The sequence below is a fragment of the Neolamprologus multifasciatus genome, chromosome 10 (assembly GCF_963576455.1).
Source record: "Neolamprologus multifasciatus chromosome 10, fNeoMul1.2, whole genome shotgun sequence".
In the NCBI taxonomy this organism is placed as follows: Eukaryota; Metazoa; Chordata; class Actinopteri; order Cichliformes; family Cichlidae; genus Neolamprologus; species Neolamprologus multifasciatus.
In genome coordinates this window covers 9,213,763-9,357,941 of record NC_140448.1, presented here as the reverse complement: position 1 = coordinate 9,357,941, position 144,179 = coordinate 9,213,763, and the positions used below count along the sequence as shown (strand labels likewise).

At 38.5% G+C, this 144,179-nt stretch overlaps 1 protein-coding gene across 1 annotated transcript; it reads left to right on the top strand.

Annotated features, from left to right (window-relative positions):
* Positions 1 to 27,268: 27,268 nt before the first annotated feature.
* Positions 27,269 to 124,828, top strand: pcdh1a (protocadherin 1a). The gene is made up of 5 exons (XM_085174386.1): positions 27,269 to 28,121; positions 35,852 to 36,666; positions 37,215 to 39,401; positions 101,738 to 101,957; positions 120,913 to 124,828. The coding sequence occupies exons 2-5, from the start codon at positions 35,872 to 35,874 to the stop codon at positions 121,281 to 121,283; spliced, it is 3,573 nt and encodes a 1,190-aa protein (XP_085030512.1). The 5' UTR covers positions 27,269 to 28,121; positions 35,852 to 35,871; the 3' UTR covers positions 121,284 to 124,828.
* The last annotated feature ends 19,351 nt before the right edge of the window (positions 124,829 to 144,179 follow it).

The window sequence follows — 144,179 nt, the reverse complement described above, 5'->3', positions numbered from 1 at the left end:
CCCATGGCAAAGCTGAACCCGTCACTTGAAACTTTTTCATCATCCATTGTTCTAACATATGTACAATGCAAACAGCAGAATTAAATTTACCTTGTAAACAACAGTCCAAAAAAAAGGTGCAAGTGTTTCCTAGAACGCTTGGGATTTGTGTTCAAAGCTTACATTACATTGTCCATTACAGCAACCTCTGGTGGCCAAACTGATGTTGATCGCGTCTCCACGAACCACGATGAGCAAGTCTGAAGTGGTGTGGATCCGGGTCACGGCACCACTGTAGCCGGTCTGGCCTTAAACTCTGATTGCCGTTAATTCTCTGCGTTGTGTTGTGCGAATGACCAGAGGAGTCAGCTCTCACCTTGCCAGCTGGATGGATTTATTCTATCAGAACTGTTAAAATAAAAACAAAACAGTACAGCGACTTCACTTCACTACTGGACTTCTGCATGAACACCTCTCCTCAGCGGGGCCTCTAGGCGACTGAGGTGCAACATCACAATAAATCCAATTAACAACCAATACTGCTAAAATGTATTTATAATCATATATAACAAACGAAAATGCACTGCATCGTGAACATATAGTGACAATTACCTCATCAACAAAATTATACTTTAGGGAGACTTCATTTACCAGTGGCAATTTTACATATTTTTTTAGTTACATGCATCTAAGAGCAAGTTGAAACAGTGAACATAAATCACAAACAAAAGATATAACCAATTCACATGACACAAAAATAAAAGAGGGAGCTCACATACCTGTTAAAATAAAAACAAAACAGTACAGCAACTTCACTTCACTACTGGACTTCTGCATGAACACCTTCAAGGGAGAGAGAAGGATAGCGGACCACATGTGAAGCCACGTGCATGCTCCTATGCTCTCATCTGAGATTAGCTAACTAGCATGTTACAATGAAGTGCTGTACTCGACAGAAAAACTAATTTACACTAAAACATCAAACAGAACTGTGAGACAAAATGCACAAAGGGGACGAGCAGTGTTTGAATTACTTTTAGTTACTTTAACTGTGTTTATTCGCTCTGTAACTGAGAACACTAGCGTACGCTCACCTCTCCTCAGCGGGGCCTCTAGGCGACTGAGGAAAATAGCACGCAGCTACAGGAAGTGACTTCGCGGGAAGTCAAAGGTCACACAAACAAAATAAAAGCTCCCAAAATATAAATACAGAAAATAAACATATATAAATAAACACATATACATAACCAATACTGACAAAGCAAGATAACACTGCAGGATGGATCTTTGGTGAAATATAAATTATTTTTTAATACACCCGTTACATATAGCGATTGAGTTAGATTTGGGATATGAATATTTGCTTCACTTCAACTGCAGAAATCTTTTTGGATTGGTGATTGCAGTCTGTGAGTGTAAGCTCTCACTTCTTTATCTTTCCATCTACTTTGTTCAGTGGAGACAGTTGTGCAGACAGGAGGGAGAAGCTGGCCCCTTGAATTAGTTGTCTGCCCAGCGTTGTTCTTATGGTTTGTTACTCACACACAGGCTGTGTGTTGTGTAAAAAAAGAAATACGACTTTCTGTCACTTCTAATTTTTCATTATGGATGTATTATAGATGAAATCCCAACTTGTCAAATGTCTTTAACTTATTTGTAGAGTGATTTTTGAGAGACAGTGGTTATAATATCAGACAAATTTCCTTTCCAAGGCATGTTTGCTCCGGAGCCCAAAAATGATCCCTGCACTCACAACTTTTATCTGCTCTGTGTGAATTTTTTTTTTTTTCTGTCACCGTGTGTGTGTTTGCTTTTCTTATATTCAATTTATCCTAGTGTTGAATTGCTTCTTCATTGTTTCATGTGTTACTTTGCCAAGGCACACTCACTCCGTTGGACTTGGAGGTGCACTCAAACAATTATATTTTTTCATTTTATATTTATATTAAATTAATGGTCGTCTTCTTGAACTCACACGTGGTGTGGGTCATCTTATGTATTTTTTTTGTTGGGTGTATTATCGATGAAATCCCAACTTGTCAAATGTCTTTAACTTGTAGATTGATTATTTGTAGAGTGGTTGTCTTCCTGCACAACCGAATGATAACTCCTGAGAATATATCCCAACTCATGCATTTAAGACTATAAATATCTGTACAACAATACAATTTTTGCATTGTTGTCTCTGTACCACCACAGTGGATTTTAAATTAAACAGTGAGAATATGATTGGAGAATAGACCTTAATTCAAGTCAATCACAAATGTCCTAGGTTAACTGTTTAGGACATATAGCCATGTTGTACACAATCCTGCACTGTTAGAAGCAGAAAAGTAATTGACAATTGACTGATAAGCAATTTCCCAGCCAGGTGTTCAATTATCATGACAAATTAAGTAGTTAAAAAGATCTGGACTCAATGTGTTTAATTTGCATTTGGTAGCTGGTTGATTAAACTCCCAATATGAGGTGAAAAGACATGTTGATGGAAGTGAAGGAGGCTGAAAAACCAAGAAATAAAGTGATTAGGGAAACAGCACAAACAAAGTCGCCATAACAACAAAAGGGAGAGTACATTGTTATCAGTCTGTTTACTGTCCTGCATCATATTGTATAAATCATATGTTTGTAGTGGCTGTCCTGGGGGAAAAAAAGACAAGTTGTTCATGAGCTCAAAAGCACAGGTTTAAATATTGATTAAAAAAACATTAAAATATGTTATTACCAAAAGATCAGTTAAATTAAAGGCTTGAAAAGTGAAGGAATATAGGTGCTGATAGTGTAGGTAAATGCCAATACCTACAGGGGAGATTAAAAAAATATTAATGAAAAATTAAGGTGGAACGTTGGCAAACCAACTGGTTAAATGTATTACCTTAAGACATTCTCATACATGCTTATCAGAAAGTTCTGGCTGAGCCAGCATCTGGTCAGCTTGCCTTTTTTATTAGACCTGGTAAGAGATGCCCTCTCCATCACAATCAAAGCTTTCCTTGGTAATGTAATAAATCAGTTTTCAGGACTTTTTTTTCACATTCCATCTTCACTACATCACACATGCTGGCCAGAGCGGTTAGTCAAGAAAATCAATCACTGAAGGTCGTTTACTTGCTAATCCTAGCTGTGCAAGTGCAAATCATAACTAATCTCAGAGCAGTGAATGCAGAGCCAGCATCAGCTTGTCTAGTACAGTAGTCTCCCAGCAGTTCACCATAAAAGATAAGAGGTTTATCCACAATATAAATACACAAACCATCAGAAAAAAAAAAGTGCTGGCATCTCAGCTGGAGAGAGCTACAGTTCCCTGGGAGCATGAAACAAGCAGCGCTTGTAGCCAACTGTAGCCACTAGAGGGCAATAATATAAAGATGGATCCAAACAGGGCAGGAGCTTTATGACATACAGTAGCTCTCAAAAATGATAAGGGAGATTGATTTATTTTTTTTGGTATATTTGAATTTGCTATATCGAGTTTAGAATTTACATTTTTATTACTGTATCTCATGTTACTAAGCACGCCACATCATCCTTGAAGCAAACTTATGGGCTAGTAAGGATGCCATTGGAACTGGGTTGTGAGTGTATAATAATGATGTGACTGTTGATTGAAGTAGCAGCATACATATTGAAGTGTAAGTTTCTCAAAGCAAAGAAATGGGATACCGAGTTACCATTAATGGATGCTTTTTGGAAAGCAAAAATTGAAGGCAGAAAGATCCACAAAAGAGCTCTAGTTGTAGGTGGCATTCAGCAAGGGCCTGGTGGAACTACTCAAGAGAAGAAAATTATGTTAAATTTATTTTAGATTCTCCAACTACTTTAGAGTTTCTTAAAACATCATACTTTTTTTTAATTAAAAAAAAAAGGTTGTGCATCACTTCTGTTAAACTACCTGAAAAGTGTGCAAGTTTAATTGTACAGAGGCAGAAGAATGCAAAAGGATTCATCCATTATATGTTGTGTGGGCTTCCACTGTCTATCTCACTGTTTCTTTCAATCTAGCTTGTCTTTTTGTACAAGTGTGGCTGACACAATGTTTCAGTTTTTACACCTGCTTTTCCCTGACACAAAATGTCAGACACAATTTCCTCTCTCACAGTGGTCAGTCTGCATTAATAAATCAGGCCTCTTTGCTGGAATGCCTTAAAGTACATATTGCAACAGACCAAACGTGTGATTTTCTGTGTTGCTGCGTTTCCTTCATTTTTCTAAAACCATTTCTTCTTGAGAACCTTGGCACTTGATAAAGCAGACAATATTTGACTGTTTAGGGCCTGAAAGTAAATAGCATTTTGCTTACTAACAATTAGTAATTAATTCTGTTAAAGGACTATTTATTAAAACTATCTCAATTAATATGCACAAAAGATGTTCAAATACAGACTTCTTGTTTTAAACCTTTGTCTTTAAGGAACTGAAGGCAATATTGCATATTTTAAATGTGGAAATCCTCATTTTCAGGGTTTTGTGAACATTAGTTTTTCTTATTTAAAACGTGGTCTGTTTTCTAATGACATTACTTGGCCAATGACATAACCTCTTGTAATTTGAGAATAAAAATATCAACTTCTGTAGATTATTGAAGTGAAAGCAAATTTTTATCTTCACAAAAGAAAATGTTTTGTAATTGAAACATGGGCAGCAGTCACTTTTTTAAAAAAAACTGTGCTGTGGTTAGGAGTTATGCTCTAGGCTGTCTTGAATAGACATATGCGAGTGTATGCAAGAGTCTTAAAGAAAGGTTCTTATTTTATCAGTCCTTATAAGACTGGTTCTGTTAGGCAAACCTTGCTGCTCTTTCATGCCTTGCTCATATCACCATGGCAACACACCAGCCCCTGCAGGCGTCTGCCAAATTGACAGTGTAAAACAGAGCGCACACATCCACCCATTCATCCAACCCCCTTTCTTTCTTTGGCACAGAGATAGTGCGTATATAGTTAATTAGTTTACATATACGTATCATAGAGGTGATTTATCTCTTGATACAAATTACCATACGTTGCTTATAAAATCAATGATGTTTTTTTTCCCCTTTTCCAAGGGTTAATTTGTTGGAATTCAAGAGAAGCAAATTGCAATAGGTGTTACTGACCAAAAGCCTTACAGGTTGAGATAGAATCAGGCGTAGGAGCAGGATCAGAGTGTAGGAGGATTTAATAGACCCTTACCTGCAGGGTATACAGGCATTTTCAGCAATTGAGCTGTGATGTTAGTAAGCTGTTATAAAGCTGGAGATGACACATGCTGTGACAGTTCACTGCTGTCTCTCTACATAAAGACCATCTATGTACTTTCAGCACACAGCATGCACCAATAGCTATGCTTTTTAGCATTCTAAATCCATTATTTTTGACATTTTGAATTTTGATAAAAGAGCAGAACACAGATGTGAGTAACTGCCATGACTAACGTATAAAATTGCATGCAAAAATTCTAAAATATATATCTGGCAGTGTGATTTTGGATTGGATTCCGTGAACACAAAATAAACAGTGCAACCTTCAAAAGACTTTTTTTTCTGGCACCTGTAAACTATGAACTGATACCCAGCAATCTGCAAAAGTATTTTTAATAAGCAATCCCAAAGAATGGCAGGAATATTCATTGTATGATTTATAATGCACTTGCCACTCTCAAAATTTCTGGTAGCAAAAACAAATTATTACAATTAAAATGTTGCTTCGCAAAAGATTTTAGATCAGTCAAGACAAGTAAAAAATGAATCCTATTTACATAGTAAATAACGTTTTTAATCTATTTTGAAATTGAACACTCATCTGTATAATGACAGTTGCACAGACATATTTCCAGCCATTATTGCACACAATAAACAGCTATACCACAATCTGTACATTCTTATGAAAAAAACATTTCCACATATATGGTCAAAAGCAGTTGATGAGGGCCTTGCTGTGCTAAAGATTGAGATGATCTATGCTCATTAACAGTCCCTCGTGCAGTCTAATTAGCATGTAATAGGACACTAAATCCAGCACAGGAGGCTTGTTATTTAAGGATAAAGCTCATCTCTCATTTGAATGCATTTTTCATAAGCTGCTCTAATTAAGTTTCATTAGCATTATTAATTAAACATGAAAAGCTTCTCATTTCCTCTGTATCTTGGCGTCTACTTCAAAACAGCATAGAGTGACAGTTCCCATGGTCATAAAAATCTCCATCATGATAAGCGATAACTATGTCACAAAATCTAGGAAACTTGAACCATACAAAATATCAACTCATAATATGACTCATGACTGAGTTGTAAGGTCAGCTGTTCCGAAATATTCATTCATAATATTCAAAATAACTACCTGTCTCAACTTCTAGCCCAATGTGACCCTGTGGAACACACTACTGCTTTAAAACATTATGATAAAAAGTATCACAATATGTGGTTGAGGACTCCAGCAATGGATTAAAAAACCCTGCTGCTCAAAAAACTGTTGATCTGTATCCCCTAGGTTCACCCAGGAAGGTTGTGAAATTCACAACTATTCATTTTCAGTCCAAAGCTGAAGCACAGTCATCCTTACCATTTCAAAGAAACAACTTTTAAAGCCATCTTAATTCTGTTTCTCTGTCACCTCTAAATCATGTAGAGTCACAATTGTAGAGGCCATCTGGCATACTGGCAGAGTCTGGCCTTGATTTCAGTTAGTGCACATTAAATACAACTTATTACCACATGATGAGAATGAAAAACCTTAAATTATCTTATGGCATTATTGTAAATTAAACCCCATATTATATTGAATTAAAAAAAATAAACAAATAAATATACAAATACATAAATAATAATACAAAGAAGCAGATGCAAGTTTGGCAACATAATCAAGAAATGCTTCAACCCCACTTTACCGTGCATCACTATTGTAACACTATTTATTATTGATTCTTTTATTTTGCACAGTTTTGGGTTGTAACAATAATGAGGCGACATGTTAGAAAATAGTTATTTTGAGGATCGGGATGCAAACATAATATCTTTAGATATAATATCTATAGCCGTTATTGGGTGATTGCAGGCAAAAAAGAAAAAAAACAAATTTTAACATTACACAAAATACACGTGTTTAGGCTTATATGACAGTGACAGAGGAAAAGAAAAGAAAAAAACACAAATTGTGCTGCTGTTCACAACAGAAGCCACATTATCCAAAATACATTTATGTGTTTGTACCACAAAAAGTTGGCAACAAATGAAGTAGCGGTGTAGAAGGTGGCAGCAAAATAAAGAGTTTTGAAATAACAAACAAAAGGAAATGCAAGCATTATAGCTGATGAACACATGCGTACTCCAAACACTTTCCATGGTTGGCACACTCTTCTGGTAATTGTCTTTTTAATTGCCTATTGGTGATCCATCCAGTAGATAGTTTGCCAAATGTATATCAAACAATTTCAAACTAGCAATAAATCCAGCTGTGGTCAGAAGTTTAGATGCACTTATTATGGCAATGGATGTCACAGTAATTTTAGGCTTTAAATTGTTTATTTAAACCATTCTTTTTCTATGGTGGAATGATTGTGCAGCATGCATCTTTAATTACTTTGGAAAAACAAAAGGTGGGTGCACAAGTCTGAATGTCTTTTGGACTTTATCTAATCAACACAGGGTAAAAAATTATGTGTTATTATGCATAATAATTACGTAGTGCTGAAAGTTCTAAAATTTCTTTTAGTTTGACAAGGCTAAGGCCGATTCATTTCTTGTTGGTGATCATGATTGACTACAACTGCTAGTTTCTCCTTGCCAGCTTAAAAAGGATTTGTTTGACAGTACACATTGGACTGGCCAATACTGAGTGAAAAGTCCAAGGAACTCAGTGAACATCTAAGAAGAATTATAGTTTACAGAAGTTGGAGAGCTCTTTGGGAGGTATTTAAAAAAAACAACAACTACAGATTGATCAGTTCAAACAGCTGTGCAGAAGTACAAGCTATTCAGATGTCACCACTTTGCCAAGGTCAGTTTGAAGACCTGCACTGTCACCCTCAGATCTTAGAAAAAATGAACAATCCAGGAACCACCAAGGGTGAAGACTACCATGGACTGGAAACTGCTAGAAAAGCTCAATTGAAATTTGCAGCTATATTCATTCGTAGGCCAAATGCCTTCTGCAGAAAATCCTCTTGGAGATTGGCAATATGCAGCTACATGGGGAGGTAATCTGCCACTACAATAGACTTGCCTGGTCAGTATTGGATGGTGAACCTAAAAGACTGAAATGAGAGGTACCACTGGTTGTCCCTCCACGGAAATGGTGTAATTGAAGGCTCAGTGGGCTTCCAAATCAAATTCCCAAATAAATAATATTGGCGTTTCTTCAGTGCCCTCTTGCTGGCTAAGTCTTCCTTCTCCACAGTGAAATATGTCATTTCACGTGGCAACTGGAAATGTTCTTCTCCAGGATTTCCTTGGGCCACGACTGCTCCAAGGCTGACTGAGGGAGCATCTACTGGCAGCAGAAATCTTCTGCTGAAGTCAGGGCTTCTGAGGACTGGAGAGGGAACACAGGTAGGCTTTCAGAGTATCGAAGGCATTTATTACATGTTACTGGGTTCTTTTGGTCATTGCTGAAAGAGGGACTGGGGTAAATCTTCAACCAGTCCTAGAATGGAACGTAACTCTCTTTTTGTACGAAGCTAAGAGGAATTCCTGGATGGCTTCTACCTTATCCACCTGTGGACACACTTTGCGTCACCCCACTTGTCAGTCAAGGTAGTGTGTCTCCTGCTGTGCACACTCAAATTTAGAAGAGTGTCAGTCACACCCTTTGGTATCCTTCCAAGGACCTCTGACAGGTGCTGCAGGTGCTCTTCCCATGTATTGCAGAAGATCACCAGCACTGCAATACTTGCACCATCACCCTCCTGAAAGTGGGGGTTACCCCGTGCACAGCAAATTGGGAGAGTCCATGTGATGTTTGGAAGGCTGTGTATGTTTGAGAGGACTATTTCATTTCCACTTGCCAGTATCCCTTACACAAATCCAGAGTGGCAATGTACCTGACATTTCCAATCTTCTCCAACAAATCCTCAATGCATATTCACAGCAACTCATCCTTCTTGAAGATTACTACTGGAATGCACCACTCTGAGCAGGAAGGCTCAATCACCCCAATCTTTAACATCTTCTCACCTCCTGTTGCAATTTTTCTCACCAGTTGTTGTGGAACCCAGTAAGGATGATACCATATGGGTCATCCATTCTTTTGACCGAACTTTTGGTCATCCAAACATTTGGCAGGCTGGTATTCATGGTGCTGTGCCTGCTGGTCACACCAGTTCTTTTGTTTTTTCGGAGCCTCGTGCAGGTTGATCTCAAACTTCTCGCTGTGTCTTGCCAGTTAATCCGTCATTTCGAGTACACACCGTGCTACCCCTTTATCCCTTTTAGTGGAGCAAGGCAACATACTACCTAGTGGGGAAAGATACCCTGATGGATAGACAAGATGCCCAGTGGGAGGAGCAAACGGGTAAAGGAGGCCTATATCATTAGACTAAATGCGATTACAGTTACTTGTGGGTAATTTGTGTTCAAGCTGTCATGATAAGTTTTAGGATGGCTGAGTTATAGAAGAACTGAGTTTAGAGGATTTGACTTTGTAAATAGTGTATTTTTTTCTTTTTTGTTTCTTTGTTTGTTTACAAATAGTCCTTTTGTGCACTTTGAGAGGTGGCATAATAAATTACACCTTCAGAAAATCGTTGCCTACATTTTTCCCCGTCACCTATTGGAACAAGGTATAAAAGAACCCATCTCACATATGGTGTGACTGTGGGAACGCTAGGCAAAAGTGGAAAATGTGTCTCCCAGTCCAGCACACAGGTTGATCTCAAAGGTCCACCTTATTTAATTAAATAAGGGGAAACTGTACTTGTTGTAAATGCTCATATCTATATCTTTGGCAATTACAATGCACAGAAATGGTAGTGTGTCAAAAGTGTGCTGTATGTTTTTAGATTGGAGATGGACATGGCAAACCACATTTTAGTTTCTCTAACTTTGTATTTTTTTTTTGGTAAGGCAGTAGTTATCATCTCCAACACTGGCAAGCTGGATACTAGCTTTAATCTTTTAACACAAACAAGTATATAAGCAACTTCAGGATCCCCCTGGCAATTTTGCAGTATCGCCTAAAAGATATTGTATGGGGTACGTCAGATGGTGAAATGTATGTATCTCTTGGTTTCTTTAAGTGGCTTCCATTTTTCTTGTATTAACTAGTGTTACATTTCTCTTTTTGGTGGTAGAGGTGATTGAACATTATGATACTGTCAAAACTCACTGCAAGAAGTTGCCCTGAATCCTCAGCATAGCGTATGTTACCCTGCAATTTCAATCACAACATTGACTAACACAGGGAGGGCTCAAATCACAGATAGAACTAAGAAACTGCTAGCAATGTCCGGCCCCCAACTGATTACCTGCCAGTGTGGCTGTTGGAAATAAAATGATATAACAAACTATTTTTAGTACAACCCACTTACTGGTATTGTACCACTGAAATAATCAACAGCATTGTCAGACCACAAATAAACGCTGTGGAGAAATACAATCTCTGAAGAAAAATTAATATAACTATGGGAATTTCAAATTCAAACAAACAAACACCTAGGAACTAACTTTTTAAATGAATCTTTCATTTCACCTCTGTTGGTGTGTGATTCACAACCCTAAGTTCTTTTAACAAACCCGAAAGTTCTGCAGCATACGTAATGTTCTCACTGGTCATGACACAGTGAGCAGAAAAAAGGAATGTTTTATTCTGTGTCCAAGCTAAGGAGTTAAAAAAGGGGGAAAAACTTGTAACTGTCAAGCTTTACATTTTACCGTGAATAAAGGCAAGAACAACCAAGTGTCAAGAAAAACCAGTGACTTCATTTTAAAAAGTAAAAAGTATATCCCTCTTGAGCTCAAGTTAGGGCAATCTGACAATGAATATTAAAAAAAAAGGAGTGCCCAAAAATAGGTAAAGACTGAAGAATCTTTGAACCCATTTACAGCAGTGAAGTAGTAGTGAAACTAAACTCAGTCTAGGATATGTTTTATACACAACTCAAGGTTTTTGCTGTTGCTTTTCAATTGAACTAGTCTAATTTGCTTATTTGCAGTCATAAATCAAATATTTAAACTGACAAAATTACTTTTACAGTGTAGCTTCAGGCACCAAAATAATAACCAAAGTCCCAATCTATTGGCAAATTTAGCAAGTGGAGGCAGTCAACAGATAAGAGGTTTACATGCTCATGATGGTTACCTGAAACTATTAAATGCACTGGTTCAAGCATTGAGTATGATGGAAATTACCTGACCATTTAAAGCAGAGGCTGATACAGAGTGCTGTACACTGAAAAAAATATGTTGTTGGATTTACATAATTCAATAGTGGACACTGGTTGCACACAGATGTTTTGCTTTGGCAGCAACTTAAACAATTGAGTTAAATTAACACAATTTATTCATGTTCAATAAACCTGTGCAATTTTTGTTGATAAAATGTGACTTGTTTTGATGAAGTAATTTGAGCTCTTGGAATATTTTAATCCTTCACAATTTTCTCACTTTGTCCCAACACCATTCAATAACTTTTACCAAATACTACATGTTATCTTCAAATTACATTTTGCTATTATATTACACAATTTTCAAATGGAGGCCTTATAACAGATTGTATTGTTTTCTTCCAAGATGGTTGCTGGCCATCCACCAGTAACGTTTCAAAACAAAATGTCTAATTTCATTGCATTGACAGTAGGTAAAGAATTAAACTGACATTACTCCTCTACTGAATCTATATAAATCAACAGTTAAATAATGTCAGTTCTTCCGTGTTCTCTGGAATCAATCACAGCAAAGAAATTAGACTTTCTTTTGAAAAATGTTACAGTTAACCATCTTGGGAAAGAACAATACAAAACATTCTATTTAAGGCCTCTGACGTCAAGATTCAGTTAAACAACAATTATAACTAAACAATTTGAGGTAATGTTAGTTTCCATTAACATTAAATTAGGTTACTGAATTGGCCAACACCTTCCTATTAACATTACTTATTTTACCCCAATAACTAAAGAAATTAGCACTTGCAGGTCAAAACCTTTATTCAAGAGATGCAAAAATAACATTGATACAGTGAGTGTCAAAAATTACAGCACTCATCATACTGTGACATCTTGGTTCAAAACAGCACACTTAGAAAGATTCAACGTTCTTTACTTCAACTGAATGAAACTGAAAATACCATTTCACACGACCCATATGGGATATTTAGACTGTATAACTGTTCACGCTACATCTCTTCACTAGTAAAAGAAAGAAAAAATACAAACAGAAATTGAAAAATGTTGCCAAACAGACAAATAGAACTTGTACAGAGCAAAAGGAAAAGCAAACAACAACAACAAAAAAACCGCCCTGTCCTCATGGCAGTTGCAAAGTATATAAAAATGAACCCTGCAATCTGTTCCTGGAATTGAGCTTCCAAAATGCAGCAGAACAAGTGTGAGATTTAAATGTCCTTTCACCTAGAGCTAATCACCTCGCATGCATAACAGTAAGCTTTCCTTGCAGGAGCAGTTTTGTCTTAGTTGTGAGCGTTTCTTGAGAGCTGAGTTGCATCCAACTCCATTACTACCCTTTGAATCACCTCAAAAGTGTAGCAGAGCTGTGATGGGTAACTCATATTGAAGGAATAAAAAAGGTCCAAACAGCATGGCTACTGCAAAGGTCACGTTATACAGATCTTGAAGAACTACTATACCAAGCCTATTCAAATGGCGGCCCGCGGGCCAAATGCAGCCCAGAAGCAACCTGCGAGTGGCCCTGCCTGTGGTCCTAGCAGAAACACAGAGAAAACGCAAAAAATTAATTCATTAATTAATTTAAAAAAAAATTAAAAATTCCTACAGCGTAGTGTAGACTGTGAATGCAACACTCCTAGTAGCCTAGCAATATTTAACCCACAATGCACCGTGATGTAAACATATTAAACAATCATCGTAATATATGATGCGACAACAGCATGTCTTTCTCAGTCCAAAAGTGCAAAATTGACAATGAACCCTGCCTGGACTGACAAATACTTATTCATTTTACCGCCAAATCCAAATGCCAAACCAATGTGTTTAATTTGCAGTGAGTGTGTTGCTGTACTTACGAAGGCACCACAATGACAAACACCAGACTATCTACACAAACTTTCCAGAGCAATCTCAGGAGAGGGCTGCAAAAGTACAGTTTAACTGCGAGTTTAATAATCTTACAACCGGAGTTGTACTACCATGGTGAGGGTCCTGTACAGTCCAAGAGAGAGTTGCAGCAGCTTTCCTTCGTGTTTGCTTCTTGGCGAAGAAGAAAAGGCCTTTCACAGATTCTGAAACAGTGAAATACTGCATGCTGGCTGTGGTGGATGTGGTGATAAGTGACGAAAAAATTAAAGTAAGTGTGACATCTGCTATTAAAAACGTACCCCTGTCAGACAGTTCGTAGAGTTGAAGTTCTGGCGTCAGACGAGTTTGAAATGCTGTTAGATGACCTGAGGAAAACTGATGTAATATCTATAGCAGGAGATGGGTTCAAAATGTTTTTTTTATTATTATTATTTCAAATGTGCAAAAAAAAAAAAAAAAGTTAGTTTAGTTATAGTTCCCCTTTTTTAAATGGACCTTTTGGTGTGCATTTGTGAGAGGTCACCAGATTTACAGGGGAAAAAGGAATTTAAAAAATTACTTGTTTTTCAATACAGTTGTGTGGGTTTGAAATTTATCATGATCTGCTGCATCTGGCTGCAAAAAAATATCTGGCCCAGATAAATTCCTCGGTTTGAAAATCTGGCCCAACTAACTTCTTAGTTGAATAGCCATGTACTATACCCTCGATGATGATGCCAACATCAGATAAGTCATTGCCTGGCGCATCTCTGGAGACAGATGTTCATTGTGGTTTTCTCAATCTGTGCAGTGGCCTCAGTCAAGTCCTGGTTAAACACAAAACATTTCTTTAAGATTCCTCATCTCTTTTGAATCTACCAGTTCTAATGTAAGAGTAATTTAAACCAATGCAAGCAACATAGTAAATAGCTATAGCCAAGGAGTGGCCTGCCATTCATGGTCTAACAGAGTTTCTAAGAGAGAGCGAAAAACATAATTTCAAATGCTTTACATTAGTTTTTGTTAGAAAGACACTGGCCCATCAGAAATCCAGGTTATGTCACTCAGACATATTGCAAAGCCAATTATCTAATTGTAAAGTGAGGGAAATGAGATCCTCGAAAGAGGAGGCCTCATTCCTGGATGTTAACTGATCTATCATATGATCATTTAAAGAGTTCAGAAACACACCAGCACATTAGCTGGCCAACCTGAACTTGTGATGAGAGTGCGAGATTCAATTATGTGTTCCACCGCACTTTTGTTACTCTGCCTAAGAGCTGATAGATGCATAGGCACCATGACATCACTAAGAGGATGGTCAAATGTCCCTTAAGCTCTTTAATAATTGTCTCATAAGAACAAGCAGCAACTGTTCTGGATAGCAGGTAAGCCTCTGCCTGCATTAACGCTTTACAAATAACCGATCACAAAAGAAACCTTAGAACTGTCAGGGGTCGCGGAGTGGAGGCGAGGAAGAAGGAACCCAAACGCAGGACTCGCAGGTAGGTGAAGCTGGGTGATTTATTGTCGATGGAGTGAACACACAGAACAGAGGTAGGAAATGGCTGGCTGGCTGGACGACTGACTGAATGAAGGACTGACTGAATGGCTGACCGAACACAGGCGGAAACAACAACATAACATCAATGACACGACAAAGAACGAGTAGAAACAGAAGACTTAAATACACAGACTGATGAGGATGATAATGAGAGACCGGTGAGTACACAGCTGAACATAATCTGGCTAATGGCACGAGACGAGCTGACACAGGAACAAACAGGAAGTGAAACAGGCAGTGGCAAAATAAACTGAACATGAACAAAACTGAAAGCACTGGGTCGATGACCCAGGAACCCTGACAGTACCCCCCTCCAAAGGTCGGCACCCGACGGCCAAAAAGAAGGTGGGCGGCAGCGAGGCCGGCGGCCGAGACGAGACAGTTCAGGTGGGCGGCCGCGAGGAAGACTGTGGCGGCCGCTGAGCTGGTCCGGTGGGCGGCCGCGAGGAAGACGGCGGCGGCCGCGAGGAAGACGGCGGCGGCCGCTGAGCTGGTCTGGTGGGCGACCACGAGGAAGGCGGCGGCGGCGGCCGCGAGGAAGGCGGCGCGGCCGCCCACCGGACCTGCTCAGCGGCCGCGCCGGCGATGACGTCCAGAACGTGGCTGGGGCGACGGTGCGGCAGCCGCAGGACCAGGCGAAGCAAAGGCTGACGCCGAGGCTGAGGCTGGCCCAGGCGAAGCTGAAGCTGAGGCTGAGTGAGGCTGGCCCAGGTGAGGCTGAGGCTGGCCCAGGCGAAGCTGAGGCTGAGGCTGGCCCAGGCGAAGCTGAGGCTGAGGCTGGCCCAGGCGAAGCTGAAGCTGAGGCTGAGGCTGGCCCAGGCGAAGCTGAAGCTGAGTCTGGCCCAGGCGAAGCTGAAGCTGAGTCTGGCCCAGGCGAAGCTGAAACCGAGGCTGAGTCTGAGGTTGGCCCAGGCGAAGCAGAAGCCGAGGCTGAGTCTGAGGCTGAGTCTGGCCCAGGCGAAGCAGAAGCCGAGGCTGAGTCTGAGGCTGAGTCTGGCCCAGGCGACGGCACGGGAGCCAGGGGTGACGGAGCCACAGCTTTAGGGCCAGCGGGCGCAGAGGCCCCTGGCTGGAGACAGGCAGGGCCAGCGGGCGCGGAGGCCCCTGGCTGGCAAGCAGGAGGGCTCACAGCTGGCTCTGGGTGCTGTGGCTGCAGGTCTGGGAACTGAACAGGGTGGTGGATGAGTGACTGAACGGGAGGCGACTGGGGAACAGGACACTGAGCTACAGGGAACGACTGGACGACGGGAGGAGACTGGACAACGGGCTGAAGAGCAGGTGAGTGAACTGACTGGAGTGAAAGCTGAACAGCGGGTGTGTGAGCCGACTGGAGTGGGGAAGCTAATGGCTGAGCTAATGACTGGGCTACTGAAGGGGACAAAACTGCAGCCTGGGCTAATAAGGCTGGTGCCTGAGCAGGGGACACCTCAGCTAGCCTAACCAGGGACAGTGCGAGGGCGTGAAAGGCTGGATTAGGAGGTGGATGAAGAGGTGAAGTAGTAGGTGAACCGGTTAGCTCTTCCAAGCCTCTAGGGAGGCCAGGCTGGATTGAGGCTGCCCTCAGCCTGGGCGCTGGGACAGGCACAGGAGGTGGCTGGACACCAGTCACCCCCACCCGGGAAGCAAAAGCGGATGTGGAGGTAGACTGTGTCGCAGCTGCCCTCCTCCTGGGAGCTGGCACTGGTGTGGGTGTAGGCCGGGCCCTAGTCATCTGAGGTGGTGAAATGGCTGAGGAGGAAGGCCGAATCTGGGCCGCCGTGCTGGTGGGAAATGGCTGAGTGATGGGTGTGGAAATAGTGACCGGGTGTGTGCTGCTGGCAGGTTTATCAGGGATAGGTCTGTTTTTTCTGCCACCACGATTTACAGTCTTTGCGGGAGCAGAGCAGAAAAAATCTTCCCAGTCTACATCATCCAGGAGGAAAACTTCCCATGAATCGGTGGTGGATCTGTTATGTGTTTTATGTGAATAATCAGATGAAGGATGTGGAAAACAGGTAGTGGAACTCACCACCGGGAGTTGTTGAAAATAGTCCGATTCCTGACGGCGTGTGCGCCGCTTTCTCCGGGAAGAGGAAGCGGGCGGGGTAAACCACTGAGCCTCTGGCGCGGTAGCCTCCATTGAGCCGAGGTGGGAGGCGTAGCCGCGGTGCTGTGGCGAAGGTGGAGGTCCGGCGAATGAGGCGGCGGGTGTGTGAACGAGGAGCGGAGCGGCGAGAGAGGGAGCGGCCGAAACGCGGCATGAAACGTCCGCTCTCCGCGGCAAATGCTCCGGGGCAGGTGAGGCAGCAGGTGGGGGAACGCGGCGTCTCCGAGGCCCGCCCAGAGCCAGGCGAGTCCCCTCGAAGACGTGCTCTCTCTCCGCGAAGAGCCGCTGTTTTCCCCTGAGCTCCTCTGCCCAACGGGAAAGCGCTGCCTCCTGCCGCTCGTAGAGGTCCGAGTCCGCTGGGTTCCAAGCGTGTCTTCGTGGCACGGGTCGTGTCATTCTGTCAGGGGTCGCGGAGTGGAGGCGAGGAAGAAGGAACCCAAACGCAGGACTCGCAGGTAGGTGAAGCTGTGTGATTTATTGTCGATGGAGTGAACACACAGAACAGAGGTAGGAAATGGCTGGCTGGCTGGCTGGACGACTGACTGAATGAATGAATGAATGAATGAATGAATGAATGAATGAAGGAAGGAAGGACGGACAGACGGACTGAATGGCTGACCGAACACAGGCGGAAACAACAACATAACATCAATGACACGACAAAGAACGAGTAGAAACAGAAGACTTAAATACACAGACTGATGAGGATGATAATGAGAGACCGGTGAGTACACAGCTGAACATAATCTGGCTAATGGCACGAGACGAGCTGACACAGGAACAAACAGGAAGTGAAACAGGCAGTGGCAAAATAAACTGAACATGAACAAAACTGAAAGCACTGGGTCGATGACCCAGGAACCCTGACAAGAACCATCATCTCAGAAAGAGAGAGGGGAGTGCGCAAAAGCCAACGAGCACAAGAGCAGAAACCATCCACAGCAACCGACCTCTCCCGAAAATGGCTCAAGTGGATGAAAAACGGCATCACAAAAACAGCCAGTGATGCTGCTCCCTCTGAAGCTCCAGTGGAAGAGACGGGGCAGTGCGAAGGGAAAAAACTTTGGATAACTTTGACACAGTTTATTCAATTAACTGGGTTACATGGTCTAGTCACTGAGTTGTGAGTTTATGTTGGGCACCAAGGAATTGAAGGGCAGGCATGTATTCCCACAAAAAGGCTCCCTGCTTATCCACGGCTCTTTTGACCAGGTTTGATGAGTCCATAGGTTTAGATCAGATTACACTATCAAATTTAGCAAGGTATGTTTTGGTGCCTGCTCAGTCATCCAGGTAAGTAAATCCCAAAAGGTTGATTCTGTTCGTCTGGACTTAACGTTTTCAGTAGGAGAAACGTTTCATCACTCATCCAAATGACACTGGAAACAAGGAGAAATCTGTTAATTTGCAATTTGTACTTTGACTAATTTGTACTTTTTGCAATTTGACTAAGTGTCTTAGCTGGGTTGTTTACCAGGCTGGTGATCTGATAATCTCGCAAAGACTAATGGCCGCGCTGGTAATTTTGAACAGGTTTGATGGCTTGCAGGTGATCAGAGGTGGAGAGAGAAACTCCGGCTCCACCCCAGCGGGGTGGAAGATAGCAGCTGTTACTCAAAACATACAGCAGGCTCACAAAACCAAGCCACTTATAACATCTACTAGTGTAATAGTCCAATCTTTGCAAATTCTGTTACTGCATATGACTATTTTTAGAATTTCTGTTCTAGAAAATTCTTCACAGTATAATATTAATGCTAAACTAGCATTATTTCCTAAATAAATGGTATCCCACTTGAAACAAATGCTTTATATTGGATTTCATATCATGTTGTCAAGTATTCCTCAAGGAAAAGAAATGCCCCAGTACAGTATGTAAAATGATAGAAATCCCAATTGCAATTCTAATTAAAAACTGGAGGCCAGATGTTTTGCTACAGTCTTTTCCCCACAGTATTATATTGGCAGCCTGTAGTCTCTGTATTTTTCAAGAAGCTGTTTGGATGCACAATAAAGCAAGAAACATTTCTTTCATTTTCAGCCAGTAGGTATTCATATATAGATGGTGTTTGCTGAATATTTCAACCAAAAATGCCCTTTCAGATCACAATGTGTGTTTTACTGGCCTGATCTCTTATCATCATTTTCTACTTTATTACCAGCATAGTGAAGACTTTAACACACTGGATTTGTGTGTCTTCTTTATATGCCACATTGCCTCACATTAAAATAAAAATGCAAACACTATTTTTATTCTTATTTTTCCTTTACAATTGTTTCACCACTGCTGATCCGATATAGCATGCCAAGGCTTTTGTTCATTGACCCATGAGATTTTTATAGGTAATCCTGAAACACTTATGTTTTATCTTTTTTTTTTTTTTTCATTCTCAGCACTTTAAAGATGAGGATTATCTTATCTTATTTTTTTTCTATTTTGGACATTCTCTCATTCTTAAATGACAGCATAGCCGAAATGGACATGACTCACATAACAACACTAGCAGACTGAAATGCAACAAAGTTTGCTTTTTAAACCTGTGCTGGCAGCATAGTCAAATGTATCCCTTTCTCCCTTTCTTTGTCCTTATCTTTAGATTGTTGATTTATAGTTTTCAGGTTTACTTATGAATTTCTTGTTTTGTTTTTAGGTGTTGATTGTAAAGGTTTAGGCACATACAAAAATGCTTGCTTAGTTGTAGGAAAACATTATGGTCTGGGTTTAAAATAGACCCTTTCACAACATTTACCACATGTTAGAGCGCCTTCTTGGCAGAAGGACTTGAAAGTAAACTTCTGCTGTGTCTTGGTGGAGTATCACACTGCAACTGAAGAACTACAGCTGATGAGGACAGTAGATATTTTACTTATACTTGTTCACATGACTGCATTAGGTCCCCTAATTAAGCACTGATAATTTAACCACAACTAACCTGTGCTGTTTTCTTTTGAGGTAGAGCTGATTTTACAGAAAAATATATGAAGACAACATATGAAGTGTATCTTAAAGCATTTAATCAAATTTGAGTCCAGACTTTGACTTTGCCACCCCAAAACCTTGTTTTAATTTTTTTTTTTTTTTTTGAAGGATTCAAAGGTGGACTTATTGGTGTGTTTTGAGTTGTTGTCTTGCTCCATAAGCTGATTACTCTTTAGCTTCAGGACATGATCTGATGTCAGGGCATTGTTCTTCAGCACTTTGCTGTAGAGAGAAGAGTTCTACAGCAAAGAATTCATTAATTTTGCAGCTAAAAAATATTACAACTGTTGCAACTGTTAATATTATGAAAAATTAAATAAATAAATACATGATCAGCCATATTTACAGGTTTTGGATAAAATACAACAAATATTTTTTTAAAACCCCAAATCAACTATAGCATCCTGTCTCTTGTAGAAGAAAATAGTATCTGTATCAAGACAGTGTTTGTGGCAAAGCAATTTAACTACATAAGTTATTGTGTCAAGCAGTAAATGTCTTGGTATATGTTACTGTCATAAACCTGTTAAAAAATTAACTTGTTGGGTCATTTCATGTCAGATAGTTTAAAGAGTGGTTGTTGTTGTTGTTTTTTTTTTTTTTTTTAGCATTTTCAGTAACTAGAATTTACTCATTTATGAAAAACATTTAGACATTGAACTCTTGAACATCTGTTAAAAACCTTGAGGTGTGTCTAGACATAAACTGAAGCTACTCAACCACTGATGAGGAATTTAGAAACTGTTGCCATTCGTTTAGTGTTTTTGAGTTATTTTTACAATTGTGATGCAGTCATATAATTGCTAATAAAAATAAATAACTGAGTATATAAAGCTTAGTAAATGACGTTTTACTGAATATATTGGATTTTACTGTCTAAAAAAATGCTTCAGTAATGTGCTTTTCAAATTAATGTGTTACTCTTGAAGTTAAATATGATGCTATTTCAAAAACACTATCCAGGTTGCACATTTACTTTTGTTTTCAGTCAGTGGAAGCTCAGCTGGAACAGGCTTAGCTTTGCTTTAATGGACTACTGTATAGTCAACAACAAACACTTTGCAAAACCAGTAAAATTAACTTCAGTTATTGGGGGGGGGGGGGGGGGGGGGTATTTTGTTATGATGGCAAAAGCAATATCAAGTTGGATTTTTTTAAAACTAGAAAAGCATTGTCAGGATATAGTGAATAAAGTGCCTTCAAATAAAGTTGTGTGTGCGAGTTCTGATATGTTCTAATAATTCATTCTAAAGATTATTTCAGCCAACATCTACCACCGCTTGAGGAAATTAGTGGCTGTAGCATTTAAAAAACAAAGGCAAAAAACAACACAAAACAAAATCAGTAAATGGTTCAGTTGATTTCATTGGTAACTTAGGTCTAAATGTGTCTGTTTCTAAGGAAACAGCCCATCTACCATCATATGGAAGAATATTGTATGACAAGGTGAGCAACAGTGGTTTATGTAGTCAGGTACAAACAAACACTACTGTCTTTTTTATCTCATGTTTGTTGCAAATATGGTGTTTGTTAAGTAGACTTTCACATTTTAGGCATGATAACAAAAAAAAAAAGTGATTTTGACCAGTATCAAAATGTGGAATTTAGACACCATTTTACCAACATCACATAATCAAAACAACAATATAGTCTTCTGTCTTTCTCAGTGTAACTCCCACATATTTACAATTTATATTATATTTATATTTAAAGTTTTATGCTTTGGACCTTTTGGAAGTTTTACAGATTTTCAGTATTTTATTTTGTGTTAAGACATTTAATTCTTGTATCCCTCAAAATATAGTGCACTATTTATTTAAGGGTTATGGATCTTTTTCCATGTGAAGATACACAAAAATGATCCCCAAGAGCCATACATGATAATATGTGTACGTGATCATAGTCTAATTTGCTTAAGTGCCTCACTCTAATGTTTGAACCAACTGGCAAAGGGAATAGGAATTCAAAATGAACAGCTAATTTAAAATGTTAAAGGGAGATAATGAATACCCAAATCAAAATGCAGGAAGTATTTTTGCAATAAGTCTTTTTTACAAGCATTTTTTTCTCCGATTTCTCTTCTGCAGCTGTGCCAACAGGTTAAAGCAGACTAACTAAATACCAACCTGCATCTTCTATTGTGTTGTTTTATTAGTAGTAACAGCACTGTCTAGCTTCTTGTGTCTATTTCATCCATTTTAGACCTCTATGACTAACTAGATTTTTAAAGCAAGATATCTTTGCTGTTTTACGCCATAATATCAACTCTTCTTCTTCTTTTAATCAGTCATCTCTTACTGTGTTAGGATGACACATACACACACATACACACAAAAATACAGGTTTGAAGGCAAAATAACTTTATCCTAAGTCCAGCTTGTTGGTCTCTGATTTAGATTGTAAAACGTAAGTAAATGAATGATACCATTTGCTCACCAATTCAAATTGACAGTCTTTATTTACGATTTTCTGCATAATTTGAATCTTTATTAAAAATATAAAATTCAAAATGCTAAGTAGCTTAATTTAATCTCACTATCTCTTTCCCAGTTTCTGTAGATGGTTTAGGGTTAGGAACTGTGCCGTGTGACAAATGACTGGAGGGATGTTTAAAGCCTACTGTTTCTCTATCAGAAGTGTTATTTTTGCTGCTTTTTTAATCATGTGAATATAATCCAAACCCAGTGGCAAACAAAAACAATGAACACGAAGAAGAAATGCAAACTGCACTAGCTCTTGGAATTCCTAAACACAAAGCAAACCAGCATGCTCCAATAAGATGAACAGTGACATCCATATAGCACCTGGAATAAATGTAGCCTACTCAATATGATAAGAAAGCCTTAGGATAAGACATGAAGACATGCTTTCATGACAGTAACAGGATTATTCACTCCCACTGTGCTATATACTCATCATATTCACTAAAGTGTTAATTAATTTTAAAACATCTCCCCATTCGTTGGTTGTTTTGAGTCCAGTCTGGTGAAAATGAAAGTGCTATTTCCATAGCACCTTGTTTTCATATATTTCATTTACACAAGGGACAGGTTATGTGGATCTTCCTGCCTCTCAATACTCTGCTTGCAAGAGAGCTTTTTCTGTTAATTAACCAAACCACATGGGTCTAAACACAAGTCCAAGTGTCTTCTCTAACTGTAGAGTCTCCTCACTGAATAAAACCTAGCAGCATAGTCTGCATGTTATTTTTCTACCAACATATACTGTCTGTGGTATTCTACAAAGGTGAAGTGAGGGTCAGACTTCGTACAAAAGGAATAAATTCAGAAGAATAAGCAAAGCCTTAACCAATGACTGCAGCCAGTCTTGACTTTTTACTGATGCTTTGGCTTTGTCACTGAGCTGACAATCTCTATATCTCCCCTTAAGAATATATAGCTATAGCTATATATATAGCGGGAATAATGCTAAGCTCCTCGTTGGTTTCATGTATGTCACTGTGTGGGGGAAAAAAAGGAATTATACATTATATGTAACGACAACAGAACAGAATCAGGAGCTGCTGGTGGAAATATTACTGCTAAATTGTTCAGTCTTTTTAACCGCAGATCTTAAGTGCACACATACACACAAACACTCTCTCTCCCACACCCAACGCCTACCACACACTCAGACACCAAGGTAAATCTTGACAGGAGTGACGGTGAGTTGTTCATGTGGTGCTGACAGCTTTATAAACACACATCTTTTAAGTCTCTTCTGATGCCTGTCTGCCATTAGGAAATCAGCTGTCCATTACCACATTTTACTTGTTAGATCATTTCCACCTGACGTGACTAATATTGTTTCTTTTATTTATTTCATTTTTTTGAGCTGTCTTTCCTATTGACATGAAAAACATCAAATTTAGAGTTTCATCACAAACTGTGGCTTGTATTGTGTGTTTGCAGAGGTATTAATATGTCTGCAATGATATAGGAACATATCATTGCAGACATATGATATACACATGATATAGGAACATTATATTATAGATAATCCTCACTTTTCACTCACCCACAGAGGAGGGATTTAAAGTTGTGTAATGAATCAGTAATGTCAAAATCAAATATGTGATATTTTCTGATATTCTAAAACTGTTTTCTCAGCTAAACTGGAAAAAATGGATTAGACCATGCAGAATTACATCACTAGGGATCTTCATATAATTTGCACCAGATTATGGAACTGAAGAATAAAGAAATATAATGGATTAGCAATATATTAAGAAACAACAACATAAACCCCAACATTTTTATACTTGGGAGGTTAATAAAGTTGCTGCTATGATCAACCTGTTACTGTTACAGCAAATTGATGGATGTGATGGACGGTTTCTTTAATTCCAACAACTGATGTGTACAGAAGTAACAAATGTGTTTAATTATTTAGGATCTCAGTCAAAAATATTTACATTTTTTAAAGTTCACCTTCAACAAATGAAAATATGTTCATGTAAATTCTTTTGGATTTATTTATTCGTTTTGGTATTCAGTGACATATTTATTGCAATTTAACATTTTAACCATTTCTCCATGACTAATTATTGTGTCAACCTTTTTTTTTTCATCCATCAGCATAATCATTTACCATTTTTTCTTATATATTCATTTTATTAGACACCTGCTTCAATTGATCAATTTTGCTATTTATTCATTACTTTTAGCTTTTTCACCATTTTATTGTTGAAACGAAGTATCTATTACTTGAGGGTAAATATTCTTAAGACATTCCTCTAGTATTACTGCAGAATTGTTTTAACATTTATCTCTTATTTCTATAAAATTATGAATCTATTCAATGAAAATCAGAAAGTATACATCTTTAAACAAATCAGATTTACATTTTTTTGGTCAAATCTTGCCTTATAAGTTTGTTGCTTGTCTGTCTCTCTGGGCTGAATGGCTAAAGAACAGTGCATTTTTCTCTTCGCATCAGTGCTCCCTCTATCTGTCAGTTGACCCATATGCTTTGGCTCCACAAGTAGATTTTCTAAATATTTGAATGCATCATATTCTTCAACTGAGTCAGCACAAGAAGGAAAAGGAAAAGAAAAGAAATATAAGAAAGATAAAGGATGCTCTTCCCCACAGCTGACATATCTCACTTTATTTTTATTGCAGTGACATTTAGAGAGTAAAGTCGCTCCAGATCACATATGGCAGAGAACTACTGCTGCACTGATGCCTATGGGCTTAAATCTTGTAGTATGTCTGGCCACACCCTGTGATGGCACAGCGTGTCTGCTCAATCATCTGTCAAAAGGAAAAACTGACTGGGATGTGACAAGAGTTTCCCCAACTTTGAACATTTGTATCTATAGAGAACATTGTGGGAAAAGTTTTTTTTTTGTTTTGTTTTTTTTTTGCCCATTATCATTCAGTATGGATTTGCACTTCAAAGTATATACTGACAGCATTTTCACCTCATTTTTTCTGCTTTTGATGTCCATTTGTGTTGCGTGTGTGTCACCTTGCTTCTGCATGTTGTTGATTCTGTATTTGTCGTTTCTTTGTGTATGCCTCCTCCGAAAGTATGTGTTTGTGGGAGGAGTGACGGTGCTCCAGGTGTGGTTTATGATAAGAGAATAGATGTAAATGTATACAGATCACATTCACATGCTGTGTTGCTGTGTGCTTGTGAGAGCAAGCAAACCACAAGCTTAGAATTCTAACATTCCGTCTGCCTTAGAGGATTCAAGCTTACAAAAGCTTCCAAGTTTTTCAGCATCAGTTGACGTAATTGGAAATGGGTCCTGAAAACATATTTTCTGGAGTACTTGCCAAGTTCTTAATTGATGTTTGTTGAATGTGCTGGCTGGACTAGGTCAGCTTTGAAATAAATCAGATAAAGCCAAGTATAAGACTGTAGTATTCAGGGTGCTGGCCACAGACAATGTGCTGGCTAGATTGTGCATGGTGGGTAGGCCCTTTTGGGAAATTTGAGGGCATAATCTGCCTTTCTTCTGATGCACCTATTACCCTTCCCTTGTCCTCGTTTTTCCCTCACATCATAATATGGCCACCAGGAAAAAGAGAATGGGAATCAAACCTGCTTGCGCTCTTTAAAGTGGCTAATAAAGACATCAAATGCAGTGTTTTAGGCTACACTGAACCAGTTATACCTGAAATAGACAATAGAAATGTTAAATCATGGCCTTGGTCTGTCTCAGCTCTCTGGTTAAATAAAAGCATGAATATGAATGCCAGATATCCTCATAAAATCGTTTTGAGTGAAGCTTTAACAAGGCCACCATACATGTAATCAGTTGTTTCACTTTAACTGTCTTGAAACACTGCCTTCAATTTCCAATTGTCTATTTAATTAGACAGGAAAAGATCAGCAAACAACCAAATCACAAAAATGATTCTTTAACACATCTATAATGAAATATAATGATTTTGCTCAAGTGGGTTGGTCACTTTGTTGGAACACTGACTCATAATCTCCTAATTATTTCGTAATTGATTTTAATTTGTATGCATAAAATGTTCATTTCTTCTCCTCCAACATTTACCCTTTCATTTTGTAGGCTACCTCGCAGTGTTCTCAGGCGCCTTCTGGGCCACCTGTGAAATTACTTAAATGTTATTAGTATGGCTGTTGAAAAGCAGCATAGCGGTGGCGATGCGTGGGCGGGAGCTCTAATATGATTGGCTCAGGGACACTGTAAGCCTGAGTGGCAGCCCTTAATGGGAGCCCTGGAGAGGTAACCCAACAGCTGTGTGTTTGCAGCTAATGAGAGATGGGGGAGGAGTAAAGGATCACAGACTGGAAACACTCTGATAAACTCTTGCTTCTGAATGGCTTGGGAAGATAGGAAATCAAGTTTTCTCCGGAGGACATTGCTTAAGGCTTTCCTTTGTGACAAAACCCTGCATTTGACTCATTACTCCTGGTCCATTGCTTTATGCCTAAGCAGTTATGATCACTGGCATCAGTGTTCAGGAAGAAAGGAAGAGAGTAACTGTGGCGTGGGATGAATTTCTCTCCCTGCTGAGCCATGCTGATTTATAGCCCTGAGCAAAAGCATTGTTTTTTTAATTACACTGCTGCAGTTTTAACAGATGATGCCACACATTACTAGTTTATTCCATTGTACACCAACAGCACAGTTTGTTTCACGTGCAGTTGATAGTCATTGTCTCCAAGAACAAGACAGTGTATTACTGTCTTGTTATAATATTGTATAATATAATATAATATAATATAATAATATTATATAATATTGTATTACAATATTACTCCTACATCAAGCATTATTAACAGTTTCCTCAGCAGATATAGACGGTGCTGCTTCTCTTCTTCCCTATCATAACCGCCTGAGGGTGGCGCCAAATGAATAAATAGTGGCCAAACAGCTTCCATTTTAGGCCGCTCATTTTGCTACATGTAATGCATATCAACAAGTAAACCGCCGGCACTGGCTACCTGTTACATCAATTTTGGACACGTTGTGCGATTAGTGAGCAGTTTTGAGGGGAAAGGAAAGATTGACACGAATTAAAATAGTGCAAGGCAAGCGGAGTGATTTCTTGATAAGCTTATTTAATAAGGTGCATCCCCCTGTTTGAGCTGACCCAGTTTAATAAGATCCTCTTAAACTGTAGGCATCACATAATTTCCTGGTAGGCAGCCTTGGCATAATGTAGAGTATGAAGTTGCTGTGTGCTGCGGTGGATGGGAGCCCCACCTCCTCCCACGCTCTGATGAGTAGAGAGAGAAAAGAGAGAGGGAGCTAGGGGAGCAACTAACGTACCCACTGTATCTCACCACTTGCTGTCTGGAAATGCTTCAGATGGGCTTCTTGTTTAGGACCGGTTAGCGGTTTCTTTTTGCACGTTGCGAAAATGACATTTCTTTTGCTGTGTTTTAGACATCCAGTGCGTCCTTAGAGTGCGCTCTAAGCTACTTAGATCAGGGCTGGAGAAACTTGGAGCAAAGGGATGCGACAGCGAGTGCAAATCTTTCCAAGGATCAGTTACTGAGGATTGAAAATGGCACACAGTAGGGCATCTTTATGGAATGAGATTCTTGGTTTCCCATCTCTATCATAAAACAGTCTATACAATATAATTGCTCATAACTTACAGCCGCATATTTCAACGGACTGAAAACTGTCTCTGTTCTTCACACTGTCGGACGGCGGTGAACGAAGGATTCTGAATTTTCATGCGGAAAGTTCTGAGTACTGTCTATGGATTTTGTGGCTGCTGAAGTGATTTTTGATCTCAGCACTGTGACGGAGGTTTGAGGGTTAGACACCTGCCTCTGGGAGCACCGCTGGACATATCAGCTGCGGGGAGAATTGGCTACGCGACAAGCGCTCACGTAAAAAGTCTCTGGCTCAGGTACTGAAATTACTGCAGAAATAATCAAGAAAGTTGATTTGACCGGTGCCCACTGTGCGTGATTCATGATGCAATGCCAATGAAGTTTATAGGAATGCATTTCGGACTTGTCTGAAGTGTTGTCGCTTAACACAGGCCGTGGCTCAAACAGATCGTTTATACAACAAGTTGCACTTTATAATAGACACACACAGAGCACAAAACAGCTGGCTGTTCGGTGTTACAGGTTGATAGGCGGTACAAAGGCTAGATGTGCCACCTGCAATAAGGATCCGCTGCATGATAAATTAGACGATGCATTTTAATTAAAACCCATCCGAGTAGACACGAGTTCCAGCCTGCGTCGGGGTTGGTATTAAGTCATTAACTCTGCATATCATTGCACTTCAGCGACAATATGAGTGCGTGCGCTTCAAGCTGATCTGTACCGGCGATCGGCTAATTGCATTTTATTGCACCATTATGATTCTGTGAAGCAGAAAATGTGAACCATTTGTATCATCCTTCTTTCGCCATTTATCCCATACTAGCTGCAAACATCATACTAATTGCCTTTATTCGTGCATCTTGATTTGGCGTTGTTTACTCTGAACAATTTCTTGCAAACAATTCGGACTTCTCCTGCAGCCTATCGTGTTCATAACTGTTATACAGTTTTTCTATGGAGAGATTCGTGCTTATAATTGGGGGATGAAATCTTTGATCAGATCATCGGCACGGGTAATCTCCTGTGCTCTCCAGTGAGAGTCTGGGGTGTTGTTTCTCGCCACTCCGCCGACCACCAGGCACATTTTAATAGTCTGCTCTACGTAATGATGTCGGTCTAAGTTCCCACACATACTTTAGGCTACAAGGCCGTCATAACAGAGCAGATCAAACAGGCCTATAACCTACTTGTAGCCCAGATCTGAGAAACTGTCTGTAAGACATGAACCTGTTAAATGTTATTATCTAAATCATTTAGTGAATGAAACTTCTATCTATCTATCTATCTATCTATCTATCTATCTATCTATCTATCTATCTATCTATCTATCCCACATAAGAATAGACTGTAAGGCTAATTTCCTCTGCCTATTTTATTTTTAAATTATTACCAGTAGGGAACTTTCCTCTGAATATTGTACAATAACATGCAATGTGCCATGTAATGGGGTTGCTGAAGGAAGGGTAAGTGTGTGGTAAACGGATCAAATTGTGGAAAGGGCACAAAAGGATTTTTTTCTGACTTCTCCAGCAGGTATTTGAGCTTGAGGGAGTGAACCTTTACTGCACAAAAGCAGTACAATAACCCCTATAAGGAAATTAAACTCTGTTTTAATCATGTTACACAGAGCAGTGAGGAATCCAAATTATACGACCTGCCAGTTTCTTTATATCTTTATATAAAGAACCTTTTAATATCGGAATGTGGCCTTTTCGATCTCAGTGTATTTCTTTTTTTTTTAATTTTTAATTTTACTTCTTTGTGACAGGAGTGACACATGAGTGTTCTGCGTCTCAGCATGCATATGGATAATTCCAGTGCTCACGGCTTTAGAAAGTGTTTCCAACCAAAGGCTGTTGCTTTCTCATTACCGAAACCCACAGTTTGCAGTCAGTATAAGAGTGCAGCCTTACATTTGGCAGTAAATTCCATTGGTAGATCAGCAGTGTAAGGAGAGACCCATAGCTGTGATACTACCTATCATAAATCATGCCGGTGGGAGGGTAATGGATTTTACCTGTTATACTAGCTAAAGGCGCAGAGTCAGCCAATACATCAAATCACATCAGTTGAGAAAATCATTAAATCATCTGTTATCTTTCCACACTCTGGCAAAGCAGGAAGGAGCACAGAACAGCGTTGTACAGCACAAATTCATGAACCTGAGTCCCAGCATGTAACAGGTGAAAATTCAGGTCCTGCTTTTATCAGTTGCTGCAAAACTACTACAAAATAGCCAATTTTAATTCCTCTGATGATTTTTTTTCTTCACGGCACAACTCTAACCTTTTTTCTTATGAGTAATTTACTATTATGCCTCAGTTAATTCTGCATGTGAGTCATTTCTGCTGGACCTGTGGAGCGGCCAACTTAAAGAGCAAATGTCACCCAGTCAGTCTCTGAGTTGACTCAGTCAGAAGATAGTCTGTCTCCATAGCAACCAGAGCAGGCGCACATGCTCCGCAGCACAATTATATTGTTCTTCATTTTTATAACTACCTTTTTTTTTAAATGTATAATACCAACACTTACATAATAAGGCACAAACCCCTTTATCATTTTTTTTTAATAATTTCATTTTAAGCTAAATATTGTTCTAAAAGTCGATTTTGATCTACTTCACAATCTTTCACAAACAATGCAAATTACTTTTGCTTTACAATAAATTGTTACATACTGGCACATAAAAGATGTGTTATTTATTTTTCAATTACAAAAATGAAAAACAACATAATCACTCCATATTTTATACAATGTTATTGTTAGCTGTTTAATCAAACTTCACCCTCCTACTTGTATTTCCTTCCCTATATTTATCAGAGTTACTTACAGTAAATAAAGTAATGCTAATTCTATCTCTGTCTTTCATGTGTCTCTCTTTCTCTGTATGTATGTATATATACAGTATATATATATATATATATATATATATATATATATATATATATATATATATATTGTGTGTGTGTGTGTGTGTGTCCTCAGAATGAAAATTGTAGCACCATTTTTTTATAGCAGTAAACAGTGGTAAAGATATCTCTGCACTTCTCTCCAGTTGATTCAGGACTGGATCTGTCATATAGGCTTGGATGGTACCAATTTTTCAGAGGTCATTGTTATGACTGGGTTCAGCAGCCACAGCCTTAGCGAGGCAGGGACTTGTTTCCTTGGGAACCGCAGCACAACCTGACACAACCTAGGCTGGCACTTTGATTGTAGACACGCAGAAGTTGAAAAGTTCTCTTGAACAGATGGGTCAACTGGGTTGTGCACTGTGTGAGGGCTCAGTGTGAGGCTCAATCAGACCTCGTAGTTTGACTGATGTTTTAGCTGCCTGTGAAGTTTTTCACCTTCTCCTCAATGAAGAACAAAAAATTGCAGCGGTGGAGTGGAGGAGTCCTGCATTTTTATCTATTCATTTATTTTAGAACATGGTGAAGCGCATCAATGATTATTACTTCTTCAATCTATGATACGCAGACATCAGAAGGATAATGATGGAAGATATATTGTTAGGAGACAACAGTATTGTTCTGAATATATTGCTGAAATTCAAATCAAAACAGCATGTTTTTTCTGGCAAATAAGCAATAGTCATTTCTTTTAATTATTACAGAGGTCTATGGTTGTAAAAAAGACAAACTAAATTTAACACATAACATAATTTCACATTTAATGGTTCTATTTGTTTCTTTTTCTTTATAAAAATAATGCAGCAAAAAGTACCACAGTACTTTACCAGACACTTTTTTCAAGGTTTGTTTTTTTGCCTTCAGGTCAAGGAGTTGTGTAGTCAAATAGCAACCTCTACACCTCTACACTACATTTCAGTAAAACTTGAACATAAGTGACAACAACCTCCCAGGTGTGAAAGTGGGCATGAGTGAGAACCACTTTTCTTCCCCTCTTAGAGAAACTCTTATCTATAGAGGTCGTTGACAGAGGAAAAAGTATGCTTGGATGAGCTTCTCCAGCAAATTGTGAGTCTGTGTAATGATGGCCAAACTGAACATAAGTCATAAAACATCGACTCAATTGTCTGGACTTTTGGACTACTTACAGTTGGCACTCCTGATGGTCTTAATAAGCTAAGGTTTGGCCAGGCAGAGTTCTTGCTGTGTGGCAGGTCAATCCAGATAAACCTTGGGCTCTTAAGCTCTACTGCTAAGCAGTTTTGCCTTGACTGCGTTTTCTGTTGCAAAGTTAAACATCTATACAAAACAAACAACAGACACTAGACCCATCGGGCAGTTTGAGGCTCTCTTTGAAAGTCCACCTCCATACTGTGGTACAGGCTGCCTTCAGCATTCATTTTTCAGTTTTTTCAACATAGCAACCATCTGGACCATTGCGTGATCACAGCATGAGGTTTTGTGGTGAGTGCTGCTTCACTGGTAGACTTAAAGTTCCCTCCTCAGTCAAACAGTGGATGCCTTGATTGTATTTGGAAGGATTTTGTTTTTTTCCGAAGAATATGTGTTGCTCTGGATCACCTTCATAAGGTCTCTGGCTCAGTATGCTAATTGGATTGTCTATTTGAACACGGTGTATTTTCCAACAAACAGTGCTCAAGGGAATTAGAGTCGCCTAGGCCATACACAGTCTCTACAGTTCTGCCTTCTGGACTTACACAAGTTGTACTACAGTTGGAGTTACCCAAGCAAGCAATGTCAAAGTTTTCCCGTGGAGCAGCTAGCAAAACATAATTTAGAGTTATAATTGGTTGTTCAGACAACAAATGAAAAAAGGTTAATATTCAGTGATTCTTTTTTAGTTTATTACAGCAGTGCTGCCACAATACTTGGTTGTTGACAGGGTGAATTTTAATAACCAAAAAGATTTCATTTTCACAGCCTAGCACTTTCTCAATATTGCAATGTCTGATCAAGTTCAGTATTTTTCCTCCAGAGCTGGCATTTTTATTGCTGATTTCATTTATTAAGGAAGCTAAAATCTTAATTTTGGAAATGACTAAGAAAAGTATTTGATTTTTTGAGCAGTTCAACAGGACTCACCTATGACAAAAACATTTTATCACTGTGAGAGAACTAACCTCTTGTTCCTCCCTTTGATTTTCTGCTGAATTATGTATCGCGATCTGCCTGAATCAGCTTGTAGTCTTGTGGGTCTACCATCTGGGATGACAGATGATAACTAAGTTTTTTGGAGAAAAAGAGCTGAGACGCAGGGAATGTCACTCCTAGTTGTGTTCAGCACTTCTAATTTATCAATTTTGCTGCTCAGGTCGTAAATTTCAGTGAGACATCCAGTAGTCCAAGAAGTTTCACATCCTCCAGTAGGGAAAAAATCTCCTGTTTCCCTTTGCCACCACCTCAGAGCACTTTGAGATGAGAAAAGGAAATCTGGCACTGTCAAGCTTTTGATAAAATATTTGTGCGAAAGCTGAGAAATGTGAGATAAAACCCAAAGGCGTGGTGTCAATGATATTCAGCAGAGATTCTCACTGAGTGATAGCAAAACGCATATTTTACGAACAACATGAATTTTAATGTAAATGTAAACAAAGAAAAAAAGGACACTAATTCACTAGACTGTCAGGCATGGTGCCATCTGGAAGACAGGCATGAGGCCAACTGGAAAACATTAAGTCATGAGTGTCATCAACCATAACAATCATGTCACTATCAAAGCATGGCTATTCATTGCAGAAGTGGCTATAATATCAGGGGAGCAGTTACAACCAAACCATTATAAAATCAGCTACGGTATGCCATTTTTAGATGCCACATTGTATAAATACATTTGAAAACTTTGAAATTAAACAGTGAATTTTAAAATAGAAATGAAAAAAAAAAGATGATGCACATATCAAGTAAGCTAAAGCAAGTTTTACTGAATTCTCCAAATACCAACTTAATTGAAGCAATACATACATGCACACCTCATAAGTTCATATATCTTGTTGAAAGCATGTGTTTAATGGAATGGTAGGCCGCAGTATGAAACATTTACAGTGTGATTTATAATTCCCCTTAAATTATATCCCATGGGATGCTGTTAATGTCAGTCTTGGGTATAAGAAAAGTGTATCTGCTGATTGCGTTTTTGCTTCTTCCTGCCTTTTTATACTGCAGACATGAACTGGAGAAAGCACAATCACTGTTCGTGCCACATTGACTAAAGGTTCTCCTCACAAATGTAAAAAGGGAGACATTGATTTTTGAGCAATTAGTGCATCAATAACTAGCACTTTCAATTTTAATGTATTCAAAAGGAATTGGATTTTTCATTGAATTTCTGTATATTTGTGTTTTGCTGTCTAGCTTAATACTCATTTACCTTACTCCTGTATGGAACATTGCGGCATGCAGTTGCATTTTAAATAACTCCATTTGCTGTCTTGTATGTATATTTCTATCAGCTCTCACCCACACTGACTAGGGAAGCATTGATTCCTCTTGTTCTTTTCCTAATCCCTAACCGACGACATAGACCCACACTAGACTGAGCACCTGTGTTCTTTTCTGTTTCAGTTGAAAAACTATTGTGGAAATAATTGGAACTATTCACCTGTGTTTGGATTAACATAATGATTTACTTCTACATAACTTTTTAAACTAGAAGTAGCATTTTGTTTTCGCTGTAACTTTCTTTAAAAGCCTGTGAAAATAAAGAAAAGCTTTAAAACAGTGCAGTATTGAAGAGACAGTGACTGTGACATGGACTGCTGTTGTCTAATTATAACCCGAGTCATTAAAGCTGGTATTGATCAGCATATTGAAGTTTTGCATTAGTAACACAAACATAGCACAATAAAATCGGATGCACTGAAATGAACTCTACTTGATTAGTAAGTAGACACTCAGTGATTCAGCAGACACACAATTTTTTTAAACTGTTTTCACGATGAAGTTTTCCAGAGCATGAGACCTTGATACTTAACCCCAATGATTGCTCCTATTTCAATTACCAATAGGACTCAAACACACACACACACACACACACACACATGCATATACACACACACAGAAAGAAAGAGAGAGAGGGGAAATAATTATACTCTAAAATCATTGTAGCATGAAAAAAAAACAGAAGTCTTTTGCTAGAGGGAGTAAAGATCAAAGAAGACACTAAAATAACGGGTCATAATTGTAGAGTTGAAAGGTTCAAAATCAAACATAATAATTACAGTGTTTGAGCTAGCCAGTGGCAATGGAGTGTGGAAATGTCTGCATTGTGCAATGGCAGGTGGAAGCTGGATGCGATGATAGTAGCAAAGTTACATAATTGGCATGAGAAAGAAATTTGACTCTATGACCTTTAGTATGCAAGTGTTCATTGTTAGAGTCCTCTTGGGTAAACAAATTGGTCAAATATTTCATTTCTCTCAGCAGACAAAATCATGGCTCGCTTGTAAGGGTGTATTCTTGAGTGTGGATTTCAAACCATAGGTTATTTTAGAGCTACATTGCTTCCCTACTCAATGTCTAGCTGTGTAATACAGAAATAATGAGTCTCTTAGGCTGTGAGTTTTTGTATTACATTTTTATTTGATTATTCAGCTGAAACAATCCACACTGGCCCTCAAGTTTGTTTTGGATGTAAGCTCACAAGATATAATTTCTTGTTCCTACATTCATTTTTCCATGAATTTCATAAAGCTGAGATATTCATTGAAACTCTTGAAGCTCTGAGACTGAAAAGAAGCCATGCTGGGATAGCTATGATTGCATTTTTTTAAATGCCCTATTTTCTCTTTGTTATTGTTGTTGTCTAATTATTGTGTTGTGCTTCTAGGTATGCTGTATGTTTTACTGCAAGTTATTGAAAAAAAATAACAAAACAATTAATTTTATAGCTGTAGAGTCATTATTCAAGAACACAGTGCTGCTTGCTTCCCCTGTCTATCTTTCACTTTGACCCTCTGTTAGTTTTTTTTTTTTTTTCATTTTTGAATAATTAAATAAAAAGTAACAGCTATGTAAATATTGCTTTATGGAGCTAGGTTTCAGCAGAAAGGGAACCAGCTTTTTGACCCATACTGTGTTTTTTCATTTTACAGGCAGATCGTCTGATGACCTAATGGAACTGAATTTACAAGTGATATTGTGTTGGGTCGTGGTGCTGTACTGTGGCTCTGCTGAAGGCAGTATCCTGTACCGGGTCCAGGAGGAGCAACCTCCAAATACTCTTATAGGTAGCCTGGCAGCAGACCAGGGACTGCCAGACTCAGGTCACCTTTACAAGCTAGAGGTGGGTGCCCCTTATCTTCGTGTCGATGGAAAGACAGGGGACATTTACACCACAGAGATTCCTATAGACAGAGAAACCCTGAGGGACTGTCGCTCCCTGGCTAAGGGTAAACCCTGCTACCTGGAATTTGAAGTATCAGTGACTGATCTGATACAAAACCAGAGCCCACGGCTTATTGAAGGACGCATTGAAGTACAGGACATCAATGACAACACCCCCCAATTTCCTTCTTCTGTGCTTACCATCTCAGTCCCCGAGAACACGATCATGGGAGCGTTATTCTCCATACCTCTAGCTACAGACAGGGACTCTGACAGGAATGGGGTAGCTGACTATGCGCTGACTGCAGGGCCAGATGCTGCAACCCTGTTCGGTTTGCAAGTGGCTGATGACAGGGGAGGGAAGCTCCCACAGCTCATTGTCCTGGGCAACCTAGATCGTGAGTTAAAGGATTCTTATGACCTCACCATAAAGGCAGTGGACGGAGGAAACCCTCAGCGCTACAGCAGTGCATTACTCAGAGTGGTGGTGACTGATGCCAATGATAACGCTCCCAAGTTTGAAAAGTCCACCTATGAGGCAGAGGTTTCGGAAAATAGCCCTGTCGGACACTCTGTGTTGCAGGTAATTTAAAAACTTTTTTTTGTATAATGTTGTAGTCTTGATTGCAAAGTTAAATTGCAACCAGCAATGTCTTTCTGAATAAATGTATAGTTTTAAATTTTGGATTTTACCTTTTTCAATATATTTTTGAAGAGAGCATTAGCTCATTATCCTTCTACAGGTAATAAATGCTTATATCTTGTATTGACAATGTAGTTGCAGAACAGTGTGAGATATTATTTTCGGAGTATAAATTGCTCTGTGCAGGATTTTCACAGCGTGTTGCTGCAAATTTACACTGATTATCATGAAGGAAATGTCAGGCCTAATAATTTACAACCTTTCATTGAATCCTTGAAAAAAGAGAAAAGAAGGCTAGTGATGTAACTATCAAAAAACAGAGGAAAAGCAATAGCCAAAACAAAGTTATCTACATGCTGTGATTTAAAGTGATCAGACCCACACATATTCCTGGATTAATTTATTCAGTGACCAATGATTCATTAGTTACGACACTAACTGTTGCGCATATTTAATGACTTTAACCATTGAATATGTTTTGATTACAGGTCAAAGCAAACGACTCTGACATGGGCCCGAATGGAGAAATTGAGTACACCCTTCACCAGGCAGTAGACCCAGTGCCGAAACTCTTACGAATTGATCGGTCCACTGGCATCATCTATGTCAAAGGACCACTGGACAGGGAGGAAATCAGCAGCTTGTCCTTCTATGTGATAGCAAGGGATAAAGGCCCTCAGCCTAAAAGCTCTAAGACATTTGTAACCATTGAAGTGACTGACCAAAATGACAATGCTCCAGCTGTGGAGATTCGTGGGATTGGCCTTGTGACTCACAGTGAAGGAGTGGCAAATATTTCCGAAGACATGCCAGTGGGAACAGCTGTTGCTTTAGTTCAAGTATCTGACAAAGATGAGGGAGAAAATGCTGTGGTCACTTGTGTAGTAGCAGGTGATGTGCCATTTCAGCTTCGCCCTGCCAGTGACTCAACCAGTGACAACAAGAGGAAGTATTTCCTACAGACCACCACGCCTCTCGACTATGAAAGAGTTAGAGATTACCGAGTAGAGATTGTGGCTGTAGATTCTGGAAACCCAGCACTCTCTAGTACAAACTCTTTGAAGGTTCAAGTGACTGATGTGAACGATAACTCTCCAATATTTTCCCCTACCTTGTTTGAGGTTGATTTTGCTGAAGAAAACCAACCAGGAGAAAAAATTTTAGATGTTATAGCCACAGATGCTGACAGCGGCACTAATGCCGAACTTCTCTATAATATTTTGCCAGATTCATCCATCAAAGGCTTGTTTGAGATTGACCCAAATACAGGCGAAGTAAGAGCCAAAAGCTCTCTTGATCGTGAACACAAAGAACAATATGAGTTTCGTGTCACTGCAGCAGATAAAGGGTCTCCTGTTCATAAAGGAACAGCAACTGTTGTAATAAAAGTAATAGACCGCAATGACAATGATCCCAAATTCATGCTTAGTGGCTACAGTTTTTCAGTCTTGGAAAACATGCCACCTCTGAGTCCAGTTGGTATGGTGACAGTCCTAGATATGGACAAAGGTGAGAATGCCCACGTTCACCTCTCTGTAGAGCCTGATGAAGGAAAGTTTGTTGTTCAAAATGGAACAGGAACTATTCTCTCAAGCATCTCGTTTGACAGGGAGAAAGAAAGCAGCTATAATTTCCGTCTAAAAGCAGTGGATGGAGGAGAGCCACCCAGGTCTTCATATGTGGGTGTTACAATCAATGTACTGGATGAAAATGACAATGATCCCGTGATAACTAAGCCCTCCAACTCTTCCTTCAGACGCTTATCACCTCTAGCCTCCCCAGATAGCCACGTTGAAGTAGTGGAAGCTGAGGACCTGGACAATGGCCCTAATGCAGAGCTGGTATTCAGTATCGCTGGTGGAAACCCTTACCAGTTATTTCGCATTTCCCCCTCAAGTGGAGAGATCACTCTAGCAAAGGAGATGACACGCAAACATGGTGGATTACATCGCCTAGTGGTGCGAGTAAGTGACAAGGGGAAGCCTGCACGCCACGCTACTGCCCTGGTCCACATCTATGTCAATGAAACCATTTCAAATGTCAGCTTAGTGGAAGCCTTAGTGGGACACAGTCTTTACACTCCACTGGACAGGGACATTGCTGGTGATCCCGACAATGGTTTTGCTGCTCAACGTAGTAATATATTGTTTGGAAGCCTTGCTGGTGTAGCAGGTGTTGTAATGTTGATCTTGGTGGTGGTATTTATTCGCCACCGCATCCAAAGAGAAACCAAGAGTGGATATCAAGCTGGCAAAAAGGAAACCAAGGACTTATATGCACCCAAACAGGCCCCAAAAAACACCAAAGGCAAACGTGGACGGAAAGGCAAACCTCAGAAGTCTCCAAAACCACTCGGGGAAGACGAAGAGGTCAGCCTTCAAAAAAGTCTGAAGTTCAACCTTGATGGAGTCAATGATAGCCCCAGGATACATCTGCCTTTAACATATTCACCAGGAAGCCCTGATATAGGCAGACACTACCGTTCCAACTCCCCTTTACCCTCCATCCAGCTGCAAGCCCAATCGCCATCTGCCTCACAGAAGCATCAGGTGGTCCAGGACCTCCCTGCCACCAACACCTTCGTAGGAACAGGAGGAGACGACAATTCCACTGGCTCAGACCAGTACTCAGATTACAGCTACAAGACGGGCCAACCGAAGTATAACAACAAACAGGTACAGTTATCTCAAGCGCATAGTAAGGTCTGTCTAAGGAATGGGTGATTGGTTTGGTGCATTTTGTGAGAATGTTGAAGAGCAGCGATTTCATTATAAGACTTGCAATATTTTATCCTTATCATCTACAGTCCTGAAAACATATCACAGATTCAGCAACTCTCATTCATGACTACTCTGGCAGTTCTAGTAATTTGATATGATTTACTTTGACAATAACAGTCCCAAATTTGAATTATGCGAATGCCATTTTTGTCATTGTGCCATCTATCTGGATTGTAAAAATGTAAAACGATAGTTAAAAATTTAGTACAAATTTGTTACTGGCTGTTTTACTCAGTGCATAACTGTAAATTGTGTGTGATGATATACGAAGAACAGACCAAATCATTTCCAAAATTATATTATCCATTCTTTCTCTTACTAGTAACTGTTTGTTTTGCTTCTGTGGGTAAGGCATGTATATATGTAAAATTACATAGACAGAAAGAAAGTTGCTGCAAGTATTTGCTCAATTGTGGCACTGCTGAAAAATGAGATTTTGTCAGGTTGGCAGAAGTGTTGAGCAGGGATGGTCTGTTCTCACTTACTTACTTCTGCTCTTCTGCTTGACCTCTAGTGCTCTGTAGTGATCTCGGCAGGTCACTTGCTCTTATCTCCCTGCTCCTTATGCTCTTATCTCCTCTTATCTGTACAACATTTGGGCTTGAATCACCATGGAAACAGAAATATTAATAGAGTCAGAAGGGATTACGAACAGAAAGATTTTAGAGAGTAAGGCTAGAAAGCTAGTGTGTCTCTGGGTTTCTGTGTCATCTGCAACTGTGTAAATGTGTGTCTTGGACTACACAAATATAAATTTGTGTGCAGGAGGGGATAAGGCAGATTATCATTATCCTTATATAGTAGAACATCCCTTATTATACAGAAAAATGTCCAGATGTCTTGATCCAACCAGTTACACAGACATGCTTGAGCCACTGAAATGGATCTGTGGTTTTTATTTATTTACTTTTTTAGTTAAATATGTGCTGAACTCACATTCAACATAGAAAAAAAAACAGCTAGTGAGAGGTAAGATGCTGATAACACAACTTCAAAGAATACCCAGCACCAAAGACAGCCTTGCGCAGGGGCATTCCATCACAAACAACCACAAATTCAAAAACTCAGGGTATGATTAGCAACCTAACATGACTGATTCCTCTGAACCACACTGAGTGAAAAGTGATATATTTGTGAAACACACACCAACTAGATCTAACAATACTTTATTCATGTCGCTACTGTGGCATTCAAAGGATGGCCATTATTTAGTACTGAAAATATTTGACATTGATGTAAACAATTTATTTTCAACCAGGATGAGTTGACATGAGCTTTCAAGACACTTCCTACATTTCAGCCATACAAAACAGTTTGACATTCTCCAAGGCTTTGCAGATAACGTTTGCCACATAAAAATTAGCAAAAATAGAAGGGGAAAACATGCCGCTGAGTTCTGAACATGTGTAGGTGACACATTTTCTGTGGAGATATCTTCAGAGCCAGTCTCACAGTTGGCTTGTTGGTAGTTTTAGCAGATGTTAGTTGACAGCTTAGGTGATCACAAGCCGTTGTGGGTGGAGTCAGTTTAGAGAACAGTCACCACTGTCTTCTTGATGGACAACATAAGGGACCAAAATGACTGCAAGCCACAGGGTGTGTCTGGGTGTTTGTGTGTAGTGCCAATCTCTCTGTTTGTGTGCAGATTTGCTCCTTAATCTAAGAGTGTTAATTGTGTCTGGCACAGATGTAAGCTCTCAGCATTTAACAGTATTGTGTGTGTGCTTTCTGAATATGATCGCATAAATACATATGCAACATGACTCAAGTGAGTGACAGGCTGTTTAAAAACATGGACAGATGTTGAAGCTCATGTGACATACCTCAGCAGATGTTGTCTCGTGTATGGCATCCCCTCTCACATCAGGAAGAACAGATTGACCAAGATATATAATTAAAGCAACTGCCAAGTGATGTGACAGATCTAGAGTGGTGCCATTGTTTTAATTAACTGTGCTGCACTCAACAACTAGTTTTGTTTTTTTGTTTCCCCAATATGGTCAGATGTCTTTTTTTTTTTTTTTTTTTGTCAAATCTCAAAGTGTCAAATTTCCAGCGTGCATGTTCAGGGATTATGAGCATATGAAACATTACAAGCATTTAATAATTTTTTTTTTTTGTTTCAAGCAGTATCTTCATGCTTTAGGCTTTAATTAGAGACAGTTTCCTTCTGAACGCAAATCTATTGTGAGGTGGCATCTGAGCGGATATTAAACAAATTGATCAAAAAACTGATATAAAAGTGTGTGAGTGTGTTAGTGGTATTAGACGTTGATTGCAGAGATATATTTAAAAGATGAAAATATTTGCCCAGGTTTAGATTGCAGGTGCAAATAGACTGATAATGTAAAATTAGATGTAGTGTAATTAAAGACTGTCATACATGCATTAGTATTTATTTGCAGGTAAAATATTGTCTTGTTTGCTGCACCTACTTAACTCTTCATTTTGAACTTATTTGTGGAGCTGGTCATTACAAAATGATTACTTTTTCATCTTCTCTATTTGAACTTATCAGAAGCATCTCTACATTAATATGCTAGATTAATGAACAGCCCAAGGCTGAATAGTAGAATATTAAAGTACTATATTACTCAAGAACCCGAACAGATGTTTCAGATGTGCTAATTAGATCATCATATTACCTAAGCATGTGCCAGCTATATGTGCAAAATAGTATTTGTTTAGTTTCCTACACCAGGAGCTAGTACTGCTATCAGTTCAGAAACATTTTGATCTTTTCCCAAGACTCTGTGGAGAATGTTTCAGCCCTGTAATTGTTTTAGATTAACCCACTTCTGCAAATATTCCTAAAATGCTGTTTCCAGGATGTAATGTTTCGCAAAAAAGAAACAGCAACAGACACTCAACGCCACTAATCACACTTCTAAGTTTGCATTCCATGTGTCTACAAGCAATAACATTCAGTAACATGGACAGTGCTTTTGCTGCCAACTAGCTCCAAAGCTTCTGAGAACCATTGCATCAGAGGTGGAAAAAGGATGATAGGCACTAAAGAAGCCCAGCTTCATTCCTCTGTGGTCCTTTGTCAACACCCTTTAGAATAACACTCATCAAATGCTAAATTAGAAAGTTTTAGATCAAGGAAAATTACTGAGCACTAATGTAGCATCATAGACAGCCCAAATGGTTCTATACTAGATTCAAACAAACATGTGGGAGACTTCAAATAGTGGGGTGTTATAGCCTCACTGTACTGAATATGCATAGAGGTTCTTACAGTTTCTGCTTGCACCTGTATTGTTGTAATTAAAGTAGGGACACTAGGAATTTTCCTCAGGGTCTTGGCAAGTTAAGCCATTTTTAGATATATGCCACAATTTTATTCTTGGGCAAACAATATATTGTACTGATTACTGCATGCGAAATTACTATCCATACAAATAGTGGTTCCTTGATTCTTAAGATTTAAAAGGAAACTTTTTATTTTATTAACAGAATATGAATATTTTAAATAAGTGTGTTTTAGTGTCATCCATTTGGACAAAATAAAGCAAATGAAAGTAACATAGCAAAGCAAATGTTGGTACATAGTTGTATTTTGAAAACACAATATTGTAAGCTGCACAGTTCTAAATCCAGGCTGCTAAAGGTTGCACCTTTTGTAGTTTACCCCCTCATCACCTTTGAATGTGTGATATTGCATGATGGTTGCTAGAGAAACCAGTGACTCACGTTAGCCATTAGACCTGATAATTAGCTCTGTTGGGTCCAAGAGCTGGCACCTTTTCTCACACTTCATTTAATGAGAATCTTACATATGAACAAAAAGCAAAATGAAAGTCAGGAAGGACTGAAAATCATCTGTTACACAACAATCATTACTGCGTCACTGTATTTTTTATGCATCAACGCATGCTGATAAAATGTTCTATTCATTCAATGAGGATGAATTTTGTCCAGCTCTGGCTTACTTGTCCATCTCGATGCCCACCTCTGGTAGAGGGTAGTAGAGTGAGTCAGTGTGAGTCTTAATTAACCTGCTTCTTTGTTAAGAAGGGCCCACACTTTGTGAACTTTAGGCATCCCTTTGAGCTGGGATTAGCCCGATTTAGTCCAATGCGGGTATTTGAAGTCAGCCGAGGTATATTACAGATGAGGCTGGAAGCACAATTTGCACTTGTTCTTTGAGACTGTGACACACTGGCCCTCAATTACTTAGGTGTGTTTGGAAGTCTTCTTACCGTGCACGAAAAACAAGTGCGTAAAATTACTATCAGATTAATCGAGCATGTGCACTGCCCTTTTTTGCCCTCATCACTATAGGCATGTTAGCAAAACAGAATCATTCTGAACTAACAGATTGGTGCAATCTGGATACGCATACTATCTGCACACGACATTATCTATATAAGAAAATGCATTTACCTCTGGGTTAAATGGGGAAATTGGTGGCAATGCTGAAAGAGAAAACCCTGTACGCTTCACTGAAGCAAGGAAGCAAGAGAAAGTCCAAATGAAGAAAGTGAAACATTTTTGTGCAAAGAGGAAGTCAAAAGACACAGATTCCCACAAATGTTTCCACCAGACTGAGGATTGTTGAAAAAAAAAAAAGTCTGTGGCTGAAATAATGGGGGTTCTGAATGTTGTTTCCCCCTGAGACAGGCATTGTGACTCGGGGGAAAAAAAGTTTGGCTATCAAACATTCTATAAAAAAGAAGAAAACAGTGAAGGGGAAGGAGCACATAATCTGTCAGCTCTAGATGAGAACCTCACTGCAATGAAAAATGAAATTAATTAATTAATTAAAAAAATGTGATAGTGCCAAGAAACTGACTCAAGAAAATGACTGTAATGATGTCATCCAGGAATGATATGGCATTTTTAATAAAACCGTTGAAGCCTACAGTTTTCCATTTAGTATTCTGTTAAGGCTTTTTTTTTTTTTTATGTTTTTGATTAATTGTAATTCTGAACATTTTGCGACTTATGGTGTTTTAGAAAACAGCAAGTACTGGCCAAATTAGCCCTGGGTCTTTGATCTCGTCCTTTAGATGCTGTGCTAATAGCATTTAGCCAAAATTAATCATTCTGTCTACAAACAACAATGGCATGGTATCTTCATATCATCATATATTATCATTCCTTTTGTAGGTAAAGTTAATAATGTCTATTTTTCAACAAGCTTGTCTGAAAAGGGCTTGATTATTGCACGTTTGAAGAAATAGGACTGATGAAGTCACTGGTATCAGTGAAATAATATTCACATCGTGGCTCTGCCTGAAATTAATCTTGATTCAAGCTGCAACGACTCTGAGCTGGCTGTAAGTGGTTTCAAGTTGTACAGGGCAGACAGAAATAAATTTGGTGTAGGCGTTGCTTTTTATCTCCAGGAACAGTGATAAAAAATGTTTAATGAGTCCAGAGATTGAGAATTTTTGGTTAAAGATTTGTTTTTAACATTTATGCCTATTTTATAGGCTGTTGTTACAGACCACCTAATTCTAATATACAGTATTTTGAAAATTTAAGTGTAATGTAACAGAATAGAATTTTCTTTTTCTTCCTGGTGACCTGAACTTTTATTGGTTTCTATCAATCTTAATGAATCTTAATTTCTTAATAAGTACTGTCCATTTAGAAATAAATCTTATCTAGGTTACAGGGATCTCTAAACTTTCCTCAAATTGTGACAAGGTCAACAGTTTCTGTAAATAACCGTAGTAATAAAATCTCTATGTGCACTAATCACATTTGTAAATAATAAAATAATATGATCAGGGTCTGTATTGGTGGCAGTTGGGTTCAACATTCATAATTTGAACTTGGAAAATAAAATTGTCAAAACCTATAAAATACCATAGTCCTTTGTAGAACTTATGGAAATTTGATATGGATTTATTTTTGAATGATGTTAAATTGGTCAGAATTATGGTAAATAGCCTGTATTTGTATAGCGCTTTACTAGTCCCTCAGGACCCCAAAGTGCTTTACACATCCAGTCATCCACCCATTTACACACTGGTGATGGCAAGCTACATTGTAGCCACAGCCACCCTGGGGCACACTGACAGACGCGAGGCTGCTGGACACTGGCGCCACCAGGCCCTCTGACCACCACCAGTAGGCAACAGGTAAGGTGTCTTGCCCAAGGACACAACGACCGAGCCAGGACTCGAACCGGAAACCTTCCGATTACAAAGCGAACTCCCAACTCTTGAGCCACAATCGCCCCATTATGTGGGGAAATCTTGCAAATAGGGCTGTAACCTTGTTTATGGATAATCTAATGTATCTGTTAACCCTTTTATACATGAATTATGACAACCTCAATCAGGATTTTTTTCTTAAGTATTTTTATTAATCTTTAGCCATGAAAATATGAATAAAAATACTTAAGCAAAAAATCTTGATTGAGGTTTTTTCAATTCATGTATAAAAGGGTTAAATAACAATAATTACAATGAAATACGTCATACATCTATAGTAACATTAAACAACCAGTGCGTGGCAGGGTATGGAGTGACACATCAGTGCCCAATGTAGTGGTTTATGTGCAAGTATACCATCAACACTGACACTAACAACTAACACTGTAGTGGCCACTATGCGTGAAAGGGTTCCACTTAGGAAACGCTCAGTGAAGGAACCCTGTCTTGATGATAAATTAAGATTAGCAATGCTTTACTGAGATAAGGCTAAAGAGATTCCTTAGAAATGATGATGTATTTCTGACAGAAGATGCTAGTGTAGATTTTAGAAATATGTCAACTAAATTGTATTATAACAAAAAGAAGTAATAGATTAATAATATAAGGAAATCATATACATTTAATAGGCTGGCAGTTGCATTATGGGGTACAGTTGAATGTTATTTAATGCTTTGATCTCAGCAGGGAGACTAAAATATGTTTGTCCTACAGCATTCACCGTAGATAGGATTATGCACTTAAATTCGGGAGGGTAAGAAAAAAGAATTCAGTTGACCACAGTCTGCGATTTATGGACTTCACTGTAACTTTAGAAAATATATATAATACATACATTTGATATAGGAACATTTTCGGGCCCCAAAGATACTAGCAACCACAATGGAGAAGCTAATGGGAATCCAAGTTTTTTAAATAATCATAAGAATAATAGTCAGCATAATTCATTATAGTAGTAGTCATAGTAATCATAGTAGTAGTAGTAGTGATGGATGTATTCATTTTAACGAGTTGTGTGTATGTTTGCTAAAACAGCCAGGACTTTTTTTTTCTTTTTTCCATATACATGGTTAGGGGCAGTTTTCAATTTGTTTGTGAAGCACAAACAAATTAAGGTGCAAAAATAGTGATAAATCACCGATTTGTGTGTGATATGTTCGTATGCACGATTCCGCAGATTTGTCTTATGCTTATTTTTACTGAAGACCAGTGGAACCATGAAATCACTGAAAATTTGTCATCTGCATTTTACTGAATAGTTGGGAAAGCATGGCGTGCTGCTAAATTATCTTTTCCTATCTCACTTTCCAATCTGCCTCCCAGTATTTTACAAACAGACACAGGCACACACGCAGACATACTCACCCACAGACCAACTCTCTCATTCACACACACACAGGCAAGCACACAAACACACAAACAGCTCTTTGTGCACCACATATTTGCCCTGGCTGATTACTCAGAAAAAGAAGGCTAGAAGGAAAGTGAGGTAATGGTGGAGTAATTTGCCCTGCCTGCACGGCATGTTTTCTTACTGTTTTATAGTGTCAAGGCATGATTCAATACACTGCATCAGTATTGCATTGTAGTGAAAGCACTGCACATTTGATGCTGCTCCTTCACAACTTAATACAGCCAGATAATAAAGAAAAAAAATGCCACAGTGATCTTAGTTCAGAGCAGTTTATTACTTAAGAAATGCAGTAGTGTATAATTTTGCACCTACCTTTTTATAAAGCATAGTTTTTCCTGTGGGTTTTTTTTTTTTTTCCGGGATGGATGGGGAAGTTGTACAACATGTACATGTACATGCCACCCAGCCCCCCCCAAAAAAAACAAAAACCAAAAAACTGGTGAGCTCTATTAATTATCATTTCAATCTCATTATTTGATTCCTTTTTCTTAACAGTATGGAAAAATATTTTTTAATATTTAAATTTTTTGGTAATAATGGTTGGTTAAAATGTCGACCAAAAAGTTTGTTGAAAGAAATGCTCAAGTTTAAACATGCCAGGCCCAGATAGTCAAGGGGAGCCCATTGGCTACGCGTACCTAACAATAACCACATTGGCCATCATCTCTCTTTTTATTCTCTTTGTTCAATACATTACTGTGTTTGAGTCCACATAGTAAGTTTGATTAAAATACTGACACGATTGGCTTAAATAATTTGAGGCATGTAGTCCTCATCAAGGAGAGTGGTTTAGACATTCACAGTAGAACCTGTAGCTTTATAGCACTTGAGATCACCTACATTTTAGACATCTATTCACTGTAACAGGTACAGGCAGTTACTGTAAAAGGCAAACACGCAACAAGAAAAATGGTCAAAGTCAGGAAGGTAACATTGCCTGGTAGCATGCAGCCTTCTGCCTATACTGTGACTAATTGCTGATAAAAAACAGCCTGGCAAACAGGTGACAGCACAAGGTGATGTACAGTTGGAATTGACAAACATAGGAGAATTTTGGGAAAAGCAAGAAACAGAGGCTTTGTCTGAATTTGTGTCTCTGAAGCTGAACAGAGAATGAGATGATGCAAAAGGTGCTATGACTTTTCCTATGTGTAGCTAAGCTGTGGGTGTATGAGTGAGACTACTTTATAGGATATATAAAGGCTGTGTATTAAATATATCGCTAAGCCTATGTAACTGCTAGGTAAGGACTCACAGGTCTTACTGTATTACAGAGGAGAACAAAATACAATAGAGAGGAGACAAAAATACAAAAATATAATAGAGTTTTGACTGAATGTGAACTTGGCATTTGAATGAGCACAATAATAAGCAATGTGTTGCACTCCAGTTTAGTGTAGGAAAACAGAAAATACCAAATTCCATGCAGTTTTCTTTGCCCAGATACATACAGTAGGTCTTTTGTAAGCACTCGAGCTACTTCCATACTGTCTTTGCTGTTAGAGAAGGAATTCAGAGACATCAGAGCCTGTTCGTTATTTTTTGCCGAAGCATTGCTTTAAGAGACAGTGTGCTTATAATTTCATTTTGTTTAGGATGGGTGAACACAAAGACTCAACTGGCAACCTCCCTTGGGATGATAATTAAATTAAAGCATAATAAATTGTTCTTCATGCATCCCAAAAATGGTTAGGGCTATTGTACACATAAAAAAGAATATTCACACCAAAACATCATATAACTGTTTTGCAAAAAAATAATTTAAAAAACAGCACATACAAACCTGACATTTTAATTAACTGCTTTTCTACATTGCAGTTTTTAAACAGTTCAACTTACTGCCACAAATTGTGGGCTTTGGACTGCGACCATTCTCTATTACTGCATGTTTATTGTACAAAAGTGAAATGATAAGCATCAAATCTCAGAACTTTATTGCCTTTTCTGCAGTATGAAGAGAATACAATCACTGGCCCGCATATTAGGTACAACTGTTCAACTGCTCATTAGCAAAACTGTCAAATCAGTCAACCACATGGCAGCAACTCAGTGCATTTTAGCATGTAGACATGGTTGAGACAACCTGCTGAAGATTCAAATGAGCATCAGAATGGGAAAGAAAGGGGATTTTAAGTGAGTTTGAATGTGGCATGGTTGTTGGTGCCAGATGGGCTGGTGTGAATATTTCAGAAACTGCTGATCTCCTGGGATTTACATTCACGATCATCTCATCTACAGAGAATGATTAGAAAAAGAGAAAATATCCGGTAAGCAGCAGTTTTCTGTGCTGAAAATGCCTGGTGGAGGCCAGAGGTCAGGAGGGAATGGCCAGACTGCTTTGAGTTCACGGGATGTCAGAAGTAACTCAGTTAAGCTATTGTTAAAAAACAATAGCTTCACTGAGCCAAGGTATGTAGAAGCGCATCTCTGAACACAAAACATGCTGAAACGTGAGGCAGATGGGTTTCAGAAGACCACACTGGGTCCCACCCTTGTCAGCTAAGAACATGAAACTGGAGCTACACTTCACACAGACCCATTCAAATTTAACAACTAGGCTGATTTGATTTCTTGTGTGACATTTGGATGGTAGAGTCAGAATCTTGCGTAAATAACATGATAACATGGACCAACCCTTTGTTGTATCAGTGGTTCAAGCAGATGGTGTAATGATCTGGGGGATCGACTCAAAAGGCTTCCACAGTCACATACCGTAATCCAGTAGAGCACCTTTGGGATGTGGTGATTAAAAATTTGTGATATAATTGATAAATCAATGCCAAGTTGTTAGGAATACATCTGCAAGTTCCCTTGCATGACCATTTGATTGCTTATTGAATTGAATTTATTTATTTAAAAGGGACAGTGCAGTTTAACATAGTTCAAGTGCAAGACATGAAACTGATGTGCCGCACATAGGTTTATAGCTACTGCTAATTTTCAACAATTGTCCCTTGTTGGGCTTACAATCTAAATAGATACATTTTCATAAAACCAAATTACATCATAAATACAATTACAGTTACTCGACAATAATTTTAAATAAAATTAAAATCATTAGTTAAAATGACTACATCTTTGATTTTACTTTAACCTTCAATGTAAAAGATCTAATGTCTGTAATCAATTTGATATCGGTTGGAGGTGTGTTCCACAGATGGCAGGTCTTTATAGAAAAAGCTGACTGACCGAATGTAGATCTGCGATATAATATCTTGCAGTTGCCGTTCACCTTACTCCTAGTAATACGAATACTATCTTGTCTCTGGATATACTGTATCTATTGAGACACTCTGGGGCCATCCCATTTATACATTTAAAAGCTAATTTAAGAAAACACACATGATTAAAACTCTTAAAACTAAGTAGATTATATTTCTTTAAAACGTGACAGTGATGCCACTGAACAGATTTTGTATCCATTATTTTTAAAGATTGGTTATATAAGGACACCGCAGGCTGAATTGTAGATGGTGCTGCTTAGGTCCAAACTGTCATACAATATGAAAAATGAGAAAATATCATAGAATGCATAAATAACTGAGCTACTGAAGTGGGTATATAGTGCCGAATTAACTTAAAACAATTCAGATTAGCCTTTACCGTCTTAGAGATCTTCTTTACATGTTTGTCAAATTTAAGATGTGGATCTAAGATTATTCCTAAAAACTTAAAATCTTTGACCTCCTTTATTTCTTTGTTCCCTAGGTTGATTTTAAGATTATCAGATGAACTTTGTTTCCTAATCGAAAAACACATAGAAACAGTTTTTTTTAAGCTGCTTCACCAGGTGACTTAGCTGGTACGTGTATAACTGCATCATCTGCATAAAGTTGGCAGTTAGCTTTTGGACAACTGGCAGGCAAATCATTTATAAACAAACTAAATAGCAATCGGCCAAGAACAGATCCTTGGGGAATACCCATTCTGTTTTCCAACATAGACGACTTGTCTTTATCAACCCTCACACACTGTTCTCTTTTGTGAAGATAGGACTCAAACCAATCAACTGCTTGCTTTGAAAAGTCAAATTTTGTCAATTTGGAAAGAAATATGTCATGGCTGACAGTGTCAAAAGCCTTTTTTAGGTCAAGGAACACTGCACCCACAACATTACCATTATCCAACTTACACTTAATATTTTCAACAAAATAGCAATTTGCCATTTCTGTGGAAAATTTTGGTCTAAAACCAAACTGCATTGGATGAAGCAGTTGATTAGTCTCTAAATAATCAATTAACTGTGCTGCCACAACCTTCTCAAGCACCTTCGAAAGAACAGGGAGTATGGGAATTGGACGATAATTACATATCAAATCACGCTCGCCTCCTTTAAAGACTGGAGTAACTACAGCCCTTTTCCAGTCATTTGGGAATGTCCTATTTCTTATCGATAAATTTATAAGATGTGTTAATGGTTTTGTCAATAAAACTCTATATTTTTTAATAAAACAAGTATCCAAGTCATAAATATCCTTTGCCCTAGAATCTGATAATTTCTTAATAACCTCTGTGATCTCTGCTTCATTTACCTCTTGAATAAAAAATGAGTCTGATGAATCGATAGGGCTATTTTTAATAGTTACAGCTGGAGAGCTGACATTTTGCATTAGTTCTTCTACAGATTGTATAAAATATTTGTTAAATTTGTATGCTTGTCGATAATAATTGTGCCATTTATATTGACTTGCTCAATTTCCTTCCTGCTAGATGATCTGTTAATTAAATCGTTTAAATGCTTCCAGAGGGAGACATTATGACCTTTAGCATTTTCTATAATGTGAGTGTAATATAAAGCCTTAGCTTTACGCAATACCATGACAACTTTATTTCTTAAGCCTTTATAGATCATATAATCCGTATTACCTTTAGAAGTTAAGGCTGTTTTTAAAGCCAAATCTCATTTTTTCATAAGTTTATGTATTTCACTATTTAACCATGGTAGATTTCGCTTCCTTTGCTTAGATTTGATACTTTTCGTATATTTAGATATTACTTCAGTCAAAGAGCTAGTCGTGGAATTGCAACACAACTCCAAATCATCTATTTTTATAAGATGATCCCAGTTGCAATTCGCAAGCTCCTGTTCAAACTTTACAATTTCAGACTTGGGAATAAATGTCTTTACGTGGTCAGGGCTATTTGTACTATAATACTGCAATTGTTTTTAGTCAATTTCTTAACAGTTAAAATCATATTATGATCAGACAGACCAGTTAATAAATTATATGTTTTTGTTATCCGATCTATTTTGTTAGTGAATACCATATCAATTAGAGTTCTACTATTTTTGGTGACTCTTGTGGGTCCTTTAATTATTTGCTTAAATTGAAATTTTGACATAATAATTTTTAATTTTGGGTTATTAGTTTTATCCAGCCAGTTGATGTTAAAGTCACCATAAAATATTGTTTCTCTATAACAATTCAATTCTTTTACTGCATCTTGTAACTGATCATAAAATGAGACACTATGTGATGGTGGGTTATATAGGACAACAATATTACAACACATTTGTGGGGAAAGAATCACCTGTAAAGCTAAACATTCAAGAGGAGTATTCATTTGTATTTCACTACATTTGTACTTTTCTTTAATGAAAATCAGAACCCCCCCCCCCCCCCCCCCCCCACCTCTTCCATACAGCCTATCCTTTCTAAAACAACTGTAGCCAGGAATATCAATCATGTTTGCTGGAATATTCACATGAAGCCAAGTTTCAGTTAAACAAAGATAATCCAAGTTTGAGTCACAAAGAAGAGTATAAATCTGATCTACTTTTGGAATAACACTCCAAATATTTAAGTATCCACCAAGAATACCTTTGGCTTCGGATTTTAAGTCCCATAACACTTTGGAATGATTAACAGTTTGAAAGAATAGATACTGTTTTTTGTTTCTGAGCTGCACATCGCTCAGTTTTTTTCTATTCTTGTTTCTTGGAAAGCCATGGTAGATTCTTCATTAAGCACGACGGCATGTTCCATTTCCCCGGCCGAGCCCCAAACACCGGTGTCGAGGCAAGGTCTCCTCTCTGTTCAAACACCGATGGTCCAGGATTTAAATGTATATCCCCAGCTAATAGTAATAATATAAACAAAGTTTGCAGCACACGCCCCTTGTGATGGTGTTTTGAGGATTGCAAAGTATTCTTCACTTACTCATTTTTAATCCTTCTCATCGGAGTAAAGATGGAATATAATGCCAAATATCCATGATATCCAAACAAATGTAATTTTATCTGGTTATCAGCGGTTGGGTCCATTGAACCTTCAAACGTTGATGTAGCCATGTCCTCTGCTGATTTTAACCATGATCCACTAGGAAAAAATAACAGCAGACAGCAAAATAAAAACATACAGGCCTTTTGTTGAACTAGCGACTTCTTGCGGACTGGTTTTCTTTGCTTGAAATCATCCTGAGAAGTGCTGAAAGTTTGCTGTATTATGTAAATCAGAGCATAAAATAGCGATAAAGAGAATGTCAGAATAAAGAGTGTTAAGGTGGAGCCCAACAACCCACTCTCCGATTGTCCGACACGCTCGGTCGCCATTTTAACTGTTAAACTAGCTTCTACACTTTCAGTAAGTTTCCCACTTTATTTTCTTTGAAATCCTCTTTATTTGGAACAAAACACTTGTTTTTGATTGGGCTGTAAAACAAACAAACAAACAAACAAAAACCCCATAAAAAACAAGTTAATGAATATCAACCAGAAGAAAATCCAATGTTGAGAAAACTGCTGCAGCTAAGGGCAGCATCTATGAAGATGGTAATACCTGAACTAATTACGGGCTAATACACTTTAAGCAGTACAACTCAATCTCACAGCAGTTTACAAATGTATAGATGTTAATGGTCATCCTAAACTGATCTAATATAACATTTAAACATCTAAAAAAATATAACATTTATGTTCGATAACACTAAGATTAAGATATGGGTTGTAGTGAATGCATGCACATTTGATGGCTGCATGGAGTGACTGGAGAATAATCTATTCTAAATAGTTGGGAGTGAAAGTGGGGTGCTTTTGCCTACTGGAAGTCTAAAAAAACAAGAGGTGTGCAATCTCAATTATATACTTTTTTCTGTAAAATGTGCACAAGCAAGGCAGCTGACAAGAAGGCTCAAATGCTTTAGCCGATGATCAAAATAAACCTTAATAACATAAATAAGTCACTACAATTTGATCTGTCGACTATTACGTTATTCTTCTCATTTCCAGCAATCATTTCACTGTAGGGAGCTCGTGGGCAGTTGCCTAAAATCGTTAAACTTCACCCATGACAATCTTCTTTGATGTGTCTGCTAATTAATGTTAAAAAATTGTGCTAGGCAGGCTGAAATACATGCCAATAATATTCACATAACATCCTCAGACATCCTTTGAAGTGTCTTGCCAAGATAGAGAAGGTGTGTTACCTTGAGTTACTGTAGACGGAGATGGATGTCAGCTGTGCGATCTGGCTCAGCACAGTAAAAAAGATGGCACACCTCAATAATCAAGGCTTATGTGGAAACACTGATGTATAGGCTGCCTGTCATATTGAGCACATTTACAGTTTCTTGGCACCCTCCATGCACCCTTCTGATGCTTTCTGTTTCATGTACTGTTAAAGGCTGACTTAAAGTCCAGGATACATCCTAATTATTATCCAATCAGCTGTCAGACCTTGGATCTATATTGTTTCTTTAAGTTTCTATAAGTAAACTAAGATGAAATCTTTTTATTGTGTACAGTGCTCCTTAATATGCATATTTTTGTCTTTGCATTGAATGCTGGGCTTGTTAAAGGGCTCCAGGTGGTTGAGAATATCACTGTATATCATGTATCATGATGTAAAGATAGAACATATTCTGCACCTAAACTGCACTTTTTTTTTTTACTTTGTAAAACACTTTGGTCAACCTATGTTGTTTGTTTAAATGTGCTAAATTGATTGAGAAAGAGGAAAACAACAACAACAACAAAAAAAACCAACAACCATCCACTGTTTTACTGTTTTGTAAACAATGATCTTCTGCATTGTTCACAAAATACACTTTAGAAAATATAACAAGTTTGAAATGATGTACTTAATGTAGCATGGATTTGTGAATCATATCATCAGAGTTAAAAGTGATGGAAATGAGAAATTCTTTACGAACACTCTTGTGAGTAGATAATATTATACTCTGAGCTCAATGTAATATAATTATATTGTAATAAAAGTTTCCCAGTAGGTTACAAAGGAGTCATTTATTCCAAAGGCTCTGCATGAAACCCTTTAAGGGCAAGTGAGACAGCAGAGAGGCAAGTGCATTCAATTAGCAGGCTTGTCCTAATTAACAACCATCCCTTCAACTAGGACATAGGGATTGATTTTATTTGCATTTCCTAGATTGAATTATTAGTGTTAGCCCTTTGAAACGGTTTGCCTGAAGTATGATGCAGCAGATATGGCAGGTGTGGGTAATAGGCAAAGTTTATGTGTGGGTTGGATAGAAGTAAATATAGAAGTAAATCTTTTAGTTTGCAAAGGATGATAAACTTATTTGTAAAATGCTACCTGGAGATCTCCTTTTCTCAGGTAGTCTGTCTTCCTTAATCAAGGTTTTACAAAAGATGAAAATGTGCCTACGAAGTACATAATGTGAACAATAGGGCAACCTCGGGAGCTGCAAAATGAAAAATGAGGCTGGTTCTAAAATCATATTTACAGCCTGGTATAAAAATTTGTTTTGGCCTCTGGAGATAGTTTCTCCCTTCACAATAATGCTGACTAGCTTGCATATTTTTAGTTTTCTTTTGCATTTCTGTAACATATGGACCAGAATAATTGAATTAGGTGCGTAGTCACTGTAACTGACATGTGTCCCAACACAGGTAGCTATAGCCCTAGGTCCCATCCAGTACTTTGAGGTATTTAAACTCATTGCTGTGTGTGCTGTTGGAGCATTTTGGAGAATTTTAATAAATTATCTATGGCTTGCTGAAGGGTACAGACCATCCAAAAAGTCTGAGCTTCACTTTTGGCCAGTGAAATTCTGCTACTTTTTAGTATTTTTGTTTTGCACTAATTAGCTGATACAACCAAGGTAACTAGTGTTAGCAGATAAAGTAACTTTCACTCGTGTTATACAAACATGATGGTGGCCTAAAACCAGCAGGTGATCTCTTGGTGGTTATGTCCATCTTTTATACCTTTTTATACTATCTGTGAGGGTGATATATATATATTACTTTTACATTTGTTTTCTAGATTATCCTGGATTGTACACTGACAACATGGCGAGGTATCTCAACATTTTCATTGCGCCATGTGGAGTGTTTTCAACAAAGGCAAATGTTGTAACACTGCTTTTGTAGCACGCCAACATAAAACAACAACATTACGAATCTCAGCTAAATGAGAACATAGCAAGATTCTAACCTTTTATACCTCTCACAAACACTCTTGTATTTGTTATGTCAGCTTTCATGTAGTAATTATTCATTAAAAACATTTCTAATAATGTAACAAGTTCTTGATTTATGTAGAATGAGCAATTGCCAAATTCTTCCTGATGGATGGCAATTGCAACTTTTTGTGCAGCAAGTCCTGACTGCCAGCCATCAGCCCTCTTGATGTCATCAAGATGCTTAGCACTGCTGACTTGCTCTTTGATGTAGAGGGGAAATAGACCTGATTAAAGTGATGCTGGTGATCCATGTGCGCATTAAAATGTGATGGTCTCCCTATTGATCAAGTTTAATGAAATATCTGATGAAAAGCTATTGGTTGCTGTCATTTTTCCTCAGGCTCAAATGCTTTCTGTGAGTGGCACATGGTCAGATTCCATCTTTTATGTAAAAAAAATAAAATAATAAAATAAAATAAAATAAAATGAGTTCTTCTTTAGGTAAAGCTGTGTGGAGGCTCAGCTCCCTGATGGCATTGCCTTTAGCTGAGATATTATATCACCACACAACCCAGCCTCCTTACCTTCTGCCAGGCAGATTAGTGCTTTTATCAATAAGCAGCTTAGCACCAAAGTGTTCCTCAATAATATGCCATGTTTTTTCTCCCGCTGCTTTAACTCCTGGGGTTCTTTTTAAAAGTATTTTGCACTTACATATTCTCATATTCTCACATTTCCTTATTTTCAACCTTCCTCCCTTTCTCCCAAAAATTCTTCTATAGGTCTAAGGATTACCCTCTGACTCAGACAAACAGCAATACATTATGTATTCTTCTCTTCAGGTCACATTAGGAAACTAGACAGGGCCCAAGAGGGCAAGGGAGCAGCATCCCCATCAGACATACTACCCCATTAGAAGCCTGGAGTTCACCATAAAACCCATTAAGATCCATTAGGGAAGTGCTCTGGTCCACAGACACCTTTAAGGCCAGTCAGCCACAAAGGTGCACAGTTACAGATGGTGTAAAATCTGATTTGTCACTGGAATGCCATGTGTTCCTTAGGATATTTACTCAAAGCCATGTGTCAGATAAGGTTGCATAAAAGCATCGGCCCATATGGCAACGTCGTAAAAGTTATGTATTTTTCCGCAAGATTCTGACATAGTTTCAGAAATTGTATTGAAAGACTAATTTCTCAATAATTCTAACCATCCTAAAGTGCAGTGAGGTTTGATGGCACCTGCTTTAAAAAATATAGTTAAATATATAGTGTTTTATTTTTCCAGTTAGCAAACCAGTACACAATGCAAAGTATAGCTATAAATATAAATTAGCATAAGCATTATTGAGCCCAAGCAGATCCCAGCTGAGATTTCACTCACTCTTTTGTAAATGCTTGAACAAGCTCTCCAGCAAATGGCAGCTCTTTCACCCTGCTCCGATTGGAACAATTGCATACAGCTGTGAGGTTCCAGCATACTGCCTCTCTTGTGATTAGAGCGCTGCTTATTACATTTGATGAGTCTGACCCAAATCTTCCAGAGGCAGACACATTTTCCAAAGTGAGTTTGAAATTTTAAATCCTAGATCAAGTCAAAGTTGAATCCTTTGCTGGGCCACAAATAGCCATTTCTGACACCTTTCGGGATAGAATTGGGCATAAAAGGTTCGCCATGACATGCTGTCTACCACTTCGTTTTTACGAAGGGTTACATGCAATCTAATAAATGTTATCAGCACCCAAAAATAAGAATACTAATTTTAAAGCAGTTTGATGTATTATGACCTCATTAACCATTAAAGTTTGCCATATGGAGGATTGCCTAATGAATGTTTTTTCTCTAGCTTCAGGAGTATTTCTCTTTGTGACAAACTGTTGTGAAGTTGTGATTAACTGTGTGTTTTTCGTGCTTTGTTTGCCAACTCATAGATCTGACATGGAAGCATGAAGGAAAATGGATTCTTTTAAGTTAATTAATATAATTTTTTATACATCCAAGAGTGTATAGCTCCTCATTGCACTTCTCTTGCTTAGATTTCCATTGCATGGATGCAGCTTTGAATGTGTACTATAGCCTGGAGGCACAGTTTGATTACCAAATGGGAAGAGAAGCCAACTACCCAGGGTACCCCAGAAATGCTCAGGTTTACTACCATTTTCTGTGCCATCTGCTGTAGACTGTTGTTTAATTCTATTTTTAAGACCTTCATTGTTTGTAACTTTGCTTAGATCAAGGTATTTAGAATACATGTAAAGCTGCAACCAGTTTTTCACTGATAATTAAACTTCTTAATATGTAACACCCTCCTCCCCCCCACCCCCCCCCAAACGCTCACGATCAGTTGAATAAAGCAAATTTTTCCCAAGCAACCAGTGTTTGCCAGGCAGTTACCAACCAGTCTCTAGGCGTGTATGACTGGGGTCTAATCTGCTTATCCCCTATGTGGGGCTTCATATGTCAAGTATGAAGTCACTGGATGAGAGGTGTCCATATTTTGGTTGTGTTCTGAGACACTTTTACATTTTTTTTAGTGATTATCTGTTTGGTTAGGAAGAGTTAGCATTATAATTTTATAATTTATGTAATTAATTTTGCTTTTAACAGAGATACATGCCTGCTCTGATATGTGCCTTATAACCGTAGTAACACACACAAGACAAACTCTGCAAGGTAACATGGAATGGTGTCTAGGCACATAATGTCAATCTAGATAATGTCATATATCTGCAATGCAGTTTGGATAAGACCAGCGTTATTAAATCATTGCAGTTAAATGTTGGCAGCAGTGCATTTGCTGACACTTCCTATTTCTCCAAATGACTTCAATCGCTTACTGCAATTCGCAATCAGCCTGATCCGAACAGGCGTGTTCTGAACAGGTAGGACACTAGTGACTTAAATGATCCATCAAGAATTAAAATTGTTGGCAGTTAATTCTGTCACTCATATAATCAATGAATCAACAATTTTTTCTGCTATGCAGTATTAGTTATTGTTGGTTGTGCCTGTATTTAATGAAAATCTCACAAAAATCTTATTTAAAGTGATGATCACAGGAGGATAATCCTAATATAGGTGGGGTTGGGGCAAGCTATGGAGTTTGCTATGAAAAGAATATTCCCCATTAAAGATCCATCATCTTTTATGTATATAGTTATATATTTGAGAGTTTTTGTTATTGTTGTTTTGTTTCTACAACAGTGCCAGAGAAATTGAGATAAGCAGCATAATAAGGGAAATTACTTCTCTGCCTAAAGTATCCCACTGAGCAAATTTCTCTTTATGCATTACAAGTGGCATGCTATATTCTTCTGGTGTTTCACTTCTTTTCCTGCACACCCGGTATGTCTTTTAAAATGTCTTTTGCAAGTACTATATATTTTACACCTTTTTTATCTGCCTTATTGCTTTGCATTTACAACACCTTTATTCATGTTGTAACTTATAATACATATTTGATTGGGGAAAAGCCTGCTGATGAGTTTGTAGAAGATATTTTTTTTATGTGTATTTAGCCTTTGATATAAGAATAATAACGACTACCCCTAGAAATATTGTACTGAATAGTCTGTAGGGATGGGTATTGATAAGATTTTCACGATTCCGATTCCATTTTCGATTCTGTTTAACGATTCGATTCTTTATCGATTCTCTTATCGATTCTTTTGAAAAAAGGAGAACACTAAGGTCTAATAGCTTAGAACTTTGTTTTATATCTTCTCTTTGAACAAGATAGAAATTTAGGAGTAACATGGCCTTACAAACCCAACAGTGAGATCTTAAGAGATCCACAGCCTATGGCTCTTCAATGGGGTGTCACAGGGTCCCCAGGAAAAAAAAATTGTAAATGTAAAATAATAAAATAAATATTATTCTGTAGCAATAACGAAGTATAACATCAATTATTCTGTAACAATTACACAAGAATATCCAGTAATGTCCCTGCCTACAATTAAACACATTTACTTACCGAAAATCATCTGCTGTGGCAAATGGGTGCAAACCTTTGACCACAAACTTAGTCACTGCTCGGTGACATTTGTCTATCCTAGCCTGAAAGGAGACGCTAACGGTAGACTGCAGTGAGAACTGCCAGCATCTGAGCCAGACTCTGTCTGTCTCTCTCATCATGGTCATCTAAATGCACAGTAATGGCAGGTTTTGTAATAAGGCAGATCGCGCTAACATAATATGCACTGTTAGTTGATTATTTACCTGCCGCATTAACGGGAGAGGACGTGCAAACGTTACCGCTGCTGCTGGGTTGAGATTCACGAGTCCGGAGCGGAATTAAAAACACGACATTCACTTAAGGTCATCGTGTGTTTTGTGAGCAAATGCTTTTGTATATTTGTAGTGTTTCCTCCCTTAAATTAAATATCTACTTTGCAAGTATTGCAAGTTGCCCTGTTGTCATCCATTCTCGTAAAGCAAAACCAAACTTTTGAGCGTTTGAGCCGCTTAGGCGCCGTGTTTCCTGCCAGGTAAATGACGCTCCGCAACGTGGTGACGTCATTCGGGGCGACTGGAATCGATAAGGGAATCGTTTGCAAAAATGGCAAACAATTCCAAGGAATTGAAACACTGGGAACCGGTTCTCAACAAGAACCGGTTTTCGATACCCATCCCTAATAGTCTGTAACTCACGTAACATGTAATCCACGAGAATGATTTGTGATTATCAATACCAGTTTAAAAGAGCTCTGCAAGCTAGTTAATAGGGCTAATCTAACAATGCCATTTATGTGCTTAGACAACTTACTCGTCATATGGTTCTTAACAGAAAGGAGGAAAGACAGAGGATGAACATTTACAAAAGGAAAGAGTCTCATTAATTTTGATGTGTGCAGAATTTAAATATGAATAACAATGTTACATCAGAATTTCTCATAAAGGTTTCACTTAATTAGTGGAACGAGTTTGCCTTTCCAATTAACATTTGTGAATCTGCATGTCCTTTCTGATTATGTCAATCTTTTACTATAACTGGAGAATATTTCAAAAGCTATTAAATAATTAGTTATTCATTTTAGATTCAGATAGTGGTGTAAGTAGTTCCAGTCCCATTTAGTTAGTAACTTTTGTAAAAGCCATGAGAAGTGTAAGAGCAGATCCCATAAATGTGATAACAGGAAACAGCTTTTAATTAAAAAAAAGGATGTTTTATTTATTTATTTATTTATTTATTTATTTTTGTTAATCTGTTGGTTTTCTAATAGCTAGATGAGATTTTACAATTTGCTTTAATGTACCTCTACAAGTCTACTTGAAGGATCCAAAGTTTCTTATACACACTCACTAGTAGTTTACAAATTACTGTAATCTAATCATGCTGGTATGTAAGTATAGCATAGTATAGCAACTATTTGAACCTCCAAAGCTGTAGCTGTTTGGCGTTTATGATCACAATTCCTCTGTCAGTCAAACAATGCAGTACAATTTGTAGTACTAAAAATATTAATTTAACTACTCGGCAGTTGTCATTCATGAAACCAAACTGCGATTATTACAGTTCTGAACAATACCATATATGCCAAGATCTACAGGGTTGGTTGTAGAACAAGCAGTGAATAAGTTCAGTGGTACGTAATTTTATAATAGTCTGTATTGATCAAACAGAATATATCCTCCAATTGTATTGATCCTCCAATACAATTATTGATACCTGAGCAAGTGTACAACACGTTGTGTATTCCTTTACATACCTAATATCTTCTCATAGACATGGATTGAAATTGTTATATGTAGCTTTACTAATTCAGCAATTTAATGTGGTATATATAAAGGTACACAGCATTCAACTACTGATTTTAAAGTAATTATGTATATGAAAGATTAAAAGCCAAACAACACATGGGAAAAAACAAGTTGTTTATGGTAAGCCAGAGAGGGCTGGAAGGAAACTTTTAATAAATAAATAAAGAGTCAAAAGTAAGAAATGGAATCCGTATGGAAACAGCCATGAACTTTTTTTTTTACCTCTAAAACTCAACTGCTTGTCAGGAAACTACACGAGCAGCAGAAACATCTCACAGTTAGGTGCAGTAATTGCAGAGTTACCTACACGCCACAAACAGTTCAGGTTAATTACACCCGGTAAAAGATGCGTAGACACATTACCCACAGGGGACTAAACATGCAATATGATTGCCAAATACATCACGCTTTCTGAGCCAAGAAAAGTGTTTTTTAACCTCCGACTGAGAGATTTTTACTGAGGAAGCACCACCATGGTGCTCATTACAAGGCCCAGGTTGGTGTAGACACTCAGCCAATAAAGGGTTGTCGAATTCTGCCTGTGATGCATCCAGGAGTGCTATATCAGCACGCTGCCTCGATTGCACTGCAGGAGGTACATATAAAGAAGAAAAAGGGACTGTGGTCAAAAAGAGCTGCAAGTGGCTCTTCTGCGTTTGCGTTATGTTTCATTTGAATTAAACAAGCATCTTCTATAGACAGTGTGACGTTTATAGAAGACTACAGTTGCATGGCTATACCTCAGGACTTATTAAGATCTGAAGGGCTCATATATTTTAGACATGCCAATGGATTGAGGATTTTACTGCAGGCTATAGGTTGTTACTGCTACTGATTAAGCTCAGTGAGCTTGTCCATACAGGCAGACACAATTGTGTGTGTACTGCGTGCACTGCAGCATAGTTTATATCCTCCAACCAGTAATAGGAGAGAGGGCAGGTGCTGGCAGAGGTTGGAGGATAGATGGTGATGGGTGGTTGGCTTAAGAACGGGGAAGATCGGGGCTGCGTTGTGGGCCAGATCTCGTCCTTGCAGTTATGAAGGAGAAACAAACTGATCTGACAGTGACAAATGAACCATCTCCGCTTCCCCAACTGCCAGTTTTATGCCTCTGAAACTCCTTTCTCACCCTCAGTCTCTTCCCTGTACCCCCCCTCCACCACCACCACCATTTTCTTCTTGAGCGCCCTCAACCCCTATTCTATTCATTCTCACCTACCATGCTCGTTTTTTTTTTCTGCCTCACTTTCCCCTGGCCTACATTTTTACTTTTCTTTTGTTCTCCCAGCGATGCTCTTTAACTTCTCCCACCATTACCTTCCCCATTCTCTTTTTGCTCTGTTGCTTGAGAAGTATTGGAGGTTTTTGCATCTGAAGAGGTCCTGCTGCCTTCTATTATGCAGTAATCTTACTGCATTATTTAGTTCATATAATTGATAGACTGATCCTAGCGCACCATAATTACTTCCCTGCTTCAGTTTCATATAACCAACTAACATAGCATTTATATACTATAAATTGCATTCCATGTATTAAAATGTGACTTCGTTTGAGTGGAATTGTCATAGCTGAGTGCCATTAACGAAGAAACACTGAAGTAGCACAATGGATGAAGGCATAGCTCAGCAGTGATTATTGTTGAGATTTAATGACTGTCCTGCTCCTGTAATAGACCTTCTGGGGTGTTGAAATGAGATGCCAAGCAGAGAAGACAATTAATTGCTTGGTTTCCTTTTGTCCCCGCCCCCATCCCATGTGTATTGGACTGAAACTAGATAAGATAAAGGCTTAGGGCCACCCTAGTACCTTAAGAGACTCTTCTGTCTTGCAATATTGTGGTTGCATTGTGTGAGTTAAGTTGCCCCACGGTGCTGTTTGACACCGTGGACTGCACCTTGTCAAAACATTCTATTATATGATTTGCTGCTTCTTATATAGGCTGAATAATCTCCTGACTGATCGAATAACAGTTTGACTGACTCGTAATGAGCATATTGTGGCCACGTTGCTATTGTAGTAAGGTACCCGACATTAATTATATTGTTGTTCTATTATAGTATTGATGAATGATACAGCATACTAACTAATAGCAAGATAAACGCATCCTGCGTACTACGTCCTTGTGCAATTTGTGGGACTGTAGCGTATGACAGTGGCAGGTTATTAATATAGGGATCATCACATGGCAAGCCTGATACTTCTTTTAGGCAAATCTGTTCACATCTAAAAATTCTCAAACACAGTTTTGTCAGGAATAATTTCTCTAATTTAAAAAGATTCATTTCCCAGTAACTGAGATATTATGTGTGACTCTAGAGGAATGAAGAAGTGCTGTACTTTAGCGCCCCCTTGACCTAATTTAAAGCAGTGACATGGGTAATTCCCTCAAGTTCTGTCGAAAGCTGATCAGTTTCTAAACAACGGTTCCACTTGACAGTGATAAGAGACACGCTATTAATTTCTCTCAAAGGCAAGCTTACAAACATATCACATTTTCTACATGGCTATGACCAAAGTCCATGTAATTTAGTGCTGCAGCTCACATCTCAGTTATCTTTGTATTTCTGCTAAAATACATTTTTCATCGTGATTAGTCTTATGCACAAGCAAGAGCAATTTCATACCAAGGAGTTGGTACAAAATACTACGACCATGCACACAGTTAAATGGTGGCGTAAACATATTCTGTGAAAAAAAAAGCCACAGTACACACTCTTGTTTATGAGCATTAAAAATGCATTGGTGTTCTAAATCATTATAATGCAAATTCTGAGTCTGTTAAGCAGCAGTACACTGCACACGTTAGATGAGTGCAAATCCATCAGGCACAGCTAAAAAATACAGTGCACTGAATGTAATTGGAATAACAAATAGTAGGCTATATTATTCAACATATGGTCAATACCATACAGATTGGAGACAGAGTAAATAAAATAGCAAAATGTGCATGTTTGCCATACCATTTCCTTTGGGCAAGCACAATTTGCAAGGCTATTAAGAGAACAGCTCGCCACGGTTAATGGAAAGTGTGATGAATAATACAACCTCACATAAATGCTGTCAATCAGTTAGTGGTAAAGATTAATAATAAACAAAGCTGGCCTTAACACTGTCATGCAATTTCAGTACTTTGTTTTCACATTTATATACTTTTGCATGTGTTACTCAAGCAAACCTAACATAGGCATTGATTTTCAAAACTGATTTCTGGCTCTTCTTGCTTTGTGCTAAGTGTCAGTACAAACAAAACACTTAGACTGAGGACTAAAGCATTGCAGTGTGGAATTTCAGCTCTCAACATAATGACTCTCAGAGGCTGCAGCAGCTCATACAAGGAAGGATTGTTTCTGGTTTGCAGTCATATGAAATGTCATCTGGAATTTGACAAGATATGAAGAAGCAATCCCCTTTGAGAGCTTCACTGAACTGCACATTTTCTTGTATTGTTCTCTTGTTAAAATCAGGCCCTTACGGCTGACCCATGTCATTGTGTGATAAAACTAATTATTTGCCAGACGAATTATTGTAGGCTCTGCTGTCTCGAGGTCAGAATAACTGGCAGCCTTCTTATACTATTAAACTGATTATACCGTGTCACTGGCCAAGAATTTAAACGCAGTGTTGATATCAGAGCCAAGCAAATTCCAAGCTTGTTTTTTTTATTATCTCTATATTCTCATTATAAGATGTTAGCAAACCTGTGCTGTTTTATTTTATTTTTTTAATATCATTTTTTAGAGCATTCCCTTAGTCACTTGTCCTTTGTAACTTTTACTGACCTGATTATAAGAGTTCAATGTAATTCGAGTTAGTGAGCATCCAGAATGATGAAATGTTTCCTTTTTTCCCTTTGAAGTCTTGCTTACAGTTGCATTTTATGCTTGACAATGAAGAAGAAAAATCCTCTGATCACAGCACATCATATATGTTTCTGTGATAAATATTTCTGTAGAATTCTCTTAGTTCATAGACTGGAGATCAGTAGGTGTTCAAATCCCTATCTTTTTGTTTTGTTTTTCATTTTTCATTTTTCAAATTATAATGTATAATTCATGCATTCAAAAAACTATCCTTGCTTTGCCTGGGAAAACAGGTCTTGAATGCAGGGTTCCAGCTGCTGAACAGTTCAGTAGCACAGCTGGATTAGGTTTTTGTCTAAAGCTTCTTTTGCACATCACTTTGATATTTCCATTTCTGCACAGTTTGTGCTCCAGGGCATCCTACAGTAGGACAATTGTCCAGCTTCCACTTCAGTTCAGACACTATGCATCCATTGCAGCTGCATTCACTGTTGCATATTAAAAGATACGATTTTGTGCATACAGTCACAGGAGAATGCATCTCATGTTGTCAAATGCAGACAGTGTCTGCTGAAGGGTTAACATAATAAGCACAACATTCCTATAACTCTAGCAAAACATATTAAGACTCACATAAGGCATTTTATATTTCCAGAAAATCAAGTACAGGAGAGATGAACCAGGAGAAGGAAAATCTGTCACAAAAAGGGTTGAAGCAGCAGCATTTTTTGCTTCTTGCTTATTGTGTCACAAAGATGTAGCTTAGAGCCAACCATTCACTGGATAAAATGAACTGTTTGGTGTATAAAAGTTTCATGTAACATGGAAATTTCCAGTATTCTTTGTCCAAGTGGTCTTTTTTGCCTAAACGTGTGTATATATATATATATATATATATATATATATATATATATAGGTTCAATTAGCAAAAAAAGCAAAAAAAAAAAAAAGTAACAGGCTTCTTCACTTAATTTGTTATATATTTCAAATTTAGACCATACAATTCAATCAACAACTACAATTGATGTTTATGGCTTCAACAATTAAACAATTTTTTTGAGTTAAAAAAAAATCTGAAACATTTAATGCTTCAGACACTAAATTCACTGAAAATTTAACAGCACAGCTCTGAAAAACCAAAGAACATGCCATTTCATCATCTGCTTTGAAACCCGTTATCTCCAAAAATACCAGTGATGTAAGACATTTACAATTTAGGAAGCAGAAAACAGCAAACTTAGACATAACACATTGTTCCAGGTCCACATTTCTTTAATCAATGGCAGTTGTGTGACTATTCTGACTCCCTAGGGACCACACAGTAGTCATTACCAAAGGCATGAAGGTCTTAGCAACCATCAGGTGGTAAGTTATCGAACGGTTCCACAGGCTAGAGGAACAAATAAGCAGGCCTTGCTCCCCATGCACTTTGCTGAAGCCAGAAATGTTTTCCCAGGATATGAATATGTGAAGATATGGAAAAAAAGTCTTGATATTTTTGCTTGGAAAAAATCGGAATTAGGTACAGCAATTTATTCACATATCTGTAAATATATATATAGAAATATTAAATTCTAACAAGCTTCAAATTTAATATTTGGCAGGATCACCTTTACTCTTCAGCACAATCCAAATTGCCTTAGGGAAATTTTCTTACCTAACACAGTTCTTGAAGATTACTACTTTATATAGTCTTCAGGAATAGGCTTCTTGAATGACGTTCCCAAGCTCTTCTCTGGATGTTGGCTGCCATCTGTTTCATTCTCTGTCAAGACGATCCCACACTGCTTCAGTAATCTTTGGGTCCAGCCTTTGGGGAGGACAATCCATGACTGATAGTGCTCTATTGTGGGTTTTTTTTCTATCCACGTTTGCATTTACTGCATGAGCAATGTGTTTGGAATAATTGTCATTGCTGAAAAAAGTTGTTACCAATCACATGTTTCCAAATGGGTAGTACATGGTGGACCAAAATCTTGAAGTTCTTTTCTGCTTTTCTGACTTCATCAATTCCAACAGATAAGATCCTTTACACCACTGGCTGAAATGCAGGCCCAAACACATGACAGAGCCTCCACCGTCTTTTACAGATGGCTATAGACTTGCACTGTCGCCTCACCTCCTTCCTACATACTGGCAATGAGTTGAACCAAGAATTTCACATTTGAGTTCCTCACTCTGTAAGACCTTTTTCCACTCATTTTCAGATGTTTTTGTTTTCTTTCCTTATGAAGACTTTTCAAGAGCCAGGCTTCTTCTGAGACCATTTCTCATCATGTTCCATGTACGGTAGATGGATCAGCTTGGGCTAGATCAGGGGTCGGCAACCCTGTGCCACAGTTGGCACGCGAAGGGTTAACTGATGACACGACCATAGCTGGACTGGCTATCGCTGGTGATTTTTCGTTTTTATGGGCCGATGATTTTTTTTTTTTTTTAGTAACCGTATAAACAGTGAAAGATGGTGGATTGGCCAGATGCTGGCAGATGTGTAAAAATAACTGGCGGACATGGCGGAGCTGCCACAAGAGGCCAGGTGGATGAGGGAAAGGGGAGGCAGGAGGAGAGACCCCAGGCGGCCGCCGGTCCGAGTGTCAGGTAAACTGAACTTCAGGTAAGAAGTTATGACCTGCAGTCTGTCTGGGTCAGATATAAACCAAGTTTAGGTGGAGTTTATTTTCGATGTTCTGAGTTTTTACAGTCAGTTACAATAACTTGTACTGCGTACTAGCTAGCATGACAGAGTTTCTATACAGCTGGGTGGGTGCTATGATGTTACTGATAGTGAACTTTATTTTATTCACAAGGTTCGTTAGTAAAGTTGCCAACCGTGCCATAAAAAACGGAATCGTCCCGTATTCAGAGAAAATATGACGTGTTTTGTATTGAGCTGAAAAGGAACATAGTTTGTCCCGTACTTCAGCTAGGATGGAAAAAGACACTAAGCTGGATTTATTCTGCGTCTTTACGCTGCAGCTGCCTCTTCTTCTCTCATTCAATCATGAAACTGATCAGCTGATCAGCTGATCTCTCTTGTTTGTTTATCGCCCACTTTGCGCCAGAAACAGGAAACCAGCGGATGTTGCGCCAAACAACAGCAGCATGTTTAAGCTTGATCAGCTGTTGTTAGAATTTATTTAATATTAATTTCTAGTATCAGCTGATGTTTGCTGGAGCCATAGCCGTAAAAGCTGCTGGTCATGATATCGGTTTGGATATGTGGTGAGAGGGAAACATGAAGATAAAACCAGGGGATGTCCTTACTGAATCATCAGAGCTGAACAGGTGATGGAGAAACAGGTTTACCTTTTAGGTGACATGAATGAGTTGAAGGGAAGTTATGAACTGTTTTGGAGAGACAAATAACACCAGGATCCTTTTCTAAGTAGCTGACAGCTGGTAACTGTACAGGGGCGGGTCTAGGAAAGTTTTGCCAGGGGGCCAGGTAGGGCATTAACAGGGAAAGGGGGGCACAAAGAAATACTTTTCTTTCTTATTCTCATTTAAAATGTCTAGCTTTTATTAAATAATTATCTGAATCTTACAACCAAAGTTTTTATCTGATGTACAGCGTATAGAAATCATACATATACCAACAAGACAGTTGGTCTTTTCCTAGAATACCTGGTGGGCCGGTCTCTAGTCAAAATGCCCAGGCATTTGTCCCAGTCCAGCCCTGGGCACGACACGCAGTGAACTAATCTGAGAGGGTGCAAAAATTTAAAAAATAAATGGCCGGGCCAGCGGTGCACATCACAAATTAGCTCGCATAGAGACATTAGTTGTGCCGCTTCTTAATGATGGTATCTTTGCTAACAACCCCAACTATCAGATTCAACTTGTAATTGGCTAAAAATCACTTAGCCTACTGGTGAGAGGGATGTTGCTAGCTGTCAGTTTTTTCAAGTGATGTTGAAATTTCCACATTCCAACACTTCAAAGGCTTCAGGAGCTCTCCGCTCAGCGCAGCAACTGTTGATATACAGCGTTATTAAATGTATTGCTAATGCAATTATATGGCACATTGACTTCTGAGGAAATTTTAGATGGCACTCGTCATCAAAAAGGTTGCCTACCCCTGCTAGATGCATCTCTAGGGTCCTGCATTAGTAGATTTTTTTCATCATTTTATTCAGTGTGTGACACGGTTAATCTACTACAGATAGGTACAGATAGTTTTTGTAGGCCTGCCACAACACTGGTTCATTCCTTTAGTTAGGTAACTTCTGTATGCTTGAATGATTCATGGGTCAGTATTAAATGTTCAATAACAAAAAGAAAATACAATGTCCAAAGACAAGTTTGTGTGTGTGTTTGTGAAACCTGATTCTGATATACAGAGATCTGTTTGTGAAAGCCTCAGAAATATGTTAGAAATAGCATATGTATTTAACCTATGTGCTGCAAAGTATTATTGAGGGCTATAGTAAAGAAACAAACTATAGACTTGAGTTTAAGCCAATCCCTTTTAGTTTGCTTTCTTTAATTTAACAGGATGTTTTTGATCCTGACACTGCATATTTAACTTGAAGCTTAAGGATATCTGTCTGCAGCATTATACTGAGTTGAGTATATTATCAAGAGAGATTTTGTTACAATCAGTGAAGTACAATTGTGCTTATATCTTTGTGCCGGTTGTATTTGGTCAGATAAATTTGTGTCTGACCAAAGAATTCAGCCATATGGTCATAAAATATAATTATTTATAATGTAGTGTAACACCTATTGATAAGCCATCTTAATTTTTTCTCTGTATGCTATGCTGTTTGCTTGGAATTACAAAGTCAATTTTTGTTTACTGAAAGGTAAAGCAAGAGTTATAATGATAACTTCTCCTTTCAGCTCTTAATGTATTTGTAAACTAAATGTCAACTTGTTTCACATTGACACACTGTCTGGTTGTAATAATAGACCCATTTGGTTTATACTTCTGATAAAAATCTGTCAGATAAAAGAGATAGGTATAGCTCAGTAAGGTTTTATAGTGTTAGAATATGTATTTGATTTTAGCCATTTGCAGTTTGCGTGATTCTATGATTTTGTGCATGTATCTCTCCAGCTGGGAGCTTGTTTGTGTCTTTCAGCTTGTCTGCTTCACTGTCGGAAACAGTTATTGACTCAGAAACAATTACCCTTATGACTTGAATATAATTCAATTAATTTCCTTCATTTCACATGTAATAACGCATAACGGAGTTCACTTTCCCAGTTTCTATAAAAGACATAGGGTTTTCAGAAAAGGGTAATGTTATCATTTTTTCTGCTTTCTCTGAGACGTTGTTCAATCAGTCATACAAGATTATTTATGAGTTTGTGGTGAGATTTTAGTTTCTTTAACAAAATGTCTAGTAATTTGTAGGACAACAAAATAGGGGCACTGCAATTTTGCTTCCTTTTAACCCCTTTATAGTGTTTTCCTCCTGCCAGTCACAATGAGGAAAACTGAATAGTTTGGGAAGGAGAATTCACTTCACACTTTCAGTGTGAATTTGACATCTATTTAATAATATGCCACAGCCCTGTTCCAGACATCTTGACACTTCTAATCTGCATCTTGATGAACATCGCTCTTATGTAAAGGCTTCACCACTCTTTGAATATTTTCAAAGAATCTGTGAAAATGATGTCAGGGCTTTATGACAATATTTGATGCAAGACAAAACATTTCATCAGCGTAATCCTTGCAAAATGATCTTTTGATATATAATTTCTTTGAGATAAGATCAAAGATATATAATTTTGATTATATAGATAGATAGATAGATAGATAGATAACCATATAATCATTCGGCTTCCCTAAAGCTTAAAAATTTGTTCAGATTTATTATCTGAATTTAAAGCAGAACTATCTCCATACTAACTTTTTGTTTCACTAAATTTTTTAGGCACATTATCCTATAAACCAGTGTTGTCATCATATTGATAGATGACAGATGATTGATAGAAATGATGGAGAGCCCTAATTTTAGTTGTAAAAAAGAAAGACATGTTTCTGAAGCAGAGGTATCACGTGGCTCCATTTACTGTATGTGGGAGGTAGTTTAAGAGGAAGAAACCATAATGAATTCTAACTGTCGGATTGCACAGAAGATATAAAGCAAAACTGTACAGTTTATGTATATAGTAGCATTAAAGAAAAGAGAGCACTGAGGTTCCTGTATATTCTTTCATATATGCGTTTCTGATGAAATGAGTGGGTTAGGGTAAAGATGAAGAAATAGTCTAGTAAGAAATCGTAGGAAGCTACTCACCTGGGGATGGGGTCAGGTACAAAGAGCAGAGACAGTAGGCAGCGAGAGGTACGTGGGATTATGTAGGAGTATGTGTGAGTTTTGCAGTATTGTTTGAAATGGAGGGGGGTTGCTAGGATACAAGGAAAGAGATTAGATGGTCTTGAAGAGCATACGCAATTTGTCGACTGGATTTGGCATAAAAAATAGAGCCAATGATTAGTACTTATTCAGGAGAAGACTACTAGATTTTAGACTATCTCAAGGCCCAATGCAAAATCAGCATTTTACCACCTAAAAACATAGACAAAACATGTTTATTACCAAGTTTATCACATTGGATCATTCACACACTTTATACAGAAAAAAAACAACTCTTTTTAAGGTAAGAGGTATAACATTTTTGGACTCGCTTTGGTACACAGAGATGGCCGATATCATTGTGATACACTAGCACTGAATGGACATGTTACTGAGACAAATGGGTAGATTTCTCTCTGAAGAAACAAGTCTGACACAGCAGAACACTCTGCAACGTGTCAAAAGGAGAAATCACTACACACAACCTTATCAGCTCTGTGTATGCATAATTTAAAGGGGAGATGTTCAGTAATTGGCAAAGTTTAAATATCTTGAGCTATAGTAATTGAATAGTCTCCCCACTAATGGAAATGTGTCAGACATGCTCTTACATCCAGCAGACCGCAGACAGTGAGTGACGGAGCACCAGGGCAGGAAAGTGAGGCAAAGAAAGAAAAAGAAAGGAAATGTCTGCTTTCTTATTATTTGCTTGGCTGTAGAGAAGAAGATGTCATGATGAGAAAGAGTGGCTAGGTCATATTGTTCTGGTGCCATCAAGCTTGGAATTATTCCATCTCTTTCTTCTAATATTTATCTTATGATAAACCCACTGTTAGCTCCAGGGCTACCCAAGTCCTGTTGGTTTTGTTCTCATCATAACCCTCCTGGCTATTTAGTTAGGCCTACTGCAGACTAAGAAAAAAAAATGAAAATAACAAATATCTATTCTTTCTCTCAGGAGTTATCTTACACACATGAAAAATACTTTTTTCAAGATACTTAGGGAAGTTTGAATTTGTTTTAGCTGAACTATTGTCAATATGTGTCAGTCTGAATCTTTGGGAACTACAGCACTGCAAATTGCCATGTCATAAAAGGCGTTGGTTTGAACTGAGTACGACTTAACAACTGTGCTCAGGGCTACCGAATGACTACCATACACAGTCAAGCTGAAGTATTTGGACAAGGACACTGTTTTTACAATTTCCCTTCCCCACACCACCTCAATGAATTTGTGAATCACTCAAAATTTGATTGAATTCTAGACCTTTAGCTTTAAGGGTTTGACAAGAATAATCGCATCAACTCTCAGAATTCCATTTTTTTACACAGTCCTTCAGGTTTCATACATGTAATTGGACAACTGACATTACTGTAACATTAAATTTAAATTTGAATACTTGCATGCAAAAAAAGAAAAAGTTATCAGGGAAGCCATTCCAGAAATTCCATAAGATGACAACAAATCAGGGACTCATAACTTTCAACATCTTAAAGTCCAAGGAAGGCATTAGGTTTATTATTTGCAACTCAGCTGTAAAAAGACAATAGTTCAATTCAATTCAATTTTATTTATATAGCGCCAAAACACAACAGCAGTCGCCTCAAGGCGCTTTATATTGTAAGGTAGACCCTACAATAATACATACAGAGAAAAACCCAACAATCATATGAACCCCTATGAGCAAGCACTTTGGCGACAGTGGGAAGGAAAAACTCCCTTTTAACAGGAAGAAACCTCTGGCAGAACCAGGCTCAGGGAGGGGCGGGGCCATCTGCTGCGACCGGATAGTGACCCTATTAAAAGCTGACAGGATATTGAGCACGGACATTATTTTGAAATGCTACATTGCCACACAACATACCTTCAGTTAACAATGAAAAAACTACACACAGGGACAGAAGTATACCGAATTAGAAATTGTTATTCATGCATTTGTTTCATCTCGTCTGGACTATTGTAACTCTTTGTTTACTTGTTTATGTAAAGCCTCTTTGGAGCGTCTGCAAGTCATTCAGAACGCTGCTGCAAAGCTTCTGACCAAGTCCTCCAAATTTTCCCATGTCACACCCCTGCTGATTCAGCTGCACTGGCTCCCCGTTAAATTCAGAATCCAGTTTAAGGTTTTGACCTTGACTTTCAGGGCTCTGCATGGACAAGCACCAACATATATAAGTGAACTTTTACATGCATACATTCCCAGCAGGTCCCTGAGGTCATGTGACCAGGCCTTGCTTGCTGTCCAACACACAAGGCTGAAAACAAAAGGTGACAAAGCTTTTGGAACTGTGGCCCCCAGACTGTGGAACTCTCTCCCTTTGAGCCTGAGATCTGTGGACTCAGTGGTCGCTTTTAAAAAACAGCTAAAAACTCATCTTTTTAAACTTGCTTTTGGTTGATTTTTATTTTTAGGTTTTAGCTTCTGTGAAGCACTTTGTGATTTTTATCTTGAAAGGTGCTATATAAATAAAGTTTTACTTACTATACATTCACTTCTGAAATAAGCTTCTGAAATACTTCATTTAAACTGGTTGGTTTCCTGACATGGACCAAGGTTTTAAGCATCATCTGCAAATTTTAGGCTTGAGGACATGGCTTTAGGAATGGCCTTACAAGGCTGTACCCTATCCCAGCTGTCATCGGGCGAGATGAGGCTATACCTTGGACGGGCTGCCAATCTGTCACAAGGCCAACAGAGAGAGACTTACCACTATTCACTCTTTCATTCACACCTACAGTCAACACCATTAAACCTAATCCACATGTTTTTAACATGACATTTGGAGAACACGGAGACCCTCTAAAGAAAGAACCCAGGATCTGAATAACTAAGGTAGCAAGATAAAGACAGACAGATAGTTCGTCTGCCTGTCTCTATCTCTCTCTCGTGCTCATAATTATACAAAATATAATTTTTCATAAAAGTAGTCTAGACAGCTGTGATCCATTTAATAATAACCAATATTCAGCAGTCCCAGTTTTCATATTAAGTCAGAGATATAACATTTTCAAGGTGGCATTGCTCTTAAGAGCTCTTTCTCATAGTCCCTTTGTCTGTTAGCAATATTGCCTACATATTGCCCAGACACAGGGTTTTTTTTTTCAATGTGGTGACTGTGAAAATTAAATCTGTCTATCAAAAGTTGTTGTGTAATATAGCAGCAATCACAAGGTTAAGTGGTTAAGTCTCTGTTGTAGAAAAATTCTGCAATTTTGAGCAATAAGCTTCCCAGCAAAAAAGCCCTTTTGAATTCATTTCCACCAGGATATCGTAACAAAAGAAGCACATTCTAATATGCTGTTATGGAGGATTGTTACCTACAGCCTCCTGCAAGGCTCTACCTTATCTTATAATATTTATTCTCCAAGAGAAATGTATCAGAAAGATTGAATACTCCATTTCATAACTGAGTTTCAAATCCTATAGTGTTGTGAAATTAATGTTGCCAGTTAATAATTTTTGACATTTCAAAGATGTCAAAAATCACATTTTGTAGCTGAGGAGAACAACCTTGAACTGCTGAAATTTGAGACAGACCCATGATATGGCATGAGTTAAAATAGTGAGGTTCAACAATTACAGCTGAACTATGAAACAGTGAAGAGAGAGAACAGATTATACCACGAAACTGGATTAGAATGTAAAGGATGTGTGCAGATCTGCATACGTTTTCTCATAGATCAAAGTTATACTGAGGCACAAAATGGGTTTTTGTGGGCGTGCATAGAACGTATCTGCAGTCATTTTGTACCACCCTTAGTAATTGCTAAGTTCAATACATCTTGTTCTTTATAAATCAAATTAACACATTGATCAGCCAGGAAGCTGCCTAATAACAACAGAAAGGGGGCCAGGAGAAAGTAGTCTCTTCAGTATTTGAAGTCTGCAGCACTTGCTTCTTTCATAATTAATGCAAATACACATTTGGCCTTATTGAAATGGTTTTTGCTGGTGGTTTTCAGAACTACAGAAGACTAACTGTAGACTAACTGTAGACTAACTGCATGTTGTTATACTTTAGAAAACACGCTAAAATACACTATACAATTTGTGAAACGAAGCATATTCAAGTAAACGGATTAACTAGCAAGCAAAGAAATAAACTGGCAATGCATTGTATTTTGAAAATCCACTTTTGTTTTCCTTTTAGCCTCTCTTAAGATTACTAAGTATGAGCAAATGACAAAGGTATTCACACCAGAGGCCCTAGTTAAATTGTTTTGTCTTTGGTGAGGTGAACTGCAAAATGTCAGCAGTCTCTCCTGTCAGACAGTACGAGCTCCCTCTGAATCTATGTCGAGAGGACGGTTCAAACTATTTCTGTTGTGATTGACTGGCATGCCAGCAGCTGAGCAACCATCAACAGCTGCAGAAATAACCCCACATGGGGTTATAGCTGTTTGTTTTATGGTTTGATTTTTGTGGGTCAGGATGCAGAAGAACATTACTTAGAAAGGAATATTTAACAATCTGCCAAAAACTGAATATCTTGGGACACACACACACACTGTTGAAACCAGGACATATTCATCTATTTCAAAAAATTTCTCTGGACACCTACTGTGTCACTGAAACTGGAGATACAGGCTATATTTTAAGTGATCTATCTAATATCTCCAGCTGTGACAGAATGTGGTGTGATCTTTGTCCTTTAAGCCAATAGAATGGATGGGCATTCCCGTTCTTCCACCAGGACTAAACAGTTTAATTGGCAAAAGAAAAAAAAAAAGGTGGGGGGAGAAGCATGCAATAGAACATAATTGAGCTTTGTTGCATTAAGCACTGCCAGATATACTGTTTCACTCAGTCTTTGAACCCTTGATTGCATCACCCTGCAGGATAATAGGCCTACTATTCCTTTTGTGTTGGTCCCCAGTGTAAGTAATGAAACCTTATATGTGCTTAAAAGAAGCTAGAATTTGACTGGTGCTGTCTGAATCATTACCACCAACAACAACATAATATAGCCTACAGTATATTAGAGGGCTGCTCTATCGTAATATTCAGACCATTTGTCAGATTGAGGACAAATAATTGTGCTTCACCCGTTTAACTAAGAAATGTGAGTCATTGTAGATAGAGAGCAAAAGAGAGATGGATTTGATGGGGGTTGGGAATAACAGTCTGACTCGAAAGAAATTAATCCTCAATACCCACTGCTCCCAATGCACCTCCACAATTGCAGGCTCAGGCTGTCTAGTCCATTCATGAATCACTGGGCCTAGGAGACACACTGAAGAAAACCACCAGCTCTCATAAATAAAGCAGGAACCTACTACTGTAGTGCCAATGAGTCATCCAGGTCTGTTCTCATTCAGTTTTGGAAAGGGGAAAAGCACAACAAACCACCTCGAACACTCACGAAAACTGGCCATGACTGTATTTACTCGAAAACTTAACCTCACTGCCACCGTTTCCATCAGCCCAGGAGCTGTATTAGACACCAATGCCAGAATGTGAAAACAAACTGTAGTTATGAGAGGAACTCTATTAAAATGACACAAAAAACACATTAGGTTTCCCTTTATTGATTGACGGTGTTCATGTGGATTTTGGATGTAGCAATCGAACACTTTAACAAAACATTTTGAATATCTATATATATATGTGTGTGTAGCCTACTATGATGTGAAGTACTCAACAGAAGTACTTCACATCGAAATGTCACTAAAATGCCACCAGGGAAACAGAAATATTTTTCTCAAATACCTCTAATATCTGAGGGAATAGGAGTTGTTTATCTCTATTGGATAAAATGGAAATGGTAATGCGTGGAATTTGGTCTTTAATGGCAGTAAGACTGTTTAAAAACTGTTTAAATTTGCAGCAAAAATAATGTAAATTCTCAGTTTAACTGAAACTACATGTTATTGTAGGTAAAAGTGCTATTTTATATATCTGTTGTCATGTGTAAGAGCAAAAAAACTATACAAACTGGTCTACAAAAGCTGGGGACTGGATTTGTTATGCTCTGCACCAAGCATTCAAAAAACTACTGACTGTTTTTAGTGAAGAGGTGCAGAGTCAGCTTTCTAACTGAAAGGCACGGACAGTTACTTTTACAGCTGGCCTTATTGCATATGTATTTGCATATGCGTTTTCCTTTCAGAGTGGGAGGGTTGATATAAATCAAACAAATGTGATTTACGACACACAATTTACTGCAAATTGCAGAAAAAAAAAGCATGTCTTATTTAAGGGGCATCCAACAGCCAACATGGAAAAAACACTGCAGGTTCTCCATGTGCCAGTTGAGGCTGAATCTAAAAGGGAGGCAATCCACATCAAATGTCCAACTTCACAAATTGAAAAAGTTGATTTAGATTTTTCTTTAATGGTTTTGCTTTCAGTGGATAGTTTTCTCCATCAACAACGAACTGACAGGGGTGAAGTGTTTTTGCAGCTTTTTCATTTGGATACTGTATTTAGCGTGGCTAACTGCCTTGATTGACAGTTATCCTGATAATAACACCTCGACCCATTTGGTGTGTGCTAGGATTCAAAGAAACTGCAACCTAAAGAAACGCCAGCAAAGAGAAACATTCTGCAAAAGCACACAAAACACCACAAAAGTTTTGAACATTTCTTTTTGTTTGTGCGCTTGGCTTCTCAGGGCCACTGTGCTCGTCTACAGCTACTGGAAGATGGGACCTCTTCACTGCGTGTTTGTGGAATATTGGTGTCTGTTGGAGCATTTCTGATTTATATTTGAGTAATACGATGGATCACTGTATGGTACAGACCACACAGGTAGTGTTTTATTAGTCCGTTACTGAGAGCAAATTATCCAGTATGTGTGTGTCTTCTGCATCGGTAGTTTTTAAGAATAAAGCTTACTAACAGTTAGTTGCACTCCATCCTTTTATCCACGTAAGGTAACTGCACTCAAAAAATCTGTTGTTGGATGAACACAATTTAATCATGGCACCTTTTTCCACGTGATTTATCCAAGTACAATAACCCATTTTTGACCATGTCAAACCAACACGTTTGGCATTTGGTGGTTTAATGTAATCAGATTATGTTGGATCAACGTATTATACTTGCATTGACTTGAAGTGATTTATTTAAGTAAGTAGAGTGATATTTGCTTTAATTCATTTTACACAAGTTAAAAACTTTAGGTAAACACAATGAAATCTTGTTTTGAGCAACTACTTTGTCAATCAAGGCAATTACTGCTAGTCTTGCTTAATGAACCAATATGGAGGGTGATGATTTCATAGAGACAAACAACCATTTGCACTTACATTCATGGATAATTTAGAATCACCAATTACCCTAACTCTAATTACACACTGCAAACCAGCCAGATTGTAGATTTGAACCCAGGCCCTTCTTGCTGTGAGGCAAGAGCACTAACCATCACACCACCAAGCTGTCAATCCAGGCTTAACCAAAGTAGGAAAGCTGTGATTACAAGGCTTGATGCAGACTTTTCTGTACGTTTTTGTCCTTGACATGTTAAACCACAATAAATAGTGATAGCATACATGTGATGTGGGTGTAATTGTCTGCCTCTTAAAACTCCAGCGATTTTCCTGCAGTTTGACATCTAATGTGATCTTGTGAATTTCGTGAGTCCAGGCAACTAACCACTCTTACTAGATTGTATCGTGTCATCTCAACAAGAACAAACTAAGTTGCTGAATTTCATGCAGATGCTACATGATTTAATTACGTTCACCATAGAAACATGAAATTATTTAGTTCCAATTACAAGTTTGAATCTTGTACATGTAGCAACCACCCAATTTCATTTTTTTGAGTGTGCATAATCCAAAAGCAGTGGGTGATTTCAGTATGGCTATGCTTTTACAGTGAGCAATGTGTTTGTAGTTTTTAGTCACATTAATACCCAATGACGAGTACATATCAACTCTTGTGTGGGCACACATGTTCTCCTCTTTTGGAGACAAACACGTAAAATCTGCAATTAAACAGTAGTTATATTTGTTAGTACATTACTCGCTTTCACATTCAAAGGAAATCTAAAACTGTTTCTAAAGTTTTGAACTGTAGTCCAGGCACTTCTATTTCAAGCTCTACTCAAATTAGAGATGGATTTTTTTGTAGTTGCAAACTATAGCTTGTAAAACGCAACAGTTAGACATCAGGTCAGTGAATGTTCTCTGTCACATAAAAAAAAGAAATAAGCAAATAAATATAAAGTGTCAGCTTATGCATGATGTTTCTGCATTTGCTTTAATTATTTAATTCTTGCATGTCAAGCGCTGTCATATGAACTGCAGGAGCCGTGTCTTGTGAAGAGATTTCAAATCTAGAGCTGCACATTTGTGGCCAAAACGATTATTTCATTCAATCCTGGGAGGATTTTTCATGATTATTCATGAATTTTTTTCATGATTATTCATTGATTTTAGTGAGGGTTTTTTTTTTTGCACTGTCATACAAATAGAACATTGCTTTTGAATCTGTGAAAGACTTTCAAAGACCTCAAAATAAATTTGGCCTCCATTCTCTTAGAAGAAAAAAAAGTCTAACAGAAATCTAACACAACATTAAACAGAAATGGACACTGCTTTCGCTTTTACATTGTGCTAATTAATTGTTTTCAAATTAGTCTTTGCAAAACAAAATTGTTAAAAAAAATCAAATAGGTGCAATAGATATAAACAGAATTAAATAGAGCTCCAAGATTCCTTTGCATTTCCTTTGCAGTGTTTAGGATCCAGCAGAGGTTTTGCCACTTTTTGAAAGTAATTGCAATAGGATCAAAAATCTTTTGTCCAGCATGTTGTCCAAAGTAATGTTTATTACTTTGTTTGTTGGACACATCTTTGGCCAAGTTGAATACGATTGTGTTTGTCATTTCATTGTATGTTTGTAAGCTGGATGGACACGTTGGCACATCCAGAGGCATGCTGTTACGGACATGATGGCAAACTGCACTGTTCCTGACCCCGACTCTGGTTGCAGTGTCTTTTCAGGTGGTTGCTTTACAGCACAGACAGCACTCTTTGGATCTGATTTGCTTATAGTTAACATGTGTGTTAAATCCAAAGTATTTTCAAGAAAACAGATGATGATTTGTTTTGAAGGACAAACTCTTCACTTTCTGTTTTGTTAGATTCGATTTTTGTTATGTATCTCTCTTTTAATATCTGTCCATTACTCATCCAAATTAGTTCAGGAAGCTTCAAGCTACCCAGTGCAGGGAACAGCTGGCTCCTGCAAGCATGTGAGACAATGATTTAGGAAGTGCTTGATTTGCTATTGCTTTGTGTTTTAAATAGTTGACCAAGAATTTTAAATATTGCTCAATCATGCTCATTTAATTGCAGGAAGCCAAAATGTGATTATTGTCCAACCATACTAAAAACTTTATCCCACATTGATGTCTTCATTCTGAAAATGCTTTGAGTTGTGGCATTGATTGTTTAACACGGTTTCTTTTGCCAAAATCAGACAAATTATGTCTTCAGCGAGTGGGTTTATAGACAGCTTGACTCACATCAAATTGTGAGGACAATAAAATCGTTCCAATGTAAGTCAAGTCTGATGAAAGCCAAACCACTTTTAAACCCATTAACTTTATTCACTGTGGCTTTGTGTGTTTGTCCCCTGGAAAATGGAGCTAAAATTATCATTCAGAAAGAAAAAAAATGTTTTCCACCACCTATCATTAAAGATTTTTTGTGACTTGTTCACAGCATTAACTAAAAGCTAACAGTGATAGATTGACTCACTAAAGGTCATACTGCAATGTCAAAAGAACATACTGGAGGTCATTGGCTAAATTATTAATAATATGTTCATGGCTAGACAAGTAATATCCTTGTTTTGTAACTACTGGATTCCTGTAATCCTGTGAAGTTAATTCCTTTCAGGTAGTACTGAAAATGCCTTGCAGATGGTGATCAGTATTGACATTTAAGGTTGTTGTTGAATGTTATGAAGGAACAAATAAATATGGCATGCTGGCTTTTAGGAAGCCTATTGATCTGTGTAACATACAAAATATTTCATAACAGGCCTCTGGTCAATTCGAAAGCAAGCCTGAGAGTTAAAATGAAGAACATGCTTTCATTTAATAGATCCAATAAAAGGTCAGATAACTGAGCGAGATACCGGGAAATTCTGGACTCATAGTTAATTTCACCCCTGTTGCTCTTTAGGTCTCGCAAACTGTAGCTATTATTTAGAGTTATTGAAGTGTGGCCCTTTATCTATTAGTGACAAAGGTTCTGACTCTGTAGTGTAGAAGCCACAAGCCTTTCCATGTGCTGATGGACAGGGTCAAATACCATGATCTGTATTTATCAGCAGGATACTGCTCCTATGCTGTAAATGTGATTTTAAAGCCTCTTTATCCTCTTTTTGAGGATTTGCAGTATAGCAGATCACATATGAGTCTCCCTGCACTTAAGCTACACTATTAGCAGCTTGGTAGAGTATCCATAAAAACACTTTCCCTTCTCATTTTTTTGTTTGTTTATTAATTTTTTTCTATTTCTTTTTATTTTTTGCATTTATGGAGGAGCTATGCTCATTGGATACCGTTCAAATTTATAAAGCAATCTACTAAGTGCCCTAGCATTACTACTTCGGCCCAGTGGAAGTATTGTGGAAGAAGTATCAGAATTGCATCTGCCTTTTGTACATAAAAAAAAAAAACAATCATAAATAACTAGTTCACTTTACAAAAAGAAGAAAACCAGATTAGATGAAAAGAAGCTTTAGTCTGTACAGTAATGAGGTAAATATTTAGCTTTAAATTTAAAGGCTTCTCCTCAGAAATACGAAAACTGCTATAGTGTTTGTGTTAGTATAGAGGGGAATGAAAACAGATGGAGACTAAAGCGAACAGAAGGTGTATTCATTTGATGTCGAAAGCATCACAAAATGTGACTGTTTCTTTATTGTATTTGGTGAGACAAACTATATCAGTTGCTTCCTTTGTGGTTGAGATTCATTAAGAGATACTGAAAATAAGACTCTTGTTTACTTATTTATGCAAAGACTAAAGCTTGGATCTCTAAAATCAAGTTTAAATCAATAACCCACTAAAAGAACTGTAAAATCAAATAGAGATCATATGCAGAACTGCACTGTGACGATAATTACACAGTACTCTTTGCTAAAGATATAATAATGAATGTCCATTTTATTAGACTATGATCCAATAAGCCACCTGCTATAATAAGCCATCTCCATTTAAGGACTATTCACTGATGTTAGAGTATAACCAGCTAAAAAACAGGACATATTTGAATTATAAAGGTTAGATTTGATTGTATTTGACGGCCTGTTGGTTTAGGTGCTGTTCTAAGACATTCATGAGCCAATGCTGGTACAGAAGCAGCTTTTGGATATGTGCAGTTATAAATACCTGCTGATGTCAGAAGCCTATGGAACTCTTATAAAATAAAGATTTTGTTGATCAGGGCTTGTGGTTATTATTGTTACGTCTCCCAAGCTTCTAAAGCTCCTCAGCAGTGTCATCTTATTGTAGAGATGGCTTTCAAACATGACATTATACAAGCTTACAAAAAGCAAAGGTAATATGTAAGTGAATCTATTTTGGCAGCATGTTCTGTAACCACCCAAACAGACTTCATAGGGAATAAAGAAAGTGGGGAAGCTGAAGGGGGAGGCAGCCAGTGAGGAATCATGGGCTGTCAGAACCGTGTCTGTCTAAGCTTCAGGAATCCAGGAAGCTAATGCTGTTTGATGTATTAACCATGATGGAGGGGGCAGTGTCTGTGTGTTCGCACGCAGTCCTGTAAGGATTTGGGTACACTGTGTCTGTGCGCGCGGGAGAGTATATATGCATGTATGTGTGCGTAAGTTTGCCCATATAATGTGTATGTGGGCGTGTATGTGCGTGCGCACTCATTGACAAGTGGAAAAGGAAGGAGAATTGATGTTGTTTGATGTATTAATCATGCATATGTGGGATTGAGAGGCTCTGTGATGGGTTGCTTGGGTGCTGATTCTATCTTCAATCAGTGGCTCATTTGGGTCCCTTTGTTTAAATGCTTAACGTTGTTGGAAAATAAGCAGTCTGCTTATTTGTGTGTGTTGCATTTGAGAGAAGCAGAAGCGGCGTGTGGGGGGTAGAAAGTGTTTCTCAGATTTTTCATCTTGCTTATACATAAAGCATTTTAGACACGTTGTTTTTCATGAACCAGTTCATGATATGATATTTATCAAGCCAAATGCCAGATGCAAACAGGAAATGTGTTATTCAAACAGCAGCTCTGCGTATGAGTTAATCAATAATTTCATAGGAAAATATGTGACAGTGATCTATATACTATTTTGATTTATCAGCTTCACGCCCACCCTCATGATTGTTCATAGATTCTAGCTGAAGGCAGATGAAGAACAGCTTCCATTAAGACGGTCCATTTAAAAACTGTACAGTTAATTAGTTGTGCTTATTTTGTGCTCATTCAGCCATCCATATCAGGTAGCAGTCAGTGTTCAGAAAGTTATTAAAGTGCAGAAAATTATTTGCCTTTCCCAATTCACTTTGCCCACCTTACCTATTGAAATCTTGTCCAAGAGGCACTCCTACTGTCTAAAATTTAATCCATGTTGCCTTTGGATTACAAATGTATTTTGTTTGACACTTTAATTCACTGCAGAGCTCTAGTTCTGTTGCCAGGCAACTCTGTTAAGGTGCACACAAAGGATCATTATAGATTTCTGGGTGCAACTGTTAACTTGTACTCCTTTTAAAATATACTGTACCATTCTGTATCCTGATAAGGCTTCTGTTGCATTTCCCCATGCTTTCAGTGTACTTCTCGCATACGGTTCAATATAAAGCAGTCAGGTTTCCTCTCTCCTTTTTTTTTTAAATATTCAGCTAAATAGGCTTTCTTGCAGAAATCATTCCTGCCTGTAAATTTGCCAAGCCTGGGCTCCCAGCTCCTCTGCAACACAGTGAAAGAATCAAGTTGAGTGCCTCTTCTTATGCATCTATCAGACATATGTTACTAACAGGAGATGACAGCATGGCCCACAGTATTTAAGTGGTTCATGGTGCTTGTACTCTGATGGCTACGATATGACATGATGAGCCATAAATATGTCAGATATGACTCAAATGAGCTCTGAAAGGATATGGCAATAGAGTATTCATACAAGATATTCTGCTTTGAGGCCCTGTATAAATCCCATTGTGGAGCATTCCGCCAAAATTTCATCAGTAGATTAATCAAATCTGTCATCAATATCATACCATATCTGTATCAACAGAGTCTAGTGGTTTCTTCCTCAGTGTTACCAAAACTGTAAAGATTAGACACAAATATGTTTATATTTTTCAGGATTTTAAAATGTGATTTCTCCTTTGCTGTAGTTGAGGCATTTATTTTAGCAGCTCTCTTTTCAACAGTTTTTTTTTTTTTTTAATTTTGTTTGTTTGTTCTTATAACTGTGAACTTTACTAAGCTTTGGTAATATTTGCTGCCTGGATGTATGTATGTTGAAATTTTGGAACAGCTCAAGCATTCTCCTGTGTGGAAATTAGCAGGGCATCATCAAAAGGGCTTTTTTGTCTGGATGAAAGTTGTAAGTCATCTTTTGTTTGAAGCCTCCAGGAAGATCAATGCTCAGTTGCAGACTGTTGTTGTGGATAGCGGAGAGCAGGGACACAAAAGGAGGAGAGATTGAACATAGGATTTGATAATGAGAAATGCGGTGGGATTACATGTGCATGTCTGGCAAATGGGCCTTGAGACAGAGGGCAGGACTTGTGTGAGTTTGTTTGCACAGTGATTGAGATGCAGTAGGTGGATTACAGAGCTCTTCTCACAAAAACGTGCTAACTCCTAAAGGCCTCAAAAGAGAGAAGCTCACTCAAACAGAGTAATCTCTTCATCTGATGATATTTTTGATATGTTGTTTTTCTGCCTCGTTTCACTGCGCCATGTTCTTCTCAATCCCCAAGTCTGCAGAAAGATCAATGTTGAGAACACATTCTGCTTCAGCAGTGACTGGGCATTTGTAGCCAGAGATGAAAAAGGTCACTATGAATCTAATTAACCATGATTTTTCAGTTCCCTGATAAGATGGGCAGAACATGAGGGCTCCCCATCCAGTTGCATTGGAACGATTACTTTTAGTGCAAGCATGAGATGCAGACACACACTTCTGAAATCGCCTAGCTCTTGGAATGTATTGCCAATCGGCACATCTTGGATGTGGGGTAACAAATCAAGGCAAGCGAGACCACGAGAGATGCTATTTATAGCAACACATAGATGCCCATGCACAAGCTTGCACATGCTGAAATACCGACTTGCACACCCCTTGTGCACATATTAGAGGAAGTTTTAAGTATGGTTGAAGGCTTTTTTATCCCACTCCCAAATCCAATTATGTTCCAGTTCAAACAAATGGAAGTGTATGCATGGTTTTCAGCCAGATGCTGCAGCAATAGAGATATAAACTCTGAAGATGGGAAGTTTGAGAGGCAATAAGGTACCCAGCAGAGACTGGATATTGAGGATTAATTTCTCTCATGTCTGGTTCTGACTTTATTTCTGTCATCAGTCCATCCTCTTCAGTGTCTGTCTTTACTTTCCTGCACTATTAACTATATTTCTTTCACAGAGACACTTTGGAAGTTACTTATTTTAGAGTATATTACAGTAAATTAAATGTGTTCAAATACCCCCCCCCCTCTCTTTCTCTCTCTCTTTCTCTTTCTCTCTCTCTCTCTCTCTACACACACACACACACACACATATATATATGTATACCCTCACTTGGTGGAAAATAGGCCTTTGACTTTACTCCATTCCATGTCTTTCTGTTAAAGTATTGCCTTTAAATTCTGTTTGCCTTTAATTCGGTTTTGTTTAGCACCACAGCTCTTTGAGATTGAATTGGAAACTTGCCCTAGGGACATTTATTTAGATGAAAAATACAGCTACAGTTGACCATTACAGGGCTCTGAACCCACAGCCAATCACACACATAGATACTGCAATTTGCAATGCTGCCAGGGCTTCTGCTCAGCAACATTATAGTTTATGACCAGATGTGATCTGACCAAATTTGGGGCCAATTCCAGATAGTTATGTAAAATTTGGGTTCCTTTTTGCTCAGAGGGGTAGTTTTAAAGTTATTTAAGTGACAGGAAGCAGTTTGTGAAATTAAATGGCTGTTGCTCCTTATGTATGGACACTGCTTGTGGTGTACCCAGTTGTCAGTTTTGGGCCCAAATTTTTTTTAACTTATACATCAATGACATTTGTAAAGTGTCCAAAGTATTAAAAATGGTAGCAGATTGTGTTCCTGATTAAAGAAAACAAGGAAAAGAGTGCTGAACTAAAAGAAATGTCCGACTAGCTTCAAGACAGGAAAGCTACTATTAAGAAGAAGCAATGGGATCTCCAATACATGGACCATAAGAATAAGGTGCTCCAAGGAAAGCTCGATGAAGCTTTGGAAAAAAACTAAAGAAATCCTCAAACAGATGGAAGAACAGGACATAAAGCAAAAAGACATGCAGTGCAAGCTCAAAGGCATTTAGGGAAAATACAAAATGCTGAAAGTAAGCTTGAAACATGGCGCAAAAATAAAGAACCTTCAAGAGAAAGAGCAACAGAAAGAAAGACTGAAAGAAGAAAAACTTACTCTCCAGGACTTTGAGAGTAAAAAAAATATATTTTTCAAGAATTTTGTTGAATTGAAGGACAAAACTACTGAACTGGAAGGTGAAAAGGAAAAAATGGAAAAACAACGTTCACAGATGGAGAAAAGCATCAATCAAATGGCGAGAAACAGCTCAGAGCTCATTAAGGGGGTATTATTGTCCTTCAACAATTTGAAGCACGGACATAATGAAATGCAGGCGCAAAAGAAACAACAAGACAAAATACATGAAGACCTGCAGTGTATGCTCCAAGAAATCCAGAGCAGAACTCAGCAGTTAGAAGACATGCACAACGAAGTACAACAGAGAAATGCAGACCTGCACAAGGCAAAGTTAACACAGGAGGTAACATCCAAAGAAGTGAAAGAAAAGCTTGAAGAAAAACAAGAAGTGGAACAAAGATGAGAGATTGAGAAGCAAAATGGAGAAACAATCAGACAACAAACAAACAAGTTGAAAACTCTCATCCTGGAAAAAAACAAAGCACTTCCACTTCCCCCACCTCTGTTCACCCCCCAACCAGTCCCGGCAGTTGACTGCCCCCTCCTGAGCCTGGTTCTACCCATTTAAAGGCAATTGTTCCTCCCCACTGTCGCCCAGTTCTTGCTCAGAGGGGATTCTTGGGGGTTTCGCTCCTCTCTCTCTCCTTTTTTTTTTTTTACCTCATTTTACCTTGTTCCTCTACTTACTTGTTTAACTTTTTTTCAACTTATCTAACAAAGTAATAAACCAACCTTAATTGATCCTTTGAGTATTTTTCATCTAATCTTTACAGGATTTTTACAAAACATTTTCAAACATTCAGACCTGTCTTTTATTTTCTTCTTGAAACCTCATCAATGGTGAACTAAAAACCTTGGAATGGTTTGAAACATTGAAATAGTTTCACCCGAAAGCGGCGAATCTATACGTGCATGTACATGTATGTGTGTGTGTGTGTGTGGGCTGAAATATATCAGAAACAAGACATTAATGGCACATATGATGAATTCCTTAGAATATTTACATTATTGTGTAATACAAACCTTCCATTAAAGCAATATAGTAGGAAACATAAATATATGGACTGTCCATGGATAAGAAAAGGTCTGCAAGTAAAAAGAATAATGCACTATACAGAGATTTCTTAAGAAAGAGAACTGAAGATGCTGAAATGACATACAAAAGATATAAAAATAAGTTAATAAATATACTAAGCTATAGTAAAAAAGAATACTATAAGGGCCAATTAGATAATATAGAAATAATATTAAAAGATTATGGGAAATACTGAACAGTGTTATAAAACATGGGGGGTCTAGACTAAACAACTATCTGATGTATTTGATTGATAAAATAAAGAATATATTATGGATGTTGTGGCAAACAGCCTTAATGAATTTTTTGTAACCTTGGACAAAATTTAGCAAGAACAATCACTGACCCTGGGAAAGTTTCTGAAATTGGACTTTTGACTTGAAATTGTCAAAAAATGTAAAAATCTGAAATCTTTGGATTGTAATGATATTGATATGATAGTGGTTAAAATAGTCATTGAGACTTTTTTAAACCAATTGACATACATCTGTAATTTATTGTTTTAAACTGGTCTATTTCCAGACAGAATTTATTACCAAGATATGCCGAGCTGCAAATAGTGCAGGCTTCTATCATTTATCTACTGAAAAGCGATCCCTGCTGCTTACTTACCCGCATGCTCTCCTGGCTTCCAAGTTAGCCACAATATAGTCACTTTAATACAACAGCTCTTGGCTAAATGCAAAATTAGTGGTCTTTAGAGGAAATTACTCAGGTTGCAAGTGTACTTCAAGAGTGTTGATGTCTGGGTCCAAGGAAACAGACAGTCTTACTGATCTTAATCAGTCAAAGAGAACCTGATTAAAGTTTAAATCTAAATAGTCAGAACAGTCAGTGTGACCATGAGAACTTTACATGAGGGAAATAAAACAATATGTTTAAGTTATATAACACTTTCTTATGGTGTATTGGATAATAAAACACAAACGATGGACAAATGAATAAAGGCACATTTGAGATCACAAGCTCGTGACTCATTAAACAGATATTTAGAAAAAAAAGACTACAATGTGGAAACAAATTAAATATAAAACATACAAGATTTTGAAAAAAAAATCATGGCAAGGTAGAGCTTCTGGACTCTCTTTACATCTCTATGTTTCACTCTTGTCTTTTCTACACTGTGCCCTGTGTTTTAACCTGTCCGCTTGTTTTGGGTTTTTCATCCTTTGTGAGCATTTTTTTTTCCCAGTGCATAGTAGCATTTTCCTTGCAAAAGCGCAACACTAAAGGCTGCTTTCATTATATTTCCTATTAGCTCAATCATATTAGCATATAATATTAGCATATTTAATCTCTGAAGTTTAAGACAATGAGTGTGTCAGACAACACCATCTAAACCCTAAACCAATCAATTTTTAATCCCGTGCCCTACCCAATTAAGTTTCAACACTGATCCTTTCTCTGGCTTCCCCAAAGCTTATCCCCCCCCTGTCTCCAAATCTGACACCAAAGAATATTCCACTTGTGCTTTCCCATTCCATCATCTTATGGCATTATGTCAGAAAAATACTAATTAACCAAATATAATATGCATTATAAACTAGGTCTGACTATGTGATAGTCAGAACTTGCAGTTCAAAGCGTTGACTGTGATTTTTATATATCAGTATTAACGTTAATATTAAACCCACCCGAAGTTAAAGAAATAGTTTGCCATGTGACTTGAATTACAAATAAAGGGATTGTTTGAATAGTTGATTAACCATCATCATACTTACAGTTTTCCTTGAATTCTTCAAAGGTATTTTTTCTGTCAGTCCAACTTTTTATGCAGTTGCTTGCTGGTCCTACATTAAAGTAACACATATAGCCCTTTTCCAGTAACACCTACTTGGCTCGTCTCGACTCGTCTTTGGTCATTTTTTATTGGAATCGAGTACTATATAAGTTGCGTGGCAAAGCAACCGAAAGTCTCATAAGGTCATTTTGTATGCAACATGAACGGCACAACAAAGGATTATTTCGAGGCAATGGTATACCTGCTGCTCAGAGTATGGCTTTATGCACTGGCCATGCCGCACATGAAAAGGAGACCTGATACTGCTATAGTACATGTCCCGGTCTGAGCAGCAATAACCCTCCTGGGAGTGGGGAAAACTCTGCCTGCTGACTGTCTAATGCTCAGCTGAAAGATTTGCTCAACAAATATGTTACCTTTACTCCTGAAACATAGACAGGAAGACAGTAGCTGTTTGTTACTCCGCTAACATGCCAACATCCTATAATTGCCTTTTGTGTCTGATAACTCAGGATCTCATCTATGCTTTATGCAGATGATGTGGCTCTGCTGGATCCTTTGAAGGATATCTTCCAGCTTGCACTTGGGCCACTCACAGTTGAGCTCATAGGATGAGAATGAGCACCTACAAATCTGACGCTGTGGTTCTCAGCCAGAAAAAGGGTAGAGTGCCCACTTGAGGTCAGGGAGGAGTTAGTGGCCCACTCACAGAAGAGCTTCACATCCAAAGTAGCCAGCTGAGGTGGTACACGCAGTTGATCAGCATGCCCCTGGGCTTCTTCTAGAGTATCTGGGGATCTTGTTCATGAGTGACTGGAAAATGGAGCGGGAAGATGACAGATGGATTGGTGCAGCATCTACAGTAATGTGGACTCTGTACCAGTCTGCTGTGATGGAGAGAGAGCTGACCCAGCAGCTGTCGATTTACAGGTCGGTCTATGTTCTGCCCCTCACGTATGGTAACAAGCTCTGGGTAGTGATTGAAAAAAAAATGAGATTGTGGATATGAGCAGAAATGAGCTTCCTGCGAAGCGTGTCTGGGCTCTCCCTTAGAAATAGGGTGAGGAGCTCAGTCATTTGGGAAGGACTCACAGAAGAACTGCTATGCCTTCACATCCAAAGTAGCCAGTTGAGGTGGTACAGGCAGTTGATCAGAATGCCCTTGGGCTTCTTCCAGGTGAGGTGTTTTGGGCATGTCCTAGGAGATGAGGAGGCCCCGGGGCAAATCCAGGACATACTGGATCTTTGGGCTGGCTAGTTATGTCTTTATTTCAGTGATTTTATACATAGAAATGATGCAGATTCATTTCATCTGGCCAATTTTATTATTTAAATGATGGTAACGCCATTGCTGTTTGTGCTAGATACGAGAGTATTCTCTTGAAAAGGAGAGAGGACGAGCTCTACGGGGTTGTTTAGTACATCATGGTAGCACAAAGCATTCACAAGGCATTGTTGTTTGAATACAGACAGAAAAATCAGCTCTGCCCAGATTTTACCATGTGAGCATCACATTTTCGTAACTCCTCAACCATTTTGGTGTATGAGAGAAAATTCAAATAGTGCGCGAAAGATGATATATATTTTTTTTAAATTTTACATTCAAAATGACAAACTAACTCCAGGCATCCTGTATAGTACCTAGGAGATAAAGGATAAGTAACAATATGGAGCATACTTGGGATGAAAGTTGCAAATTGTATTAAAGACAAGTATAGATTTCAATTGTATAAAATTATCAACCTAATTGTAACGCTGCAAAAAATTATATTCATGAAAAAACTTTTTTTTTGCAACCTCTCACCCTACGGTAGCTGGGATAGGCTCTAGTCCTCCCTGAATTGGAATGAGAAGGAAATTAATGGATGTTAGATAATTACGAGATTAATAATTCTTAAAGATATTAGGTTTTGCTATTATCATTATTTTTATTATTGCTAGTAGTGGTGGTACTTTGTTATTATGATTACTTCCTACGGTAGTTTAGTCTTGAGGGTCCAGCTGGCAGTTCCTCTGTGTAAAATATATTGGTAAGATGAAGGTTAATATTGAATATAATAGTCAAACGTGATGGTATTGTACAGTAATATCATTTTGTCTGTAACTGTGGCTTAGGAAAAGTCAAGTTTTCATTTTTTTGGACCATCTTTATGCAGTTTAGAGTCTATGCTCACATAAGAAAGCCCAACACATACACAATGCGTGTATTTATTTATAGACTGCAATAAACCGGCGCAGAGCATCTATACATGCGGCGTGTGGAGAGGAGGAGTTCAACAACTTATTCTGCATTGACACAACTCTCTACTGCTCTCCTCTTCCCGTCAGAACAAATGACTGCACCACCAGAGCAGTCTTAGCATGCACCAGAATTACCAAATGAGTGCAAGCAGGGGCAAGACTTCTGTTCCCAGTTTCACAAGAAAAGATGACTTTTTAAAACTGACTTGTTTATCAGCATTTTGCATCTTTCATGTCCCTACCAGTCGCTAAATGGTTGTAATTAACTTCAAATAAGGTCAGAGACGGTGGGAGGTTTGTATTTGTGTGTATTTATGTTAGCTGTGGCACTTGGACAAGATCATTGCCGGATGATGCCGTGCGGCTGACAGCAGCGAAGCTACCAGAATCAGGTTTGTAGGTTCACTTGAAATGTGTTCAGTAGTAAGAAGTGTTCTTGTAATGGGGAAAAAAAGACATCCATAGCTCATTGTGGGACAGAGAGGCTGACGGAGATCTTTTTGTCGAAGGGTGATGCATTCACACCAGCACTCCCACATCCTGTCATATGGAATGGCATGAACAGTCAGATTTGTCATTAGATGTGGCAGCTATATTCACACTTGGTGGGTCCTGCTGCAGTAATACTTGGTTTTACTGTGACAACATTATGGTATTTCAAGGCCAGTGCTCCCATTGAAATGTAATTCTGTGTTGAATTAAAAAGAACGAAAGAAAAGAAACTACTAGAGAATAGGCAGCAGCACAGACAGTGAAGAATGCAAATCCAGTCTTGCCTATCAAGACCATTAAGGTCTATGTGATTGTTTTTTAATGCATTCACTGAGCTTTTTTCCCCCCCCTCTCCACTTACAGTATGCGAACAAAAGGACTTCTGGTCTTTAACCACCCCTCACCCCCACCCATACCCTGTCTGATCACTTCATCCTCCACCCAAACCCATGCTGACTCCTCTGCACTCTCCCTCCCCCCCCTCCCTGCCTCATGCTTATGTTCTTCCCTCCCCCTCTCTAGCGTGTCCCCTAGTTTTCTGGTAGCTGTGTCTCTTTGATAATCCAAGACTCTTTGAAGACTCCAATTCCACGCTGCTTGCCTCGGAGCTATTGCACCTACAAAAACAACTGTGTGTGTGTGGGTGTGTGTGAGTGTGTGTGTGAAGAGAGAAAGAAAGAGAGAGGAAGAGAGCAAGAGAGAGCAGTAGATGGGATGAGAATGGAGGACATAATGGAGAAATAGAAAATAAAAACAGTTCCATATGCATTTGCTTTGCAACTGCTTCTGTCTTTATGGTTTTATGCTTGCTGCATACACTGAGAGGTGCACTTCTTCATTGTCATATTTGTTGGTGCAGCTCATTTTTTCTGTGCCTTCAGAGGCAGCAGCTCATTGATTCCTGCATACACGCCCAAAATGCCAGAGCCAGGATGTACTCACAAACACAGTAACAAAATGAAAATTCTTGGTCCCGCACCAGGAGAGCTCTCCCGGGCTATCAATGATGTACGTTCTGTAGCTAATGGTACACTTAGAATCAGGCGCGCATATACGGCAGGCTTACTGGGAACCACCCCGAACACCACTTCACCAAAATTAGAAGTTTGTCCTGTTGGATCGCAACAGAAAATGACTTTTTCTGCTTCTGTCAGATGCTGCTGAGAGGTAATTAGAGAAAATTAGTTGGCTTTACTTAAAATGCCACAGTGATCAAAATAAATCATTACTAAAACATTTCTCTTCTATCCACTTCCCCCTCCACTTTGTATTACTGTCTTCTCCTCTTACCTTCCGCTAAGTGTGGCTGCTCTCTCTGACTCGTCTCCATTTCTTCATTGTTTCAGTCTCAGTCTTTAGTGCTTCTTTTTCCATCTTAGTCTCCAACCCTCCCTTTTTGTCTCTGTCATTCTGCCTCTCTTTGGCAGAGGAGCTTGCCATTGGGATTTAGAAGAAATTGAATTGAATTATGAAGGAATTTCTCCGCAGTACGATTGGCATCATTTCCTCCACACAATAGAACATCATTCTCATATCTCTCAGTGTGAGGGAATGAAAATAGGCCGTGCACCATTCTTTCTCTCATCCTTTTAAATTGAATTTTTCATATCACAGGGGCACTGAGACATCAGCCGTTTCCTTTAACATGGGCAGAAAACCCATTTCATAATATCAGAGAGACACATAACTGTGATTCAATAGGAAAAGTCTGGCTGCCAGCACCAGTACACACACGATATACCTCAACTCAGGATTGATAAACAGAGCCACATACTGTAGGTTTACTGCAGCTTGAAAAGTTGAGAGTATTTGAGTGGAGTATAGTATTGCTGTTTGGCCTCACAGCCGGTTAAAAGCATGCCACAGTAAGGCAAGGCAAGGCAAGTTTATTTATATAGCACAATTCAACAACAAGGTGATTCAAAGTGCTTTACAGAGACATTAAAAAACAAAAACAATAAAAAGCATGATTTAAAATTGATTGAAAAAACACAGTAGATAAAATCAGAACACTAGATAAAATCAGTAGTTAAAATTTAAGCTTAAAAGTGTGGATTTGGTGCTTTATTCAAATGCAGCTTAGAACAGTAAACTAAAGAACGTACTTGTTTTTTTTCTCCGTCTCTCTTTTTGTGAAACACAGTCCACATTCTTTACCTTCTGAAGTCTCCTATTAAACCAGTTTACTTTTGTTACAAGTGTTTCTTCTTGTTCCCTAATTACCTTTCCAAAAGCTATATTTTCCACTTTCAAATTGCACCCGAGATGCTATTAACCAGTAATGATTGCGTTTAGTTCATTATTATCCCCATTCATGTGTCTTGTTCAAAGTTATGAAACTTGGACTCTTGTTGTGCTCTGCTTCTCCAAGTGAAATTCTGAATATTCAGCATGTTTTTCTGGTCACAGTGACTCAGCTTGAACAATACCACTGTGTAATAAAAAATTTAAATGAAAACAGTTGGCATCAAACTAACTGTGACAAATACAGTGTTAGCCATTGGACTTGGAAGCGATGAAGAGATTGAACTTTTTTGTTTTTTTTTAGCATTGTTGCAATGTGGTAGTGGCAAATTTTGATTCTTTTTCTTGCATTTGGCATATCTATTTTCATTGTTCTACACTGATCTAGTACAAGTTGCTGTCATCACTGGGATTAAATGAAAAAGAGTGATTATGTTTATCATAAATTCATTTTAAAAAAGACAATAAGGGACTATGAGCCAGACAGGTTTTAGCAAGCTTACAGAGTAGTATAAATAGAGGTAGTAGCCAGATGCAGAATGGCATAATTGACAGAATTTTGAAACCACTTTGGTTTCAAATTCAGACTTTGATGTGGCTTATATTAAATGCTAGTCTCAGGCTAAATCTTAAATCTATATTTGGTAGGTTAGGTTAAATGGTGGTTCTAAACTGGCCGTAGGTGTGAATATAGAGTGAATGTTTGCCTGTCACTCTGTGAGCCCTGAGACAGACTAGCAATCTGTTCACAGTAAGACTCACTGTGACCCTGAACTGGATAGGTAGAAGAAAATAGATTAATTCCATATTGTATATAATCCCATATCTCAATAACAATACATCATGACATAGTGCATACACAAGCTTGTAAAATGTGTAAAAAAAGTGTATTTTTTGTAACATTTTAGATGACATGCTCAAAAAAGAATCATACATGTTCATATGTGATTATTTTTATCTTTTTATTTAGAACGTCAGCTCAAATCATTAATTTAAAATGTTAAAATATTAATTCATAATAAACAAAACAGTTTAAAAAATGATTACAAGCCCAACATAAATGATTTTTATAGAAGCACTTGACGGTTCCTTTGTGCTTGTCATTTGTAAAACTCTGTCCATACTCTCTGTCTAATAGTTCTTGTGTAGGCGGTAGAAGGATTTCGTGGTGTTTGAGCCTGTTGTCATGACTGGCAGAATACAGTTTTCTGGTTTGTATCAGATTTTCACAGTCAAACCACATCCATGCTACAGAGGTAGAACCTCATTTAGGAACGAGCTCCTCGATTTGCCTTGTCTTGTCCGTTTCCTGTTCTGTACCCAGTTCCGTCTCACCCTCACCAACCATGCTGTTATTCGCGTGTCCATCTGCATCCATGAGGTACCGTGTAAAATTGACATGACATTTAAATGCTGAAATATGTTGTCGTAAACAATCGTGACACCGCAAATTAAACAACAGTGCATAATTTGGTCATCCAGTGTATATAGTCCTAACTGTATAAGTTTTGAAGCACATACAATTCAGTCAACAGCTTGATTGCCATATGTTCACTCATAGATGAATGAAAAGACACCACCACAATGTCTTTCTACTCTTCCATTCAAGCTGCAGGCACCTACATTATTATTTTTTTATTTCAAAACCAATCCTTGGGACAAACTGTCCACGCTATTCCAATATAACCATTGACGATAACCCATTTGCGTCAGTTGCTATGGAAACGGCATAGGCGTAAATACATTCACAAACTGGTAGTGCCTTTTCCCAATGCAGACACAAAACAGCAGGCCACAAGCTGGGTGAATAATGGAGATGTATTCTCTCACTCTTCACACTGTAGCAATATCTAGTCACAGTGCACAAGTCTTCGATCACGCCAGAAAACATTAGTGACAGTCCGCACCGAGCTAGCAGTTCTCAGGGTGTGACGTCACTGCTGTCTGTCAAATACAAAGTGATGTAAAGGATCATTTGAAAGCCAGTTTTTAAATCAGATAGCAAACCGCTCGGGAATTTGGGTTAAATCTGATTTGAAAAATGAAATATTTGTTCTGATATGGCAATCTGCAAAAATTTAATATGGGCTGCCAGTTTCAACATAACCTAAAATGCACTCTTGAGTTCAGACCAGCAGGCTTCTCTTCCCTTAACCTCACACTCAAGATTTAACTCACATAGATCATCACTTGTGATTATCTGCGCCAGACTATTTCACTCCTTATCAATTCGACCGTAACCAGTTCTTGTTTCATCACACAATGTTGTGTTATTCCGTTGATTTGATATTTTGATGTATTTAGATGAAAGTGTGGTCCTTGCAATTCAACTTAATAGATTTGTCCCCACTGTGTTATATGTTTGCTTCTACAAACCAATGAAAGGGTGAGATAAAGAGAAGGTGCAGTCCTCATTAATTTTTTTTTAATTAGTTGAATAGATAGTAAATTAAAATAAGCAGTTTCAGCTTGCATAACAACTTCAGATGCAAGCACATCAAAAGTCTTTTGAAAATAGCCGTTTTTTCCTTTTCTGTGACAATCCTTATTTATTTGCCACTTTGTCATACATTTTTTCAAAATATTTTAGATGGTAAAAGTTCAAATCACATGACCATTCTAGCATTCATTCAGTTCAATTCAGTTTTATTTATATAGCTTCAAATCACAACAGCAATCACCTCAAGGCACTTTATATTGTAAGGTAAAGATCCTACAATAACACAGAAAAAGCCCCAATAATCAGATGGAAGGAAAAACTCCATATTTTGTCAAGGGATTCACAGTTATTCACAGTCACAGTCAGTTTACCTGTGGACAATTCGCTGGCTTTTATTTTGAAAGTTAATTTGCTGCTAATGAGACAGGTCATGTCTGTTTTGTGGTTTCCTGCCATTTAGCTCACTGTTGCTCATATTTAGTAGCAACTCCATGCAGAGAAGAACAAGGAGTGCAGTCTTCAGCTATAGTCCAAAGCATTACAGTCAGGTCGTATATGCACTGAAAAGACTATTAATCTGTTATGTGTTTATCACAAAGCACTTGGTTATTATGGTATTTGCAAAGGAGCACTGTATGAATGTATAATTAAATAGCCTATTTAAGAAAGCACACAGCAGCCTGCTCTCACAAGAGTGGAACATGGTCATGTCAGCAAACTGTAAAGAAATTAAGAAATAACATCATCATCTTACTAGTAATCAGCATGTACGTTCAGCTAAAACTCATTCAGCTATAACCATGTTTAGCTTGAAATTGTTCTGTGACAGCCTGACTAAGAATGCCGGGGGGAGGGAGGGGGGCAGTTAAGCAGTGGACAATTGCTGTTTATGTAAAAATGTATCTTGGTCCTCTTATAAAGACAGAATCATGCAATATCTTTCCATCTGCTTTGGGACTACATTATTATGAACAAGGCCATTTTAGCAAAATCTAAATAGGGTTATGAATTCTAGATGTCATCATAAATGTCCCGTCCCTCATTCTCAGCCCTGTAGCTTCTTACTCCTACAACAATGGCCAAACAATCGTACTCTCCCGCCTCCAGTCTCCCAGAATCTAATCCTTCTGCTTGTCCCCTCTAGCCAAAGCGCCGCCCGTGTCTGCCTGACCAGCTCCCCACTCCTGCTCAGCCTCCCCTTCCATCCTTCCGTCTTGCCGCATCCCTGCAGCCCCCAAGGCCTGGCAAAGGATTTTTGTTCTGACTAAAAGGGGAATCTATTTCCCATCTCTGCAGTCTTTGCTGGTTATCATACTCAGGAAACATGCTGACTCTCTGGAGTGATGCCTTGAGGAGACGCGTAAGCAAGAATCCATATTTGAACAACTAAACGCCCCCTCACTTTAAACATATAAGGAGCCGAAGAGATGACCAATCGGATTTTAAGAATGCACCACTGGAATATACAGTTTGTCTAGTCATGTTTCTAAAATACCATAGAAGTGAAAATCCTTAGCAGCCAGGGTGATGGAGGAGTCTCTATTTTGAATTTGTGTGTGTTTTGTCATGTGTGGGATCTTTCCACGATTCATACTAGTAATATTTAATACAACAGAACTGAATTAGATCAGCTGAGGCAAATTCGTTTTGCCTCAGCTTCGTTTGAGTATAAAAATTCGTTTGAGTATTCGTTCGCTTGCTTTGTATGTTTAATTTTAAATGAAGCTTAAATGTTTTATGTGTCTATGTACAATCAAAGAGCACGTTTAATAGAACCCAAACACCCCCTAACTCCACCCCCCTTCCTCCCAGCCCCTTTTCTTCATTTGTTTACACTATATCTGAAACAAAAAAGACATAGAAGTCTTTGTTATGTTTCTTATGTATATAATAATATGCATAAATCTATAGAATCCAAGATGAGACTATCATTTATTGATGTAGTCTTGTTGTAGCTTTCTTGAGAGGGAAAAACAGAAAAAATAACTATGTGGCACCAGAGAACTCACGTGATGATGCATCAGTGCACTGAGAAAAAAAAAAACAGTATGATGGGTTGGGATGATGGAGAGATGAACAGGTTTCTGGAAACATTTTGGAGCCTGCTAACATGCTGTTGATAGCACTTACCTAAGCCCTAAAAGCATTTCTCAATATCTGGTGTGTGTATGTACTAAAAGCTGATGGTTCGAATGATTTCTGGCATGGATTTGTTTGCCAGAAAAGTGGTTGAACGGTAGAAAGCGCAGACCTGTGGTATTGATCGGGGCTGACTCGTGCAGCACTGGCAGGCCTGTTCTGCTGTATCAGTGCTTTCCTGACTTTTACGAGAGGTGCTCATGTGTGGGGGTGGGGGAAGATTGCATGTGCACTGCAAGGAGTCATCTTTCTGTTGTGGATCGGCGGGTAGGTAGCCATTAGTAAACTGATCTTTGGAAGAGGAAATTTAATGGTCTCCTAACTCTATTTACAAGCCATTCAATTTGATAAAGGGTGTGATCTCAAATGATTTATCATTTGTTGCTCTGCTCCTCTTCAAGCTATCAGTATTTTCATTCATTCATTTACTTTTTACAATCTTTCATCAAATCTTATCAGCATAAACCACTGAAAGCAAATTTAATGAAATATTCTAATGCTGGCAAATTGATGCGTGTCACAAACTTTATTTGCAGTGCCCTTTTTCTTGTTATCCTTATTTAGATCTTCTTTGGATTCCTTTTTAGTTAGATTGTGGAAATATTGTCTAGCTTTCCACTCAGTTAAACATCAAAAGCTGGGGAAAGAGAAATATTAAAATATGGAGATAGAAAGTAGCTCACTGGGGCTACTGATTAGTGTACCAATCATTGTCATCAGAATTCATTTGGCAGTGGCAGATTTAGAAAATGAAACTTTTGTCTGACTAATAATGACAGTGACAGCAATAATCGTACATATCGCGGTTACAATTTCTATGACACCATGAGGCGTTTGTTTAAAATGTTTACTTTCATGTCCATGGATATCAAGGAAACTCAAACTTTGACAGTTTGCACTACAAGGATGCTTTGTTGAGAAAAAAAAAAAAAGTGAAAGAAAATTGGCACTTATTTGTTGCAAACTAATTTCAATCACTTGATTCTATCTATTAGAATCTACTGTCTATTAATCTATTAATCTACTGTAGAATATATTGGAATGTTGTGGTAGTTAATTCATTTCTGTTCCTTGTTATTGAAGTCCATCTTCACTCCTTTCATATAATTCTGACCTATTCAATCTTCAGAATAATAATAGACCAAAAAACGATTTAATATTTAAAGGTCTTTAATATTTAATACTATTTTCTGACTTTTTATTAGTGAACTTTATATGGCCAGCACAATCTAGAGAATAGTTCTAAATGGATGTGTTTTGAGCTGTGAATGTAACTGTGTAGACCAAAAAGGAAACAAAAAGAAAAAAAGGGGGTTATAGGGGGTAAAAAAGTGTCTTTATACTGAACAAATTCATTTGTTTTCTCTCTGTGTTTTAGCATCCCCATCGGCGAGTGACCTTTTCCACCACCAACCCTGTGCAGGACCTGCAGGATGCCTCTCAGCACAGCTACTATGACAGCGGCCTGGAGGAATCTGAGACTCCAAGCAGCAAGTCATCGTCTGGTCCTCGCATTGGACCCCTGACCCTGCCTGAAGACCACTATGAGAGAACCACTCCAGATGGCAGTATTGGAGAGACTGAACACCCAGAAAATGGTACACTGACAAGCCTCTTTATTCTGGCATATTCTTTATGAATATGCATTTGAATGTTGATGGCTCTAACGGGCTTTAGTTGAGACATGCATTATGTAGAAGGTTTGTTTGTGCTCCCTGGCCATTTCAGCCCAAAAATGTTGTGGCACGCTTGACGTTGACTTGCTGTGGTTGTTGATGACTGTGTGGAAATGTTATTGGTCTTCGAGCAGATCTGTGCTGCGTGGGTGCGTGTGTGTGTATGTGTGTGTGGGGAGTGTACCAAGGCTGGAGTAAGCAGTGTCTCCATCCCCCTCATCAGCAGGTCCTCTGTCAGACATCCTTAATGACCCTCTCTCACAAGTGTGCTAATTAAAAAGCCCAACTAATGAAGCATTTGCCCTCTAAATAAATCTGAACCATGACATCTGTGCAGACTACACTATGTTTACTCATAGCAGTTCCTTGCTCCTAGTCGGACACGAGTTACACAGCAGCTAAGGCGTGCAGGTGCCATAATTTCTTGGTTTAATAATCAATCCACCAGCAGAACACTGACGGCCTCACTATTAGGTTTATATTGCAAAGAACACCCCCCAAAAACAAACAAACAAACAAACAAACAAAAAAACTTATAGCTAAGGCCATAGCTGCAAATCTGTGAGCAGTGCATCAAAATAACAATTTTGCTGCCTTACGCTGCCAAACACAATCCATTACATGTCTATGATAAGTGATACATATGGTGCATTTCCAATTATTGTAGCATTTTGTGCTGCAGTGCTGCCTGGTCTTCCACTTGTAAATTCTGATATTTCACTTCTGACCTACAACACCTCGCCCTCCTGCTTGCATTTCTAGAATGTTAACTTTCTTCATTAATGTGGTCTTATCTCAAAAGCAGTGAGGGCTCAGCTCTGTTAGCATATAGATTTTAAAGGTAGACCTTTGACTGCCCCATAAAAGACAAATGCATCATTGAGGACTTGATGAATTGCTGATCAACACTGACAGTTAAGGTGTCACACTGTGGGTGAAACAGACCCAGATGCATCTTTTGTCAGTGCAAGTATACATCACGGTTGGAAAAGAATTAAGTGATGAGAGGGAAAAAAAAAAAAAAAAGGAAGACTATTTCAGTCTCAAGCGTTCCCAAGTTACAAAACATTGCAGGATCAAAGGCTAAAATGTGTCACTGTCACCTGAAAGCAGCAGATGATAAAGTTCCATTTTTAGTAAAGCATCTTGCATTGTGATGCATTGCCTCTTCTTGTGCTGGGTCACATTAGTTAGTTTATTCATCTCTGCTGCAAATGTTGGTGTCAATTAGTGACATTGGAATTCAAGACTGGAGTAGTGGTTGTGCAAAAAAGGACAAGTCTCCCAAATGTTGCACTTCCTTCTGCCTCTGCACAGGTCTAGGTTTACTAAACATCAGATTAAGACAGCCCATATACAGTCTCGCTCTTGCGGGTTCAGGAGCCAGCAGTCAACTAACACATTTCTATCTTGTCCACATAATTATGTTATGGGATATGTATGATTTCTTTTTTAGATTGTTGTGGCTTTGTTGCATTTTTGCCATCTGGAAAACACATGTTTTTGTGAGGAAAAAAAGGGTTGCCTTTGTTCTCAGCAGCAAGGGAGCAAGATGGCAAGTGAAGACAGAGCGGTTAAAGAATGGAAAGGTGGCACAGGATGGGGACAACGTTAGATTGTGACAGGGTGTAGGGAATCTCTGACAAGGATGCAAAGCCCACAGGATGAACACATAGGACAGGGAGATGCGAAGATGAACTGCTAACCAAGGAAAGACCTAATTAAAATGTGATTTCCACTCCAGGGAGATAACAGGGAGCCTACATAAAATGAAAGATTAGACAGAAAAATCAAATGAGACAGAGGAATTCCTCCCAAGCTTCACCTGAATAGTGACATGAAGTCTTTTTTAAGCATTTTGAGTGACAGGCTGTACTGGTACAGAGCTTTATTCATTGCAGTAAAGATGACTGACAGGCAAAAAATGGGGAGGTGAGGACGATGTGTCACTCCATTTAAGTTGGATAAAACGCAATATATGAACCCCAGACTGTCAGCCTTTGCATCACCGGGCTTGGAAAATATCGACATGGATGTGTGTTTTGTTATACAAGTTGAACTCTGACACTGGCGAATCTACATTTTTACAAACTTTGTAGTTCAGTAGTCCATTTCAGTTTGGGAATTCAGTGAAATTCTGATTGTAGTCAGGTTTTTCATTCCTATAATAAACTGGAAATACAGAATCACTTTTATTACTAATAAAATTACACATAGAAAAATTATTATTATGCTTGTCGCTATTAATTTTAACACTGCTATTAAAGCTGTAAATAATTTATGAGGTAAGTATATTAGCTTTTCGGTTTATCTATAATTAGTGGCGCTTTTTTATTGATTGATTGATTAAATGCTTGCGAGTTAACCAAGACTTGTTGCTTTTAGGCTGATTTTTTTAATTCCCTTATCACTAAAACATAATTTAATATGGTGCTGACACATGCATCATAATGTTGTGGATAAGTAAAATGCCCAAGATTTTCACACCCTTCTATCGTGTTGGCACCGAACTCTAATGATCTCTAAACCAATCCTGCCAGTTTCTATGTATATTCCCATGCTGCAGTCCCAAGGTCCCATCTTATTAAAAAACACATTGAATAAATTTGTTTCCTAAAATAAATAATTTACCTTTGACTGACAATTTCCATCATCTTAAACAGAATTTTAACACATTCCCTCTGACAGAAGCACAATATCATCTGCATATAGGAAAATGGCAAGAATTTAATTGTCAAATGTGTACTTACGGTTTCTTACTTTCAAGAGCCTAATCTGGTTAACAGCAATGGGAGAAGTGCTGGGCGATATGACGATATATATCTTGTGGACGATAGAAAAGTGTCTATTTGTCTTCTATTGTTTCTAACCTAATTTTATAAATGATTACATAAAAAATATCATTAAATAGCCTGTGGAAAATATATTAGTGTTGTATTCTCACTATACATACTCTTAACTTTAGCAAGAGAAAATAAAGTATAAAAAATGATATTTTTCGCAAAGAAACTCCATCTTGTGGTTTTGCGACATGGTGCTGCTTTATGTGCACCCAGATTTGCGACATGCTTTACGGTAACTCAAAACCATGGATGTGCGACAATTTGCAGTTTCATGTCCGGACATGCAACAGGCAGAGACAGCTACACAGGCAGCCCAAGAAGAAGCACTTTTACCGAAAAGAGGGGGTACGTCTGTGATTTGGTTACATTTTGGGTTCAACAGCACCAACACGGAGCAGAAGACACCCATTTGCAAGCTATGCTAAAAAAAAGTGCAGGAATAAAACTATTCCTGCACTCAATGGCAACACAACAAATCTATCACCTACAGAAGGTCCACGAAAAAGAACACTCAAGAATCTATTAATCTATTGCTGGGCCAAAGTAGAGAAGGATGTTTGCAGTGTCGTGCATTATGCCTTGATGATTGGACAAGCAGAGATACACAGCCCTACATGAGCGTAACCATCCATTTCATTAACAAAGACTGGACCCTCCGCGCTCGCTGTTTACAGACCGCGTACTTTCCAGATGACCGCAGGTCAGGTGGTATGTCGTGATATATATCGTCATCGTGATATAAATAACTATAATAATAATAATAAAACTTTATTTATAAAGCACACTTAAAACCAAGACTTAACAAGTAACATCGAGAATAAAAGGAAGATAATATAAAAGGACCAAAGCATATCCCATAATTCATATCGTGATAAATATTTTTTCCATATTGCCCAGCACTAAATGGGAGTACTGAGTAATCAGTTTGTACATGGGGAACATAACAGCTGCATAGCCATGTAATACTTAAGAAGAAAACAAAATCTAAAAGAGGTGTCTGAGTAAATACAATCAAAAGCCTTTTGAAAGTTAAAATGAATAAAAAAAATTTTTTTCCCTGTCTGCTAAGATTCTTGCAGACTAAAGTAATACGACCTTGGTTTACTGGGCTGAGTAGCTCAAAGGAAAGTGTGTATGTAGTCTGTAACAGCTTCGCTCAAGTGGGCATAAACATATTCCGTTATGATTCTTGGCTTTGGTATTAAGAGTTCATTCAAAGTAGAGTAATAAAAAATTCCGCTATATGACATCTATGCTGTCTGATCTGCAGAAATTAATTTCTGGAGTTCCTTTTTTTCCCCCCCATGCCTTAGCAGCTGCTCCCTCCTCCCACTTTTTCTAATTCTTGTCTCCCGGCTGTGTTAGAGTGCACTCCATTTCAGTTTACCCATGTGCATTTTCCACTCTTACGTTCACGGTGTAGCATGCACATTGCTCAACTGTTAATCTAATCAGAAATGAGCACATGCATCCAATGTCCATTGGATGCATGTGCTCATGTGGGGGGCATGGGTGGGCGCGCATGTGCACTTGAATACAGTGCATGGATGTATTTGTTTGCAGTGGCGGGTGTTGCATCGTGCTCTAAATCTCTAAATCATTTTGATTACAGTGCTATTTTACTTTAATAGACTCTCATCATAATCACTGAGCTCTGTAATTCCATTTAAATTGATTGCTTCAGACAGCATGAAAACTGCTTATCTTGTATGTCTGGTTGCTGTCAAGATGCATGATTTGTCATCCACAGTGAAATCACAGATAGACTGACGACTGGTCTCTGTTTGTCCCATCTGTCCATCCACTGTATATCAGACATTACTGATTAGATTTTGATTAGTGGCAATGTCAGAGTGATTTACAGTATTTATTACTGATTGGCTCAAAAAGAAAATGCATCGTTTTGGGGATTTGATAAATAAACAGACATCAGTATCAAAAAACTCTCAGTTACACGAGATAGCATCAGGCATCTTTAATCATCTTTAATCCTGAGTTCACTTGATTTAATTTAAAGTGTTTTTTCTTCAGTTGCTTTCAATCACTTATACTATAAGGGGAAAAAAAACGTGACTGGAGGTTTTGTTCATTTTTGCCAACATTAGCTTAAGCAAAACAAATATATTGTGTTTCAGCTGGAGTCACATAATACAACATATAAAAAAACGCTCACCTATCCCAGACCTCTGAATAATAAGTCCCAGGACCTACGATAAGCCCTCCTCTCTTTTTGGGACACTGGTTTGACCATCAGTCCCGCCTTGTTCACTCCAGCCTAGACAATAATCACTCTTCCAGGAATCAGTGGATGGGGATCTTGGCTGTGATATGAGGGCTAGCACAGACATAGGTAGATTGCAGACAGGTACTTACATGCACCCACACACACACACACACAAACCCAATTGACCACAGATGGAGGAATTTTGATGTGGCCGCTTGCCCAGCATGAGGTCTCCCCGTGTCTTCCTCTGTGCGGACTCACTGCCATATGGGCTATTGAGAAGGTTGAGATAAAATGGGAAAAATTGCATTTGCATGAAAATAAGGTTCTTTAGAAATGCTGTCTGATTTTCCCTGCCTTAGATCTCACAGATAATGCATGAAGCGTCATATATTTGTTCCGTTTGAACTGTTGTCATGGGGCTTTCCTTTGCTTTCCTCTGCTTGCCATATCAGTATCACACAGGCAGCACTACTGTTTTTGCTAGTCTTCACTCAGGACATTGAAACATATATATATATATATATATATATATATATATATATATATATATATATATATATATATATATATATATAGACATATAGACGGTGGTGGGTTTGAAAACGATTTGCCTGGAGTCCGGTGTTCTCACGGGCTCTAGTGAGCCTTGCCCCCGGCTAGCTATCGATCTAGTGGGTAACAGACGTCTCCGAAAACATCGGAGCACTTTCGAAAATATGTGGTGTCTTGATAAACTGAGCAGATATTTGAGGTTTACACAGTTACATTCTCGCCTGAAAATATGTTAAATGTTTATTTTGTGACCCAGAAAGAATAATAAGAGTAATATTAAAACTAACTATCTGCCACCATTGTTGGAAACTGAGCTGGGCTGCGCTATGAATTCTGGGACACAGCTTCTTCTTGTTCTTTGGGGTTTAACGGCAGCTGGCATCCTTGTACATGCCGTGCTGTCATCTTCTGTTTCAGTCCGTTATTACACTCTTAAATCCTACTACTTATTCCTGCGTCTTTTGCGATCTTACGAAGCTTCAAACGACGCGTCGACTATTAAATCTGTTGTCGACGATTTTGATAGTTGACGTAATCGTGACTAGTCGACTAATCGTGGCAGCCCTAATATATTATATATATTAGGAAATTATTATTTAGCAAATAAAGATGTACGAAAAAAAAACCTGAAAGATGGAATAACTGAGCCCGTTTGTCCATGAGTGCCTGCTTGGGCTCCTGCCTAGGTGCCAGTAAAGCATGCTGATGCAGGGGTGTGGGTTTCTTCCAACAGATGCCATTATGCATTGTCAGTGTCTCTGCCTGTTTGTACTATTGAGTGGACTAGAGTATGTCAGGCTACAACAGCACTGTGGCCCATGCCAGCCACTGCTGGAACTGCCACCACCCAGAGAAGGGGCAGGTCATGGGACTGGCAGTTTTCTGGAGGCTTCTGCAGAAAAAAAGTCCTTACAAGTGGTCCCCTGAGGCATGTTGTCATGAGTAATACGCTTATAATCCTGAGCTCATTCTAGCACACGCATTACACTATGCTCACATCAGCTGCTGCTATTTTGTTGCCCCCTGATTGTTTGTAGGTTTATTTCAGAGCAAATAGGTCACTGGAAGAGCCTAACTGGAGCAGAATTAAACTCAATAACCTGAATGTGGCTTTGACACCATGGACAATGGTAAACTATAACACTTTTACAAATGACTTCATGGGACAATACAGCTGAATCCAAAATGGCACTGATGATGTGTCAACACGTCACAGTTTTGAATGTGTCTAGATTTTCCTTTGCCCAATTTGAAAATGTGCTCTCGCTTGTGTGATCACTAACAATGAGCCTCGTGCTCTCATCCCAAACTTTGGCCACACATATTAGACTATTTGTCAAATGACTGCAGACCTTTGAAAGGGGCTTTGTGACAGAAGGGACATGTTATTACATCTCAGACCATTAACTGTAGCAAAGTACAGAGTTGGCTTATTGTCTCTTCGAGTGAACTGACTTATTGTGTGCCAGAGATTGCAGCCACATGTGAAATAGATGGAACCCGAACAGAAGTCCCATTATCCCAATAAATCTAGCCCTTGCATTTGATTTCAGACTACCTTCTTTTACACATAAAAGTGATTTCTCTGCCGTTTCATCATTGTGACCAGCTGACTCAAAGGCTGTGGTAACATCCCTTATAATAGCATGTTTTTATCAGAACCTGGAATTTATTTGGGCTTTAGTTCTTAATATTGTAATATTTGTCCAGTTTTATTGCTTGTTTTGCAAAAAAAAAAGAGGAAAGCAAATAAATGTGAGAATTTGTGGAAGGTCTATGTTTCATAGGGACAGGTCCATTGCCCTCTTCCATATGATTTACACAAGCCACTCAACTCTTATCCACATGTATATAACATGGCTGAAAACCCAGATAAGTGTTTAGAATTATGTGCTGAAAGGAAAGGACATGCATATAAGCGCACATTAGGCTCCATAAATAGTGCTTTTTACACCATGCTGCCACTGAAATTGTCCGGTTTTAGCACTAAGCTTGTAAAATGAATGAGTGAGCCAGTGTGCCTAAGCCACTATCCCTAAGCTTTAGATGTGCTCATGTATTACTCTAACAAAAGTGGATAGCTCCCTATACTTAGGCAAAAATTGGATAGCACGCTGCCTGCTCTTGCCGTGCCAGTGAGTCTGGGCAACAGAGTGCTGAAGCAGCAGGTTTGGAGGTGGTGATGTGTGTGTAAATTTGTGCTTAAAACTACAAGTTTATAAACGCACATAAAGAAAGTTTTCTTAATTAGCTTGGCGTCGCTCGTGGCTTCTTTTCAGCTGAGTGTCCACCGGCAGAACCAGGGGATCTTGACTTGAAACTTCAGGGATTGTTATGGAGGCAGAAATAGAAAGTGGTGGTAGAGCTCTGTTGCTCTCACTGGGTCTTACCCAGTCTATGTGATTCATAGTGCAGGTAGAGTGCTATGCATCGGGGGGGAGGAGAGGCTGGCTAGGGGCCAGTTCCACTTCAACCTCAGTTGGTTGGGCAGCTCAGGCCGGCGTCAGAGTAAGCCCGGGGGTCATCTTTCCATCATAGTGTGATGGGGACTGAGAGCCGCTGAACCTCCCTCTAACTAGTGTTCTGCCCTTCAATGATGGATGGCACTTGAGGGACTGGAATTGTACTGTATGGGTCTGACATGCATTTCCTTATTTCCAGTGAGTCTCACAGGGACAGAGTCGCTCTCGCTTTAAGGCTTTCTTACAGATATCGCAGAATTCACTACAGTTGAGGGACCATACAAACTCAATGAGGCCTGCATCCAGTGAAACTGAAACTGTGCTCTGAACACAGAATGAAAAGGAACAGTGCATTTTTTTTAATCTCTCTCGCTTTTTCCTCCGGTGGAAGAATCAATTCTTAATTTGCAGTTTTATGTTAACATGGTATATCAGGCAGTCAATAGCATACATGCCTCGAGCTAAATAAAATGACCTGAATTAGTCTTGCTTACCCTCATGGCCAAATATAATACAGTTGTGCATTTAAGATGACATCACTGACATTTTACTTCCATACTGAACTAAATCATCAGGATATTTCCAGGGCCCTGCCCGTGTTTTTGATCCATGTTGCACCTCACTGATTATTTAATCAATTCTTAAATTCTTTGGATCTTTCAAAACTCTGTTTAAAGCTACATTATATAGTGGACTATCCCTAAATAGTCCTTGTTTCAAGGCAAAGTAATTCTGACAGAATATTGCATGACTACGCAGCTCGGTCTCACCATGCATTCCTGTTAGATCTTCGGTCTAATTAGAGCGTGTATTGACTCTGTAGTTGGGAACTAGAAAATATCAGTCACGATTAAACAGCAGAGCTGGAACAGAGACATGTACTGTTGGTCTTCATGCAACCTCTTTTAACTTTAATCTTTTTCTTTCCTTTTTTTTTTTCCCCAATTTCCCTTTGGGTAACTTCCTCTTGGATGGTCATGCCATGTGCAAGGCCCCAACACTTGTCACTCATCTTGATGAGCTGTCTACTGAAACAGTATCTAGCCTGGAGATGAGGCACCCATCAAACATACAGCCGCCACAGGCCCTGAGAAAACAGATGGCGAGAGAAGACACTTTAATGAAAAGAAAAATCTTCAGATGTTTACTCTTGTTGTGCCTTTGGTATTTGTTTTTTTTTCCTTCAGGTATTGATTTCCCACTTAGTTATTTTTATTACCATGGCACTTGGTTGCCTCCCACTAAGCATAATTACATGGTAGCTAAAATGTAACACTAAAAAAAAAAAAAAAAGACATGTTTTAGCCAAACAGGGACTGTATGCCATGCACACCCAGGGTCACAGACAGACCCAGACGACTGCTGTGTACATGACCCAATTTGCCCATCAGTGCATTAAATTTTCATTTTATTATCTCATAATGAAGTGTATGCCCTGGCCATTTATGACATTTTAAGCTGATAAAACATTTATGGCGCTCCTTTAAAAGTGCCTTTAATATATAAGATGTTACTTAAGTGAAGGTGTGGTTCTCATTCTAGTAACCAAAATACTCAGTCTTCCAGACAGGCCACATTACATGTACTCCTGATTCTCCACTGAGAAAATATTAAGTTGTATTTTGTTATTGCATTAGATGATTACTTCAGTAATGTCAAAAAAGCATCAAAGTTGACTATTCTTCACCAAACAAAAGCTTCATAAAAGTCAAACAGTAGCAGCTAAACGCAACAGATCAGAACAACAGGAGAGGGCCGAATCAAGCTGGTGTTAAAAGCTTGATGACCCCCTGCCGTCTTCGTGCATATTTAAAAACTGAAATTTTCATTTTCCTTTAATAATTACACATTCAATCATGCTTTTGATTCAATGTGTTATTTTTCCCCTTTCCCTAATCGAAGCCTTGTCCAAAAAAAAAAAAAGAGGATAAATGGGTGGAGAAGCACTGGGGGATTGCCGCTGTTCTTTTCCTGTAGCATTTCTTCTACACAAAAGGCAATTTTCATATTTCGCTGTGAAATACAAATTTGAATTGTCCTGCTCCAAACACATAGCTGTATTGTCGAGAGCATTGTGGTAACAGAGCTTTCCATCTCACTGCGTTAGTATGCTGACTTTCCAGAGAATTGTCAGTCATGCAGCAACACTCTATCTACAGTAAATAGTCGAATAAAGCTTTGCCTCTCCTGGGTCATTATTTATCTGCCACATGGGCGGCTTACGCGATTCTAAAGATCGGATTTTGTGAGATTATGTCAATGTTTGTCCATACTGGTGGTGGAAATTATGTACCTCCTGTTAATGTTTTATTTAAATTTTTTTGTAGTAGCTATATATACATGGCCTTCAATACATGTAGATGAAAAGATACCCTGCTATAAATCCAAGTCTGCCACATTGGTTTCTGGTTAAAGGATATGAATTAAGATTAGGTGTTAAAAGTCATCACGGAACATGCCGTAGGCGAGGTTCTGTAACCTACTAAAAATATATCACCTCAGATTGGATACAGTCTCTGTGTGTGACTTTATCATTTCTATTCTTTTTATTCAAAGCCCTGCGCAGGTGTAGGCTAATTAGCAGCTAATGTTAGTGCTCCCAAGTTAACCATGTCTCACATTGCAGACTGCTGAGATCAAAGGCAGAATTAGCAAAGCGATACCATCTTGATCGAAAGGTGAGGAAGAACAACAAATGGATTATGGAATACATCCGTGTTGCATGTCAATAAGATCAATGAGCGAAAGATAGTGAGCATCAAAGTTCTGCATAGAAATATACTCCAGGGGAAAATCCTGAGAAGAAAATAATTCCTCTTTGATAATTAGACATGGACATCACATGTAAGGAAGGCTTTGATTTTCTTATTGATGAGGGAAAAAAATGTTTCCAGTGCAACCACTTTTTTTTTTTGCTGTCATTTGAAAAGCAGAACATTAATATTTATTAAGTATATTGTGCTTCTTGGAACTTGAATTCAACAAACACTAACAGGCTGGGGACTCAATGTTTAGATTTCCTTTTCAGCATTTACAAAATGAAACATCTTCTACCTGCTAGTATGTGGCCATGAAGTGCTGCCACTCTGAAAGGGGCCATAGAAAGGGCCTAAAGCAGGGAAGGAAAGCTTCAAAGGCAGGGACCAAGAAAGAGACATTCAGACAAGAGGAAGAAAGAACGTTTGGGTATGAGACAGGAATAGACAAGTGACTCTTGAAGTAAATGTCACACAGTAATCAGAGAATGGCTTGGGTGATGAAACGCTCCGCTTAATTATCACGACAATATTTCCCAACCGTAAACTTCACATAAAAGGTATTTTTGGTGGTCACATTTCTCGGCTTCATCTTCTCTTCCAACCTCAGCACTGTCACCAGTCATTACACCGTTTTTCTTTTAATAATCAATTAATTTGCTCCAGCAACTGACTTCAGACAGACACATAGGAGCACAAAGGATAGCAGTTGATCAGATTATTAGCTAGAAATCAAGTTTTTATATGCTGATGACAGTCAATGTTATATAGTTGTATCAAGGGAAAAAAAAAGAAAAACATTTGATTATTGAGCATTCAGTCACAACCCAACACCACAGGGATTTCGTCTGCATCTCTAGGAGTATTTCTAATTAAATTATAAGGAAAACTGAATGGGAAATTTGAGGTTTCCTATTTCAGGAGTAAGAGAACCACAGCGCGGAAGAAGCAAAGTGGGTTTAAATATAATTATGCAAGTATAAATATATTATAAGATTGCAAAAAGCACTGCCAAAAAAACCTGCAAAGCTAAAATGTGTATGTAATCATTGTAATTCTTATTTAATTTAAGATGTTCTTCGACTGTATTGACAGTGACAAATAATTCATGTCCCTTTATATTGTGTTTAACTGTGTTTAGCATCGTAGTTAACATATTTCTGAAACTGTACATTTTAATCACAATCAGTGTCTCCCTGCTTAGCATTACATCCTTCATCAAATGTGGCACAGCCCACGGTAAAGATTTAAATGAACAGCATTAATAAAATACCTGCATTGGCCTGAAGAACATATGCAAATTTCAAGATTTACAGTAGATCACTGATGTCTAACTAATGTGATTCAAACTCAATGCGCACATTCAACTCTGTCCCCGAAGCTCTCTCTGAATGAATATGAGAGTGAATACAGCATACAGAGTAATACTGTTTATAGTCTCCAAGCTTCCAAGCTGACTGCCTTAATAAAAGATTTAGGTGAAGTGATATAGGTAATTATTTTTACTTTAGTAGCGTAAAACATGCAGAGTAACAAGCACGATACATCCACATATATATGGACATGAACTTTATGCTAAGTTTGGGCTTTTAAGGATTCTTTTCATTTCTTTTTTCACCCCCACTAATATTTGTTTGAATGTCCCTCAGCAAGTTTCGCCTCAGTCAGATGCTTGTGGTAGCCATCAGCAAGCTTGTGGCAAAACCTCTGGCTGGATATCTGACCGCTCTTTCTCGCAGAATTGGTAGAGTTAATTTATTTATTTATTTGGCACAGACCTGTTTTTTAAGCATATTCAGCAACTCTTCAGTAGGACTGAGGTTAGGGCTATTCTCTACAGTGTTATCATATGAAGCATAATAATTAAAAAAAGGCTATTTGTAATAATAAAATAAAATAAAAACTCTCAAGAATCATTTTTTTAAACAATCCCTGTCAAACTTTTAATACTGAGAAGTTGTTGTGAAACATTAGCTTACCCTGGCCTAAAGAAATAATCTATCACAGGGATAACTCAGAGATACAAATAGCCATTCATGTTTAAATCCACATTCACAGCCAACTTAAAATGATCTGTTAAGTCATGCTTTTGGACTGTGGAGGGAAATGAAAGACTCCAACGTCGCTTCAGATGCTATATCATGCTACTCCTTTGAATATGTCTCATAGATAAAGGTATAATAATCATGCTTTTGTCCTAACAATATGCCCCCAGTCAGTTTACAAAGAGTCACTCTCTGCAAGCTCTTTAGTGAGATTGGTTAACATGGTGATTAAGCCTTTTTTTAAACTTTATTTCTTTCTTCCAAAATCCATTTGACCTTAGTTGCAAATAATATTTTGATATTAAACAGATTCCCCAGCCTCTAGCGACCTTGTTGCTGGTTACAGGAATGCAATAGCTTGAATTTAAGTTTCGTGATAACGAAATGATATGTTGAACTTACTCGGTAGTACAGGCCCCAGGTGTTACAGATCAATACTTTTGCTGTCAAGTTTCAGGATCCAATCTCCAGTCCGTAATTGGCCGGCATGCCAAACATACAACTGTCAGCAGAAGCATGAAGCTTTTCTCCACATACATTTTTCAAACACATGTTTGTGCACTAACAGAGAAACAATTATATCACTCACGAAACAAAGCGTATCGCTATCTTGCCGAGCCTATCACCTGTGTTTTGAATCTATTTTATCTGAAGACGCCTTGCGTATGTGTTACAGTTTGACAAAGCCTTAGTATTGGTTGACATATCACACCGCATATCAACTTCTCAATTGGAGGAGCTGGTGCATAGCGTGATCTGTCAGCAGGTGCTAAGGCTTTGTCAGACGCAGTGACACAAAAGGCAGTTTTCAAATAAAGGAACTCTAAGACAAAATGGTGGATGGTGAGAGAACTGACAGGAGGTGTACCATCACCCAATGAACCATCTACAGCATATTTTCCTGACGTGCGGCTGGCCGACATGTCCACTCATCAGCCTCTGTCAGCGAGAGGCCGGCCCGCTCAGCAAGCTGAGAATTCAGATCTTAAAGAGTCTTTGAAGGAGGTTCTGACATGTGTTTTAAAACTCAATACACATTCTTATCCTGCCATCACGTTCTGTACAGTTTCACTGAGAATTGCTGAACTTGTCTCCACCAAAACAATCGACCATTAAGGGTTCAAACAGACTGAAGTTTTTCATTAACAGAAACTAAACTATGCTTAACATTGTCATCTTCAGAGCATCATTTCATGCAACCGTATGAAAGAAAAACATAGTGATCTCGAGAGCGGGGGTTGTTCCACAAAAACGATGCTTTAAGAAATCTGCATCATCTTTAGAACGCCGCCGCAGTATTATAACAAAAAGAGCTTTACCGTGCTTTATCTCACCCATCAGTGTCTGTGTAGTTAAGGTGACAAAGCTTACAAGCCTGCATGTTCTAGTTAGGCTGGCAAGATGTGAAAGTGCACGTTTGAGGTTACAAACTGTTTTTGTTCTTCTGGATTCCATTACAATGAGCAAGGAAAATGTGCATGTCAACACTATGTTTGTGCACTTGTAGCAAGTTTCAGTCCTTTAAAAATGTACTCCTCTGGAGAGAAAAAAAATGTTTTTGGTAGCTTCTGCTTACTGTGCTTACTGAGAACACTTGAATAACAAGGCTTGACATGTCATAGCTAAAGAAATACAAAATCCTGGTTTCTTGTTTTTCTTCGCAGAGGATGACAGCCACACTATGCATTCACACCCAGTTATTATACCGATAGCCACCACACACACACACAGACACTAACGTCTGCTCAGATCTGGGATATTTCTTCTTCTTCCTTCCTTTTGTTTGTTGGAACTTCTGTAGTCATTTACCTCATAAACTGTTTGCAGGTACCACAAATATACCGTTGATATCTCTTGCACACTCCCAAACGATTGTAGCTGGGGTTTTTTCCACTGTTATCCCTCCGTAAGCTGTAGGTCTCTCATATTTGTTCACCATCGATCATAGCGGTCTGGCGCGTACGCTGCAAAGCAGCCGGTGGGGAGAGGCAGCATTTGCAATCAAACAGAGAGGAGCAGTGTGAAATCTCAGGAAGAGGCAGCTTCCCCCATACCCGTGGGCAGGGGATCAGACGATGAGGAAGCCTGCCTCAGACACTCAACACCTCCCACTGGCACCCTGATGCAAGCAGCATGCAAACCCACCCCTCACATGTATCTGTCAGCCAGGGGGTTAAGCTCTGTGTGTACCCCCACTCTGTAACTGCACTGTGGAGTACATGTTATGCTGCTGCAGCTGAGGTGCTTTTAGAAGCTTGGCTAAGGTTCACTGCAAGTCGCTGATGTGGTTCTAAATTTGGGAGAAGGTAGAAATTGCTGTTTTTCTTTTCCATGATATTGCTTTAAGCAAGCAGATGGGACGGACCCACTATAAAAGGAGAACGCTACAGGTGCAATCTATCTGTGAGTCTAGAGGAAAAGGATTCTGCTGTGCAGAAAGAAAGCAATGTCATTGAGTCACTGCTCTTCAAAACCAAATCGCAAGCTCTCTAAATCCAGTCAGCCTGTTTCAGCCACTGGCATAATAGTGCTGTGGTTTGCCCATCTGTTCTCAATTGTCCACCTTGGCTCGCCATCCATGACATACACGACTATAAACTCTAAAGGGTTTGTTCCAGACTGTGAGCAGATTTATTTCAGGTATAGGTACAGCAGAAAACAGGGTTGAGTGGGTGAGAAAATACCTATTTTCCCTCTGTGCCTTTGGCTGCTCCTTCAACCTGTGGTTGACCCATTTGCTTCATTGTGTCCACCAAATATTCAAACAATGATCATTTCAGCTAAGCGTGGGAGTGTGTTTTGATGCACAGAGTGGACAGTTTTGTGCCACACTGTAAGTGGACTGTAGTACAGCTACAGATGGCTAATGGCCACAGCAAAAGGCGGACACAAAAGTATAATTACCAATATTGATTTTTTTGTGTGTGTGTGTGTGTGTGTGAAAATGGATTTGAGTGTGACAGAAAGGTCAGTAGAAGCAAATGTAAAAATTTGTGCTTTCACAAATGAGACACTATCATAACATTCTGTCATCACTACACAATAACTAATCCATTATTATTGCACGTTAAAAACTGTTTTGAGCTGACATGGGTGGCTGGCAATGAAACGCACTGCAGAGTGCTAATGACAGCATGCAGCAGCACAGCGAGCTGAAGTTGAATGTACCCCTGCTATTCGCTAAATTGTGCATTAAGAACAGCTTGTATGTCAAAGCTAGATTATAAATAAAACCATATGAAATTTAGATAAAGCACTAACAGTCAAGGTAATGGCCTACTAAAATATCTGACATTAAAGTATCTGCTGTATGTTCTCGCTTAATGACGTGTGATATGTACTTTGGCACCGTCGGAAGAAAATGGCAGACTTTGGCAAGCTAGTCGTGTATTTAGCTGTCACTGCTGATTTTCTGGCCCTTGATGATGATGAGCGTGGTTCAGAATGTGCTCTAATTCCTGTCAGTGGTGCATGGCATCATTTCGCATTACATGTTTTCTTTTAGTTGGCATTTCATTAAATAATTCCACATTATATTTTATAAAAAAAAAAATCACAAAAAATACAGCCGACCTGAAGTCAATAACCAACCTGACAGTGAGTGAAGATGTCACAGTATTCAGCGTTCCCCTATATGGCATTTATCTCTACTGAGTTCAAAGAGAAATCATAAATTAAACAGACCAACAGGACATTTGTGAATTTCAGGAGCTTACTGTGAGTTTGCGGTCCTATATGCGGACACATAATGGCAATGCCTAATTTATAAGGAACATGCCCAGTTGTGGCATGTGAAGTCTCTCGGAAACCAGTACAGTGAAGTCTTTCCTTTTTCCTGTACAGTAATTCGTAGATGTGGAGCTGTGCTGATTTTAACACGAGGCCCTCTTGGTGTGGCATAAACCTCCTGGAAGCTGTGGAGAGGTTTTAATCAAGTGTGAAATCCTTTTGGGGTAGATTCCTACACAACTGTGCCTGCGCTTAGAAACAGACTCCTCAACCCTCTCTCCAGCTCTCTTCCCATGAACATCTTTTTGTAGCAAGAGTCCACTTTGCTGCAGCGATGCATACAGACAATGCTCTTAGCGGAACTGAGAAAATGAAACTCCAGTCATCTTGCATGAGGCAATAAACACAGACACACACACACACACACACACACACACCTCAACGTGTACACGCTCGCATTCCTCATTTATTGTAGCTCCTTGTTCTTAATCAACCGTAAAAGTGTTGTTCATTCTTATGAAATTAATATTAGTACGCTGACATTGACCTACTAAACAGATATAGGAATTTGCCACTTAAGCATAATGATGTAATTAAGCATGAATAAGAACAGTGCTCAGTTGTGAAGTGAAAGTATTAAATAGCCTAAACATCTAGCTGTTTAGGATTACAGGAGCAATGAGATTAACTGCAACAATAGATGCCCGATCATTGTTTATTAAAATAATAATAATAAAGAGGTAATTGTATGTAGTTTACCCAGGGGAAAGGAATATTTTAGACACAAATAGGGACAACAAATTAAGCTTAATGCCATGCTTTTATTTTTAGTAAACATCAGAGCTTTTAACATCTTTAGCACACAAGCTTTTCCCACTTTCGCCTTTGATTGACTGAATCCTCGTTGAACCAGATGCTGTGCTTTTTTCTTCTTCTTTTTTCCCGTAGCCTCAGAGATCTGGCATTTTTGTGAGATAATTATCTTGCCACTGGTCATGAGCACAATACTGATGTTGTGTCTCACAGGCTTACAGTCAAACTGGCATTTTCTCTGTTAGCTGCGAACCACTGCCTCTTATACGTCACCTCTTGTGGTTACATCATTCACATGCACCAGCTTCTTTCAGCGGCGGGCTTTCTGCTTTCTCAACAAGAACATTTGCTCTCATTCGCGCACCGTCCTGTAGCCGCAAAACAAGACAGCTCTCCCGCGACGGATGTCTCGTCCGATGGCGTGGTCACTATTGTGGCATTTGCAGTAATGCATTTATCACGGCAATCAAAACTTTACACATCGGCGACATTGCACGCACACGCGGATCTCAGCTGTCTGCTCTTCAGACATTGATCTGGCCATCTCAGGCTGAGTCTGAAGGGATAACAAAGATAAATTGAGTGGTATTTAAATTTAATACGGGCTGTATGTTTAGTTTGTCAACAGGTGGTCTGCTTAACCAGTCTGCTGCCTGGCAGCTGAACATTAGCGATGAATAAATAAATGGGGCCTTTGTCGCTTTTACAAGCATGAGAGAAACATGCGAGTTGTGAGAGCTAGCTGAAGCAAACTTATTTTGGAAGATTTCACAGCTTCCACAGTGAAACGAGGTCACTGGGTCGTGGACCCATTTATTTAATTAGGAACAGTTGAATAAAAAATTGATGAGAATCAAGGGCAGGGGAACTCATTTCAGTACTGTCAATCAATAACTCATTCAGCAATGGTTTTGCCCAGAGGGATCGAGCTATTCTCTCTGTAACCAAACACTGTACCTCCCCAGTATGTGTGGCTGTTCCATTATGTCCATTCCTGTAGTATTTTTTTTTCATGTTGACATCTGCTTGGAGCATCAGTTGCAGCATGCAAATCACAACTAATAGAAATTAACTCACTGCTGTTGAACATGTTAACAACACAATGATATATTACAAACATAGCAGACAAACTGCTGTTGGATACTTCTAAATGACATAGACACAGCATGCCGTCTCTTGAATGTATCACATCAGCTCGTGGGCTACACACACACACAGTAGTGCTCATTACACAGTGCATAGCAACAGCTACATAGCAACTGCTGCTTACTGCTTAGCAACAGCTGCAAAGATCTCAAGGAGGGGGGTGGGTTTCACGGGGTGTTTCAAATGACACCATTTCTGTTCACAAATGCCTTTTTACAACTTTTTTTTTAAATGAAAATTGCTCCAGTGTTTGTCGCTGTGAAACTCCCTCTGATGGTGCTTTTCTGCTCTCTCCTGCCCGCAGATATCCGCTCCCTCCCTGATGTGGCAATGACTGGAAACTGCACAACTGAGTGCAGTGAACTGGGCCATTCAGACGCCTGCTGGATGCCTGGGCATCCCTCCCCTGTACGCAAGACCAGGAACCCCCCGAAACTCTCCACCTTCGTGCCTTACCAAGACAGAGGGAGCCTGGGACGCCTGGCTAATGGGAACGCCAGGCTGGGTGGTGAGGAGCATCGGCCGCGCCTTCCGCCCTCCCGCAGTGCCTATTCCAGCAGTGGTCATGACGCCAATCAGGACTGCCCCTTAGAGGAGGTGCCCCTGAGCGTAGCCTCTGAGTTTCCACCCACCTCTCCTTCTGCTCACACTCCAAAAAGAGAAATTTACCTGTGAGGAACATATTCATCTGATCAATACACAATTAAAGAAAATACACACTCCCCTCAAGAAGGAGAAACAGGCTGTCCACACATTGAAGCCAACGCCCAATCTGAAGTTAACAATATAGGCTGTGACCCATTCGATCACTGCTTTTCTCATTTTCTCCTTAAAATATTAATTTATTAGCATATTTATGAGTGACTCCACAAAGTTAATTGATGCACTCACTCATTTATTTATTGGAAATCTTGATGGGATGCAATTCAGTCAGATGAATAGGAAACACAGATTGAACCTAATCATTACTGTAGTTAGCAAAGTCCCATTCTGTGAAGTGATCTCTTGAAACTGAAAGTTGTGATCAGTGCTCTTGTGCCATTGCTACATCTAATTTAATAGACAGCCAGTCAGGCCATATCAAAAGGCTTAACACTTTTGACTAACAATCAAATACAATGGTCTATCTTAATGTACAGTGCTGTAAATACATTTGAATGGTGTGTTCTACATATATTTTTGTCTGGCATAAGCTGAAAAAAACAATGCCTCAGAGTTTTAGCATATTTAAGCTTTTCTTTATGCTGCTGTTTAAACTTGATTAAAAACCATCTCCCGGAGTGGAGCTCAATATTGTGGAAGGCATTTATCCGCTTCACACAATCACACACACGCACCCCCTTCGACCCCTAATCATAGTAGAATGGCCTTTACCTCTGCTCCCTGTAGAGCTCTTCCACTTGGTGGAGAGAGCTGTGTGGCAGCATTTAAACTGACATTATGTCTCACTGACTCGCAGCACTGTGACCTATCGTTCATCATGAAAACGGTTGACTTGGCCACAGTACCCCAGAGTCACAATGACCAAACGCAGAGCACTCGCGAGACACGTTCTGATTGGCTTTTTACTCTGCTGATGACAGTATACCAGTGTATCGGTTGAGAAAGCTCTTCTCTGTTGTGACAATCAGATGGGCTCTCTGTGTAATTCACAGTCCATTTTTTTCTAAAACTCATACTGCTTTCCGCTCACGGCTTAGGAGAACTTGTGTTGATCTAATGAAGGCCTAAGGAATTATTTACAGGAAAGGGCACTTGAGTGTTGAGAGACACTAGAGAGATAGAGCACTTATTGAGCGTGAATATGATGTGAACTGGATAGGTGGTATGTGCTATTTTCAATGTTAATTGTCAGCTCTCACTGGACAAATGCTTCTGCAGAGGTGAATTCAATACACACTGAAATTAGTGATTTAACAATGTTGGTCTGACATGAAAGATTCCAACAATAAAAGCTGAAATAAATATTTGATTCGATACCTGCAAATACAGTGACAGTGGTAGGAGTAAGGCTTAATTTTGCCGCAACTGCCTGTTAATTATATATTTCCTTGTATTGAGGACAACATGCTTAATAAGTTATTAGGCATTTATCCTCCTCTGGCTATTGAGCAGAGAACAAAAACAGGGCATGCCCATGGGCTTCATTTATCTTCGCAAAGATTTTCCAAGTGAATCTGAAGGATACTGTGTGTCTGAAGGACACCATGTATTAGTCAGTAATTGGGTGTTAATGATGACTCCACTAGCCTGCCTTACAACATCGAAGAGCTAGTCGTTGTCTTTGATTTAAACATTGATTTGATTAGATTTGTAGATACCTTTCACCTCTGTATAGTATTTCCACAGTAAGACTGTGTCTCTGAATAAGGGCGGAAGAGCCTGGAATGGACATTTCCTAATTAGGGTGAGTAATAAGTCCTGAGCTGGGGCATGTGTGAGCATACCCCAGGACACGGCACCCACCAGATAATGCAAATCCACCCACAGAGCTACAATCAGTTAAAGGGGGTATTTTTTTTATCAGCACTTACCTCATCATGCTGCCATTGAAAGCCACGTTTAGAATAATTAACGCAAAAACATATGGAAATTACTGGACATGGCCATGATTAAATAAGGTGGGCGATTATCCTGCCTTGAGGGGGAGAAAGCACATTATGCTGTTTTCAAAGCCATTTAGCGACTTACGTAAAATTCAAACAACAGCCATGATACACTGTGATTAAACCCCCACGGCTCTCCCGAGCTCCCCTCTCAAAGCTGTGGCTAGCCGCTTCATGAACTGAAAACAGCGGGTAAGATCACTGACCTGGAATTAATAACAAGTGAGAAAGATACCAATGAGGGATAAAATCAGTGTCACATAGCTTCAGTCAAAACTCGATCTGTCTAAAAGCATTGACTGGATTCAGATTCAGCTCCAGCCTATGTGTCACGATGTAAATTTGGAATACGTTTTGAGTTGTGTCTTTGATCACAAAAAAAAATATCTATATATATATATATATGGAATAAATAGGCTTTTAGCAGATGTGTCAGAACTGTCGGTTGCTGATCCAAATGGATGGCGAGAGTTTGATTTAAGTCCAAAACAAAAACAAGCCTGGGTTTCTTTTCCCACTCTCTTGATAAGTTGGACTCTCTTGCTCCAGCCAATAATGACCTCCTGCTACTCACTTCTGGAACAATACATCACCAGGTTTGACCTTTCTTTTGAACTCATGCTGAATGAACTGTGGTTACTTCTTTCTCAAACACAGAACAGTTCTCCTTGATCCAAGTAAGAGGACATCACGGAGCACCTAAAAACACTCGAAACTATGTTGAATAATGTTTAATTTGTACTTAACATTGATTTAATGTTGAATTCACTTGAGTATCTTTTGCCTATCTGTAGTGTGTATTGTATGGTGATCATTTCTGTGGACAGATGGACAAATTACCGTTCTGAAATTGGCAAGAGATTTTTTTTTCTTTTTCTTACTGATCAAAGACTCTTAGCAAACTGGTTGTGTGAAAAAAATAAAGAAGTCTGTTGGTGGTGTAGTGTACATAGATCTCCACAACGCTGTGCCTGCTGTCAGGCAGGCAATGATTTTAGCATGAATTCCAAAGATAATTGGTAGATACTGTTTACTCTTTTTTCTTTATTTTTAACTTTCTGAAATGTCAGCGCTGGTTCATATTCAGAAGGCCCTCTCCCAAACGAACTGAAATTATCTGAACATTTCATTTTTTCACTGTTCATCTAGAACAAAGACAATTGCCTTGAAAATACGTCTTTGCAAGAGAGAATCTAGTTGTTATCCTAATTGTTGGTATATTTATATAGGATAAAATGCTTGTGATGCCATGTTTTTGTACAGTTTTATGTACATACAAGTGAAGCTTTCTAAAAGTACTGAGAAAAGCCGATGGCATATAAAAATTGTAACATGTTTTCTTGAGATGTGCACATCTTGCCTTGGTTGGATTGACCTTTGCTGAGTCAGTGTGAATGTGGCCGTTCTATGCCTGCACTGTAGTCATTCACCGGCTCCCACCTCCTGAGGACTTAATCAGTTTTTATGTTTATCGTGAACAGTGGATTGTCTTATCTTACCAGTTTGTTAAATCCTGTGTTCTGCTTTGTTCTGTTTCAGCATGTTGACAAATTCTCTTGTAATACTGTAAGTCCTCATGAACTTTGTAATAAAATCACTTCAGGGAAAAATGAACACTGTCAGTGTTTTCTTTGTTTGTCGTCATTATTCATCACTTCCGGTAGCTAAACAAGTGTTTGGATGTTAGGGTTTGGGTTTTTTTTTTTTTCTTTTTTGTAAATGGTTTTGCAGCCTTAGAGATACATTGTGTAAAATGCATCTCTCTCTCCAGGACCTGGGCTCATTAAGAAGAACTAGTATTCTTGTCATGTGGGAACAGGCGCTTTATTTCTCAGTCAGGAAGCCCCTGAATGTTGAGAGGGAAGCATTCCGGAGGTTGAAGTAGGAAAGTCCCAGGACCTGTGTTCACTACTTCAACTAGAAAAACAATGTGCCAGAAGTACACAGACCCAGTCATGCACTTAGGAAGGAACATTCATTCAAATTGCTTGTTGCTACACATTTAGTGCAAGGATAACAAGGTTGCTGCTGTGTTTTTAATATGCATGTGACTGTAAGATATTTATATGCCATGGCTTGAAGTCAGAGAGAATAGATATTAAAAAAAATATACTATCCTATTTTTCTTTTTCTTTATGCGTACCTACAGTGGATGTTACTTTAATACAATTGCTGATCTGATACATATTAGTTAATTATGTGGTAACAACAATAATGTAACATATTTAATTGAGAAAGGTTTAAACACAATATTGTGTCTAACAGCACAGCAAAACAATCTCTGTTTTGTTTGTTTAGTTACTCTTCTGGGGCGTTTTTTCACCTGAAAACAGAAAGGCCACATCCTACAAAATCACTGAATTTACCAGAGGGGTTGGATGATATAGATGACAAGAGACTGCCCTAAAGATGAGACAGTGAAAAGCTCCAAATAGTTCATAGTAATGCCAACAGCTCTGTAAGGCTATAATACTGCACCCTCTGAATCCACTCTTCAAACTACACAGTGCATTTTAGGTACCAAAGGAGGAGACAGACGCCCAATGAATGTCAGTCTTCAGCAACTTCTCCCAACTCCTCTGGGGGGATAGCCATCCAAACCCAGAACAGCTGCTAGCTTCAGCAAGTACTAAGTCAGCCTTTGCCCAGCTAGCTATTCTTAGTAGACTTCTGTGAGGGGCACTCACATCAGGTGAACCTCCCTCAAATGGCTACTCGCTGCATTTACACTGAGACCAAATGATAAATCAATAAAGACCTTTGCCTTGTGGCACAACTACCTCTACATTTCCTCTTCACCAGTAAGGCACAGTACAGCACCCAACTCTCACCGTCTCATTATCCTTTCTTGCTGTCATTTCCCCTGAGACCAAGTATTTTAAGAAATGTTTGATACTTTATGTTATATATTCCCCTTTACTAGAAAGGAGAGTGCTATCCTTTGGCAGAGCAGAACAGTGGCTTTCAAATTTAGATGTATTACGCTCAGCTGAAAATCATTCGAATAAGCACTGGAGGTCCTCCTGAAAGAGGCACAGAAAAGCACTGGAAAGCAGATCTCCTGGCTTTTCTCAAGCTATGTCTCGAAATCACATCTGGAAAAACTACACCAATGGAGTTGAGACAATGGCAAAGTTTGCCACCTATCCTGTCTAAAATGCAAATATAACAGCTGGCAGAAGTGGTTTTAACATCCCTTACTCCTTAAGAGCTATGGAATCCCTTGGGTAACCCAGGCATAAGCCTTCTTTTAGTCTGCAAACCAATCCAAAGTAAATTGGACTGGCAGACTTCCAGCCCCCTTGATCATTTGTTAGAAAGTAAAAAGCTGGTCCACTGTTCTACAGCCTCAACAGAATCTGTGTTGCCCCTCTGAGAGCTCAGATATGACCATCACTTTTAAGCTCTTTTCCAGTACACAGCGTAGGGAGGGAAGGAGGCTGAGGATATTGGCGAACAAGCGCCCCCCCACCCCCAGTATGCAAAAACAGATCATTTAACATGGCTAAGTGAATAACTGTACTCTTGCTTTTCACAGATTATCTCAGTGAACTGTGCTAAAAAAGGGGGACAATGAGTATAAAATTATTTTTACAAAATCACATTTAATTGGATGTGTTAAGGATCACTGTTTTCATTCCTAAATATTGCTTTTTCAAGTAAAATTTCATATTCACTTTAACATTAGATCTACCCATGTGAGTGCGATGCTATAATCTAATAAAAAAAAGGAACACATCATTTACCTGGTACAATGAGTATAATACTTTAGATGCACTGAATGGCTAATTACGAAGGAAGGGAAGCGTAACGCTCTTTTACTTCCTTCTGTTTTCACCTTTTAGCCTTTAAGTGGAAAGATATATCCATGTCAAGATGTGGAAGCTCTCAAAATATTCACACTATATACACACACACTGTGCAGGGGCCTTAAAGGCTTGAGTTTTTAAGCCTTTTACACATAGCATTACAGGCCATCACAAGTCCATGTCTCTTGAGAATGCAGTGTACTGTATGTTCTTGGATATGGTGTAGATTCAACCTTTTTGCTCCCATGGAGCTCGCTAGTAGTGCTTAGCAAAGACCGAGGCAGAGGTATATGGGCATTGTTGAGAACAATGCACACTGGAAAACGTGGGAAAGGCCTGACTTGAACCACAAAATAAAGTCTAATAGAGACCTTGAAACCTTACATGCTCTGGAAAGTGCAAGGCATAATTGTAAGTTTTTCCTCAAAGATGGAGAATTAAAAGTGAAAAGTAAATCGTACTGGACTCGAGAAAACTCCAAGGGATGTTGGAATGAAGTACGAGTTCTGCTTTAACAAGGCGTAGCTCAAAGAAAGCAAAGATCTAACAGCCTTTTATTTAATGGCAAGAGATGGATTCATGTTTGTGATTTTACAAGACCTTGTCTTAAGGCATGTCTTAAGGTGTCTTAAGAACCGCCACAGTTAGAGGAAAGTCTGAGCAACATTGCATATTTATTCATACAGCTCCTAACAGAATGCTTTGACATACACAATTTGTTGTGGTGGACACGTCTACAGTCACATCTGAGCCCTTTCAACACAATGCAATATTGACAAAAGAATATCTTGCTGACAAAGTGTCGGGGCATATGCGGTGCCTCGTGGGGCAGTTGCTTTCTTCACACAAATGCAGAATTAAGCAAAAAGCCCACACAACTCTGACGTGACCTAAAACTTGCACCCATCTCATTTTTCTTATTTTCTTGCAAGAGTTTTATGATGTGCATTTGTTTACTCCAACATTCTCTTCTTATACTGTTCTTGCAAAACAGACCTTGCATGAGTAACTTTGCTGAGTTTATCAGGTCTGATGCCATGCTCAACTTGCTGCTAATTTTAGCCCTCAGCTTCCCAGGGAGTGAGAGAAAGCCAATATTATCAATAACATCTAACCTTAAAGCTGGACAGGGAGTGCTGCAATAGAAACTCAAAAAAATGAAGCATTTTGATGAGGCATGTAAAAACTGCATCACTGTGTTTAATAGACCAATAAGTTAAGAACTACTTCATCAAACCAGACAATCCACATCCTTCGTGCGGCTTTTTTTTTTCTTTACCTTTCACAGATGTTTTGTGATCTCAATAGCACAGGTTCAATTGTTACTCAGGCATTACAACATTTCCATTCTCCACTGAATTCTGACTCAGGGTAAGGGTTCCATTTTATAATTTATTAGTCTATTAAACCTGCTCGCCATTCCCTCCACTGTTGTAGTGAAAGATGACATAACTGCCACCTTCAAGACCTATTTGCTTCTGGAAATTTCTCCTGTGGCAGGAACTGAGCTTCTTAGAATTGTCTGGCGATGCTGGCTTTCTATCTATCTATCAATTATTAATGTGTCTATGTTCTACTGGAGACCCTCCTACTTGAGGGATGTGCTGTCTCAGTATTATGGTTATTATCTGCTTTTTGACTCATGGAAGTGTTTTTCTATTCAGGGAAGTCAACTTGAATTGGACGGGAGAGACCTGAGACCATGTGGTAATTGACAATCATATGAAGATGGGGCTAGGAAGATGATAAATTGAAGATGTTAAATTGAATCAATAACTCCATACATATCTCATGAGCAGCCTGACTTATAATTCAGTTATACAGATCAGATTCTCTTAACAGTCCAGCAGCCTAGCCTCACCTGTGGTAACATCTGAGGTTGTTTGTGGGATAAAAAAGTATGAATACCAAGCTCGGAACTCACAAGAAATCTTAAGAATTTGAGCCATAACCATTAATAAGAATTATTTATTTGACAGAAGATTTATTTGAGTAATGACAAGGCATGAGTTAGTAATGTTTGGCCACAAGTTAGGGAGCATATATTTTACTGGTGAAATGTAGAAAGTTCAGGGTATTGTGACACATACTTATAATTCTTCTCTAATTTAAACATACATATAAACTCAAGGCTGTTTTGCAAGATGTCCTCATGCAGTTTTTCTATGAAATAAAAAAATTCTTTGCAATATATAATACTTTTGACAAAAGAATACTTTTAATAGGGTTGTGTAAACTGTATTCGTATATATTGCGAGTGCAGCTTAGTTCTCACAGATTTAGTTTGAATGAGAGATTTTATGACACTAAATGACATTGTGAATCAGATTTGATATTGTTTTAGTTCACATCAAGCTGATTATTGCCTCATTGCTCACACTGGCGTGTCTTCTCTTAAAAATCTTGACAGTTCTGTATACAGCCATAATTATGGATATTACAAGGTCATATTATTCAAACAGTGAAAAAGCCATCCCTGAATCACTGGGGATTTGGGGATATTCCCTTTAGCATGTTTTTGCTTTATTTCATCCATTACTGACCGTTAGGCTAATGCAACACATCGGCTACGCTCTGCCTATCTCTCTGTTTTCCTGCTGGGCATATTGTGTCCTACTTGGAACACATGACACACATGGATGCGGACCATTGGCAAAAAGGAAGAGAGAGCAATTTCTTCATAAATGATATTTTAAAATAACCAAACTTTTATATGAGCCTAGGCTGGAGTGCAAAAGAAAAGAAAAAAACTTGAACTGCTATTGTGAACCATTGTGTACGTCTGTAATTGATTAGGGATACATAAGAGTTTGCAGATCTATATAGCAGTAAGATAAGCAGGGCAAAAAAAATGACTAGACCATTTCTTTGTTCAAAACCATGAGACAGAAGGCTTTCAAAGCTTTGGCCCAGTGCAGTTACTTTAAAGCTTGTACGCTATAATCTACTTGCGAATAGTCCTACTCAAGTCTAATCCTGAAGTTTGGAGCAAAATTGTTTCTCTGGTGTATTGTAAAGGCCTTACTCTACAGGTTTTCATGCATCTTTCAACTCTGCAACATTTCCACAAATATATCTATTACTGTATAGATATTCATTATGGAGCTGCAGGAAGCACCGCCGGGAAACACTGCTCTCCTGTAGCCTTTTCCTCAAGATGAAAACACTACTCAGCTACCGCTGCTGTTGCCTTGGAAACCTGGTCACTCTCACTCTTTTACCCACACTCTTCACCACTCGCTTCATTAAGTGCGTAGCTGCTGGCAATTAGAATAAAACCAGCGGCAGGGCTGGCTGTCTTGAAATGCAGTCTCCAATTAAATACTTTCAAATAGCAATGTTTTTTTTTTTCCAAGCTACATCTGCTTTCCATATAATAAATCATGCACCTGGGAGCTATGCTTCTAAAAGTCTACACTATGCTTGCTATACTATTGAATGACTTCAAAAATCTGTCTTTTAGTGCTGTGTATATAAATGTAATATGGATCAGACATCGCCTTGTAACTAGTGATGTTTTTCCCTTTCTTGCTCAAGCTCAAATAGTCAAAACAATGTTCTAGACACTGCCACGGTTATTTCACAAGAGCAGAAAATGCCTGAATGATCAGTGCAAATCTGCATCAATGTGTGTACACTTCTATTTCAAGTATAGACGGAAACACACAGCAGTTTTTTTGCTCATCCATTCAAGGCGATTGCTATATAAATGATTGATAACTGAAATATAGGTGGAATTAATGACGGTCCTTAATGAAGTCTTTTAGTCTGATCAAACTCTCCAATTTATATTACTTCCCAGCATTTTTACTAACTGAGCAGGTTATTATTGCATTAAAATTGATGAAGTAAATTAGAGTGAATCATCATCACGGGACATTTGCTTTAAGTGAAAAAGTACTCTGGAGAAGTGCACTTGGTATGTTTCTTGTACAACATCATCATTAATTTAACCTTGCCCGTCAGCTCCTCACATGTTCTAAAAACAGAGAAAACAAAAATTAAACCCTCACCATGCACTTCATTAAGTACATCTTTTCAGCTGCCTGTTAATGCAAATAATTAATCACTCCGTCACGTGTCATCTAGAGATGGTCAAGACAACCTACCCAAGTTCAAACTGAGCATCAGATTGAGGAGAAATGTGATTTAAGAGACTTTGAATGTCATATAGTTGTTGATTTCAGATCTGAGTGCTTCAGACATTGCTGCTTTAGTGTGACTGTCATTTGGGAACAATCTCTTGGGGTTTATAGACATTGGTCAGAAAATATGCAGTGAGTTGCGGCTCTTTGGGCAGAAATGCTTTTTGTTGATGCTAGAGGTCAGAGGAGAATGACCAGACAGCTGATAGGAAGGCAACAGTATCTAAAATCACCTGCTACAGCCAAGAAATGCAGAAGGCTTTCTGTGAACACACAATGCATCAAATCTTGAAGGAAATGGGCTACAGCATATACTACAGTGCCACTCCTGCCAGCTAAGAACAGGAAAAGCTTCAATTAACATGGGCTCACCAAAATTGTACAATTGGACAATCAAAACTCATCACAACATTTCCTGTTATAATGAGTTTTGATTTCTGCTGCAAAATTTGGATGGGAGGAGTAGAATTTGGCTTAAAAAAGAAAGAATGGATCCATCCCACCTCATATAAATGGTGCAGACTGTTGGTGTTGGTGTAATTGTGTGGGGGATATTTTCTTGGCATGCTGAACATTGTTTGAATGCCAGAATCTACCTTTGAATTTTTGCCGACCATTTCCATGTGTTTATGTCCACAGCACGCCCAGCAACATGTCACAAAGCTCACGACATGTCTAAGGCTACGTTCACACTGCAGGCGAAAGCGCATCACATACGACTTTTTTGACCCTATGCGGCCCATACTCGATCATTGTATGACAGTTTGAACAGCACAAATACGATATTTTCAAATCTGACCTAGTCACTTTTGTATGTGGTACTGAATCCAATTCATATCTGATGTTTTAGAAAGCGACTACTGTTTGAATGGTCATGTCGCATTAAATCTTTTATGTCACTGACACAAGACAGACGCCAATTATCAGCACCGGAGAAGACAAACAAGAAAGCAAGGTGGCAAAAACTGGAGACGGAGCGAGTCAATGGACAGAAACTGATTGTTTGGACTTGATTAGCATATGGGGAGAAATGATAGACTGCTGCAACAACACCTACTAACTCTGTAACCGCCATTTTTACTTCCGTAAACAGAGCGCGTTGTGTGTGACGTCTTCTTTTGCGCATGCGGGCCGCTTTGAGGGCCGTGAACCGTTCACACTAGAGCCGTTTGCTGTCACAATTTATTTGTAGTGTGAAAACCAGACAAAAAAAAATCGGATTTGATCAAAAAATTGGAATTGAACTTTAAGACCTGCAGTTTGAATGTGGCCAAAGTGGTTCCTTGAACATGGCATTGTGTTCAAATAGCCCTCACAGTCACCAGCTCTGGTTTGTTAAAATTACAAATTTAACCAAAAATCTTTGAGCAATGTTTCCAGCGAGTTAATTCTATGCGAAGGAGAATTAAAGCAGTTGATTTCAGTGCTATTTTAGCAAAATGAACCATAGCACATCTGTCTCCAATACAATTCTTTCAACACTTTTGTTGCTCTTTGAAGAGTCTCACCAACTCTAGCTATAGACATGGCTATATGATAACACAGAGGATAAATTTACTTACTGCCACTCAAAATATAATCCATTTTAACATTCCTCAAAGTTGTTTAATTTCAAAAGTCCCCTCGTTGAAATCTTGAAAAATAAAGTTATTTTTTTCACCTTTACAAGTACTTGTCTAAACAGAGTCAGTGCTTCAGTTTTCTTTTTTATTAATTCAAAAGAAGAGGTTTTCTGCCACCAAGATGGAAGACATGTTAAGATTCTCTGAGTGAGATTAATTTTAGTTTGTGATAATGACTTGCTTTACAAGGAAAATTTGCAATGGCTGAGAGGCTGAATGATAGAGGGTTCACTTTTAAGAATGATATCGTTTCTTTAAAAAAAAAAAAAAAAAAAACATATTAAATCAGATAATAGGTCCACTTCCTGTGCAATTACTGTAAAGCAAATGTCTTTTATCCTTCCCAAGTGTGTTGCCTTTCAAAGAATCCTAATGGGAATATAACTTGCATCTGCTCATCATTTCATCATCTAAACCAAATATGATAAAACAAACTAAAATTGTAACTTCCTAATGAGCGTTTTTGTTATATAAATAGATAGAAAACATTTCTGGTACCAAAAGTGCAAGATGTGTATAAAAACTACACAATTAAAACCTTTTTGTTAGACATCAAATATCTTAACCAATTTAAATCCTTGTACTGAAATATTGAAGACATATTTTTAAGGCAAATCATTTTAACAATGTTTCACCAACAGGGTGAAACACATAAATATAGGGTGGCATCTATTACATTAATGAGAATTGCATCATATCTGAATTATTTTGCCCGAAGCTAGGAACTCCTATTACATGAATGACTTTATTGGCACATTAAAAGACAATCAATTACGGTATATTCGGCACATGCATGATTCAAGGGTGGAAGGCTCAGTCTTTTGATTAGAGCTCCATTTTCCACTGCAAATCTCAAATTTCCACATTGTTAACGGCGGCAAATGAATAAAACAACTCCCCTTTCCTGTGACATGAACTGAGACTTGTCCACAGGTAACAGTGAGCCCCTGCGAGTCTCCCTCGAGCACCTGCTGGCTTTCAGGGTCGGGGCTGACGAGTTAATGCGGTTCAGGTGTTGTAATTGAAGATTGCCACCAGCTGGTTGTGGTGTAGCTTGGCAGGGCAGAGAGGAGTGCAGTTGGCTGTTGGGTTGAACTGGTGAGCGGCGCTTCAGTGCTTCTGGCCCCTGTTCATAACAAGACCCTTGTTTATAGAGAGGCTCTTGTGTCCCTCTAGGTAGATAAGGACTCTAACAATAAAATAAAAAAAGTAAAGAATGAGTGCTTCATTGAATATTAATTTGAAACTGAAGATACTCTAAAATGAAAAACCCACTAACCTCATTAGCATCATCTAGTTGAACATTTGAAGTAGAAAGAGAATGGAGCCAAAGTATCAAACACAATTTCATTGTCCAAATACTTTCTGAGATGACTGTAGTACCAAATATTCACTTAGATTAATATAAACCACCCACACACTCAAAGGCACGTGGGCCAGTCGCAATCAGCGACAAATTCTGTTCCAAACTCTATACAAGCTCTCTGTTAGCCAGGGAGAGCTTGTTCACTAACTCTTTGTAGACTTAAAGGATATATTTAATTCTTCCCATTTACATCTCTAAACCTGATAAACAAGACATTTATGCAATAATCTAATAAGCCACTGCTACAGGTCCAAATGGAATTAACACAGTTTGCATTATCCTGAGACACATTAACAAATACATATATGTTTTCAGATAACCAGATGCCTGGCTTCTCTCATTAACAAGATCAGAGGAAACAGCGGAAATCTCTCTTTTTTCCTCCTTTCCCACGTATCCACTTCATTTTTTTTCATATCCTGTTTGAAATCCGCCAAAACCTATTGCATCCATATATGCTTAGAAAATTGGTTGCATTGTATTAACAGCTTATATTTTATTTCATGTGAACACATGAAAACTATCCAAAAACACTAATGGGGGTATCAATAACATGTCTTATGTAACTGAACTAATCTGGAGTAGGCAGGCACACTAGAGTACACACTGCACATGCTTTCAAATACAAACAGCAATTTTCTTCATCTTTTTATGAGGCTTTTTTTTTTAGCTTTTGCTGCCAGAGGGACATAGAATATGTGAGCACAGAGGGAACAAACAGTAGCTGATACTGCCCAGTGAAAATGCTGCAGGCAAAGAAGTTTGGATTCTCTGGTTATGGATTAGTTTGTGTGACCATTGGCATTCCCTGCAGCTCTCAAGAAATTTGAAATTGATCATTGCATTTACACACTGTGGCACTCATGTAGGGATGGGTGCAAAGCCAGCACCTTATGTGTCTCAAACAACTACAGTGGCACTGCACCGTGAGAAGCTGCACCACTCTGTACAGAGACAAGTCAATAAACAGTTACTTGGGCCATTGGGTTGTTTGTCAAGTGCAATTACGGGAAAAAACATTTTTGAGACTGATGTCACAGTTCAAAACAGGTACACGCTGAAATAGAAAGTACATTTTAATGGACTATTAGAGGCTTGTAATAATATTTTTTTAACAAAGCAAGGGTTAAATGAGGGCAGGGAACATGTGCATAAAGTAGACAAATGATAATGACACACACACATAAATATTAATGCAAATACAGTGCTATAGAGTCACAAAAAAGATTGCTCATTGTTGAAAAAAAGAAACACAAATAGGTTTCAGAGTGCATTTATTCCTCAGAGTGTATTCCCCTCGGATTCGAGAATTACCAGCAAATAAAATAACATAACATATTCAAAGAAGACTCTTACAGCCAATGAAATGTTAAAGAGGAGCTACGTGTGGAATATTGTAATGCCCGAGGACATTATAGTCTTTTGTTGGAAGGTAGTCTTGGTCTATTATATTTTTATACGCATGGTTTGTAATTAAATATTAAGTCTAATTTGCAGAATCTTTCCTGGTAATCCACAGCATCTGAGTAAACCTTCAGTAACATCAAATGGCATGACATAATATTACAGTCATTATCAAAATAAAAATACAGCAGAAGTTCTCGCTTCTAAATATGTATTTTTAATATTGCCAATGGTGCATTGAGTGCACAGTGTAAGGTTTCTAGGTATTTGACAGCAGAGGCTGTTTCAACATTTGAAACGTTTCATTATGTTTAACTAAAAAGTAAGAGAAAGCTTGTTAGGGAGTTTTTCAAGGAATTATTAGCTTTCTTAACATTAGTTCTTGTAACAGTTCTTTAAGAGCAGAGTTCACAGCCCAATCATCTGACACTTATAACTAATCACCATCCTCATACAATCTGTCAACCTTTTACAGAGGCCTCTAGGTGATAGAATAATTGGTTGTGGTTCACTTTCTTCTAGCGGGGAGATGTTGTAGTTCCTCTTTGCTTTTTTGTGCCTTCTTCTCTCTCAGGGTATTTTGGTCTAATTGATGGCAGAATCTTGTGCAAAACAGAAACGCTCAGTGACATTATCAGGCAGTGGTTTGACTTGGTGAGAGCCAACTGTCAACTTGAGCAGATCCCGATAATTGATTGGCTCATTATCCTAACGCCATATTTTCTCTGTGTGAGGCTTAACATTGTTTGGTTGCAGCAACCTATTATTTCACCAGGGGTTTTATTGCCAAATTAATTTGTGAGTTCTTACCAGCCTCATAAGTAACATTCTGCACTGTTTAAACACTGCTGATTTTGTTCGTAATTCAATGATGAGAGTGAAAGTGGCTATTAAAACAGTCCAAATAATATCATTATTTTGAATTGGGCAGAATGTCCACGAATCTTTGGATTTTATAGTTTCTGAACATTTTAGTTGATCCAGCTGTTATTGACTAGTGATCAATAATAAATACTAGCAAAATGTATATTACTTATCGCAGTGTATTTCTTTTACTCCTAAAGAAAAGAAAGAAAGATATTAATACTTTTTCTATTTTAGGTGAAAAGTAACTCTGTCAGTTAAAGCATGTGAAACATGTATTTTCACCTATTCAGAGCCTAATTTACTCTATCATTCTGCACATTTCCCACATACAACCCTGCCATACAATGGTGGCAAGCTGACTGCTGTCTTCTTGAATCCCTCATCCTCTTCCCTACAGTGACAAAATGTAACCTTTGGGAGGAACTGACCCATCTCCTCAGGAACAGTCAGCACAGACAGCAAATTCACAGAGACCAAGTCTTTTAAGAGGCATCAAAAGGGCACTGCCTTGTTCGGGGTATGCCTGGATAGGGGTTGGTTCACATGTAGTTCACGAATGTCAAACCCTCGGAGCTTTGCCGGCTCACCGTTTGATAATTGGTCATCTATCTACTCTCCTGTGATCACCAGTTTAGTTCCAGCTCCATGCATCAGTCATTTATTTCTGGTCTCATTGGCGCTTGTTTGTTTCCAGTTGTGTAGTCAGCTGTTTACTTCTGGTCGTATGATCAGAAATGTATTTCTGGTGCTGCAGTCAGTAGTTTATGACTGGTCTCAAGGACATTGCAGTGGATTTGTAGCACTGCAGCTGATTTTATTAATTGGCCTTAGACTTACTTAATGCACTGGAAACATTGTGTTTTGGTCATAAATTCATACGGATGAGAGAGAAAGAAACCCCATTTGTGCTCGCTCTCCCGTGAACTCTCTCTTTTTCTGTGTGTGTATATATAGATATAGACAGTTAGAGTTATATTATAAGAGTGTGGTATGTGTAAATGCACATTTGAACTAAACATTTTCTGCTTTTCTGCTTTCATCCCAGCAAACAAGCATTTCTGTATCCTCCTGCAATACTGCAAGTCCCTTCAAGTAGGAGAGTAGTCGAGGCTGTGAAACACAAATGGAAAAGCAGAACATAAAGCCATGCCTTTCTTTTCTTTTTCTTCTTTTTTTTTACTATCCTTTGCTTGTTTTTTGCTTGTTTGTTTGTATTGCAGTGAGTAAGCTCTGGTTGCAAAATTAATTTGGGAGAGACACCCTCATGTGCAATACTGAATGGAGCCATAAGAGCCGAGTGGGATCATGCCAGATTGAGTCAGCTCTATCCACGGAGAGAATGAAATAGATTTCAAGATCAACCAAATTTTCTGTCAATATGGAAGCAACTACCTATGTGAGAAAAAAGCAATTCAGTATAAATATTATTGACATTTTCAGAAATTTGGGTATAAAGTGGTAGTGGTGATGGTGGTATCACCCAAATTTCAATCTCACAGCATTCATGTGTTATGGAAAAACAATGATCAACTGGTAATGGGATATTATTCTCTTTTAGTAAACAAGTTTATTAAACCCACTGCTTTAAAATCACCCTGGGGAAAGATTTCAGTCTTGCATTTACATATAATGATTGGTTCAACTTATTGAATACCAAAATGGTATTCAAGGGAGAGAAGAACAGGATTCATTTCACATTTAATCATTAACCAATTCTATGGAACGCCTCACACTGTTTAAACTCCATTTGAGAAAGCATCTCCATGATAGGTTTATAGTTACCATTCAGGATTGGTTTGAAAACACTGTAATACAATAACACTGATAGTCATCCAGTTTGTGTTTGACACCCCAGCCCATGCTTAACATTCACATGAGACAACACAGGTCAAGCAGCACTTATGTTCAGCTGGATGCTAGTTTAAAGCTACTATAATTAATATTTAATAGCAAAGGAAAGGATGACTGTGCAGCATGAAAGGGGCTGATCAGAGAGATGGGCCAACATGGAATTATTAGACTGCAGTTCATAGTAAGCATTGTTATACTTTTTTATCCTTTTTTTTGAAAAATCTGAAACTTTGCTGTTTTGCTTCATGTGCTGCAAGCATCTGTTTCAGTGAGAAGAACCAGCTAAGCAATACACAACAGAGAGACAAAGTCAGATAAAAGGTGCTGAACACAGTGGAGCATTTAGTATAAAGAGAAAGACATTTCCCTCGGGATGGTAGAAGCCAAGAAAAAGCTTTAAAGAAAGAAAGAAAGAAAGAAGAGGAATAGTGGATAAAAGCTAGTTTTGAACCATCAGGCTTTGTTACTAGTAACCTATAGCATCAAAAACCAGTATAACTGAAAGTCCTAGATGTACGTATTTATGCATTTTATATTTTCATAATAAGCGGGAAACCAATTACACTAACACAGCTTACATTGCTATTTAGGCAAACACTATGCTATTTTCACCGTGCCATAGATACATGCATAGTTACATTATGCATTATGACTATGAAATTTAATTTTTTTTTTTATGTTGACAAGGCAATTTGTTGTGTCAATTGGTTTCAATTACAACGTGATTGCATAGGAGGCAATCTGTCCCCAAACATTCACAGTCCTCGGACTGACTGCAACGACTGTAGGACAAGTTGGCAAAGGTTTGCAAATGACTGTTGCCTGATTTTTAAACACAAAAAACTGCCAACACGTTGCAGTCTGAGTCAGGCTGCACTAATCTCTGCGATACACCCCTATGCAATAGGGAACTCAACTCAGCTAGTTATATTCTGACTATATTCTGGTGACATTCCCACAGCGCTGTGAAATAGTACTCACCCCCATTCTGATTCTTATTGTTTTGCATTTTTCTTACACATTTTTTCAGATCATCGTACACTTTTTAACATTACACAAAGATAACCCAAGTAAATCCAAAATGCAGTTTTCAAATGAAAAAAAATTCAAACACACTTGGTATTTGTAAAAAAAAAAAAAAAAAAAAAAAAAAAAAAGGAATTGCCCCTAAACCTAGTTATGCCTTGGCAGCAATTAAGCATTTGTGACAATTCTCAGTGAGTCTTTCACATCGCTGTGGAGATGATTTAGAGGCAAAACTTGCTGGTATGTTTCAGATAAGCCCATGTGTGCTTAAGCTTCAGGGCATTAACTGATGACCAGACAGTCCTTCAGAATTCTTTTGGTAAAAAACAGAAGTCATTCAAGTTTCATTAGTCACAGCAAGTTCTCCAGGTCCTGCAGCAGTAAAATAGCCCCGGGCAGTGGCGGTCCTAGCCTGTTTGGCGCCCTGGGCGAACACTCCCTCTGGCGCCCCCCCCCCCCCCCCCCCACACACACACACACACACAAAACATATTAAGGATTGTACATTAACATAAAACTGTTGTACACACATATATACACATATGAAGAGAGAGAGAGTATGCATAGTATGCAAACGGCTACCAAACAGCCATCATAATTCGTCATACAATGAGACCAGGACAAATCAACAACTGACAATGACTAATTAATAATAAAATCTGTAACATAATGTATTGTTTGGAGTTTAGTCTGTTACTGTTGCTATTTTTACCATTTCTTCTTGGAGCAACTGTAACCCACATAATTTCCTTAGGGATTAATAAAGTATTCTGATTCTGATTCTGATTGTTTCAGGATGACCTGCCATTATCCAATGACACATCTGCTTACCTGTATCTTTTGCTTGTTTCTCCTCCTCTTCTTTTCTCTTTTTTCTAAACTGAAGACATGATGGCTTTGAACTTTTCTTGTCCATCTTCCATTGGTTTTAATTTTGCACTCCAGTATGAACACCCATCCCCCAACTCGAGGATCACCACAACATAACCTAACAGACCTACACCTTAATTCACAGATTCACTTTGTCTAAGGTGTATTTCTGGGATTTCAAACAACCCAGGATTCAAATCATGAATACATAATGGGCTTGGATTTACAACATTATAAATGAAATGTGTTCTATTTGGAAGCAGCAGGGGCCCCCTCCCCTTTTGACGGGTTGTGTGTGAGACTTTAAATTATCAAACTGTAAATTTTAAATTGTTATTGATCCCTTTACCCCGAGTCCTAAAGTGTATATTTATTTTCTTACTCTTCTTATATTTATCGTTTGTTTATTTGCACTGTTGTAACTGGAGCCTCGTCGTCTCGTCTCTCTATAAACTGGACTGTATGTAGCGGAGATGACAATAAAGTTTACTTTGACTTCAGCAGCAAGCAGGCGCACTGAGGGCTCTCTCGCTCACTTTTCGTGTATAGAATTTCGAAAAAACATCGGTGCAAATTATAAGTCTGTATCATGATGTCTGGTGTTTTCGTGTTTATTGATTTGTTTTTATTTTGTTTTACTTTGCGAGTTGGTTATTAGATGCTGCTCCAGCCGGTCAGAAAATCCCCCGCCGCCCCGCCCTCTCCTCTCTACGCCGCAAGCAGCAGGCCCAACTCGCAAACGAAGGGCGCCCTTACTCCCAGCAAATGGGCGATAGAAAGCCGATGGCTGCCTGTGACATTCCCAATATGCGCTGGTTGACGTCGGGGCAGCATGAGCACGAGCATTTTTTATTTTTTTTTTGCCGATGCCTGTGATGCCGCCCCCCCACCATGATGCCGCCCCGGGCAACCGCCCGTGTTGCCCGTATCTAAAACCGCTACTGGCCCCGGGTCATCACATTACCACCATGTTTGACTGTTGTTATAATGTTCTTTTTATGAAATGCTGTTAGTTTTACACCAGATGTAACCTGGCTCAAACCTTCCAAAAAGTTCTACAGCTTTGACAGTGATCAGGCCTGGGTGTGTTTAGTGTTACTTGAACTCACGCAGTGAGTATATAAGGATTTCGGATTTTACTTTCCCAATTTTTGCTTTAAGTTATTTTGTTATTTACATAACAATGTAAATAACCTAATAATTATCCTTATTGCTGTTTTAGAGGAGCAGTGCTTCAAATGATAGTTGCAGATTTCTGTCAGAATCTGCAGATTATACAGTACAAATAAAATGTTCACGTTGTCTTTTCACTGGCATCTACGCTGGATGGCCAGGAAGCATTCGCCATGTCTTCGCGGGCGCTTCTCCGGCGCTGATAATTAGCGTCTGTCTTGTGTCAGTGACGTAAAAGACGGATTTAATGTGACATGACCGTTCAAACAGCAGTCGCTTTCTAAAACATCAGATATGTATCGGATTCAGTACCACATACGAAAGTGACCCAGATCGGATTTGAAAATATCGGATTTGTGCCGTTCACACTGTCACACCATGATCGGATATGGGTCGCATAGGGTCAAAAAAATCGGATTTGATGCGCTTTCTCCTGCAGTGTGAACGTAGCCTAATTATGTTTCTTTAGGTTTTTTTTGTTTGTTTGTTTCTATTTTTTTTTCTTCATATCAATGTATTGGATTGATTAAATATAATCACAAAAACAGCATGTTTAATGAAGATAATAAAGCGGTTATTTGACTGTTTACGCAACTGTTTCAGATGAAAGAAAAGCTAATTTAAAGGGCACTGCAGGACATTATTATTTACATATTTGCATAAAAATATAATTGTTTTTAAGCTGGAGTTAAGAAAACACCACAAACTGTCAGACAGTGGCTAAGACATAATAGTCAGTTTTATCATCTTCTTCTCATACTTTGCTAATACTAGTGTCACGAAAAGCTGTGAAATTATCAAATAAGCGTCGACTGGAAAATACCTGCTTCTTCATGAAGACACTGTCACTTTACAAGTTCACCGAGCTTCATCTGTTCTGAGACAAAATTAGGGACATTGGTATCAGGAAAATTCAACTGACAGGAAATTCATTCACTAATGAAATAGACAAAAGAACTAATCGCTTGTTATCTAAAATGTAGCCCAGAGTGGTTTTAAAAAGTACACTGGCCATGTATCCTTTCCTGGTTTCTTTCAGCTATAATGAAGTCTCTCATTCAGTTGAGTGATCCCACTTTCAAAATTGTTTTTTTCAGACATCCCTAATTAGACTTCACAACCTCTCACCGTCAATCTTGTCTAATTAAAGGTCTCTCATTCTTCCCCTCACCTCCTGTGTCTAGTACTCATCAAATAAAGGTCTCAGTCTTTCTTTTCTTTCGGCTCCCAACTAAATAAACCCAATTCCTCTTCTTTCATGTCTTTGGTAAATTAGAAAATCTGTAATTGAATATCACTGTCTCCCTCCTTAGGCTCTAAGCATGCAGTAAGCTACTTCAACATACTTCTCACCTTATTTCTCAGCCAGTAAGGTTTTCTGCTTGTTTACTTCCTTCCTGCAACTCTAGTGTTCTTTTTCAGAATGTTTAAGATTTGAACATTTTATATGTTTCCTGCTTCACTGCAGAAGGTTCTGGTTGCGTCTCAGGAGGTCTCTCTTTTGTTGCCTTAGACATATGGGACGCAAATCTGTTCTATGAAGAAAACTGAACTGCACTACATCTTCTGTATAGTTTTTCCCCATTGTGCAGCCTCTAAAAGAACACAACAAATGTGAAACACATCATTTTTTTTCACAATATGTAAAATTCTCAAATTTTAACTGTGCATGATTTCTCTTTCCATTTCTTTTGGATTTAATGGAACAGAAACACAAGATACATATTTCTAACACATATGCAATGTATTGCATATGTGTTATAGAACAACAGAAATGCAAATGATGTTGTCAGCGATTCTGTTTTCATATTTTGTTTTCATTATCAAAGACTCCATAGACTCCATATTTTCTTTATTACTCAAATATAAATGTGTGCATGTGTGACTTTTACTGCAATTTTAACTGCAACACTATTATCCCCAAAATGTATTTGATAACATGGCTGGATTTGGCTTTGTTTTGAATTTCATTTTAGTTTAAAAAAAGATATATATATATGTATATGAAAGAAGTTGTGTCTTTAGTGGCTTTGTGAATGCATGCACACCTCTGACCACAACTAAACTTTTACTTGTTTACTCAGAAGCAATCCCTCAAGGTTTCCACTTCATGCTGTGCAGGTGTTGGGGGCATGGTCGGGGGTAGCTGTAGCTTGAGAAGTTAGAATGTAATGCTGGGCTGCAGCAGCTGCTCACATCCTTGAGCCTGGTTGTTTATCTCCTACTGAGCAGCAAGTATCTGAGGAAACTGATGTAGTCTATCTGGCTGCCAAGTGCGATGTTTAACTTCACGTTTCCTCCCAATGGATCTATTTAAGATTGAAGATGTTTTAATTTTGTGCTGCCTAATGAGCCTGAATTAGGTTTTTGCTAATGTATTTGCTTGCCCACTTATCAAAAGATAAACTTTTTTTTCTGATTGAACTTTCTCAAAACTTTGGGATTGCGGCGTATCTGAAGGCAAATTCACAAAAGAAGCAATATGGACTGCAGCGAGAAAAGTTGAACAGTTGGAGACACTGCTTGCCAAACACTGAGTTTCAAGACATCCAGACTTATTTGATTGCCAAGCATGTGAGTATTTCTGGAAGGTTACACAAGAATTTTGAATTCGTGTGTGTGCTTAGCGGTAGCAAAATCTAGTCATGATAACTCATTACACAGTATTTAAGGAAATCTTAAAACTGGGAGGAATTGTGATTGTGGTTGGAGAGATTTCACTGCAACACCTGCTTTGTTTACTAGGATTACAATTTGCTGTTTAGATTCACTCGTCTTCTTAGCCGGACGGAAAGTTTGTAAAATGAGCAAAACGTCTTTAAATACAAAACA

Bases quoted from the DNA above. Each gene is read 5' to 3' on its own strand.
- pcdh1a (XM_085174386.1), top strand. From the start codon at position 35,872: ATGGAACTGAATTTACAAGTGATATTGTGTTGGGTCGTGGTGCTGTAC. The intron at 39,402-101,737 runs GTACAGTTATCT...TCTGTGTTTTAG, and splicing joins CGAAGTATAACAACAAACAG to CATCCCCATCGGCGAGTGAC. The intron at 101,958-120,912 runs GTACACTGACAA...TCCTGCCCGCAG, and splicing joins GACTGAACACCCAGAAAATG to ATATCCGCTCCCTCCCTGAT.